Consider the following 144,179-nt stretch of genomic DNA (forward strand, 5'->3'; position numbering starts at 1 on the left):
TTAAATAAGGATGGTAGTCTTTTGTAAATTTATTTGAAATTTTATATAACTAGAAGTTGATAAAAAAATTGAGAAATTGTGTAAAAAATTGATTTAAGATTTAGAAAAAGAGTGTGATTTTAATTATTTCAAAATGTTTTGAATGAACAAACATGGGAGTTTATATATATACATAACATATTGCAGAGAGAACAAAGAATATTGAACGAAAATGGTAATTCTCATTTAATTTAACAGGATAAGAACAAAGAGTTTGGTCCAGCAAAATCTACTCCCCTCCTCTCAAATTTTATAAGAACATAGTACTGTAGAAAAACAACAGAAGAAAACAAACTTATTCTCACATATAACATTCTTATTCATCATGTTCTAATTGGAAGTTCAAATCTTCTTACAGACCACAAATCTTCTTAATCATATCCATGTCAGAAGAAGGAATCTTTTGATAAATTTCGGGGGCACAGTCGTTAAGCTTAGAAATGGCTTTGCAACAAGAAGGGTGAGGTGCAATTGGAAACTTGATAACGTCTGCCACACACAACGTTGCTTCTAAAATAAAAGGAGCACATTTTAGAAAAGAATTTTGTGGTTCTAATAATGGACTAGGTGCCGCAGTTGTCGTGTCGGCCATCGTCGTGGATGGAGCTAAAATGGCCATGCAGACCAGAAATACAAGCACGAGCTTCATTGGGGATATGTTAAAGCGACTTGGCTGCCAGTGTTTGTAGGAAAACAAGTGTGGAGGCCTACGGAATCTTCAGTTTTGTTGGGGTGAGAAAGTTGTGTGAATTAGGAGCTTCTTATATAGGGGAAATATGGAGTGGAGATTTTGGCATCTTTATGCTCATTGATATTACTACTGCTTTTGTTCATGTAACTTTCTTGCTTATGAACTTTAACACCGTTATAACTCAATTATTGTTAATACATATGACCTAATTAGCTGTTAAAAATGAGTGATAGTTCCCTCTATCATTTTTTCTTTCATTACCATAAGAAGAAAACTAAGTCTTCATTTTCAAATTTTATGCGTTTTTTGGTTTTACTCTCATACCCTTAGGTAAAGAGAGAGAGTGAAATATATGGAAGAAAACAGAAAGAAACAAAAGAAAAGGAACCAACTACCAACAAAAATGCGAATGGGCAAATGATATTTAATGGACTCCAATTTTATTTCTATGTATATAGTGGAGATACCATATTTCTAAAACTTCTTTCCTTTTAATTGTTTTCTGTTTTTTTTTTAAAAAAAAATTAAATAAAGTGTTTGATAATCAACTTTTTTTTTTCTTTTCATGGGAGAAACCTGTTTTTAAAATTAAGTACCAAAATTTAAAATAACTAAAAAAAACTTTCAAAAAATATATTATATTTATTTTAGAAAAAAAATACAAAATTGGCTGCCAAATATATATGACTTTTGTTTTTAATAAGCAAAAATTTAAAAACAGAAAAAAGAAAGTTGAAATAGTTACCAAACAAAACTTTCATTTTCTCGTTTTTCAAAACATTGGTAAAACGTAGATAACAATACAAATGAGTTTGAAGATTAAAATGATTATTATAGAGGCTTTATTTCAAATTACTTAGGTTTCTTTTGATAACTGTTTGTTTTTCCTTTCCGTGCTTCAAAATTAAATTGAGCTTATAAACAGTATTCCACCGACCGAAAAACTATGCAAAATTTTAAAAATTATAAAAAGAATATATAGTTTTAAGATTTAGCTAAAAATTCAACTAAAAACATCATAATACATTTAGAGTAAATGTGTCCCATTTTACATGATGTGGGGATAGCTCAGTTGGGAGAGCGTCAGACTGAAGATCTAAAGGTCACGTGTTCGATCCACGTTCACCGCATATATTTTAGGTTATCTGTATCCTAGCAGATGTTTTTTTTTTTTTTTTTTTTTTTTCTACACATACACCTTTCTCACTCTCAATTACCATGTGATCCATTTCAATTAGTTGGAAGCTCTAGAAATTGCTATACCTAATGTAAGGTCCCGATCACATACTTTGAAATTGCTATACCTAATGTGACCCAACTGTCAGTAGGTTGACAATTATTGACCCAACTGTCCAATTCAAGCTCAGGATAAGGGATTGAAAGAGGCACATGGCGTGTTTTGAGATTGGGTCACTCTTCGTTGCCAGTTAGAGAAATCATTTTATCATAGAAAAACTTGCCGGACGAATCTATAATTAGAGGAATTCGAGTCATTTAGAGGTTGCTTTTACCCTTATTTTGTTAAGAAAGGACTAGAGAGGTATCCAAAAATTCCGAGAAATGTAAGGGAGACTTTGCATGTCCTAGGAAGCTAGTTGTCTATGACTGTGAGTTTGTTCTCCTTGGTAAATGTTTCCAAGTGAAAAAGGGTTTTAAAATGTGTTTAAAATCCTGAATATATTCTTTGAAACCATAAACTACACATGATTTTCATTATGTTCTTTCATCTCTAAAATGTAAGCGATTTAGAATAAAGGGAAAAGAAGTATTTTATAAATAACCTTCTAGCTAAAGGAATACTGTGAAAGCATCCTCTTTGAGTCAGATGTTGTATTACGATTAAATGCGTAGAAGTTAATGTTGACGTCATGTCTTGAAATACTGATTATATAATGTTGTATAATGCACTTGTACCACATGTAACATGAGATACCTTATCCTTGTTGTGTGGCCTAGGATAAGATGTTTTATTCTTGTTGTGTAATACTACGAGAAAAGGGGGATCTCCCAACGCATAAAAGCGTCGGGAGATATACGAAAAAGCGTCGTAGAAAAAAATATTTCAAAGTATAAATGTGCGTCAGATCGAAGTCGGGCAAAATGAAGCACAAATAACACTCACATCATATTGTGCAAAATATTTCAAAGTATAAATGTGCATCGGATCGAAGTCGGGCAAAATGAAGCACAAATAACACTCACATCATATTGGGCATCAAGAGATCCTCTATTTTAGAAAAAAAAATCTTCCATTATTAAATGGAAGGTATTATGTATCTAGCTTGAGATTTCTCACGTTTCAAGAGTAACAATGCAGATTTTCGATTTCCTCATCCAAATAAGAACATAGAATATGCCATTGATGCTTTATGATATATGTCATGGATCTAAAGCACAAATACGCCCAATTCGGACAAAATGGACTTCACAACCCACAGTTTGACCTCATCATCATTGATCTGAAGCACAAATCATTAACTCCAAAGTCAAAATACAAAACAATGGATGAAGGAAAGTAAATCTTACCATTCAAAGCATTCTTTCTCACCATCCAAAAGAATGGATCTAAACGGATCTACGAAAATTCTACGAATATCCAAAAAATTTCAATGGTTGTTCTTCACTCTCTCGACCTCAGCTTAATCTTATGAAAAAAAACCCTAATTTTGCCAAACCCTTAAAATTTTTCATTCAAAGAAGAATTGTTGGAAATCTAGAACAAGAAGGATGAAACAAATTTGCTAACCTTTTAACATCAACGAGAGAAGTCTATGAGAATGTAGAAACTGAGTGAAGAAGAAAGTATAAGATGCCCTATTCAAATTGTGTGATCTTGTTAGGATGCCTCATACTTACTGTGTGATCTTGTATGAGATGCCCATTTGCTTGTTGTGTAATCTAACATGGGAAGTCGTGTTATGCGTAGAAAAATTTATGGTACTTACCATTGCGTTGAGATTTCTCTACATGGCTACAACTTAGCAAAAGAGTGTGTGGTAAATGCTTGAGTCGGGGAGAGGGTACACAGAAATGAAATAGATAGTATAAAATGAATCCACAAAATAACTAATTTACATTTTGCTGTATTACCTGTTCGACAAATGATTATGTGATGAGAAGGCAATTGATTTACGTAAAGCAATTGTTAAAAGATCACACTGACTAGATGTTTTCGTCTCACCCTTCCAATGTTTGTTTTACTCCACACCCCACCCCCTCCAATGTAGCGAAGGAGATCTGGCATAAAACTTGATGTCTTGATCGTCTATCATGCCTCATGAATCACATTGTCTTGGTGGTGGCCATTGTGATTTCATGTAGCATGTAGAAGCTAGGCAAAAAAAAATCAAGTTATTATTTGAGTCTGTATTTCTTTTAACGATTTGTGCACTAGAAATCGAATGTACTCTCTTAACTTGTCTATCAATGAAGTTCTTTTTTTGTTTCATTAAAGTACGAATTTCGCGTTTAACTCTGTATTGTAAGAAGTTGTTCTGCTTACTAGGTGTTCAACATACTATCTCGCATGAGGTGCATATGCATGTTGAATTAGTATTGGATTATTTTTTAGTAGCGAAACTTACATGCATTCTAAGCACGAATGATTGTATTGCATGCATCGTTAGAGTTGTTCGGAACAAAATTAGTTTTTTTCAAAAAATTAATTATGTCACTGTAAGTAAAAATGTTAGTCGCCAACATGAGTTTATCAGTTCAATTAGTACCTTTATGTACTTAGTAAGCTAAGTTAGATGATGGGAAAAATAGCTCGCTTTTTTAGTAAGAGTTGAATAATTTTTATTTGTTAATTCGTTAGCATTTTCTTAAAAGACGTTTGGTTACTACGACTTTTATGAAAATAACAACTTTTTCTTTGAACTTTAGTAGGTAGTGATTTTAGTCCATGTATTTTTAATTTTGTAACGATTTATTTTTCGAACTTTAGTATAAGTAACAATTAGTTAGTCCCTATACTTTGAAATTTTGTAATATATATTTTTTTAACAACAAGATGAGGATTGGGATCAAGAGGAGCATCCAATAGTCTCGACAATGTTGAAACAGTTGAGCACCTACCAAACCCAAACCCACATAAAGAAAAATCATTGCCACAAAAAGGAATTCATACTAATAAGTAGAGACTAGAGGAAAGTCTTCCAAGGATATAAAACAATGATCTTGAGATAAACTAGCTATTATAAATAAAGGGAAATAAGTCGGTAATGAACTAGCAAAACATAAAAGTCATAGTGCAAAGTCAAACTACTCCTAATAAGCTTATGGAAAGAAATATATACAAGTAGACCAATCAAACCAAAGACTTAAAAAACTAGCATCCTCATATATAAAATTTAAATGTAAGTTTCTATTATGTAACTGTTCACACGAGATTTTGAAGAAATGTAATTCGTTGAATTCGACTTTGATATATTAATGAATATTGTGAAGACAATCTCTAATATTTACTCATTTGATGTTTTTCCTCGAATACAAGTTAAAAACTTAAAACTTCTTGGTCTTCGATCTACAGAATATTTTAGTTGCAAGTCGATTTGAACTTCGATCTTCTGAAATCCAAGGAAAGCTTAATCTTCTAAGTCTTCAATCTTTCAAAAGTTGTTGATCTTGAGGTTGATACAAACTTGAACGTCTTGAGAGCTTGTACAAGTTTGCATCTCCAATTCTTCAGAGCTTCGATTATTCTTTCAACCACAGACCTCCTTAACGAGTGACAAATGTCTCTATTTATAGAGAAATTTTGTGGGCTTTAGGTGGGCTTGGGCTCATTTGCTTGTTGGACTTGAGCTTGGGTCCATTTTCTTGACGGGCTCGGGCCCACTTGTTTGGCCCGATTTTTCATCAGGGGCTTGCATTGGGTTGGATATGAGAAAACTTGCCTACCCAAAATTCAATCAAATTTTAATCATCATAATTTGTTGTGATGACATGGAAAAATTTAATTGGCCGAATATTCTTTTCAAATGTAACTTCGCCTTTATAATTATTAAAAAGATTATTCTCGACCAATTTATGAAAAAAAATCATGTATTAGAAAGTTCATTATATTTTAATAATATTAAAATTTAAAACTAAATTGTTGCAAATATAAAAATATATGCATACTCATGTTATTTTCATATAAGTTATAAAGTCAAATTGTTGTTTTCATGGAGAGTTAAGTTGTAGCAACATGAAAGTTCAAGGAAAGGGTTTTTTTTAACATTTTTTTTCTCCATTGGCACTCAAATTGAGACTTGAGAATTAAAAAATGAAATTTACATAATTAACGAGACTCAAAACATAACATAAGTAATAAACATTTTAATTTGTTTAAAATAATAAAATATTTAGAATTGTTTTCAAATATAGCAAAACTTTTTAAAATATTTATAAATATAACAAAATTGTAGTTTTCATCACTAATAGATCCAAAATAAACATTTATCACTCTAATGATAAACACTAATAAATTCAACATCTATTATACACAGAAAAAGTAAGATGTTATATTTGTGAATACAAGAGAATTCATCTTCATCTTTCATGTGTCGCAACCGAGAGAATCATCATTTTATCTTCTATGTGTTGCAGTCGATAGGCTTCTCCATGTTCAAGTTTGGCGTGATATCCATCATAAAATTCAAGTCAAACTAATGATAAAGTTGGGTGTACTTTTATCTTCAATCTTGGTCGATGTGCTCTATCTTCAAGCTTTACGCTTCAAAAAAGGAAATAAGTTATTGTTTAAAAAAGAAAAAGGTAAACTAAAAGAAATGAAAAATGAAAAAGAACCAAAAAAAAAAGAAAGGAGAAAAGAAACATAAAATGAAGGAAGAAGAGGAAAGAAGGAAGAAGGAAGAGGAAGAAAAAGAAAAAGGAAGAAGAAGAAAGAAGGGGAAGAAAAAAAAAGAAAAGAAAGAAAAGAAACGAAAAGAAAAAGAGAAGAATGAAGACGTCTGATCGCTCCTTCTAAGGAGGTGAATCTGACGACAAAAGTCTGATCGTCTCTTTGAAGAAATTGGATCGCTGACGGCAAAGAAAATTCGAGAAGCTCGATCGCTCCTACTAGGGAGGTGGATTTGAATCGTTCCCTAGAAGAAGTTGGATCACTGATGGCGAAGTAGATCGAGATGCCGGATCGCTTCTATTAGGGAGGTGGATCTAACAGCAAAAGTCTGATCTCGTCCCTTAAAAGAAGTTAGATCGCTGACGATGAAGTAGAACCGAAATGCCCGATCGTTCCTACTAGGGAGGTGGATTTGAAGGCCAAAGCCCGATCGTCCCCTGAAATAAGTTGGGTCACTAACTACGAAGCAAAATCGAGAAGTCTGATCTTTCCTACTAGGGAGGTGGATCTGATGGAAGAAGCTCAATCATCCTTTAGAAGAAGTTGGATCGTGGACGACAAAGTAGAATCGAGATGCCCGATCGTTCCTACTAAGGAAGTAGATCTGACGGCCAAAGCCCGATTGTCCCCTACTAGGAGTTGGATCGCTGACGACGAAGAAGAATTGAAAAGCCCGATTGTCTCCTAGTAGAAGTTGGATCGCTGATAGCAAAGAATAATCGGGATGCCCGATCGTTCTTACTAAGGAGGTGGATCTGACGGCAAATGTCCAATTGTCCTCTAGTAGAAGTTGGATTGTTGATAATAGAGTCATAGTTCAAACGTTTGCATACAAAAAGAAAGGGAAGAAGAAGTTCTTACTTTTAGCTCCTGTAAAAAAAAAAGGGAAGGAAAAAAAAAAAAAGAAAAAAAGAGAGAGAGAAAGGGAGAAGATAAATTTTGTTGCTGGATAAAGAGTAAATGATTAAGGTGTGAGTCTATTTATAAGGTCAACAAATCCAATTCTTAAAAGAATTAGGAATGATATTTAATCATTTTTTTTATAACGAATCTAATTATAAAAGGATTAGGAATGATATTTAATCTTTTTTTAATAATAAAGAAAAGATGATCCAATTATCTTATCTTATTTTAATTATTTTCAATATTTAAAATAGAAAAGATAATCCAATTACTTTATCTTATTTTATTTTTAGGACAAATTTTGAATTTAATTTGTGAGATAATTAAAATATTTAAATATCTCAACATTTTAAAAAAAAATTATTACTAATTTTAAAATTAAAATTTGGGTTCAAAATCCAAAAATTAGCTTGGATATATGGTTTCTTTTTAATCTCAAGTATATATTGGAGCCATAAATCCAACTTTATCTCAAGATTTAGGGTCTCATTTTTATCTCAAATTAAAATTGGTAATTCCAAATTATTGTGCATCCTCGAGATAAATTAAGGTATGGTAGAGACTTCATCCTTATTTCAAATTAAAATTTTGGTTATGTTCAAAATTTTATTTTTAAAAATATTAAATTTAAATTTTTATCCCCAAATCAAATTAAATGGTAAAACTTTGAAATTTTATCAAATTAATTAAGGTTTTGTCATATTACATCCCTTATTTCAAATTGAAATCAAACTCATGTGCTAAATTCATAGTTTGGTTAATTTGATATGTTAAATTGAGCAAAAAAAAAAAAAAAAGCTCGTATTTTGACTTCAAATTTTTTTTTCAATATTCATTCACCCATATACGTGCATAAATCTCGAAAGGGGCATTTATTTTATAGAAAATTTTGAGATGAATCACAAATTGCCACGTCATTTACTAAATTAATAATGAAAAGTGCAAATAATTGAATATGAGACTAATTAAAAAATTAATATGTGTCCCAAATTAAAATTGAAAACATAAATTAGCCAATTCTGATAATGTCATGTGTTTTCATCATAACCGTTGGATCAAGTTAATTATTTTCGTTCAATTAAATATTTTTTACTTAGGTTAAGTTCAATTGAGCCAAAAAATAAGCTTAATTGAGTCCAAATGTAAATATGACTCAAATCCTTGGTATGATCTATGGAGTAACTAGGCTCAAGCTCTTAAAACCTACTAGATAACTCTATAAATAGAGGAGCTCTCTTCATTTGTAAGTGTTGGAAATTTTTTACTTCAAAAAGTCTAGAGAGAATTCTCCCAAGAACTGGAAGACTCCCTAACTCCTAAAGTCGACCGCCCTCGAAGATTGGAGATCCTTTGAAGATACAAGATTTCTTCCAAGACTCCAACTTCTACAAGCTTTCTTCTAAGATTCCAACTTCCCTCAAATATTTAAGCTTCTTTGAAGATACAAACTTTCTTCCAAGACTCCAACTTCAAGAACATCATGTGCTCTGTTTCCTCTAATCAAACGTAAGCATCCAACAGAGAAAGAATTAGAGGATTAAATTCTAGAGATCAAACCACATCACATCAAATCAACTTAAGTTCAAATCCACGAATCAAGTTTCTTCGAAAATCTCGTGCAAACAGACATTATATCATTTTTCTACTCTCTTTCTCTAAAATCTTTTCTTTGTTCGATTCTTTTAAATTATACTTAAAAGAAAATTAATGTCCTATATTTATTAAATAGTTACATAATTAAAAAATTAAGTCAAGAAAAGGATAAGGTAAAGATAACCAATAACAACGTATACAAGTTTTCTCGATTATAGACGAGATGATGTAAACCTAAGAGTTAAGTAATTATTAAAAGGAATTGTATAGTTTAAAACTAAAGTGAATTTGATGTCTTGAGTTTTAATCTTTCATGAGATGGATATGCATTTTCGATAACACAAAGGGATTATATATTATATATTTTATAGTTCCCTCTAATTGTATTTTTTTGTTTTTCATTACTGTTCGAATAAGAAATTTTGAGACCAATCACAAGTTGCCACATCATTTATTAAGTTAATGATGAAAAGTACAAATAATTAAATTTGGGACTAATTAAAATTGACATATGCTCCAAATTAAAGAGTTAAAAATAAATAAAATGGTCATTCTAATAATGCCACATGTTTTCATATTAATAGTTGGATTAAGTTAATCATTTTAGTTCAATTAAATATTATTTACTTGGACTAAGTTCAATTAAGCCCAAAAAATAAGCTTAATTGAGCCCAAAGACTAAATATAACCTAAGTCCATATGGTTGAGCCCATGGGTCTGGTCCATTAGACCAACCAGGTTCAAACCCATAAAGCCCACCAATGAACTCTATAAATAGAGGAATTCTCCTCATTTGTAGGGGTTGGAAAATTTTGACTCTAGAAGATCCATAGAGAATTCTTCAAAGAGCTAGGAGACTCCCTAACTCCTGAAGTCGACCATCCTCGAAGATTGAGATTGAAGCTTCTTTAAAGATACAAGCTTTCTTCCAAGGCTTCAACTTCAAGAACATCACGTGCTTCGCTTCCTCCAAATCAAGCTGAAGCATCCAGTTGAGAGAGAATCAGAGGATCAAATTCTAGAGATTGAACCGCATCACATCAAATCAACAAAAATACAACATCAACTCCAACTTCAAGTCCACGAATTAAATTTCTCCGGAAATCTCGTGCGAACAAATTGGCACGCCCGGTGGGACCATCTCTACCTCTCATCTCTCTCTCATCATCTAGATCTACAAGCAAATCAATGGCATCAAAGAAAGCTGCATCCAAATCTTCAGCTGCAAGCGACACCTACACGGGACCTATCACCCGTAGTCGTTCCAAGGGGATCATCCAAGGGCAAGATCAAGGTTCCGCCATCGCGCAGAGCATCATGAAGCAATTGATGGAATCTCCTAGAGCTGGAATTGTCATCAAGGAAAATCCTCTATATAATGATTATGATTCTGCATCTAGCAGGTCACTGAAAGAAGCACACCCAGATGTGATGTCCGTCATGATGGCTGATGTAGCAGTCGAGACTGCCATGGCGGAGATGGAGAGAAAAATTAATCTCCTGATGAAGGTTGTTGATGAACGAGACCACGAAATTGCAGCTTTAAAGGAGCAGATGCAGACTCGTGAAACTGCTGAATCGAGTCAAATGTGTTAATGCGTCCGTGTAAAGTTGATGACAAAGGGAAGAACGTCGTACAAGAAAATCAGCCACAACAACAATCAACTTCTGTGGCTTCTCTCTCGTTCAACAATTACAAGATATGATCACAAACTCCATCAGAGCACAATATGGAGGCCCATCTCAGACTTCTTTCATGTACTCTAAACCATACACCAAAAGAATCGACAACTTGAGAATGCCGCTTGGATATCAGCCTCCAAAATTCCAGCAGTTTGACGGAAAGGGCAATCCAAAACAGCACGTTGCTCACTTCGTCGAAACATGTGAGAATGCAGGATCAAGAGGAGATCAACTAGTCAGACAATTTGTTCGAAGCTTGAAAGGAAATGCTTTTGAATGGTATACTGATCTGGAGCCAGAAAGCATTGAGAGTTGGGAACAACTAGAAAAGGAGTTTCTCAATCGCTTCTACAGCACCAGGCGTACTGTAAGCATGATGGAGCTTACAAATACGAAACAAAGAAAGGGAGAACCAGTCATCGACTACATCAATAGATGGAGAGCTCTAAGTCTTGACTGTAAAGATCGGCTCACCGAACTGTCGGCTGTAGAAATGTGCACCCAAGGCATGCACTGGGGACTCCTCTACATTTTGCAGGGAATAAAGCCCCGCACATTTGAAGAACTGGCAACTCGAGCTCATGATATGGAGTTGAGCATCGCCAGTAGAGGAACTAAAGATTTTCTTGTTCCTGAAGTAAAGAAAGATAAGAAAGAGATGAAAGGTGCTGAAAAGATAGTGAAAAGCACGCGAAAGAATCTATGGTCGTAAACACAACCCCGCTGAAATTCTCCAAAGGAAAGGAAGCGAGGGTTGAAAAGAAGGATGATGGAAGCGAAAGGCGACGTCTGACTTTAAAAGAAAGGCAGGAAAAAGTTTACCCATTTCCTGATTCAGATATCGCTGACATGCTAGAGCAACTACTAGAGAAGCAGCTGATCCAGCTGCCAGAATGTAAACGACCTGAGCAAGCAGGAAAGGTAGATGATCCCAATTACTGCAAGTATCATCGGGTCATCAGTCATCCAGTAGAGAAATGCTTCGTGCTGAAGGAGCTAATTCTAAGGTTGGCTCGTGAGAAAAGGATTGAGCTAGATTTGGAGGAAGTAGCTCAAACAAACCACGCTGAAGTGACGATAATGTCTGAGGCTTCTTCGTCGAGATTGATTTTTGAGCAAAGGAAAAGCTTGGTCCAGTTCGGGACCTTTGAGCCTATAGTTGTCCAATTCTTTCAGGAAATCTCATACGAGGATCCTCAAGGAGAGAAAAGACCAATCGAAGAAGACGATGAAGGGTGGATAGTGGTGACCCACCGAAAGAAAAGACAGTCGATCCCGACCCAAAGAGAGTCTCGCTCTTACCAAAACTATAGAAGAGGAAATAAGACTCAAAAGAATAAGAAAAAGAAGAAGACTCATAAGCTTAAGCTCGTACATAATGAAGACATGAATTTCTCTCGACCTCAACGCTTAGTGACCTTGGCAGACTTCCTTCCAAAAAGCTTCCTTTGTGATCATCAGGATGAAGACCCAGAAGTCGTTGCGTGTCATGCTATCAACACAACGGAGGAAGAAATAATCCCTCCAAGATCACTAGAAGGAGAGGGAGTATCAAAAGACCTTTCAAGGTTTAATGTAGAGGATCTATTATCACTTCCTCAAGAGACCAAAACCATCCTTATTGATGCATTGCTAAATTCAAGAGCATCAAGTTCGAGTACTCCGACTATGACATATGAGAGTGGTTCTTATTGTATGTCTATAGACTTCTCAGATGAGGATTTGTTGTTGGGATCTAAACTTCATAATAGACCTTTGTATGTTTCTGGATACGTTCGAGAACAGAGAGTCGATCGAATCCTCATTGATAATGGCTCAGCTGTCAACATAATGCCAAAGTCGACTATGTGGCAATTAGGCATCTTGATGGACGAGCTCTCAAATAGCAAGCTAGTAATTCAAGGTTTTAACCAAGGTAGCCAAAGAGCAATAGGCATGATACGGTTAGAACTCATAATTGGCGACCTAAAGGCCAGTGCATTGTTTCATGTCATAGACTCAAGGACTACTTACAAGTTGTTACTAGGGCGTCCTTGGATTCATGGAAACGGAGTAGTAACTTCAACACTGCATCAGTGCTTCAAATTTTATCAGGACGGTGTAAAGAAGGTTGAAGCCGACTCTAATCCATTCTCAGAAGCTGAGTCTCACTTCGCAGATGCAAAGTTTTATTCAAAGAATAATAATATTTTAGAAGTTTTGCCTGCAGAAACCCCTCTTACAAAAGGAGAAGATAATTCACAACTGAAATCACTCGCAACCACAGAACCACATGAAAGTGCGAGAACCTTTAACTCTGGAAAGGGTGAAGCATACACTAGCAGCACAAAGGGTATGATCTTGAAGGATGAAAATGCTGCAAACACACCAGTTTTGCGTTATGTCCCTCTGTCAAGGCGCAAGAAAGGCGAATCACCATTCATGGAGTCTCCAAAAGGTTTGAAAGTTGGTGACATCGAAATCATAAAAGAAAGCTTCACTACACCACTAACTAAGATAGCGAAGCAGGAGGTAAAGGTAGATCTGGTGGAAGCAAACTTGCCCCAAAGGCGAACGAAAGACGGATTCGACCCCAAGGCTTACAAATTGATGGCGAAAGCAGGTTATGACTTCACAGCTCACACCGAGTTTAAAAGCTTGGAAATTCATGACCGACCTGAGCTCTCCTCAACTCAAAAGAAGCTTCTACGGGAAGGACATTCTATACCCGTGTCGAGAAAAGGACTCGGATACAAGTCGCCAGAACCGATCCGTATAACTAAAAAGGGGAAGGAAAAAGTGGTTGACATCAATCATATAACTATAGAGGAGGATGACAATACTGACGTAAAAGAAGGTGATAATCAGAGAATCTCAGTATTTGATCGAATTAGACCATCTGTTGCACGTCCCGTAGTATTTGAAAGGCTAAGCATGACAGAGGCAGAAAGAGAAAGGCTCCAGTCAGTACCAAACCTTGAGAGACATTCGGTCTTTCGAAGGCTAACTACGACTCCCATAAAGGAAGAAAGCACATGCCATGCCTTGACAACTACAAGACCATCAGCCTTTGAAAGGGTATGTGTCTAAAAAGAAAAATGTACAAGCACCCCGTGCTCCGATTTTTAATCATCTCGGGGATAAAGGATCACACGACAACATTGATTCCAACATAGATACAAAGAAGAAGGAACCAATGTCTCGTGTGAAAGTTTGGCGTCGAATTAAGCATACAGATGTCGATAATTATCGTAGTAAGAAGTTTCCTTGCGAGACAAAGGAAAATGGAGAAATTCATAGCAACGTTCCTTCTCGCATGAAAAGAAAAACTTTTGTTACTCTCAATACAAGTCAAGGTTCGTTAAAGGTAAAAAGACATGACAAACCACTAATATTGTACATTGCTGCACAAGAAAGGTCCTTAGGAGCATTACTGGCACAAGAAGAGGTAAAGGGAAAGGAGCGTTCTCTCTACTATCTAATCAGAACATTAATTGGGGCTGAAGTTAACTATTCTCCTATCGAAAAGATGTGTCTTGCACTTTTCTTTGCCATTGATAAGTTGAGGCATTACATGCAGGCCTTCACGGTTCATCTAGTGGCAAAAGCAGACCCTATAAAGTATGTTCTATCCAGGCCAATCATCTCTGGACGCTTAGCCAAATGGGCGGTTCTACTCCAACAATATGACATTGTCTATATTCCCCAAAAGGCGATAAAAGGACAAGCGCTAGCAGACTTTTTAGTAGACCACCCAATTCCTTCGGATTGGAAGTTATGTGATGACCTACCAGACGATGAGGTTTTCTTCACAGAGTTATGGAACCTTGGACTATGTACTTCGATGGTGCAGCTCGAAGAAGTGGTGCGGGGGCAGGCATTGTCCTCATTTCTCTTGAGAAGCATATGTTGCCTTATAGCTTTGCACTTTCTGAATTGTGTTCAAACAATGTGGCTGAATATCAGGCTTTGATAATTGGCCTTCAAATAGCATTAGAAATCGGAGTGTCATTCATAGAGGTCTATGGTGATTCAAAATTGATGATCAATCAACTCTCGCTTCAATATGACGTGAAACATGAAGACTTGAAGCCATATTTTGCTTATGCTCGACAATTGATGGAAAAGTTTGATAATGTGATGTTAGAACATGTCCCTAGAGTAGAAAATAAGAGAGCGGATGCATTGGCAAATTTAGCCACGACCTTGACCATGCCAGATGATGTAACTCTGAACATACCACTTTGTCAACGATGGATTATACCCCCAGTTAGGCCTGAATGTCAGGAAGTGAATATGGCAACATCCTATTTGATTGATGAAGAAGATTGGCGTCAACCCATCATAGAGTATCTTGAACATGGAAAGCTTCTAAAGGATTCTCGTCATAAAATTGAGATACGAAGAAGGGCAGCACACTTCATTTATTACAAGGGAACTTTATATCGTCGTTCTCTTGAAGGGCTCTTCCTTCGATGTCTCGAAAAGGAAGATTCGGTAAAAGCTCTAAAGGAAGTACATGCAGGTGTTTGTGGAGCACATCAATCGGGATCAAAGCTTCAATTCCAGCTAAGAAGAATGGGCTACTACTGGCCTAAGATGATCCAAGATTCAATAGACTATGTGAAGAAGTGTGAGCCTTGTCAATACCATGCAAACTTCATACACCAACCTTCAGAACCTCTTCATCCAACTGTGGCTTCTTGGCCTTTTGAGGCTTGGGGACTCGATCTGGTTGGCCCCATTACACCAAAATCATCAGCAGGACATTCTTATATCCTAGCAGCAACAGACTATTTTTCAAGTGGGCTGAGGCCATTTCCTTGAGAGAAGCCAAGAAGGAGAACGTGGCATACTTTATTCGAACACACATCATCTATCGATACGGTGTTCCACATCGAATCGTGACGGATAATGGAAAGCAATTCTCCAATAGTATGATGGACAAGTTATGTGAAAAATTCAAATTCAAGCAATATAAGTCATCCATGTACAACGCAGCTGCGAATGGACTAGCAGAAGCATTCAACAAAACATTGTGTAATCTTTTAAAGAAAATTGTCTCCAAGTCAAAGAGGAATTGACAAGAAAAGATCGGCGAGGCATTATGGGCTTATCGGACGACTCATCGCACCCCTACAGGGGTTACACCATATTCGCTTGTTTACGGTGTGGAGGCTGTCCTTCCTCTCGAAAGGGAAATTCCGTCACTAAGAATGGCAGTACAAGAGGGATTGACTACCGAAGATAATGTGAAGTTACGTCTTCAAGAATTAGAAGCACTTGACGAAAAGCGATTAGAGGCTCAGCAAGCATTGGAATGTTATCAAGCGAGAATGTCCAAAGCTTTTGATAAACACGTTAAACCTCGCTCCTTTCAAGTCGGTGATCTAGTACTTGCCGTAAGGAGACCGATCATCACAACAAGGCATACAGGAAATAAGTTCACACCTAAATGGGATGGACCCTACATTGTTAAAGAAGTTTATACAAATGGCGCATACAAGATCGTTGATCAAGACGGACTACGAATTGGCCCAATCAATGGTAAATTTCTTAAAAAAATTTATGCTTAATTTTGTTAGGTAAAAAAAAAAAAAAAAAGTTGAACTACGTTATGACTTGATCCCTATATTATAAATGGTACGTAGGCAGCTTAAGGAAAACCTTAAGCCCAGTCCAGCAAAAAAAGGTTGAACTACGTTACGACTTGATCCCTATATTATAAAGGGTACGTAGGCAGCTTGAAGGAAACTTTAAGTTCAGTCCAAAAAAAAAAAAGAGGGAAGAAAGACAAATTACATTTAATAGAAAATATGATGAGGAGTGGAACAATGAAAGAATAATTTTTATTATTATGAACTTCTAGCAAAAAAAAAAAAAATTAAAAAGGCATAAGTAGATAAATAAGAGAAAGCAGAGAATCATGGAGTCCATTTAAAGTTCTTCAGCTCCTCTAGTGTGCTTTCTAAAGATTCACGAAGTGTTGATAGCATTTTAGCATCAATATCTCCAACGATCGGGGCACATTCGAGTTTGTCAATTTCCTCACAAGTCTTCGAAATCTCATGTTGCTTCTGCTTCAGCTCCAGGTCGTTCTTAAAAATTATTCCAGAAAGTTTAGCAGACTCAGCCCGCACCATCTTTAGTTTTGCCTCTAGTTTAGCCTCCTTGGCGGACAGTCGTGTAAGACGACGTTTAGCAGTGTTGGTCTCTGCCAATATACGATTCTCATCAACTCGCAGAGTCTTCACAAAACCTTTTGCCTCCGTTAGCTGAACATCCTTAGTTGATTGGAGTAGAAATGAGGAATGTATTTGATTATGGTTCTCGACACCTTGGAAGTAACCATTCACAAGCTCCCTCAAAACAATAAGGTTGTCGCTGCCGCTAGTCGCAATCGCATCAAAGATCTTATGCATTTCTGGTTCAAGACTACTCAGTCGTTCAAAAGGGGTACGAATGATCTTCTGTCGTAGGTTTTCCCATAAGGTTATGGCAGCCTGTCGTCGGAGGTCAGAAATTAAGCTGTCAGCACAAAAATGAGAAATCTCAGAAACTGTAATAGGCTCCGTGCCTTCCACTTTTTGAGGAGGTCCCTTGATCACAGGAGGACAAGCAGACACAATATTTGCGCCTATAGGTTCCTTAGAGTTTCCATTATAAGAAAGTACAATGTTACAGTCTTCTAGATTCGGCATCGACTCTAGGGTATCTTCGATGTGTAGGTCGTGATCACCTAAAGAAGACTGCAAAATAATATTAACAACAAGAAATAAGAGGAGTAAAGGAGAGAAAATACAATAAATAAAAAAATAAAAAAGGGAGACGAAAAGAAACCATGGGGGAAGGGACATCGAAGAATTGTGCAGCATCAGGGACCCGAATAGGAGACTCTTCATCATCGATCGACTGTTTGTTGGGCTTCTTGGGTCTCTTCCAATGGTGATCATCATTGTTGCTTTGACTGTCCTCAATACGTTTAGAAGGATGCTTGGTAGCTATCAATAAGCGGTTGTCCTTACCCACATTGTCAATACCACCTTTAATAAGATGTTTAAATCGTGTAGAAAGAGACAAATTATCCACCAAGCGTTTTGTCCCTCCCTCAATTTTCTCCACAAGTCGTTCATCAGTTTCATCGAGCATATCTTCTGATTTCCACTACCAAAATTATGTTCAATCTTTTTTGTGGTTTTGGATTTGATGTGAGGGGGAGTAGGACGATCTATCAAATGTTGTACTCCTTCTTGGAGGTAATCACCGTGTTTTGCAAGCCACCAGACTTTATAATGAGAGGTAACATGTGTGTCTGGATTAGGGGCAGACACAGGAAGATATACTTGGGAAAGTGTATTCTCGCGAATACAAATCATCCAACAATATCGTACGTTAAAAAAATTGGCTTCGGGAATTTCTTCACCTAAGTCATATGGCACGTCTTGATAAAATCCAAATTGTCGGCTAAAGCGACAAGGACTATAAGGCTCAATAACTGTGGAGGATCCACATTGCGAGGATAGAAAACAAGAGCGAATGCTTATGAAAAATGAAGCATTCCAACTATTTAACTCTCCATCATCCGTTAAGAGTTCGTCCTTATTCTTTGTTGGAAGACACACATGCCATGACACATACTTTCCCTTGTGGATATGTGTTCGAGCCTCAAGATTAGTATAATATTTGGCCCCACCTTCACCAGAAAATTCAACCATGCAAGGACCCCTAAGACTCCTAGGGGCTTTATAATGAGTGTTGAAGTAAAGAGCAAGCCACCCATGGACATAGTGAAGAGGAAAACAGGCATTTGAATAACCAAGTGATGAAGTAGAATCATGAACTTGGCGTAGGCCACTATAAATATTAGCTAAAACAGGGACGGCAAGGCTAAATGTGTAGCCTTCCGCCATGAGGCTAGCAACCTTAAAAACCTCCGGACGAAGGGAAAGTTGCTTATCAGGGAACACAAACACACATAGCCAACAAGAGAGAAATGCCGCTAGATAGGTTTTGTCCCTATGATCATCAGTGACGCTTAAGTCAAGGAACACTTTGAGTTCAGCTTTAGACCAGTCAGGACGTCTGATGGGAATTCCATCTGGATTATGAGTTGAGTGAGGGCGAGAAGTCTTTTTAGGCTTTCGAGGAGGCGGTTTCGAATACTTTACCTCAGATCGTGTAACCCAAAAAGAGATCCATTCACTTACAGTGATTTGAGAGTGATCCATGCGTTGAGAAACAATGCGGTAATAGGCTGCAAATAAATGCTCACAACTTCTTGGACATACATCAGGTGATCCTATTAAGTCTTGGTGGCAAGGAATGCTTTCTTCATAAAATCTACCTTTAATCGGGAGTCCTCCTAGTATCCATAAGTCCCATAAGGAGATGGACATCTCACCAGCTGAGGTGTGAAGAGTGTTTGTTGAAGGACACCATGCCTCGCAGAAAGCCCGATCAATGTCACTGTTGCGATCATATGTATATAGGGAAGCCATCACAACAATTAAATAGGGAGGCTCGCTTGAGTACTGCCGTATTTCTAGCAACAACGAGCTCTAACCACTCCCAATAATGAGGAAGATAGTAAAATTCTCCATGTACCTTGAGCACATTTCCCCAACGAATTTTTGGGTCGTTTATAATTCGACGACCCAACGTTGATTCTGGATCCTCATTTGGAGGCTTGTTGTGAATCGAAGACTCCAGAAACCAAGATTTTAAAGATGAATTGGGATTTACAAACCGTTCCTTGGACCATTTAGGCAAAAAGATAAAATTGTCCTCGGGTATTTGGGAGTCCATAATATTCTCATATGTCCCCTCTCTCACAGGAAGAATGATCCCTTCCTCTAAAGATTGATCTACGTCTTTCAGGATAATTAAACACCTTTTGGTCGAGTCAAAATACTCAGTGAAGTGCACCATGATGAAAAGTAGAGTTCCTGCAAAATAATAATAATAAGAAGAAGAATAAGAAATAGAAAAAAAACCAAAACAAAAAAAAAAAAAAAAAAAAAAAAAAAAAAAGAAAGAAATAAGAAAGAAATAAGAAAAAAAAAAAGAGGGGGGGGGAAGAAAAAGCAAATGAAGATTGAAGCCCGACGATGACAGAATCGATCTCTCCTACTAGGGCGATAGATCTGACGGCAAAAGCCCGATCGTTCCTAGAAGAAGCTCAACAAAGTCATTTCTGCAAACGAAGATCGAAGCCCGACGATGACAGAGTCGATCTCTCCTACTAGGGCGATAGATCTGACGGCAAAAGCCCGATCGTCCCTAGAAGAAGCTCAACAAAGTCATTTCTGCAAACGAAGATTGAAGCCCGACGATGACAGAGTCGATCTCTCCTACTAGGGCGATAGATCTGACGGCAAAAGCCCGATCGTCCCTAGAAGAAGCTCAACAAAGTCATTTCTGCAAACGAAGATCGAAGCCCGACGATGACAGAGTCGATCTCTCCTACTAGGGCGATAGATCTGACGGCAAAAGCCCGATCGTTCCTAGAAGAAGCTCAACAAAGTCATTTCTGCAAACGAAGATCGAAGCCCGACGATGACAGAGTCGATCTCTCCTACTAGGGCGATAGATCTGACGGAAAAAGCCCGATCGTCCCTAGAAGAAGCTCAACAAAGTCATTTCTGCAAACGAAGATCGAAGCCCGACGATGACAGAGTCGATCTCTCCTACTAGGGCGATAGATCTGACGGCAAAAGCCCGATCGTCCCTAGAAGAAGCTCAACAAAGTCATTTCTGCAAACGTTTTGTTGGATATTTATATAAAGAAAAGATAATCCAATTATCTTATTTTATTTTAAATTATTATTATTTTTTTGTTGGATAAATCTCAAGTTTAACTTTTATTGAGATATTTAAAATATTTAAAAATCTCAACATTTAAAAATATATATATATAGATAAATATTCTCAATTTCAAAATTCAAGTTAAATTAACTTGCATATATGACCTCCTTTTTATCATGAATTTAAATCGGAGCCATAAATCCAACTTTACCTAAGATTGAGGACCTGATTTTTTATCTCAAATTAAAATTGGTCATTCCAAATTCTTATGTATCCCCAAGATGAATTAAGGTAGGGTAGAAACTTTATCCTTATTTCAAAATTAAAATTTTGGTTATATTCCAAATTTTACTTAAAAAAAATCATCATATTAAATTTTTTTTATCCTCAAATAAAATTAAGTTAGGAATAAAACTTTGAATTTTTGTAAGGTTTGGCCATATTCCAACCCTTTTTAAATTTAAATCAAACTCACGTACTAAATTCATAGTTTGATTAATTTGATATATTGAATTGAGTAAAAAAAAAAAAAGAAGCTCGTACTTTGACTTCAAATTTATCTTTTCCGAGATTCATTCACCTATATACGTGCATAAATCTCGAAAAGGGGGCATTTGTTGAATAAGAAATTTTGAGATCAATCACAAGTTGCCACATCATTTATTAAGTTAATGATGAAAAGTACAAATAATTAAATTTGGGACTAATTAAAATTGACATATGCTCCAAATTAAAGAGTTAAAAATAAATAAAATGGTCATTCTAATATGCCACATGTTTTCATATTAATAGTTGGATTAAGTTAATCATTTTAGTTCAATTAAATATTATTTACTTGGACTAAGTTCAATTAAGCCCAAAAAATAAGCTTAATTGAGCCCAAAGACTAAATATAACCTAAGTCCATATGGTTGAGCCCATGGGTCTGGTCCATTGGACCAACTAGGTTCAAACTCATAAAGCCCACCAGTGAACTCTATAAATAGAGGAATTCTCCTCATTTGTAGGGGTTGGAAAATTTTGACTCTAGAAGATCCATAGAGAATTCTTCAAAGAGCTAGAAGACTCCCTAACTCCTGAAGTCGACCATCCTCGAAGATTGAAGCTTCTTTAAAGATACAAGCTTTCTTCCAAGGCTTCAACTTCAAGAACATCACGTGCTTCGCTTCCTCCAAATCAAGCTGAAGCATCCAGTTGAGAGAGAATCAGAGGATCAAATTCTAGAGATTGAACCGCATCGCATCAAATCAACAAAAATACAACATCAACTCCAAGTTCAAGTCCACGAATTAAATTTCTCCGGAAATCTCGTGCGAACAATTACCATAAGAAGAAAACTACATCTTCATTTTCCATTTTTATGTTTGTGGTTTTACTCTCATACTCTTGAGGTAAACAGAAAATATGACATTTAATGGGACTCCAATTTTATTTCAATGTAGAGTGGATACCATATTTCTAAAACTCTCCTTTTTAAGTCGAGTGTACCACAAAATACTTCTTTATATTTTGGTAACTCCATTGTTTTCTATTTTATTTGTCTTATGTAATTTGATTTTAATTAATTCTTTTTAATTTTCTTTTAAATAATTAAGTATGAAAACTGACAATGGAAAAAGAAGTTTTAAAAAATATATTTTTGTTCTTTTTTAAAAATACAAAATCACTTACTAAACATATATTACTTTTGTTTTAATAAGCAAAAACTCAACAAAAGAAATTTTTTTTTTAAATAGTTACCAAATGGAACTTTTGTTTTTTGGTTTTTGAAAACATTAGTAAAACGTAGATAGCAATAGAAATGAGTTTGGAGATGAAAATTATTATTATAGAGGCTTTATTTCAAAATACATACGTTTTTTAATAACTATTTGTTTTTCGTTTTATTACTTAAAATTTAAATTGAGTTTATAAACACTTATCCCACCTCTAAAATATTTCTTGCTTCAATGTTTATTTTTTGCTGATGTGACCAAAAACAATGTCAAAATTTAAAAATAATAAAATAAAATAGTTTTAAATTTTTTCTACAAATTTAACTTTTGTACTTAAAAAAGATTAAAAAAAAAAAAAACATTGTAAAATCTTTATAGCAAATATTTCGTTATTTTTAATTAAGCGGGGATAGCTCAGTTGGGAGAGCGTCAGACTGAAGATCTGAAGGTCACGTGTTCGATCCACGTTCACCGCATAGTTTTTAAATATATATAATTTTCAAATTTTTCGGCTACTTGCTACATGAGAAGTTAGACAATAAAAGTTATTGTCTGTATTTCTTTTAATGATTTGTGTACAAGGAATCGAATGTACTCTCGTGAATTGTCTATGAATGAAGTTCTCTTTTTGTTTCATTAAAGTATGAATTATGTGTTTAACTCTGTGTTGTAAGAAGTTGTTCTACGTACTACGCGTTCAACATATCATCTCATAGGAGGTATATATTCATGTTGAATTAGTATTTGATTATTTTTTAGTAGCGAAACTTATGTGCATTCTAAGCACGAATGATTGTTTGGATGCATCGTTAGGTTGTGCATAACCAAATTAGTTTTGTTTTTTAAATTAATGTCAGTATAAGTAAAAATGTTAGTAGCCAACATGAGTGCAACTCATCTGACACCTTTATGTACTAAGTAAGCTAAGTTAGATGGTGGGAAAAATAGCTTCCCTTTTTAGTAAGAGTTGCATAATTTTTGTTTTCTAATTTGTTAGCAATTTTTCAAAAGACGTTTGGTTGCTACGACTCTTATGAAAATAACAACTTTGTCTTTGAACTTTAGTCGGTAGTGATTTTAGTCTATGTATTTTATATTTTGTAACAATTTATGTTTCAAAATTTAGTAAGTAACAATTAGTTCCTACACTTTGAAATTTTTAATATATATATATATTAACAACAAGATAAGGATTGGGATCAAGAAAAACATCCAATCATCGCGACTAGGTTGAAACAATTGAGCACCTGCCATACCCAAACCCACATAAAGGAAATTCATTGCCACAAAAAAGAATTCGTACTAAGAAGGAGAGGCTAGAGGAAAGTCTTCCAAGGATAAGCAACGATCTTGAGATAAACTAGCTATTACAAATAAAAGAAAATAGGTCTCCAACGAGTAGCAAAACATAAAAGTCATCATGCAAAGTCAAACTACTCTTAAGCAAATGGAAAGAAATATTACAAGTAGACCAATCAAACCAAAGAGTACTTAAAAAACTAGCATCCTCGTATATAAAATTTAAATGTAAGTTTTTTATCATTTAACGAATTCATCTTTATCGTTTATTAAAAAGATTATTCTCGATCAATTTATAAAAAAATCATGTATTAGAAAGTTTATTATATTTTAATAATATTAAATTTTAAAACAAAATTGGTACTGATATAAATATATATCATATTCATGGTTATTTTCATAAAATTGTTGCTATTTGGCACTCCATGAAAGTTGAAGGAAAAGTTTTGTTTGAACTGTTTTTTCTTTTTCATTGGCACTCAAAATGACAGTTGAGAAGTAAAAATGAAAATTTAGACTCACGATATAACATAATAAACATTTTAATTTGTTTAAAATTATAAAATATAAATGTTTAAAATTATAAAATATTTAGAGTTGTTTTCAAATATAAAAAGACTCTTTAAAATATTTATAAATATAATAAAGTTGTACTTTCCATCACGAAAAGATTCAAAATAAACATAAATTCAACATCTATTTATGTTGTATTAATAGAATGTTGTTTTGTAAATACCTAGTCAGTTCAAATTTTTTTAAAAAAATTGAGTTGTATTAATAGAATGTTGTTTTGGTTTTAATTTGGCGTACAAATTTCTTTTAATTTTTTCATTAATTATATTCTATTATTATATATAAACAAATCTCCAAGTGGTAAGGATTTTAATTCATACAAAATCTTTATTCTTTTCAAAAGATTTTAGAAGATTTCGTTCTTTTAGAAGTTCTGAAAGATTTTGTTTTCCTTGAAAGTTAGGATTTCAGAAGATTTTAATCCATATACGTGGAAGTCAAGAGTCCCAGTTGATACTTTTTAACATATCATTTTGCATTGACGTGTTTGTTGTGTGTTGTTGAACACCTTGTTATTAATATTGCCATTCGCACGTTGAAGGTTATTTTGAGTAGTTTCTCTCAAAGTAAGGGTGAGGTTAAAATATGGATTGGGTTTGAGTTCAAAAAATTGATTTTTTTGGATTGGATTGGGTCTCAGGTCTCGGATTGAAAAATTCGGTTCAACCCAACCCAACACAACCCAAATTAATATAATATATATATTATTTAATAAAAAACAAATTAGGTATATAAACTTTGAATTTATTATTGTATAAAATTTTGAATTATGTATGTTTGAAATTTAAACGTAACAATTTTGAACTTTTTATAACCATTAGAAACTATAAACGAACAAAAACAAAAAGTATACAATCCTAAACCCAATCCAACTCAACCCATATTTTACTGGTTGGGTTGGGTTAGAAACTAAATTCGAATTATTCGGGTTGCCAACTCGAATAACTCGAAAATATGGATTGGGTTTGAGAATGTCTCCCAACCCAATCCAATTTCACCCGTACTCTCAAGGGGAGCTTGGACATTGAGATGTAAAGGTGAAGCGTGAATATCAAATGGGAGCTTAGATCAAATCCCTTGTTCACACATAAGTGATTTAGGAAGAGCCTTAAACATTTATCTTGTGAAAGTAGTGTAATACACGATATTTAATTCTTCATAAGTTATGTACTAGTTATAAACCTCTAGAATCTGAGTATTTTTCAATTTAAGTTAAGACTCCCTCAAACGTAGGTATGATTGCACCAAATTGGATTACCAACTTGATTGTGTGATGTTTTATTCCTGCCGTTTATATGTTATTTAATTTGAAAATAGCGCGCTTTGGTGCAAACATAACTCTCTGAGTTAATACTGTGTTTTTCAAATGTACTTTGGTGCATAGACGTCATCTCAATAAAATTTAAATTTTCTTTTATTAGAGAACAAACAAGCTATTAATAGTTAAATTTATAAACAGAGAACTTCAAAATTAAAGTAAGGGAGTTCTATTACAATTAAAATCCATTTACTAATATATCTATATTGATGACTGTTTATACATAGCAACACAGCTTGTTAAAAGTAAAATATAAGATCTGAAGTTCAAAGTATAGAAAAGTGGAAAAAGCAAGAAACCAACAGATGCACCACAAATATATAAGGAAAATTGAAAAAATGTCAACCTATAGAATGTATCAAAAGAAGAAGGAGAAAAAGAGATATATTTAACATATATACTTCTGTGGTTGCAAAAAGAAAAACATGTTGTTACCAAATAAAAGAGATGAAAGATATCAAAATGAAACCAAGAAAACCAAATATTAAGAGAGAGAGATATAATTGGTAAACCCAAATGTAAAATTAGTCATGGGTCCAAGTAATTAATTCCCATTAATTTCATTTCAGTAACTTAACAAACAATATTCAATATATATCTCCAAAATTTTCATTCCCATGCAAAAGAGTGAAACAAGATAATGCAACTTTTACCACATAATTAAAAGCAAATGGGGAAAGTATATGTAATCAATTTATATTCTATTACCATATACGATTCTATTAAAACTAGTAAAAGTTGTTCTGCACCATTATCACCTTCATTTTCTTAAAATAATGCTCATTTTTGCTTACAATCCAACCAAGCTACAATTTTTGTACTAACAAAATTTAATAAGTTTTCTTCTACAGAAAAAAAACATCATATTATTAATCTTATAGTTCGTCATGTATTGTCCTCAATGTCAACCTAGTTGAGAAGACTTGGTGCCCGATCAAGTATCTTTTCTAAGAACGTTTGACTCTTTTTCCTTTAGGACTATTGTGATCCAAAAAAAACGAAAAGAAAAGAAAAAACTAATAATTTTTTTTTTTGGTCTTTTTCAACTTTAAACTTGCTAATTCTATGTTTGAAGAACAAAGTTAAAAAATGAAGGTACTTAAGGAGGATAGCCTGTGAACTATTACTATAGCTAGGTTACAACACTCAATATCATTAATTAGCTACACTTATACCTTAAGCATAATTAGTCTTGCAACAACAATCCAAGAATTGTATTTTTCAATGACCAAATTAAACAAAGATATATGACAAAATTATTGCCTAGTTAGTCTATATCCTCTCCTTTATAAGAACCTCCACATTTCATAATTATTCTCACACATCCTAAACAAAGCATTCTCTCAATCTCTAAATTTCCTCATTTTTCTACAAACAATGGAGAACAAGGGTATGAGCACCTCCATAATGAAGATATCACTTACATTATTCCTAGTAAGCATGGCCATTTTGGCACCATCAGCCACGGCTCGGATGGAGGCAGCAGCACCTAGTCCATTAGCACTAGAAGATCTATCTTTCTCTAACTGCACACCATTTATTTTAGAGGCAACAATGTGTGTAGTAGGCGTGATAAAATTCCCGGTTGCTCCTCATCCTTCGTGTTGCAAAGCTATTTCTGATCTCGACGATTGTTCTCCGGAAACTTACGAACATATTCCTGGCATGGACATTATTAAAAAAATTTGTAGTCTGTGAAGCACTTTCTATCTTGACAATCAAAAGATTCTTCAAGCAAATTGAACCATTTTGAATAAGAAAGTTATGTTTATGTGATTGTGAGTTTTCTTTTTTCCTACAGTACTATTACAGTACCATCTATAAAACTTAATAAAACATACATCTTTAACAAGATTTAGAGTGTACTTGAAAATCTCTGCATAATCAACAACACTAAAATCTTCATAGCCAATTTAGTTTTAGTACTACATACACAAAAGATTTAAGAAACAGAATTATAGTCTATGCATAACAATCTAAACTTTCTTACAAGTTTCCAGATTTCCAGATTTTCTGTTTTCTAGCAATAGAGAAAAAAAAGAGTCAAACCATTTGTTTTCAGGATTTGTAGAGCATCAAACTGATAGAACTAAGTCATGCACAGCGGAAAAAGAATCGAATTTCTACCCTAATTGCCACAATTAACATGTAACCATAAACTAATCAAATTAGGGTTTTAAGAAGTATTACCTTTGAAGCTTTCAAAAGGTTTGATGTCTTCTTACCAATTCTACCCGAGACCACCACTAGTACTCAACTGCTATCCTCTAGACAAAGAACCGGGTTGTGGGACCCAATTTTGATGTAGAAAGTAATGGAGATAAAATGAGATTGGAAGCTTTCTTTTTTCTTTTGTTGAGATGATGAAAATGATAAAAGAGGCAAAAGTCCTTCAACATTTGAAAACATCTCTATTTATAGCCTAATTACATGCAAAAATGCATGCAATTCAATTGCCAAATCTCAACACCTAATATTCCACTAACAATTAGTGGAACTTAGTGGGCTAGGTGTCTATATCTCATATAGCCACATATCCCACTAAGAGTTAGTGGGATTATCCAACAAAATGTTGGATTTTCCCACTAACTTAGTCCAAGGGTAAAATGGTCATTAGATTTTTCTAGTCAAAAGTCAAACTTTGACTTTTCTAAGTCAAAAGTCAATATTTTGACTTTTTACCATTTTGTCCGTCTTGACTAATTCCAACCTCCCGAGCATGAATCCGCATTCATTTTTCCAAAATTCAAATCACATTTGAATATAAGGCCGGTCAAAGTTTGACTTTTCAAAGTCAAAAGTCAACATTTTGACTTTTTACTATTTTTGACCAATTCCGAGCTTCTTAGTATGAATCCGCATTCATACTTATAGTATGTAAAACATAAAGCTCTATTTCTAATTAGAAGACCGACGATTATATCACTGTATATGTCGGTTTTCCTTTCTTCTCCCTATTCGAACAATTCGACTTATTTCATCACACTGTTCTAAGTTTAATCCATATGAGCTAGCAGAGGAACCTAATGGACCTATAGATCATGGGCTCCAACGATTCAAGATTAACTAGCTAAACTCTTTTAAACCGAGTTAATCAACATTCGTTAACTAACGGGTCATTCCACTAAAGTCCCGTAGTTGCACTCCCCTCACTATAGATATATTTGTGTCCATTTGATAAAACCATAATCAGTAAGTTAATCCTTCACAGGTTGCTCGTAACCTTGGCTGGGTTAAAATACCGTTTTACCCCCAAGATTACATCTTGCTCCTTAAGTCCCACTAATCCACTATTGAACAATTGGTTTAAGGTTCAACCTATAAACTTAATCCCTCTCAGGCCAATGAGAGGGTGGGGCCCCTTGTTCAAGACTTGGATTCAGTGCTTAAGAGAGCAACCTATCTACTAACCCTAAAGCGGGTAGGAGTGAATTCCATCTTGTACCCTATGTTCCCAGCTATCCACCCGATCTTACCCCTGAAATGGGAGGCTTATTGGGCCAACGCTGATGAGCTGCCCTCACCTATGCAGATCTAAGGATAATCTCGTATGAACAGGAGTTCATAGTTAACTCAGGATTAAGACTAAGTTACCTAGGTCATCAATAATTGAGATAGTCAGTTTTAAACAGTAAACGGTGTTATAACGTAAAAATGACTATTTCATGGTTCAGTCTTATGTAAACATTTTACATAGGATGCCCCCACTTTCATGTCTCTACATGAACGATTAGGATCACCTCGTTTGTACTACAAAGTGGGCCGCATCCATAGTTTCTCTAAATAAGGCGCCCAACCTTTATTTCATATACTATAGACTATTTAGGCTATATACTCGAACTTGATCCACGTTTATGTTTACACATAAAGTTCAAGTTTATTAAAAAAATAGCCTTGGAACTTGATTTATTGGATTTAAGATTATAATATTTAATTTCTCAATAACAACTTTATTGAACAGAATATGATTTACAAACTACGAGTTTTAGGACAAAAATTCCAACACAAACAACAAAAGACATTAAACATAATCAAATAACTCCCAACTAGGTTAGTAAATTAGCTATAGAAAAGCAACATAGATTCTTATCATCTCAAAAATCTTCATAAAACATACATCTTCAACAACAGATCTACAAATACTATATCAAAACCACACAAAATACAACAACAGTAAACAAAGTCTTCAGATCTAAAATTTTACCAAGTCTTTCAAAAGTCAACACTTCCATAAAGCAAGCGAATCACATAAAGAATCACAAATGAAGATCAAAACCGAATAAACCTGATTATCTTCTCTCATGTGGACACGTGTGTAAGTTTCCACAAGAATATTTCCCTTCCACACAAACAAAGTAAATCATGTTTTACTCAAATCATCAGTTACATAGTTATGAGCGTATAGAAAGGATAAACCAACTTCGTCTTGAGGTAAGATAAATGTGTGAATAACATACCTGGCCTAGGAGGATATCATACATGATGAAAAAAGAAGTTAACAAAGGCAATTTAGAGAAAGGAGGAAAACATACATGTTGACAAGAAAATTTAGGTTTAAGATAGTTATGAGGTATAGAAAAGATAAACCATCGCCGTCTTTGGTATAATTAGTTTTATGTTGCACCATGAAAAAGAAGTTAACAAACGCAATATTAGAGAGATATATCTAATATAAGTAAGCATAAAAGCAACATAATTTATATAATTCAACACCTTGATAAAGAAGGAAACATCAAACCTATCTCTATACAAATGAAAACCAATATATATATACTTAGAACCGAAGAAATATAAAAACAATTAGAGAGATCTCACACTTACTTGAAAAAATTTCGGAAACTCACATTTTCATGTTAACATGGTTCTCAATCTAGCTCAAAGTGTTTGTATGAGTTTGATATCAAACCAAGGCAACAAATATAACCGTTCTAGATGCAAGAACTTTAAGTACAACACATAATATTTTTTAAAAAGAGCTAAAGGTAATTCACATCATAAAGTAACCTTGTTTCTTTGTTTCTCAACCTAGCTCAAAGTGTTTGTATAATTTGATATCAAACCAAGGCAACAAATATAAAGTTCTAAATGCAAGAACTTTAAATACAACACATAATATTTTAAAAAATAGCTAGTAGATTAGTTTCAGTTGGGAACAAAAGGTGGATTTTAGTTTAGACTTACGTGAGAATTAGTGTTGAAAAAGATTGTTGTACTACCTTATTAGTAGATGAGTAACACCTTGGAAATGCATCAAAAATACTACAAAATTATTTAAATTAGTAGTTAAGATGCAGAAAATATTATGAAATGTTGGAAATATTGTGACTTTTAAAGAACTAGACATTTTTAAACAAAAGGAGAGCTCATATATATTTTCTTTATAATTTAGCCATAAGGTATAGAATGAAAAGTATTTTATAACTAGCTGAGATGAGACCAAATTCATTTTGCTTTGGTTCATATTAATCACATCATAGCTACCATTTACAACATTCTATCTTCACAAACTCAATTCTCCCTCTTAAACCATTGAAACACTTTACCCAATTGAATTCTAAGTAAATCTCACTCTCTATCGAACACTTTAACTTTGCTAAATTGAATTCCACTTTCATTATAACCAAACACTTTACAAGCAACAATAAAGACTACAACAAGGAAAGAAAGCGAAGAAAAAAGGAAAAAAAAACTTGAACAAACCTAGCCGACGGAAAAGAGGGCTTTTCCGTGGTCATAGGTCGTCGGTCGAATTAGTCGTGGGTTGTCGTTGATGTGTGCTCGACCGGTGGAGGGGGAAAAGATTGGGATTGGAGTTTTTGGAAAGGGTTTTCGTGAAGATGGTAAAGAGAAGGGATAAATAAAAAGGAAGATGTAGTTAATAAATTCTTTAATGAAAAGTTGAAGGAAATTGGAAAATTTGAAAAACATTTAAGTTTGTTGCTAAAATTATTTAATTTTTAGTGACATTATTGTTGTGTGTTACTAATTCTTTTAGTGACGTGGATTAAAAATGTGTCGTTAATAATAATCTTTTGTGACAAATTTTTTTGCGTCACTGTATACGAATTTTAACCGCCAAAAATTACTTGCACCACTAAAACTTTGTCACTGAAAAATAAATTTCTTGTAGTGAAACACCGACATTGTTTTTTTAAATAAGTTACTATGGACCGTTTGGTGCACCTAAACATCTTCACTAGGTGGACACCTCCAACTCTTGTCAATTATTAAGTAGTTTATAATGATTAACATCATAATTGTCATGTGATTACCTTAAATTTTTTGTCAAGTGGTAAATATTTTTTACTACATTATGATCATTATCATTTATGTAGCTTACAATTTTTTTTCGCCAATTACTAATAGTTTCTAATTACCATCCATTCTTGTAATCTACATAACACATTGTCGATCATCCCATTGCCACTATGAAAAATGACCATAGTAACCTTAATCACGGCAATAGAATACTGAGATAGCTATTTGACTACTGTTTGATTGTCTTTTGGATACTTTCTAATTGACATTTTATTACTCTTTTTTATCATTGTAATTTTTTATATTGTTTGATTACCTTCTAATGGTCACTTCCATAGTTTTTTTTACACATTTGATTGCTTTTTTGTTCGTAATAATTTTTTGTCATAGTAATAAAATATTAATTAGATACCAATCACACAATAAACATAAATTACTAAATATCTAATAAAATCTCACATAAAAAATATTATTCTTTTACTTTGGTAGTATATTTACATTCTAAATTTCATGTTTTTATTTTACTGATTTTTGTAACAACTAGCTAACTTAAAAGTATTGAAATTAATGAAAGTATGTTTTACAATTTAATCACAAATATTATAGATATCGTAAACTTTGCTATTCCAATTAAAAGTAAAAGCAAAAAAAAAAGAAAAATGGGAAGAAGAGAATTTTTAATAATGGATTGAACAAAGAAAGATTGTTCCAAACATAAATCACTCCCCATTCTAAACTTATAAATAGAAAATAAAACAACGATCTATCACTAACTAACAACATTATTCTTAGTCATCAAATCGCCAATAAACCCTAAGAGAAACTTTTACTACTCTAAGCACATAAAACATCTCACAATGCACAAATGTTCTTAACCACATCCATGTCCGCAGAAGGAATCGTTTGGAAAATTACAGGAGCACAGTCATTGAGCTTAAAAATGGCTTTGCAACAAAAGGGATGAGGAGCAATTGGAAACTTGAATACATCGACCAAACACAGTGTCGCATCCAAAATAAACGGAGTACAACTGAAGAAGGAGAGATCTTGCGAGATTGATGGATCAAGTGTTGTAGACGACACCGTCGTGCGGCCGGCCGTCGCGGATGCTGCTAAAATGGCTATGGAGACAATGAATACTAAGGCTAACTTCATTGGGGATGCTTTCAGTGACTTCACTGCCATTGTTTAGTTTAGATGAGTTGTTGTTGAGGTCAAGAGAAGGGGAAAAGGCTCTACTTTGTTTGGGTGAGTAAGTTTGTGATTAGTGAAGGTTCTTATATTAAGGTAGATATGGACTTCCTATATATGGCAATAGACAAAATTATGGGAATTGTTTTTTCTCTTCATATGTTAATAATTATATATATAATTTTAATTCTAATGTGTAATGATTATTGTATGCAATAAAAGGAAAGTAACATTTATTTTTTTATTTAGTACAAGAAATGTAACTGTTAAATTATATTTATGGATTATTGTATGCAATAATATGATGTTTTATATAACTCGAAAATATATTATGGGACTCATTCATTTATTTTAGGGCCAAACAATATTCCTTTGCTATCTAATTTTAAGCTAAGGTTGGTTTAGGTTTAAAAACTTACTCTCATAATTATCTTTGATTTTGATGACTTTTAATTTCTACTATGCTCCTCGGTATTCAATGTATTGCACTGATTTTGCTCCTTGATTTTGGAGTTTTGATTTCATTATATCTATTTACATTTTTCTATTTATTATATTTCAATAAATATTAGGGATCGATTTTAGCCTATTCAAGATAAGAAGAGATTCACAGTTGGTGATGGTTTGAGAAAATCCAAACTAACAACATTAGTTTTTTTAAAAAAAAAATCGAAAGCTTAAACGGACCTAAATTATTGATCCATCAACAAGGAGTAATCTGTTTATATTTTTTTCATAGTTGAGGTCGGTTTGAAGATGTACTAAACTGACCAAGTTGGTTGATAGTAATTTTGTCAAAAAATCGACTCTAAATGACTGATTCTCACGACTTGTTTTCACTGACTTTCATCAACTATTAAAATTATTTAAAAAATTTACATCCTAATATATTAGGTTAATGTTGAATACTAGAGGGAAAAAAGTGTAAAATATGGAGGAACCAAATCAAAATTAAACTCAAAGGTTGATGGTAAAAATGTGATAATATTTAATTTGAAACCCTAGTGATCAAATGAAAATTAAAATAGAACTTCGTTAGGTGCGATTATGTCCCAACTTCAAATGGTTGGAGTAATTAACTATATTATAATCAACTTCACGTTTGATTCTTATTATATAAATTATAATAATAGTCAATGTTTTTCACTATTATAACATATAATTAACTAACTATAAATTAATTAATATAATGTTATTATTTCAAATCTGTGTTGATTACAATATTTACTGTAATGTTTATTATTTTGTATTCATTATCTCTTTTTGTGTGTTCACGTTTACTACCTTTTATATGTATTCTAAATATAACAACTATATCTCAAACTAAAATAATTTCTACTTCCACAACATATTTGTTATAATTACTCACAATGTTGTAATTTACAATAATAACTAATTCAACTTTTCAACACTCACTTCAATAAAAATATATTTTTGAAATTTGAAGACTTGAAAGGAGAATCAAAACTTAAGGTTACAACTGAAGGGATTCAAATTCTATTATATATATATATGGACATTTTTCTCTAAATCGACTCTAAATGACTGATTCTCACGACTTGTTTTCACTGATTTTCACCTACTATTATAATTATTTAAAAAATTTACATCCTAATATATTACGTTAATGTTGAACACTAGAGGGAAAAAAAGTGTAAAATATGGAGGAACCAAACCAAAATTACACTCAAAGGTGATGGTAAAAATTTGATAATATTTTAATTTATTTTGTTATTTTTAAAGATGCCCTTATGTATTTATTTAGTTAATATTAAATTATCAATAATTAGTTCATTAAAATAAAGACAATTTTTTAATATTGTAATTTATTGATATTCTAATTTCAAATATTAAGTATCCAAGAAAATAACATATAATTATATAAACACATGGTTACGTTTTTTCTCTAATGAACCTAATACGTCTGAATCCAAAATACATATAATTTTCTAATATGAAGTTAGAATGTTAGATGCACCGCCATTTTGCCACGAACCCTTTGTTGTAATTGACATAAAAACACATGGTAGATCATAGTGCAATTACTACTCAAAGAATTTTAGTCAGATTTATATGTAAAACTAACTGAGGTGTTCATGTTGGGACAAATTAACCAAATATATTAATAAAAATAATAAGTAATAAGACTACAAAAACTTACAACAATACACTATGATCGCCTATACTTATTCCACGTTGAACCCAAATTTTAGTAACTCCAAAGTTGAAAGTTAATATAAAATGAATTACAGTTTTCAATGGCTACCAAACGTTTCCAAACTTTTTATATGTGACCATCTATATATATCCAACCTCTACTCCCTAGTTTTCTCCCACAAACCAAATAGAGCTATTCCTTTTGAGTGTAAGAATCTCATTCAATCCTTCCATTGACTTTCGTACTCAATTTTTCTAAGAGTAAGGGCAGCGTCATTCACGAAGTTGCTACTTGCATTTCTTTTCTGCATGTTCATTTTGACATGCATAGTTACCATTAAACTGTCTACAAATATTGAATATTAATTGGGGTTTATACATATTATATAAAGACAATAACGTTGAGGGCGGCCCGAGCCCCCATGGGCCTATACTAAATTCGTCGGTGCCTGCAAATCATTTATTCCTAAGGCCACATAATGTGTGATTGAAGTCGCTCCTCATCCTTCTTGTTGCCAAGCGATTTATGAACTCCGTGATTGTTCATATCCCAGTTTCTCAAAGACATTTCTTCCATTGATATGGTTTTGGTTGAGAGTGTTTGTGCTTTGTGGGGTGTTTCAATTTCTTAGACTAAAATTGTACTTTTGAGTTAATTTGCTGATCAAAATGAATAAGAAAGTTATCCATTTGATGATGAATAGTTTTTTCCTGTTTTTTTCCCGAACTTAGGCAGAAATAAAGAGACAGGGAGTTCGAAAAATAAATACAGTTCAATTCATCATGAATTAAATGGATAGAACTATTTAATTAAGGTTCAAAATTACTAATTTATATGAACTAAATGGGTAGAAGTCTATTTCCGATTAAGATTTAATAAGAACCCTAAATAGTTTATAAGGAGACTCATGGTTATGGTATCCAATTTATCAAAACTCATTCTTATATACATCAAGAGAAAAATACCAATAAAAGCTCTTAGAATTTTGGTTGGGAAAAATAATAGTCAGCCAATAACCCATCATCGAGAATTTGGTATGGAAACATTTTGACATGAATGAATTTGGTATGGAAACATTTTGACATGAATGATTTTTGGACTTAATCTATTATATAGATTTAGAGTATTTATATTTCATGTTTGGTATAGTGTAAAACAAAAAGGAAAATAAAATCACATAAAACAACTACAACGAAGTTGTCAAAGAATAAGGGAGAATGATGAACAAAATCTGACTTGAACCTCGAAGATGGGAAAATATATTAACTATGATCGGACTTGAAGAATAACAGATCGAACAAACAAAAGTGGACAGAGTTGAATCACGAGGCTGACGAATATTGGATCTGACTCACGACCAACAATCTGACTGCACAACCAATATCTATTTTTAAGAAGTTTTGAAGGAAGTCACCATGAAGAGGAGGGAAAGGCGGAGCGGTGATGGAGAGCATGGTATTACGGGAGAGGCAGAACGACGGTGAGGGAGGTTATTGACATGGAGCGGCCATGGCTTTGTGAGCGAGAAGCGTAAAATTAGGGGTGACGTCACTACAAGAAAAAGTACATATTATGACAGTTGTATATATCTAAAATTGAAAGTAGTAAAAAAAAACTGTCACAAAAGGTTAAAATTCGCGTTTTTGGCGAGAAAAGACAGAATTTTTCGGATTCTACTTTCCGCGATAGTTATTTGTTGTCACGAAAGGTATATAAAATATAATTTATCTATTTATTAAAATAAAATTCATTTTAAATAAAAATATTAAATCACAATTTCCCCCAATTCTTAAACCCTCGCGCAAACTTCACCCTCACCCTTCGCTCACGATTTTGACATCCATCCTCAATCCGACCACCACGTCCCGTATCCGAACATCGTCGACCATCTCCAACAGACACATAATGGGAATCAACAAATCAAGAGCTTAGAGATTCAAGAGATTAAGCTTTTACAGCTTCCTTCTGTTTGTCACTTGAAAAGCTTTAGTGCTATTGTCCAAGTAATTTCTCTTCCAATCCTCTCTCTTTTCTTTTCTTTTTTTCTTAAATTTAATTTATATTTGCTAAGTTGCTTGATTATTTAGCAGCTATTTTGTTTTTGGTGTTTGGTTCGTTAAAAGTAAGGTTACTTTTTTTTTAATCATGATTTGAAATTCAATTTCAAGTATAAAAGTTCCATTTTTGGTCAAACTTCATTAAAGAAAGAATAAAGTTTGAATAACTATTTTTTCTTCTATATTTTGGTTTGGTTTTTATGAAAGAGATTTAGGAGTTTTGGCTTAGTTTTTGAACATGAATAAAAAGTAGAAGAGATTTAGGAGTCTATATTCATGAGTTTAATTTTAAAGAAACTGTAAATAAATTTCAACTAGTACCAAAATATCTGTAATTAATAGTGCAGCAAATCTAGGAAGCTGAAGATGAAACATAGTAGAACTTAGGTAACTGACAGTGGATGAAATTCTTTTGCAGTGGAAAGCAAATGGACTAACCCCACTTGCTCTTATGAAATCTATACATAGGGAGGGAATGGGAGGGGTGTTGCTTTTTTTCTCTCTTTTTTTTTTTGGGTGTAACAGAAAAATTGTCATATAACCCTTGAAGGATAGGGTTAACCAAATTTTTTGCTAGTGTATAGAAGGAGAAAAAAAGGAAAACAAAAAAGGATGGTAGTTAGTTTGGTGAAGGCTTGTGGAGGAAGAAAGTGTTTGGGTAAAGAAAGCTTTCCAAAATTTTGTTCTCGGTTTTAAATTCCATAGTGTATTTTGCTATGACTTTATTGGTGTTTTTTTTTTTTTTTTTTTTTTTTTTGCATCTAGAGGATGTAATTCTTTGAATTTGTGATCATGGATGTTTTAAATTTGAACATGATTGTGGGTTTGAAAAGAGAAATTGAATGTAGCAGTTATAATGTTGGGTTGGTAGTTTAATATCAATGTTAAATATGTAGAAAACATTCTGCTTGCCATTGTTCTAAAAGGACGTTCTGTTAGTAAGATGAATAGATAACTCTTGAATGTACAAATTTAATATTTAAACGGTAATTCATATGTGGTAGGAGGGGATCGAACCTCTGCAACCTTTGAAGAGGCGTGTCATTTACCATCAAGTTATACTCTTTTTTAGATTTAAGTAAGATGCAATAATTGTGGAACGTTTGCTCATTATGCCTTTTTAATTCAAGTTTTTTGTTTGTTAGAGAATCGAAAAAAAGTTAAAACTTTTGAAAGTTGTATACAAACATTTTTAGAAGCTATTAGGGAAGAGGAAAAAATATGAGTTTCGTTTACTTTTCCATCAGCTAAAATATTTTAAAGTACAAAATTAAAAAGAAAAAATTCCTTACTGCGATACACGTGGCTAAAAATGATTGGCCGACTTTGAATTTTGTTTACGTATTTATATAAATAATATGCCATTTCGTCAGGTTCTGGAGTCCTAGTTGAGGCTTAAGTTCACTATTCGTACGTTGCTTCATTTTCCCAATCAAAACCATTGAATCTGCTTCGTTGTATTGTAATTCTCTCTACAAGACGAATACCACACAGTTGTAGATACCGTATTTTGTCCTATATTTATTTATTATAAAAAAAAAAAAAAGAAATTAAATTTGAATTTGAATTGAATTTGAATCTTAAATTTATGTTTTAAAAAAACAATAATAATAATAATAAATACATTTAAAAATAAATAATAAAAATAAAAATAAAAGGTTTGATTTTCTTCCTATTTTTTCTCAATCATCCCTTTTTCTTCGTCATCACTCTCCCACTTTCTCCCACTCTATCACTTTCTCCCACCCTCCCACTTTCTTCCTATTTCTCTGTAGTCTGCACTCCATCTCGTGATCTAAAAAAAACAATGGAGTTTGCCCTATAAAAAGGAAAGAGGAAAAAAGAAAGGGGAGGATTTTTTTTATTATTATTGGAGGATTTAGAAAGAGGTGAAGAGTGAAAGAAGATCAAAAGGAATAACCTTTGGCATTTAAGGGCAGACCTGTTGGTAAGTTATTTTTTTTTTCCTCTTTTTATTCTTGTTTGATGATTTTTTTTTTCTTGTTTGATAATACTGCTTTTAATTATGAACTATCGTGTTCATCATTTTATCATCATTTGACATGTTAATTTTATTATTTGTATTTTTTTAATACTGAGCATTCTACCTTCCATTCTATATTAAATTTTTTATTTTTTATTTTTTATTTTTAAATACTGAGCATTCTGTTCTGTGTTAATTTCTTTTTAATTGTTGGGTATGCACTGTGTTAATTTTCTTTTATTATTGGGCATCCATTCTGTGTTAATTTTCTTTTATTATTGGACATTCATTCTGTGGTGATTTCCTTTTATTATTGGGCATCCATTCTGTGTTAATTTCTTTTTAATTAATTAGCATCATATATTTGTATTTGGATACTCATTCTTCATTGACACCCATTTTACCGTTAATTACTTATATCCATATCCATATGGCATGCCTTAATAATTATGCATAATTAATCAATTAGCCTTCTGTATTTGGTAATACTCATTCTTTATTGGCACCCATTTTACTGTTAATTACTTATATCCATATAACATTCCTTAATAATTATGCATAATTAATCAATTAACATCCTGTATTTGGTAATACTCATTCTTCATTGGCATCCATTTTACAGTCTTTGTTAATTACTTTATCCATGTATCCATATGGCATACTCCGTTAATAATTACTGTTATCCATATATTATCCATGTTAATAATTATGCATGATATAATTAATTTTTGGCAACAACCATTTTTCATTTGGCTTATTAATTAATTAGCAACTTGTATGTGATATTTTCACTCACTCATTCTAATTATTTGCGTGATGTATTAATTAATCAGTATGCATATGTGGCTATAATTATTTGATATTCATTTTGGTGTGATTATTTATTTGCAATATTATTTATTTGCATATTGGGCCAAACCTACTTTGGCATTCAACTGTTAATTATTATTTGATATCCATTTGACCCTCGTTTAATTATGTATTAATCAATTATTTTGCATCATTTTGAATTAATTAATTATGTTGCATGTGTTGTATTAATTAATTATCTTGCATCTTACATTAATATCTTTTACATTTTGCATATATTATCAATGTATTTATTTTATCTCAGCATATTACACCTAAATATTTTTCAAATTTCATAATGTTTTGTCATTGTTATTATTCTTTTTTTTATTTAAATATAATAATGTAAATTGGAGAAAAAGTATTGTTTTTTTATGGATTTTATAATAAAATCCATAAATACATGAAATTTTTCCGTTTGAAATTTAATTAATATATTATTTTTTAAATTAACACATTTCATATTTTAAATGAGACTGAGTAGTATTTTCTATGAATTTATTAATTTCTAGATATATGAAATTTTTCATTAAACACCTATGATAGAGATTAAAATATCAAGTTTTGGTATCTTAATATTCTTAAGGTGAATAAAAATATTTTAAAACAAAAGTAAACTTCATTTTTCTAATGGCTCATGTGCCACCCATAATTATCAATTCATGCTTATGTTTTACTTTCTTCGATATGAATTGATAAACATGAGACATTTAAACAAAACCTAAATAAAAACTTTGTTATGTGAACCCCTATATTTAATTTAAAAGATAAAATTGGGTAACCATTTTGTGGGTGTTGTAGGGTGCTAACACCTTCCCTACACACAACTGACTCCCGAACTTAAATCTTTGAATTTACGTAGACCATTCTTTTTTTTTTTTGTGACCAATCACACCTTAATATGATTGGTGGCGACTCCAAAATTATTTATTAAAATAAAATAAACGGGTCGGCCGCTCCGCGTAGCGATCACGTCTCGACAACAGTGATAGATGGATCAGATTCAGTACTCTGAGAAGTACTTCGACGACATTTATGAGTACAGGTATTATGTTCTTACTCTTAGTTTCCAACTCCATTGTTACTCTCTGTCTTGAAGGATTGTTTGGATTTGGAAGTGTTCATTCTTATTGTCTTCGATGTCTAATTGGATTCATTGGTGCAGGCACGTGGTTCTTCCACCCAAAGTGGCTAAGTTGCTTCCTAAGAATCGTCTGCTATCGGAAGTAAGCAATTTTGTTTTCTTAGTTTCAAATTTATGTGTCTCGATTTTGTTACGAAAGAAAGTATTATCTGATTGATTGGGAAGAAACTTAGTTCAGTAGTTGAATTCTTATTTCCGGTTTAGGTATCACTCTTGAGAGACCCTATGAAATAGATATTATTCCGTGGACAGTTTTTTCCCATATTTCTAATCTTTTATATTTTCATATGATCTTGATATTCTCTCTTTGATTTGGCTGATGGTTGCATGAAGTTGAAACAATGTTTTTGAGTATTTCAGATAGAAGTTAGATGAAAAAGGATTGAGAATTTAGGGTGCCAAACCTCATATCATGCTATTCATGACGCCCCTGAACTACCAACAGCAGCAAGAGAATCGCACTCAACAAAATGCGCTTGCTGCTAAATAATGATTGCTTCATTTTACTGATTTTGTGAAGTGCTACTATCCAAAAAGAAAGAAGTTAATATTCAGTCATAAGCATATGATGGTTTTAAAATGAAATATCCTCGTGTCTGTGGTCAATTTTCTTGCTTAGTAAATATGCAGGAGTTTCTATGTTTACCTTGAACTCTGTATGTTTGTAGAGGAGGCTTATATATATGCATATGCTCTGTATCTTTGTTGGACACTGCGGTTCCTTGAATTTAGAAGGAAAAATGGGTTTTATGGATCTTAATCCTTAACTTTCTGTGCAGAGGTGAATTATTTTTATGAATTATTTTTATGCTGTGTGACTTCCAAATTCTATTATTTTTAGAACAAAAGATGGATTTTGTTGATTTTGTTGATTGTGAATCATGATCGTGCTCCTTTTCTTTTAATGGGTGTATGCTAGTTTCTCATTTTTGCAACATCCAGTCTTGAGAATTTGTACCACTTTAGTGAACTGCTTGCTGCCACATACATCTATCATTTGGATGGTGTGAAAATTGTTTTAAATTCTTTGGTTTATGATTTAGGCCAAAGAGATTGGAACGGTATAAATGAATCTCAACGGCCTGGGTATTGAGAAGGTTAGATCTCTTTCAAATCTTGATTTAGTACGCTTTCTCAATTTACTTGCTGCAACTTTGTTTCTTCGTTCTTTTATTCTTCATCTTTATTTCAAATAGGGGACGTCCCGACTTTACCTTTTTTACCTTAAATGAATGCTATCGGATCAATTAATGAATTGTAAATAAGAATATTCTGCATGAGCCAATTTTTTTCTGTTACGAAAATCGCAGGATTTCAAAGATATTAGGTTTGGTTTTCATGAAAATCACTCAATAAAATTATTGGTTGAATTAGTGAAAATTAGTAGCACCAATCTAAACTTTTTTCTTAAGTGCATCATTACTTTGAGTCGAAATTCTAAATAGGAACCTGTTTTGTTTAGAGCCTTGAAAAAAGAACAAAAATAATCTCAAACTTAAATCTCTTAGTAACCTCATTGTTTCGTCAGAAAATCTTCATCATGCTGATTTAATAACAATATAATTATACAATACAAGTGCACCTAATCTAAGTTCTTCCATTACTTCATAATCGAAAATACAAGGAACAACTCAACAACATTGACAATAAGAAAATGCTCTCTGCCTACAACTATCTATTGTACAAATCAGAAATGAAATCATAATTCTAATTCACATCTTCATGTGTCTCTGTAGTTCTAAGTTGCTGCTTTAATAAAGCAGTCTTTCTTGTCTTAAGCTCAGCCCCTTCAATATGCAACAAAACCCATTTCTCATTCATATCCTTCAAATTCTCCTCTTCCATTCTCCTCAGCCCATCTCTCCACACCCCATTCCCCGAAAACTGCCGAGAAAATTCAGCCAGAAGAACAGGAAAGTTCTTCAGATCAACATCAACCCCAACCCCTTTGTCAACCATTCGAGTATTAGGCTTACTGGTTTCACACTGACCAGTTGTCATGACTCACTATTTTGAGAGGGTGGTTTCTGTGTTTCCAACAATATACCTGCTAGGATGCGACAATTATTTTCCCTCTCTTACACTTTCTAGCATGATCATTGCGACAGATTATGGTTTGTTATCGATACAACTTTCTTTTTCCTTTTAGTTTGACTCTTTATTCATTGGAACTTCATTTTGTACAGATATTGTGTAATTCATTTGGTACAACTTTTGGGGAAAAAATTTCTTCTATAATATAACAAGCTAAAGACAAGATCAACCTCCCAAGATCCTAGTTAAAAGGTGAATTTTAGACATCTCCATGATTGAAAATCATTGTTATATGATCAAGATGATTTTAGAGTGCAAAACTCCTATTTGGAAACTAATATAGCAAGCTAAACTCTTGTTTCTTCACAAAGAACTCTTGTATCATTACTTTTTAGAAATTAATATAACAAGTAAATTTTGCTGCTAGTATGAGGTAGTAGAATTGTTGTATGTCCTAAAAGACTAAACTGATAGCTTGTAATTTTAAGGTTATTGGTTAGATTTCTATTTCATCTAACTTCAATGGCCTCTTCTTAGTTAATGTCATTCATATTAGAGGATGAAGAGTAATAGAGATACCTTTTTTTTTTTTTTTTATCATGGATAGTATGCTTATATCGGTTGGCTATTGCTACTTGTGTAAATTGTCATGGGTATTATGTATGTACTTATTGCTATTGCTAAATTGCTACTTGTGTAAATTGTCATGGATTTTATGTTTGTACTCATTGGTAGAGCTTTTTTTTGGATAAGAAACTAGGAGACCTTTAATTTCTGTCAAGCCATAAATGATACAAGTTGTTCTAGTTTCATTTTCCTAGTACCTTAATATTTCTTGGCTTCATTAACTGAAGTGGATTGCACATGAAAACTGTTTTCTTTCTTATATTTGTAGATTTGTGGATTGGATAGCGTTTCTTCCAACCTTATTGACAGTGAACTACTAATGGATTCTTAAGTTTCATTCATCTCGATTATTACTTATGATTACTTATTCAATAATTTCCTTGTAGATTCCTTATTTATATCCAGCTAAATTTTCTAAAGAGTTGTAATTTGTAAAAAGTTTTAATATTGTAGACCAAGTGGATGTTAAGGTGATGTTGTTATTCTACATGTGTGCTCTGCTATGTAGTTGTTTCTCTTATCGACGCATTTAGTGATAGATAATGCTCAATGTTGAAATTTTCTATAAGAGTTGTACTCTCTCGTTCTATGATGGATGCTTATATGTATGTTGTCTTTGTAGGTTCAATTGAAGTCGACAATTTCATGGGTTTACTTTCAAAGAAAATTTTCAGAGACGAACATTCTCGGTTGGTCGTTTATGCTTTAGCAGAAAATCTTGTTAGATGTATTCTGATGCTATTTAAAATATTTTTTGATTAAGGGATAGGATTCCGTACTTGTAAATTGTTGGAACTTGATTGGAAATGTACAAATATTATAAATTGTATTATAGCGTATATATATTAAAGTGTCGACTATTTTTTTCTATACGGGTGTTAATATTGTAAATTCAAAATTGTCATTGTCGGCTACATTATTGTCATTCAAATGGTTCGTGTAATGACAGAGTGGCAAGAAGAACAGGAAAAAACTATAGTAATCTAGTAATTTGCAACATGAAAAACATGTCGTAATATATGAATTTGTGACAGTTATTAATTGTTGTGAATATGAAAACAATGACAGTTGTTTTTTACAAAATTAATTGTCACGATTCTTCTATCTTTGATAGAAAAAAAATGTCGTCAATAGCAAAACAATGACATTTTAAAAAAAAAAAACTGTAGCGATTAACATATCCGTGACATTTAAAACATGTCACAATAAACAAATTCGCGACATTTATTTAACTGTCGTTAATATATAAATGATAATAGTTATTTATTGTCATAAAATAAAATATGACAGTTATTTGATGTCGTAGAATGCTAATTAACGACATTTATTTTATGTCATGAAATAAGTTATTGCAACAGTTTTTGAAAGCTGTCATGGAAGGACTTTGCATGACTCTCGATTCTATGACTGAAAATAATTGTCATGGATTTTGTTCGCGACAGTAAATAACTGTCGTCGTAGACCATTTTTCTTGTAGTGCGTGAAGAAAAGATGAGATCTTTCAAAAGTTTCAAATCTCGAGGGTTTTAAATAGAATCATCTCCCAACACCATGTGAAGGAGGTTAGGAGTTAGGAGAACTCCCGACGATTTAAGGATGTGTCAGGAGTTTAAGAGAGCTCTCGACACATTTCTTAACTATGTCAAGAGTTTTCTCCTGATCAAATTAATTTTTTTTATCTAACTCGTAACATAACATCGATGTACAGCATTGGAGGTTGTACGTAGCGTACTCCTGATGCGTGCTTTGAGCCTATCCAGAGATATACTTTCTCTCAACCCGTTCTCCCTTGAGGATCATTTTGTGCGTTAGAAAATAGCTTTTTTTTTTTCTCTTGAATTGATATAGATGGAGCTGTTCAAAGGATACAGCGTTACTCTAACATCTATTTGCACTTAATTTATGTGCTTTTATGCAATTAAGCTCCAATCCTATCCTTTTTCCATAATGACGACGCCATCAGTGGTAATTGAGGAATATTTTTCTTTGTTCCCATGCATACTGTTTGTTCCTCAAGCCACAAAATGTGTTATTGAATGTGCTTAAGAATGCATCTTTTCTTTCTTTAACTGTACAGTAAAGTTTAATGGTGTAAATGGTTACCAAATTAAAGTATATATAAATCAAAGTTAAAAAGGAGTAAATATTATTGTTTGGATAACAGATTTAACAGAGAAAGAACCATCATTGTTTGGCTTCCAGATAGGATGATCTTTGTGATTGTTGTCTGGAAGAGATGGAAGGCTGCTTTGTATAGTTTTCCACCGTAAGACTTCTCTATCTTTTAGAGATTTTCACAATAAGTTGTTGAAACTATGTGTCTATGTTCTTAAATGAGACATTTATCGAGTTCTTTTTTTCATTAGGGAAACATTTATCAAAAGCATATTTGGTTATTCAATTGAAAACATTTTCTTTCATTTTAATTTTAATAAATATTCTATTTTGGTCAATATAATTACAACATTGACTTAATAATACATTGAAAAACTCTTCAATAAATCATCTAAAAGAAAAACAAATGCATGCGGTAAAAATGAGTCACAATCAAAACACGGATATTGAAAATATATAATATATAAATTTAAAAAATTAGAAAATTAAGAAATTGAAAATCAAATTATTTGGATTTCTCTATCATGCTGGTATGTATTTAAAAATCCACCAAAACTCTCTATTTATAGAAAAAATGACAAACATGAGGTGGGTTACATAACCACTAAATTCATGTTTACTTGACACAGGAGATCTTATTTGAACTCTAAATGTTTACGATAATCAAACACATAACTTCATTAGATAATAAACATTTATATATTATCTAATATTTATGATATAATACAAATAATTGGAACATTATTTAAATTTAAAGGACAATTTCCTACTTTTGCTCATGTACTTTAAGCATAAACACTCATGATATCCCTCAAAACTCATAAACCAAACAAATATTTTTTCTCACAAGTAAATTCAACTTCACTTTTGTCTTAAATAATTGCTCACACTAGTACAAAAGTGGTCTACAACGACAGTTATTTACTGTCGTCAACGAATTTCGCAACAGTTATTTTCAGTCATAGAAGTGGGAGTCATGGAAAGTCCTTCGACGACAGTTTTCGAAAACTGTCGTAATAGGTTATTTTATGACATGAAATAAATGTCGTTAATCAACATTTAACGGCTTCAAATAACTGTCATAATTTATTTTATGACATTCAATAACTATCATCATTTCTTTATTAACGACAGTTAAATAAATGTCACGAATTCATTTATTGCGACATGTATTAATTGTCATGAATATGTTATTCGCGACAGTTTTTTTTTGTAAAAATGTCATTGTTTAGGTATTGACGACATTTTTTTCCAGTCATCGATTATGCAATCGTGACAGTTTTTCGATAACATTAAATGTCATTGTTTTGCTATTGACGACATTTTTTTGCAGTCAAATATATTGCAATCGTGACAATTTTTTTGAAAAAAAATTGTCATTGTTTACCTATTGACGACATGTTATTCCTGTCACATATAGAGCAATCGTGACAATTTATTTTGTTAAATAACTGTCATCGTTCTCCAATTTACAACAACTAATAACTATCACATTCCTCAATTTCCTATAGTTTTATCATGTTCTTCATGCAGCTCCACCATTACACGAACCATTAGAATGACAATAATGTAGCTGAGAATGACAAATTTGAAATTATACAAGTTTCACACCAATGTACAAGAAAATAGCCAACACTTTAATATATATACACTATAATACGATTTATAATATTTGTACATCTTAATACAAGTTTCAGTAATCCACATGTACGAAATACTAGCCCTTAATCAAAAAATATCTTAAATAGCATTCAAATATATTTGACTGGACCAACCGAGAATGTTCGTTTCTGGAAATGATATTTGAAACAAAACTCATGAACTTGTCGATTCCAGTTGAACCTACAAAGAATCCATAACACATATGTACAGTCAATGAATAACTAAATCAACGTCTCAACAAAATACAGAACACAAACAAGAACTTCAACACTTGATTCCATGAAATGAAAAGAGAAGACCATGAGGACTATATTAGGCAAACACAGCAAACAAAAACATATTGCTACTCTTTCTCTCTAGAATACACATACCAAAAACATACCCAGCTCACTCTCCCATTCTCCATTCATTTTACTACCCCACTCATGGTGGTCCCTCTTCAAATCTGATAATGAAAATGAAGTTCCTAAGAAGAGGAGAAAGAGATCAAGGAGAAGAAGAACGTCCAACCAAATGGCCACTGCAAATTGAACAACTTCTTGGGTTGTTCCTAGTCCTTAGAACAAAACAGCCTACGACAATACATGTACGACAATTTGTAATCCTTAGAGTTAAACAGTTTGTATTATGCAATCATCGCCAATAAAGATGAACTATGAATAATCATGTACCAATTCTCTCAAATTATTAAAACGAATAGGAAGATTACAGCAACTACTCAGGTTCAGGAACAAAAAAAGTGCTACAGCGATTGAAGGGTTCATGTGCAAGCCATACATGTATTGACATACCATTCATTGTTGGTTTGCGACAATGTAGGTCTATAGCGTCTTACTTGAATGAAGTGCCCAACATTATCCCATGTGTATGACAAAGCTGTCCATATTTTGGAAGACCGCAGTTCTGAATTACAAAAACCAATTAGACAGCACATTGCAAAAACATACATCTCTAATCCCCCAATCCATATTAAACATCCAAAGGTAGTGAACCAAGGACACAAGCAAATAATCACCTTCTGCAGTTATTTGATTGCAAGAAGATTCATATCCCAATGCAGTATGGCACCAAATACCATAATTCCATGAGCCAGTCACATATATATCGAACTCTTCCTAAGAAACCTATAAGGAGTAATAACAAAAAAAATCTTCAATCAAATGGTGGGAATGGAGAAACTAAGGTGAGTGAGAACTACAATGGGGAAGTCCAAAAAATGAAAGGGTACTCAGAATCCTTCATTCACAAAATCTCATTAAAAACTAGATTATTATACCCAAACATTGACAAAATCTCATATGCTACTTAAAACTAGAAAAAACAAGAAGCATGTAATAATATTGAATTCAAACATGTACTAGTTTTAAAATAATTAACTCTATTGACTTTAATAAACTACATTTGTCTCTCTAGATCTTTTTTTTATTTCCAAACAGAATAAATAACTTGAAACTTCAACCGATACACATCATAAAAACTAGCAGCCTGAGTTCAAATTTGCTAAAACCAGAAAGAAAAGAGGGGAAAAAGAAAACAACAGAAAACAGTAGGATCAACCAACAATTCCAAATAACCAAACCAAGCAGAAGATTTATGTAATTTTAATTTTTTAAATATAAAATAATAAAAATTTTAACCATAACATTCTATGACATTTAATAACTGTCGCGAAAAGTGTTTTCCGAAAAATTCCATCTTTTCCCGCCAAAAACGCGAAATTTTCTATTTTGTGACAGTTTTTTTTTTTCCATTCATTTTTTGAGATTTATAACTGTCATAGTAGACAGGTTTTCTTCTAGTGTCAATAGGTTGTTCACGTACAAATAGAAAAGCTCAGCTCTCTCATCTCAAAACCATTTTTGTTTTAGTTTTTTTTATTTGTTTTTGAGAATTAAGTGTCTATTTCTTTTTCATTTCTTACAATGATCTGATCAAATCATTGTTAGGTATAATAGTTAAATTCTTTAGCCAAATTTGATGAACAAAACTAAGATTTTAGAAGCTACTTTCTTTAGTCTTCAAACTTTGACTTGGTTTTTTAAACTATGTTTGTAAAATGTAGATATCAAACAAACAAATTTGTAAATGGATGTAGTGTATATATTTACTTAGTTTTCAAAAACAAAAAATAAGATTGTTACAAACAAATTTGATCAACAAACCCTGGGTAAAAATTGGCAGTGGATCCCACTACTTAATTATATTAGTCCATTTCAGTAACAATAACCAAAGAAACGAAAATTTTAATTTGCATGCAAAAAACAAACAAAATTATTCAAAGTCATACTAAAACAAAATAGATTAAGTTTCTGTTACTATATATGACTATGGAGATATGGAGATGCCAAATTGGTAACGACTTTCCTTTTAAACTATTGATCAAACCATTGGCACCGTAATACCTTTGTCTTTTCATTTTTTTTATATAACTATTTCACTCATTTTTTTCTTTTTTTTTGTTAACACTACTCATAATTTTTCTTCTATAATCTTTAGTACAAAAATTATCTTCGAGTATTAAAAAGAAAAATTATCAAAAATAGTAAATTTGTCAAAATATTTACAGCCATAGCAAAAATTTCAGACATTGATATGTTTTTTATCGGTGGCATTGATAAACAGTGATAGAAGCCTATCAATAACTATCATTGATAGAATCCAAAATTTTGATATAGCTTGTAAATATTTTAATTTATTTTGTTATTTTTAAAGATGCCCTTATGTATTTATTTAGTTAATATTAAATTATCAATAATTAGTTCATTAAAATAAAGTATTTTAGGTCGTTTTTTCGTGATTATTTGAGGATTCTAAGAATGTGTCAAACCTAGTTGATATATCATACCGCACCTCTTCATCCTTCTTTTCCTCTTTCCCTCCTTCCCTCTATTAACTTGTTCGAAAAATATATATTGCCAAAAAAACCTTGAGAAAGTAGTGCGTACTCTCCAAATCCGAGCATGCACGAGAACTAAGGCACTTACAATGTTAGAGCAGTTTAATTTTATTTCGGTATAATTGTTGAACTAAAAAAATATGTAATAATTACCCTCTCCTAACTTTAAATTAGCTGCTACCTTTATATACTATCTAGAGTTCTATAATGCATCAAGTCTAAGTTTTCTAAAATTACACCTTGATTTTGTAATTCTAAAGAACAAACGTCAACAACATATATATTAAAGATGGAAGCATTCCAATTTTTTACCTCTTAGTTGTGATTATGAATTCACTGTTAAGGTACACTTAGGTTAACATTCCTTCCTGAAGAAACAAATTTACACCAACAAGAATTTCAGTTTTTAATGACCAAACAAGATGCCAAAAACTCCAAGCACGCCATTTCTTATATAAGAACCTCCACCATTCACAATTTTTTCACACAAATCAACACAAGGATTCTCTCATTCTCTCTATATCTCTACACTCATTTTTGTTCAAACAATGGAGGCCACAAAGTCTACGAGTGCATCCACCATAAGGTTAGCAATTGTATTCCTAGTCTGCATAGTCATTTTAGCTCCGTCAGTGACGGCCCGCACGATGGCAGAAGCACCAAGTCCAGTATTAGTACTATTTGATGAGGATGATTCATCTTTCTCAAACTGCGCCCCTTTTATTTTAGAAGCGACAATGTGTGTGGTAGATGTGATCAAGCTTCCAGTTGCTTCTCATCCTTCTTGCTGCAAAGCCATTTCTGACCTTAACGATTGTGCTCCCCAAATTTATCAACATATTCCTGACATGGATGTGATTAAGAAAATATGTGGCCTATGAGTAATTGGGTAATGATCATGATGAATAAAAACTTATATCACAATAAATTTCTTTTTTTTTCTAAAGTACGCTACATTATTATAAATTTATAGTTTATGGTGGAGAGTAAACGTTGTTGAAGTCTGGGTATCTATCTATATATATATATACAAGTCTATCAGGGATTTGGCAAATGTTGTTAATTACAAAAAAAATTATTGTTTCCATTTATAAGAATTTGTTTCATTTAACTAATTTTTAAGAGTTTAATTTTTAATATATTAGTTTAGGAAAAAAAATCAGACTGTTTATGATCACTCAAGGAAAATACTTTCAAATTGTGTATTTTAAATTATTTTCACCCAAAGAGTTTAAAATATAAAAACGATTTTTTTCAAAAACAATTTTTTTCCCAATCAATTCGAAAGGTCCTAAACCATTGACTTATGTGAATTTGTGAATTTTGCATCCGCGGCATAGTTGAAATCAATACAATTAATTAGTGATGTCATTTTGTCTCTCCTTTTGCTTCTCAACTATTCATAGTGAAAAGAAACTTAGTTTAATGACATTTAACATGTACTCTCTCTTAATTCAAGTTTCAATACTCTCGTTCTTGCAAATGTTCTACTAGGAAAAAGTACATTAACTTTACATACCTCTAAATAATTGACATTTTACTGCATATCTTTTGAGAATTGAAGTTCAAATCCTCACTACTAAAATCAAAATATTAAAGAAACTGATTGTATCGCTTGTTTTTGTATATAGTCCTAAATTGAGCTTTGCCTCTAGCTCCTCAACATCTTTATATACTACTTTGCTTTATTCCGTAATACAATCCTTTTTTGATGGAGAGTATGATGGAAGGATTATGGATGTGTCAACCTGTCAAGGTAGAATTCGAGAGCTCCACTTCTTCTCCAAAAACAGTAATCAGCAAAGAGAAGATATTGCTCAACACTCCCTTCTGGATAAAACTTCCAATTTCATCTTATGTTCCTAACTTTGTCGTACTATCTTAAACTAAATTACTCATTGTTCGCATGTTGTAACGACCCAACCTTTCTAGGTAAGTCGAGGTCATTAATTTTTGACAAAAGACATTGGTTGATACAAAATGAAATGTAAGCCAATTGAAAAACAACTTTAAGTCAGACCTGATTTTCAAATATTCAAAACTTAAGAAAAATGTATTATTTACAAATAAAAGTTTGTAAACTAAGTTTCAATACCACGTCTTTAAGCCTCAAAAGAAACAATAAGCGGAAGCAAATAACACGTTTCCTATGGCAATCACGCTTCCTTCCTGCCCCTCGCCGATTTGCCACCTTTATTACCTTTGCCTGAAAATTAAACATAAGAAGGGTGAGTATAAAAATACCCAGTAAGAGACCCTCTACTGGTCTCGTTAGGGGAAAATAAATTGTTAACATTCTATTGGGACACCCTGTACAGTCGTAGTCTTGTGATCCCGTAGGATGCACATTTCAGTCTAACGCCCCGAGGGACGTACATATCAGTCTAGTGTTCTGCAGAAACACATATCAGTCTAATGCATCCCGAAGGTGCAGAATAATTGGTGATCCCTTGGGACACCTACAAGGCACACATCCCAATAAAAGCTAACAATTTTCCCCTCATTCCATTCAATCCATCTTTCAGTTACTTCAAAATATAAAGTTCTTTCTCTCAACGTTCTAACAGTCAACTTATCTAACTTTAAACAAATGTCTGTCAATAACATACTAACACGTCAGTCAATCAAACTATACAGTCATAACACCCCTCAGTTCACCAGCACACAGTCATACTTTAGCGTAACGTACACCCAGTCTAAACTACAATCACAAGTTCACATATGCATCTCATACAAACACAATCTACAATTTTCGTCTTGTCCACATCCACACACATATATATATATTCCAAGACAATCACAATATGCATTCAGCATTAAGTCTACTTCAACCCATATGTATATATATATTTTCAGTCAATCCACAGTAAATATTCAACACCGAATCTACATCCATACGTGTATATATATATATCATCTCAACATCTTTACTTAGTCAGAGATAAACATACAGACATACAATTCACAAGCATAGGTGAGTCCAGTAGAAAATCCCTTACCTTAAGATTTCCTAAGTTTCTTGGTCAACAAAGTCCAACGCACCAATCCTAATTTAAATAGAGAATTTAACTCCAAATAAACTTGTCGCGATTCGTTGAGGTCTAACTCCGCCTCAATTAACACCTTCAAAGAGCAATATTAACCAACCGTTTAAATTTAACATTTCATCTCAACGAATCAATCATACGGAAACTACCAAATTCACAATTACGAACTTACACTAAAACCCAATACTTCTTGTGGTAGGGCAGAAATTGCAATTTAGCACAGGTGAAATCGACGCACGCGAAAGGAAGATCTAGATGTGACCCATCCTGGTTGGGGAAGTGTAGTCGCGTTACACGCGCGATTGGAAGACACGGGCGCGCGCGATTTTAGATTTGCGAACGGAGGTAGAGGTAGCTTCACGACGCACCACTTCGCCAACGGCAGACAACTTCACGAACAGAGTGGTTCGTGTTAAAAAACGATTATACAATTAATTTAGAAAACCAAAATGATTATGAATTAATTCTGCGATTATACTAATTAATTATAGGTTTTGAAAAGTCAAAAGTCAAAGAAAACTTTAGCAAAATATATACTATTTTATTCCTTCTCTTCTCTCCCGCTCGATGGACAGCCCACACATGTGAATATACGAGTATATCTACATTTATCTATCTCCTCTCTTCTTGGGGTGCTCCAAGGGCATGAACCACACATCTACATTTTCTGTGTTAATTCTAAAATGCTTTGGGATATGGTTGAGCTTATGATACATTGGCGAAATAACAATAACAATATTGCTTCTTTATGCAAAGACATTATTTGTCGTGTAATTTTTTTAAAAAAAAAAAATTATAGGTAGTATTATTTCTATCACCATTGTTGTGGTCCTTTGGTCCATTTATAGCTTGAGAGGAACAACATAATCTTCAAGAACAAGAATTGATTCACTGCTAAGCTTTGGAAAGAAATTCAAGTTCTCACCAGATATTGGAGTAGTAGATCAAATCTCTTTAACAATTACAATGTCTACTCTATTACCTTAACTCTACCTAAGCTTTCTATAACTTATTGGGTCTTGTTTGGGTTACGTTCTCTAGCTCTTTTCGCTTTTTCCTTGTTTCGTGTTTTGTATTTCTTTACCATCAATGAAGCATGAATGATAAGAGTGCTAAGAGGGTATCCACTTAGTGGAGATATCCAGAGCACCTACTGACCCATCATATATATTTTTCAAAAAAAAAATATTATATCCTATTCAATTATGTGGTGGCTACTTTATGGTCTATCTGCCTTGAAAGAAACAATAAAACTTTCAACAACAAACACACTAGCATTGTCAACATATGGCGTAGGACATTTGCAAGCTAGTTATTGGTTTTCTAGACATCGCCTCTTCTCATAACACTGTTCATCTACCATTACTTTTAAATAATAGCACTCTCATAATCTGGATATATGTATCTTATGGCCTGCTCTCTAGCCCTCCTTTGAATTAGGGATGATGAAGGTGCTAAAACGGTTCCCACCTAATAGGGATGTTTGGGTGCATCTTATCGTGCCAAGTCGTATCCCTTTCCTAATACACTTCCTCGTGAGACCTTGAACTAATACTAATTGTCCTTTAGGTTTCAAACTCTAGTGACTTGGGTTGTCTATCATGTGATATAATTTTAATATTTCAAAACTAATTTTGCATATATGAAAACTTTGTAAAATTAAATGTTAAATCAATTTTGCAGCATATATTACATAAGGGTAGTTTTGTAATAAGACAAAAAAAAGACGATTTTAAAAATCTCTACTAAACATTGCTTTAGGGAACTTTGAACCTATTTCTCCAAACTTTCTAGGAAAAAAAATAAAAGATGTTCATCCCTTCAAAAATTTCCAACGAGAAATATACATTATTCTAAAACCCAAGAATCAAAAGTATAATTTGCCACAAGTATAATATGTATGTATGGGTGTATATCATTAATTTTTATGAGAACTATAATGATGTATATTATCATCATTATGATAAATGAATGTTTTTATCATTAAAAACTGAAAAAAAAAATATAGATCAACTCCAAATGTAACTTGTGCAACAGTATGGATCCTATTACGTAACTCCAGAAGTCGAGAATGAACATATAAATTAAAAAAATTGCAAATTAATTAAACCCAAATTCAAATTAACTAAACCCAAATTTTACTAACTCCAAAGACTAAAATCAACACAGAAAAATTAAAGACATTACAAATAAATTAAACCCAAATTTTACTAACTCCAAAGTCTCCAACATTAACATATAGAAATTAAAGACATTGCAAATGAATTAAACTCAAAGTTTAGTAACTCCAAAGTTCAAAAAGTTAACATACAAATTAAAGAAGTTTTCATAGCTTATTACCAAACGTTTCCAATTTCCCTATATATCTAACCTCCTTAGTCCTTCTTTCTCCCAAACAAACCAAACAGGACTATTGATTCTTAGAGAAATTAAGAACCTCCTTATTCAATCCTTTCTAATTCATACTCAATTTTAGTACCAACAAATGGCAACATCAGCAATAACCAAGTTACCACTAGTTCTCCTAGTGTGCATTGCCATTTTAGCATCATCCGTAACGGCTCGTCCAACAGCAGCAGCAGCAGCAACACCCCCATCGTTGGAGGATTTCTCTTTGTTTCCTTGCATATCATTCGTTCCTAAGGCAACAATATGTGTGATTGATGTGCTTAAAAATGCAGTTTCTCCTCATCCTTCATGTTGTGAAGCCATCTCTAAACTTCATGATTGTTCGTCCCAATTTCTGAAAGACATTCCCTCCGGTGATATGATTTTGGTTAAGAGCATTTGTGCTTCATGGGGAGTTTCTATTTCTTAGACTAAATTAATGTAATTTGAGTTAAATTTGATGAAGTTAAATGGTGGATGTTTACTTCTTCTTTTTTTTTTATTTAATAAGTACCATTTAGTTAGAATATATAAGGAAGTTGGTTTTTGTGGAATATAAGACTAACGCTCCCTTTGAATGAAAAAGTAAGCATTTTTTCTACAAAGTTGAAAATAAGCATTTTTGTGGAATATAATATCTCAACCTTTGTTTTGTTCGTTCATTCCCCACTTCAAGCTTTATCTTGTAAGGATTTTTTGTTTGCATTATATTCTCAGCATTCTGAAAGAAATAGAAAAAAAAAAATAGATGCAACTATAAGATATTAATCCGATAGAAATCAAATGACAATCATATATTAAGAACTACTGATGATGATCCAACAAAAAAATAAAAGATAATCAGAAGACAATATTACAAACTACCAATTTATGTAACAAATAATAGAAAGGTAATTATATATATGACCATCAAAAGAAAATTATATAAAATTATTGTACATTATTAATTATTTGTCAAAGAATAGGAAGACAATTATCAAAAGACAAATTAATCAGATGATAATATCAAAAACTATTTAGAGAAATAGAAGGTAATCATATAATAGTTATAAGACAATCGGAAAATCTTTCATTTTGGAAAGGTTTATGGTGTGAAAACAGTCCATTATACTTGCACAAGCCTAGACTTTTTGCTCTTTCTACTATCCAAGATGGAAGTATTAAAGATGTTTGGAACGCTAACATTTCGAACTAGGATATATTTCCTAGAAGGCTGTTAAGAAGTTTGGAACCGCAGCAATGGATAGCTTAAAACAACCTTTTATCCCTCCAAATCTCAGTAGAGGTCCTGATCTCCCCAAGTGGAAGTTCAACTCTGATGGTAAATTCACCATTGCTTTAGTCAAGAAGGCCATGATCAACGTTGAACAAAGAGATGAGACTAGTATTAGCACTGGTATTAACATTTCGGACTACCTAACCCAACTCAACCCTTATAATATGGGTTAGGTAGTCCGGATTATTCGTGTTCAACCCATATTCTTACACCCCTAGCACCTGTTAACCCAATGTATCTTTTTCAAAAATAAAAAGGAAAGGTAAACTATGGAAAAGAAGTAACTCAAATATTTTATTTTCAAGCTCAATTCCAATTGGTAATACTACCCATCAATAATTCAAGCTTGCAAAATGAAGTATAAAAAATAATTAATGACAATTAGAAGATAATCAAACGACTATTAGAAGTAACTAATTGACAGAAAAATAGAATGTAATCAAATGATTATCAAATAGCAATCAAATTTCATGCTAAAAAAACCAAAAACCTCTAAATTAAACCTACTTAGTTTTTTCAAATATTTTTTTGTTGATCCTCCAATTTTCCTTATATATGAAAATACACAAGAGATAGTTTTTTCCTTTGTTTTTTTCTTTTTGACCATGTATATAACTATCATCACTTTTTATTATAAATGCTTTCCATTAAAATCAAAAGAAAAAAAACACCTGATGTAACTTATACAACATTATGAATTTGTACTTACTCCAAATTAAACCCAAATTTTAGCAACTCCAAATCCAAAGTCAACATAAAAAAATAATAATAATGAAGAAATTATATTGCAGTTTTCATAGCAACCAAACGTTTGCAAAAGAGTTTGCTATATATCTAACCACCCTACTCCTACTTTTTTTCTCACACAAACAAAACAGGACTATTGATCCTTAGCGAGTAATTTAAAACTTTCTTATTCAACCATTCTCTTAACCTATTTCATCATATTCAATTTTAGTACCAACGTCCAATGGCGACATCAGCTACCAAGTTACCACTTGTACTAATATTGGTATGCATTGCCATTTTAGCATCGTCTGTAGCGGCTCGTCCACCGATGGTGGGAGCAGCAGCGCCTAGTAAGCCATTGGGAACGGAGGAATATTTCTCTTTGTTCCCATGCATATCATTAGTTCCTCAAGCTACAAAATGTGTTATTGATGTGCTTAACAATACGGTTGCTCCTCATCCTTCTTGTTGCGAAGCCATTTCTAAACTCAATGATTGTTCGTCCAACTTTCTCAAAGACATCCCCACAGGCGAAATGATTTTGGTTAAGAGCCTTTGTGCTTCATGGGGAGTTTCTATTCCTTAGGCTAGAAGTAATTATTTGAGTTAACTTTTTTGGAAGCTGAATAAAAAAGCTATCCATTGGTGATGAATAATGTGTTTTTTTCTCTCTAATTTTTAAGTAACTAGCTAGATTATATGGGAAGTTCGTTTTTTTTTCTTTTTTGTAATAAGAGTGTATACTGTGCTCCATTTGAATTAGAAATATATAAGCATTTTTCATAAAGTTGGAGATCATTTAGATTCTGAAAACAATTTCCATGCTAACAAAATTAACATTACAATTTTTGAAAAGAAAACTAACTTTTACGAAATTAGAGTTATTTTTGTAATTATGCATTGAGAAAGAGAAAAAAATCCAATTATACCGACTCCGCTCAGCCGCCTCTCTCCGTTAAGACAACGATGACACACCGGAAAGCAGCTGGGGTCAAACCAGCCCACAGCGGCGGCGGCGCAATCAAATACTAAGCCCCCGTCTCCCTCCGGTTCGAGTTACAGAAACGCTCCGCTCGCTGAAATTTTTCGAAATTAAACCCTAAAGTCTGTAACTCCAAAGTTTCATTACCAGAATTGCAGTTTTTCAATTCCAATAAACATACCAAACGTTTTCAAACTCAATTCTTCTTCCCCTATATCCAACCTCCGTACTCCCCAGTTTTCTCTCGGAAACCAAAATAAAAATCCCCTAATTCAACCCTTCTCTGAACCTTTACACTCAGAATTTCCACTAACAATAGCGGCGAAATCACTAAAAACATCTACTTTGAAGCTAATTCAACTCAACCTGATCCATCCTAACAGAGGATATCTCTTGTTTCCCCTGCTTTTCATTTGTTTCAGAGGCGACGAAATGAATGACCGATGTGTTTAAACACCCAATTGCTCCTCATCTCTCTTATTGCAAGGCCATTTCTAAGCTCAAAACTTGTTCCTCCTCGTTTTTTAATGGAATTCCTTCTGCTGATATGATTGTGATTAAGAGTGTTTGTACTTCGTGGGGCGCTTCAATTTCTTAGAATAATAAGAAATTTATGGTAATAAGCTCTGTTCAAGAATGGGTTTTCGTTAAATTGTGGATTGAAAAGTCAAATTCAACTTCCTCATTTTTCATGTAGTCTTTATATTATATTATAATTTTATAAGGCTCCAATTCAACACTCTGTATTTCTCGAGATTGCTGCTGATAACTCCAACTTTAACTCTAAACCCATTCCATTTCATTCACTCTGTTTTGCGATTGGAACTACATTTAACGCCGTCCTTTCTAAACTACCACCCATGGCCGGTACTAACCCTTCCGGCACTGTTCAAGATGTAGCTTCTAAAGGGGAAGTCCCTGAAAGATACATCCATAAAGAAAGCGATCGAGGAGCTCGAAATGCTCCGCTAATGGCAGCTCCGGTAATCGACATCGCTCTCCTCTCCTCTTCATCCAAATCTGGACCGGAACTGGAGAAACTCCGACATGGACTTCAATCATGGGGCTGCTTTCAGGTTCGATTTCTCTTGATTTTCCACTCTAGAACACTAAATCGTAAAGGGGGTTAGGAATTTCTGATTTCTTTGGACTCTGTATCTCGATCCCATTAAAAATTAAATTGAAGATATTCATAAATGTTTGTGATGTTCTTATAGGCTATAAATCATGGAATGACAAGTGAATATCTGGATGAAGTTCGTCGACTAACGAAACAATTCTTTGGTCTTTCAATGGAAGAGAAATTAAAATACTTGAAAGAAGAACTTGAAATGGAAGGATATGGGAACGACATGATTCTTTCAAACCAACAAATTCTTGATTGGACTGATCGTTTATACCTTACTGTATATCCACACCAAAGCCGTCGTTTCAAGTATTGGCCAACAAATCTTCAAAGATTTAGGTTACTTTTTCTTCCTCAAATCTTGTTTTGTTTGTGATTTTGTTTATGAATCTACATAAACATATCTTGATCTGGAATTCATTGTAGGGAAGTTATTGATGAGTACACTACTAATGTGAAGCTGATAAGTGAGAAAATCTTCAAGGCCATGGCAAGATCATTGGATTTAGATGAGAGTAGTTTTCTTAAGCAATACGGCGAGCAAATTAAACTCGACGCACGGTTCAACTTCTACCCTCGATGTCGAAATCCCGATCTTGTTCTCGGTGTTAAGCCGCACGCCGATGGATCGGCAATCACCATTTTGTTGCAGGATAAGGAAGTAGAAGGTCTTCAGTTCATGAAAGATAATGAGTGGTTCAATGCTCCGATTGTTCCGGACGCTCTTCTCGTCAATGTGGGGGATCAAGTAGAGGTAAAAGAAGAAACACTTGTTTATTCTAAAATCACTGTGAAACATGTTGGTAAAGAGAGTGGTGATTTGATTGTAGATCACAAGTAATGGGATATTCAAGAGTCCAGTTCATAGAGTATTGACAAATTCAGAGAGGGAGAGGATATCGTTGGCAGTGTTTTACCTGCCAGACGCAGAAAAAGAAATTGAACCATTAGAGGAGCTGATTAGTGAAACTCAGCCAAGGTTGTATAAGAGTGTGAAGAACTTTGTTGGGCTTTCCTTTGAATACTACCAACAGGGACAGAGACCAATGGAGGCTGCAAGAATCTAAATTTGTTGTATGGTATTTCTCTACCTCTACCTCAGTTTTTTTTAGGCAATGGTATTGAATAATAAAGGGAGGTTGCGCATCAGATAGTCCAATTCCATAATTATTAATCGAACCAGAAACCGCATCTCAAACAACACATTAATTTTGTCTCCAAAGCTCCATTTCTAAATTTATTTTGATTTTGATTGATCCAGCAAGGGCTTTCTGCATACTGAATTGATTGAAATTTGAATGTTTTCTTTTCTATTCTTTTTTTTTTTTTTTTTTGGAGAAAAGTTATATTATAAACTCGAATTTAATTTCTCTAAATTACGTTAAAACCTAAATCTAGTTTCATTCAAAATTGTTGGGATTACTTTAGCGGGAAAAAAATTGATTGTTTATGATTAATGTCAAAAATTGATCTCAATTAATTCTAAAATAGTTTTAAAATGAATTCTGATTAATACGGTTTTGGTTTCATTAATTCTTCCATTATTTTTCCCTAAAAATGCTTTTAGTTTTGAGAAGTTACAAGGATATAGAATATTTGTCTTTCTTCCTTTCTATATGTTTTTCTTTCTAGAATTACTATTTTGTAAGCATTTTTTCATCAATTACAATCCGTGCAACTGATTTTGATGATTTAGCATTTGTCATCCGATTGTGTCGAGTCTTCTTGCTTTCAAGCACATCAATCACCATTTGTGTTTTACATAAACATGTTTGGATTAGTATACATTATCGATGTAGTGGATTGAGGTGTTAGATCAAATCCATAGCCATAAAAGATAAAATGAGAGAAATCTCTCTAATAAGAATGTTTTATTAAATTGTAATGATTGACTATTTATAATCTTACTACAAAATAAAACTAATTTGAGGCTCTTGTTACATTTTTCTATTTGGACTCCCTTCGTTGTTTTAATGTGTTTTTAATATAGTCATTAGACACCCTAGGTTTTATGTTGTGGTTTAGGCTAGTTTTTAGACAATGGAAAAACTGAGTCTAAGGATCATTTATTCTTTGAACGTCTTTTTAAGGTGATTATTTGGTAAGAAATTTGAAACTCAATGTAATTAGTTGATGAACTAGGTGTAAGCTAAGGTTTTGAAGAGTCTTTAGTATACTTATATTTATCACATTTGACGTGAGTGTAAGATATATATGTATGATGCAACCATGCGTCCTCCTCGATGTGGTTAGTTTAAACGGTTGTCCAACTTAAGATTTTGGTTTGTGTTTTTCACATGGTGTAGAGCTTCTATTGAGAGGACTCAAGAGGGTTTCTTCTCCCTGGAACCCTTTAGTACTTTAGTTGTGTGAGTTTAATTCTGTGTTTGAGAGGTTTTTGTCATTGTTTGTTTCTTTTCTTTTTGGTGGTAGGTTTGTCTTTAATTTAAACTGAAAGTTATGAAGTCCATTTCTCTTTAACCTAATACGATTGTAAATAAAAATAAATAATAAATTTAAATAGACATTGATGCCTTTCATTTTGTAGGCTTAATTTACACATCTTTGCACAGAAAATAATTTATTAAACTGAAAGCGAGTTTTCTTTCTTATTTTATTACAAATTTAAATCTACCAAGAATGGAAAACAATTTAAAATGGACTCCCCAAACAAAAAAAAAGATATTTGCTCAATAATTAAAGCTAAATAAGAGAGATGTTTGAAGTAAGAAATAAGTTACTAAAATTATTATAATAGTTTGTGTTTAGATATGAATTATTTCAATTTAATAAAAAAAATAATAGCATTGTGGTTAAAAAAATGATAATATTGAATAATAAAAACAATAGTAAATGGAAGCTTGGAGAGCAGTTTATTATAACTTATTGGAGATTTTTAAATAGTATTAACGCTAATATTTTCTTTTTTTTAATAACTTTGGTCCAAAATGTCCATAAGTGTAATAAATTAAAATGAAAAGGGCAGTTTAATCTTAAAAATGTTTAATAAAAAAGAATATAAATATATATGTGTGGATATGTGAAGCTCATCAACATAAACAATAATGGCACAAAATTCTCAGAACACACAAACACAAACACTCCAACAACAACTTCTCATCAACGGCGGCCACACGCCGGAAAGTTATATTTACAAAGGCGGCTACCACGGCGGAGGTTCCAACAATAATACTCCACTTCCACTGGCAGAGATTCCGGTCGTTGACCTTTCTCAACTTTCATCGCCGTCTGCCGGCGAGGGTCCGTTGAACGACCTCCGTTTGGCTCTTAGTACTTGGGGATGCTTTCAGGTGAGCTTTCATGAACCTCAACACTGCCCTTTTCATATCAACTTTATTTTTAATTCTATTTTCTTCTAATTTTCTGCTTCAAACTTTTAATTATACATTTCGACTTTTTTTAAAAATACATTTGAGTTTTTAGCTAAATTTTGAGAGGAAAGATTAGTAAATGGAGACAATTATTTTTAAGCTTCAAAACTTATTATTAATATTATGTTTGTGGTTTTTAAAAGATGGGATAATATAAAGAAATACATTATTAGATATACTTTTGTTTATTTGCTTGTGTCCAAACACATATCTGTTTGTTTTTTTGTATGTTAATTCTATATATTTTTAGACAAAAGTATTGAATGATCAACAATATACAATTGCATAACACTTTTTTCATATTATAAATGTATGACTAGTATGGAGGGTAATCAGATATTAATTTACTTTTACATTTTTTATTTTTACAATTAAAAAAATATAGTGACATATACTTTATTATTATAAATGTTTTTCTATTTTGCAAACTCCTTACTTTTTCGGTTGTATTTACAAATTGATTATGGTACAATTAGTCTTACCTATACTTATGTAAAATCAAGAATATATATTTATATATATATATATATATATATATGGAATGTTTGGCAACTAATTATATCTCCATTTTCTAACCATTTGGATTTTTTATTTTTATTTTTACAATTAAATCATTTTCTTGTAATTATTTAAATCTTTCTTGAATTTTTAGCAAAATTCAAAAATAAAATAATATTGACAATAATAAGGAATCCTTTGGTTTTCAAATTTTTATTTGATTTTTTAAAATATTAATTTAAAACGTAGATTACAGTACAAACTATTTAAACGTGGAAATAGTATTCATGTGCTTAATTAAAAATTAAAAATTAAAAAAAAAAAAAAAACGTAAAAAGAAAAACCAACTATCCCAATATTTCCAAAAATTAGCTCTAATTCGAAATAGTAAGTTATATTAAGAATTCCTTTTTTTTTTTCAAGAAATGAGAAACCATAGTATGTAGATATGAATTATAGTTTTTTCTAAAAAAATTGAAATAAAATAGTAATGGCTAAATGGTCATGAAACGGAGCAAAAGGGAAAGAGGAGTGATTGTTATAAATTAATTTAGATTAACTAATTTGAGAGTGTGGTTTCAGGCTATTAATCACAGCATTTCAAGTTCATTTTTGGAGAAGATGAGAAAAATAAGTGAGCAATTTTTCTCATTGCCCATTGAAGAGAAGATGAGATATGGAAGAGAAGTTGATGGAATGGAAGGATATGGGAATGATTTAATTCTTTCAGAACAACAAATTCTAGATTGGTCTGATCGTTTATATTTCGTGACAAATCCTGAAGATGAAAGACGTCTCGAGCTTTGGCCTTTAAATCCTCCATCTTTCAGGTTAGTTTCAACGCTAATCTTTCATATATCTAAATCAGTTCAACATTCTCAAAAATTGTCACTACAAGAATGAAAACCTTTCTCGACGCAAAAATACGTCTAAAAAAACACAAAATGCGTCGGAGAAAGTATTTCCAACATCCATATGCAACGTCGGCATGAACGTCGGAGAAACAACGTTGGGGACACCTTCCCCGGCACGTGCGACGCGAACGCCAGTGTCATGTTCACCGGTGCATAAGTTCGACATCGAAAAAAGGAAACCCTGGTGTGATGTCAGCACATCGGCAAAGTCTTTTTTGACGTGACGTTGAGAAACGTCTTCCCTGACGTCGATGCAAAACGTCGGAGTTTGGCCCTTTCCCTGACGTGTATTGCACGTCGAGGAAGGCTTTTATTTTATTTTTTAATTATTTTTTATTTTTGTTATCGTAAATTACCAATCACCAAGTTCAGTGCCCACTGCAACATACACAGAGCAGTTGTGGTTGCAAATGTTCCCAGGACTTTGATGATGATTTTTTGGAAGATGGTGGTGGAACCAAGGACAACAACAAACACATGGTTATCAAGTATGCCTTTGAACACATCGATTTTGTCCATCTCCCTTGAACTTATTTCGTTGAAAATATGCAAGAAGAAAATCTGAAATTAATCGAGTAGATGGGTTTCGATAATGTAGTAAATAGATGTTGGAGGCGTTGACGAGTCCACTCTAAATTTACTCTAAATCTCACAAACTTTTAAGAGAAGAAATTTGTTCTCTTAGAAAACTCAATAACACACAAGAGAAGAATGTTGTTCTCTTGAAACTCACTTACTTTCTAAAACTCAATTTGCTTCTACTGATTTGATTCTTTTATCTTGTATACAAATGAAGGAAATGATCTCTATATATAGTATTCAAGAGACACTTCCTAAAAGACACAAAATAAATGAAGTACATGAATACATACCATTCATGTACTTGAATAATTACATGTATCTAGAAATGCATATGTATCTTGAAACTAGAAATGTATCTATTAATGTGTTATCCATAATGTATCTAGCTTATTAATTTCTAACATGCCCCCTTAAGCTAGACTTCCCAAACTCCGAGCTTCTCTTTCATTTTCAAGAATGAATCTGTCTTTAATGCTTTTGTGAATACGTCTGCAACTTGATCTTGAGTCTTGCAATACCTGATATATACTTCTCCATCTTTGATCAATTCTCTGATGAAATGATATTTGATGTTTATGTGTTTGCTTCTTCCATGAAAAACGGGATTCTTCGAAAGTGAAATAGATGATTGATTGTCACAGAACATGATGGTCCCTTTCTCTTGAGGACACTTCAATTCATGTAGTACATTTCTTAGCCAAAGTGCTTGACAACTAGCAACAGACAAAGAAATGTATTCAGCTTCTGTTGTGGACAATGCTACAACATCTTGCTTCTTTGATGCCCATGAAACTGCTCCAGAACCAATATTAAATACATACCCAGAAGTACTTTTGAAATCATCAATATTTCCTCCCCAATCACTATCACTGTAGCCAACAAGAACATTATCCACATTCCTTTTATAGTGGATTCCATGATCAACAGTTCCAAGAATGTATCTAAGAACTCTCTTTCCAGCTTCCCAATGACTTCTCTTTGGTGATGTCATAAATCTACTCAATAAACTGACCGAGAACATAATATCAGGTCTAGTTGTAGTTAAATACATTAAACTTCCAACCAAACTTCTATAAATGGTGGCATCAAAAGCTTCACTAACATCATGCTTACTTAACTTTAAACCCAATTCCATAGGAGTACTGGCAGGATAAGCATTCTCCATTTTGAACTTTTTCAACAAATCTTTTGCATACTTCTTTTGGAAAATTGCAATCTCATTATCACCTTGTTTAACTTCAATACCAAGAAAATAATGAAGTAAACCCATATCAGTCATCTCAAATTCCTTTTTCATGCTCTCTTTGAATTCTTCAATCATCATATTTGAGTTGCCCGTAAATATTAAATCATCAACATATAGACAAATTATCAAGAAATTACCATTTTCATCTTCTTTGGTGTAGAGAGCATGTTCATATGGACATCTTCTGAAACCATCCTTTAAGAAAAAATTGTCGATGCGACTGTACCAAGCCCTTGGTGCTTGCTTTAGCCCATACAAGGCTTTCTTTAATCGACACACCTTATTTTCTTCTCCAATCTTTGCATAACCGGGGGTTGCTCAACATATATTTCATCCTCTAAATACCCATTTAGGAATGCTGACTTTACATCCATTTGATGAACTTTCCAGTTATTTTTTGCTACAAGGGCTAACAACAAATGAACCGTCTCCAAGCGAGTTACCGGTGCAAAAACTTCTTCATAATCCACACCAAACTTTTGTTTGTATTTTACAATGCGTCTGGCCTTGTATTTTTGCACTTCTCCGTTTTGCTTTAGTTTTGTTCTATAGATCCATTTGACTCCAAGAACCTTTTTATTTTCTGGTAATTTTACTAACTCTCATGTCTCGTTTCTTCTTATTGCATCAATCTCTTGATTCATTGCATCTTTCCAATTTTCATCTTGAATTGCTTCTTCAAAGTATACAGGATCAACATCTGCAAATAAAGCAAAATCAACATGTTCTTCATCTAGTATCCTTCTTGAAGTATTATAGATCTCTTGAATATTTCTGGTCTTCCTTGGAGTAGTTTCTTCATCACTTGTGGAGTGTGATGAAGAAGGTGAAGTCAGTGGTTGAGTTACTTCAAGCTCCAAGTCTCGAGCATCTTTTTTTCCATCCATATCAACATGTAATGGATTTTGGTCTTCATTTGGTGCATTCCATTGCCACAATTTTGCTTCATCGAACTTGACATCTCGACTAATAATAACTTTCTTACTTATCGGATTGTATAGTCTGTAGGCCTTAGAGTTCTCACTGTACCCAACAAAAATGCATTTCTCTGATTTATCATCTAGCTTACCTCTTTTCTCATCTGAAATGTGAGAGTAAGCAATGCCACCCAAACACTCTTAGGTGACTAACGGTTGGTTTCAATCCGCTCCATGCTTCTTGAGGAGTAATACCTTGCACACTTTTCGTTGAAGCTCTATTTAGGAGATAAACAGCACAAGTTACTGCGTCTCCCCAAAATTGATCAGGAAGCTTCTTTGCCTTCAACATACTCTCTTGCAAGTTCCATTATTATTCTATTTTTCCTCTCTGCAACTCCGTTTTGTTGAGGAGTTCTTCGAACAGTCTTCTGATGCTTGATTCCATTTTCCTTCAAGAAATCTGCAAAAACAATATATTCTCCTCCACGATCCGAACGCAATGATTTCAATTTCAAGTTACTTTCATTTTCCACCATTGCTTTGAATGTCTTGAAACATTCGAAAGTAGCACTCTTTTCTTTTAGTAGATAAATCCATGTTTTTCGACTGTAGTCATCAATAAATGTGAGAAAATAACGGTTACCTCCATGTGTAGTAGTTCTCATAGGTCCACATAAGTCTGTATGAACAAGCTCGAGTGGTTTTGATGCTCTCCAAGAACCTCCAGTCGGAAATGAATTTCGATGATGCTTTCCGAAAACACATGCTTCACAGAGTTGATCTTCCTTTTTAATATTTGACATTCCTCTCACCATATGTTGTTGACACATGTGAGACAAAGTGTCAAAACTTAGGTGCCCAAATCGACAATGCCATAACCATGAGGTGTCATTTACTAAAGTCTCAAAACAAACAAGCTTCTCATAACATATTTTAATTGGAAACATTTTGTTGTGAGTCATACGAACCTTCGTTATGAGATCTCCATTCTTGGTTCTAATCTCACATATGTTATCTTTAAAAATAACATCATGTCCTCTTAGGAGAAGTTGTCCAACACTTAAAAGATTGTGTTTGAGACCTGAAACATAATACACATCAGTAATTTTTTTTGCTCCCATTTTTGTCTTGACAAGAATATCTCCTTTTCCTTTGACTTCAAGCATCTTGTTGTCACCAGTCTTCACTACATTTTGATGAGATTCATCTAAAGATATAAAAATATCCTTTCTTCCTGTCATGTGGTTACTACAACCACTATCAAGATACCATATTTCTTCAGTGCTTGATTCTTGAACATTGAGAGTGAGGAAGAGAAGACCTTGATCATTATTTGATTGCTCATGCATTAGTGTGGTTTCTGCTTGATTAGAATTAGTCTTCTTAGACCAACAGTCTGCTTGAAAATGTCCATAACGTCTACAATTGAAACATTGTATGTGAGAAAAATCTCCACGACCACCACTTCTACCTCTTCCTCTATTTGAACTTCTTCCTCGTCCTCTATTTGAAAAAAATTGATTGTCTCTGCTTTCTGACTCTGTATTTGTTACAACGTTGGATCGTCCATTGCCTCTACCACCACGTCCACCTCTTCTTCCATTGGATCGACCTCTATAGGAGGACTGCATATGAAAAGCTTCTTCTGAAGGATTAGAATCAAACATCTTCAATCTGAGCTCATGAGATTGAAGAGATCCCATTAAGCTATTTATAGAGAGAGTTGACAAATCTTTGGATTCTTCAATTGCTACAACAATATGCTCATATCTTCTAGTCATGCTTCTAAGAATCTTCTCAACAATCCTTTGATCTTCAATTGTTTCTCCATTTGATCTCAATTGATTAACAATTAAGAGAACACGGTTGAAAAATTCTTCAATAGTTTCAGAATCTTTCATTCGAATTGTATCAAATTCAGCTCGAAGTGTTTGTAATCGGACCAATTTTACCTTTTCTTCTCCTTCATACAAATTTTGCAATGCATCCCATGCTGCTTTAGCAGTAGAGACTCCTGATATTCTTTCAAAAATATTTTCATCCACAGATTGGTAGATGAAAAATAATGCCTTCTTATCCTTTTTTCTAGCATCTCTCAACTCATTGAGTTGTTGTGCTGAAAGACCATTCTCACTTTCTGGCTCTGAATATCCGATGTCAACAATATCCCAAAGATCTTGAGATCCATAAAGAACCTTCATTTGCTGGCTCCACCGCCTATAGTTTTTTCCCTCAAAACGAGGAAGTTGAGGCTGCAACATGTTAGATGACATCTTTCAATCCTTGCTCTGATACCACTTTGTTGGAGGCGTTGACGAGCCCACTCTAAATTTACTCTAAATCTCACAAACTTTTAAGAGAAGAAATTTGTTCTCTTAGAAAACTCAATAACACACAAGAGAAGAATGTTGTTCTCTTGAAACTCACTTACTTTCTAAAACTCAATTTGCTTCTATTGATTTGATTCTTTTATCTTGTATACAAATGAAGGAAATGATCTCTATATATAGTATTCAAGAGACACTTCCTAAAAGACACAAAATAAATGAAGTACATGAATACATACCATTCATGTACTTGAATAATTACATGTATCTAGAAATGCATATGTATCTTGAAACTAGAAATGTATCTATTAATGTGTTATCCATAATGTATCTAGCTTATTAATTTCTAACAATAGATTCAAAAAGTGGTTGGATTTGATCATATGATCAACCATCTGCACATAATAACATAAATGCAAAAGGTTGGAAACAGTAAGTGTGTGTAGCTGACAGAACTCGAATAATTAAATTGAAGATGGCAGCGAAATGGACGACAACGGCAAAGATGGACGACATGATCAACGGCGACCGCGGACGACAAGCTCTCTCCTCTCTCTCAGCCGTCTTTCCTTTCCTTTTCTCTCTGTGTTTGTGTTCTCTTCTATGTTGAAGGAGGAAGAAATAGAGTTGACAATCCCGACGTCTTTGAAGACGTCGGGATAAGTGACCTTTCTTCGACGCCATAAGTGACATGTCGGGTCACAATTATTCAAATTTATTTATATTTCTTTCACCGACGTGGTCAACCCAACGTCGGTCAAAAGGAGACTAACACCGACGTGGCTCTGCCACCAGTCGGGGAAGCTTGACGATTTAAATAATTGTGACCAACATTCTCCTACGTGGATTTGACAAATGTCGAGAAAAGTATAAGTATTAATTAAATATTTACACTTTTCCTAACATGCTTGTGTCACACGTCGGGGAAAGGTTAAATAATTATTTCATTTTTAACTTTTTTCTGACGTCCTTCAGTCACACATCGAGAAAAAGTTGATGTGTATTAATTTCAAATTTACCTTTTTCCGACATTCCTTTGTTCTCCGTCGAGGAAATTTTGAATATTAAATTAGTATTTACACATTTTTTGACGTACGTCTACTTCTTATATGTCGTGACGGTCTCGTTCGCCAACTAAAGAGAAATTGCATCAGCGTTAGTCAATCAATTCCAACGCATGTTTCGCTGATGTCTTACGTCCCATTGGAATTCCTTCAATATTTTGTAGTGTGTACACCAAAACTTAAATTCACAAGAAGAGATAGAGGAAGAGAAGTAAATGAAAATCGTTCAAATATTTCATAAAAAGTTGCTACTATCTATTTTTTAATTATACAAGCACCAATGATTCCTTTCATTTAATATATATACGAACATACCCATGTGATATGATATTCCATTAACAAATTTTTAGTTCAAATTCAAATTCTGCTATGTGATTTCCTTAACGATTTTAGATTGAAATCTTGTGATTCCATCAATGATTTTAAATGAATTTCTACCATGCAATTCTATTTATGATTTTAAATTAAGATTTTATATATGATTTCATTAATGTTTTTAAATTAAAATTGTGTTTGTATGTGTGCACGGTTGTGCTTGTATATGTATAACAAGTTGAATTTAGTGATATAGTACTAGTTCTTAGTTTTACCATAAGCTCCCCTAAGTTTGAGATTCCATTATTACTTCCTACAAAAAGCTCTTCCTTCAAACTATATTTGAGATCTCCTCAAACTCACTTACTTTAGCTCCTCTTAAGCATGAAGTCTTGTCATTTTTATGATATAATTACAACTCGCATCAAAGAAATGGAAGTGTAATATTAACTTAAGCTTCCCTATACATGAAATGATGTGAACTCTCATACACGCTCATAGTGTAAAGACTTCACCTTAGTCTAGATGAGTATCGGCAGATATATCTCAACAATAAGACCAACACAAAGTTTGTAGCAATACATAATGTCGACCTTGACTACCCTACTTTGTATAAAGTCCTCAAAACATTAACCCTAAAACTATGCAATAACACATTTTATTTTATATATATCAGCATGTGTGGATGGATATCCTTTTTAATAACCCAAAAAACAAATAAATAGAAATTATTAATGAGTGCTTACTCTTATTCAAGCAGGGAAGATTTAGATGAGTATACAGTAAAAATAATGGAAATAATTGAGACGGTGCTGATAGCCATGGCAAGTTCCCTAGACGTGGAGCCCAATAGCTTTACCGATCAGGTAGGGAAGCGACCAACTTTACTCACAAGGTTCAATTTCTATCCCCCGTGTTCGACGCCACATCTTGTTCTTGGACTCAAAGAACACTCCGATGGTTCAGCTATCACCATTCTTCTACTCGACAAACAAGTTGAAGGCCTCCAATTGCGAAAGGATGATCAGTGGTATAGAGTACCTGTTCCTGCCATTGCTGATTCTCTCCTCATCATCATTGGGGAACAAGCCGAAGTAACAATATTAAATACTTATTTTTGTTGTTATTATTATTTTTATGTTACATACTGGGTTTTTAAAGGATTATTAATGTAATGTGTTATGTGCATGGAGGTTATGAGCAATGGAATCTTCAAGAGCTCTATTCATCGGGCGGTGACGAATTCAGAGAGGCAGAGGATTTCATTGGTGTGTTTCTGCTGCCCAGAAAAAGATATTGAGATCAAGCCAATCGAGGGGCTGATCGACGAGAAGAGACCGAGATTGTTCAAAAGTGTGAAGAACTATTTGGAAACTTATTTTCAGAACTACCAAAAGGGACGGAGACCAGTTGATGGATTGAGGATTTAGAGTCTGTGTTTCTGTGTTTCTGTGTGTTTGTAAGATGGAACATATAACTTATTTCAGTGATTCCTAAGCTTTTACCACATCAGAATAAAAGTATGAAACTGGCAAGGTTGTCTCCCACTATATCAACTCCTCTATCTTTGTTTCCAAAAACTATATTTGGTTCGCCTTTGAAAATCTCAATGATTGATGTACATGAAGTAGTTATTTCAATTAAAATTTCATTTGACACTCAACTCAAACACAAGACTTACTATATGTCTATCTTTCTAGATGATCTACTGTTTTATAAGCATTTTTTCATCAATCTCAATCCGTTTTTTGATGAGCACACTTTGAAGATTGAGAGCGAAACAACTATTTTGATGATCTAATCTTGATCATTAGGTTGTGTCGAGTCTTGCTTTCAAGCTCAATGGTGATTTTACTTGAATACTTACGAAAACATGTTTGGATAATGTATATTATTAATACAGTGAATTGAGGTTAGGTCAAACTCATAGTCATAAAAATGGTTATTATTAATATACAGTAGATTGAGGTTAGGTCAAATTCATAACCATAAAGATAGTCTTTTATCACTCTAACATATGAATAATTAACAATGATAGAATTTTCTATAACTTGCACATATTTTGTAAAATTTATTATTTTTTAAAATTTTCCTTAATTAAAATAGATCCTTATATATATATAGCTTTCTAGCTATTGGCATTTTGTTTCCTTTAGTTAAAAGAACTAATGTTTTTTTTCTTAATTTCTTTTTTAAAATGGATGGTTGTTTTATCCACGACATTTTCATCTACTGTGATTTGTGATGGTCGTTTATAGATGTATGTTGGTCTTCAAGGTCATTCTTTCTTGTCTTTTTTTTTTTTTTTTTTTGCTCTTTTTTGCATTATCTTGCATGTATTTGTTCAAAAACATTCATCCACTTTTAAACAACTTTTTCATTGTATTATATATTATAGATGATAGATTATACTTTATTTTGGTGCGTACTATAAATCTTTTAAGTATACATGATTCCGGTCCAACATTCTAGTCCAACATTCTTCCACACAAACCAAAAAGGACTATGGATTCTTAGAGAGTAATTAAGAACCTTCATAATATTCAATCCTTTTCTTTAACCTAATTTATACTCAATTTTAGTAACAACAAAATGGCAACATCAACAACCAAGTTACACTAGTACTCCTAGTGTGCATTGCCATTTTAGCAGCATCTGTAACGGCTCGTCCAATAACAATAGTAGCAGCAGCAACACCCACATGGTCGGAGGATTTCTCTTTGTTCCTCCCCTGCATATCATTCGTTCCTAAGACTAAATTAACGTAATTTGAGTTAAATTTGATGAAGTTGAATAAGAAAGTTATCCATTATTGAAGGTGGATGTTTACTTTAATTTATATTTTGTCTTTATTTAATAAGTACCATTTATGTAGATTATATAAGGAAGTTGGTTTTTGTGGTAGACTAACACTCCCTATGAGTGAGAAAATAAGCATTTCTACAAAGTTGAAGGATATACAAACTCTGAAAACTTATGCTATATGTACTCAAAAATTGACATCAATGCACAAGAATGCCTACATTTTTTGGTCTTCTGCTCACTTAGATGGTGAAAAAGTCTCCTTGTGCTACAACTTGCGACCATCGAGGGGAGAAAATTTGTTGTAGAAATATGTTGAAGAAGATCGAGAATGAAAGATGAGGGTTAAGAAATCAAAGGGACGTAATTTGGGTAATTTTACTCCAAGCACAAGGCCTAACAATGTTGGTTTTCAAAAGTGAGGCCCAGGCCAAATTTCATTGGGACCTCTCAAAATACTTCATTGGTAAACAAAACCTATATCTAATGCTTATTCTCTTTATTCTTGAGGATTTCAACACTTACTTTCCGAACTTTTAAGCATCTGTCGTGAACTTTTTTTTTTTCAAACTTTGACATAGGTTGGTGCCATCAAATATATTGTCCCAAAGAATATGGAATACAAAAGAAACTGAAGACTATTCTAAAAGGCTTATTAGAGTGAAAGTTCTTCCCACAAACCAACACGAGTTCTTTCAGCAAATTTTGTCCTCACTCACATGTATCTTAGAAAAATTATAAGGAGGTCACCCAACATAGAATTATTCCAAGCTAAGCAAGCTAAACTTTGGAGTTCCTATGATCGAGCCACCAAAAAAGAAAAGTGCACATTGTTGGTTGTATTAACTTTTAATTCTTTTAAGCCTTTCTTAACATTACTTCCATATTCTCATGATCCCTTCTCATCAATAAGGACGGTTTTCTTTTCGGAAAGTTACCTCAATGTATATAAATGTGGCTTTTGATTGCTATAATGACTCCAAAGTTTCCAAATAAAATATTTTTTCTTCGTGTATATTTAAAGAGCTTAACTCGTGCACGAGTAACAATCCGTTCCCATACCTCAATTGTTATTAAAAGAAAAACTAGCTAGTAAAGTGGGGCCAAAAAGAAGAGAGTAAATGAAGGAGAAATTCTTGGTACTCAAAATGCTATTCCATCAACCTTGAGATAGCATAATACTACACCATACATAAAAAAGAAACCCAAAGATAAAGGGTGATCTTACATTTGTCACAAATCTACAACACATACTAAAAGTAATACACTAATTAACTTCATATAAAAAGGTTTGAATAAAAACATAACATAACAAAACACACAGCTTCCCCCCATATCTAATTCAAATCCTTCTCTTAACCATCAATTGAAATCATGGTCGCCTCATTGAAGCTGCCAATCATATTCCTAGTTTGCATAGCCATTTTAGCATTACCTGTGATGACACGTACCACGACAACGCTTGATCAGTTCTCAACCAAGGATGTCGCATCGGTGAACTGCACGGTGTTTACTTTCGAGGCAACAAAATGTATGATTGATGTGATGAAGAATTCAATGCCTCCTCATCCGTCATGTTGCAGAGCCATTCTTAAGCTTAACGACTGTAATCCCGAGGTTTACAAAGATGTTCCTTCTACTGACAAGAAATTAATTAAGAAGATTTGTGAGTTGTGGGGTGCTTGATCGAATTCTTATGCTAAAGGTTGTTTAATTGAGTTAATTGGATCGTAATGAATAAGAGAAAATTATCATTTTGTTACTTACATTAGTAGTATTTTATAAATTTAAGGAAGAGTGGATTTTGTTTCCATTTGAAATATGAGAACTAGTATTTGTTTTTCTTTTTACTTTTGTCAAAAGGCCATTTAATTTTGATCTTTATTTTTCTTGTTGTCTCTGCTTGTAAGGGAGAGGCAAATTTCATCCACATTTACAAAGACCATTACCATGGCCTTCTTAAGATTTTACTGTTTGGGTTACAACGTTTGATTACCCACATGTTCTTCGCGAATGATAATCTAAAAGAGTTAACTGAGGAATTTTGGATTTTAATTAAGCAATATTGCGAGGAAATTATATGAGTTTGGTTTCAGGGTAAAATGTAACTTTGAAGAAATCAAGTTTGGGTGCTGGCCGGTATTTTAATGACACAGGTGGTGATGTCTTTTGAGCACGCATGCTTTCTTTACACAAAACAATAGTTGGGATCTTTGGGCAGATCATAGAATTATGTAAAAAAATCTGCACATTTGTTTCAAATCAGTGGGGATGTGGATGTAGTTCATCTGACCTTTTTTTTATTTGGTGGATCGAGAGGTAGTGTGTTGTTTGGATTGACGTTTTCTAACTGTCTATAAAAAAATTTTAAATATTTATTTAAATGCTTAGAAAGTCAATTCAAACAGTTTTCAAGTACATTTCAATAATGTTTGTGGCTAACACATAGATTTGGCACTATGATAAATGGAACAAGGGTCTCGGTTTAATCTATTGTTGGATCATGTTCCTCCTAAGGGAGTCGATTTTTTTGTTCTGGTTTGGAGGACTAAGGTTCCTAAAATAGTTAGGTTATTTATCTGACAAGTACTCTTGCTTGGTCGAGTTAATACAGATGATAGACTTGTTAGGATCAGGAGAACTTTGCTTGTTGGGTCTTTTTGTTGCATCTTTTGTTAGAAGGTGGAAGAAGATCTTGATATCTTTTTTGGAGTTCCAGTTTCTGAGGGTTGTGTGGAGCTTTTTATTCTTCCGGAGTTCGGTGTTAGTTTTGTTGGTACACAAAGTGTCATTAGCTAAAATTGAGTTCCTCCTCCATCCACCCCTTTCAAAGATAAAAGGGATTTTTTTTATGGCTTGTCAATGTTATGAATATAAATAATGGGTTGGGTTGGGACAAATGTCTCCCAACCCAATCCATATTTTCGAGTTGGTTGGGTTGGCAACCCAAATAGTATTCTCAACTCAACCCTTGAAATATAGATTAAGTTGGGTTGAGTTGTCAAGTTCTCATCCCTAAATATCAACAAACATTTTCTTTTACTTCATTTTCTTCAATTAATAATAAAAATATAATATATATATCATTATTTCGAGTTGAATTGAGCTGAACCGAATTTTTCAACTCCAACCTGAGACCCAATCCAACCCAACTCACATTTGAAACTAATTACCCGACCCAATTCTTATAATATGGATTGGGGTATCAGGTTCTTCGGACTATTCTTACATCTCTAGTCGACGTGCGTGGTTATTTGGAACATTTGGGGTGAGAGAGATACGGTGTTTCGGGGTAAAAAAAAAGACATAGTGAAATTTGGTCTTTGGTTGGATTTCATGTGTCGACTTTGATTTCGAAGAACTTTTGTAACTATTTCATAACTAGACAATATTTTACTTAGGTCATTCTTTTTTTAAATGGGGTAATTTTGTTGTATACTCTTATATTCTTTCATTTCTTTTTTCAAAGAAAGTTATCGATTTCATGGGTAAAAATGGAACAAGTGTGACAATAGTTATCTAAAACAAAGTTTAGGGGTTTGGGTCTCAATTTTTATTACAAGTTAGCGTCACCTCATTTTAGTTAAAGGGTAATTTGAAACATTTAACCAGGTCGAGTAGTGTAATATCAAAAAACCTTCAAAGAAATTTAAAAATAATATAGATTTAAATCACCCTCTACAACTTTCATAAACCATATATGATATGATCTCATTAATAACTTCAACAATTTTTAGACTAAGAACAAACAATGATGCATTCTTTAGAAACTCCATTTCAATTATGACCCCAAGTTTTTTCCTTATCAAAATCATTTATTAACAAAAAAAGAGTATTGGTTTGTCCATACACACGATATCTCTCCTTTTTCATATAGGCTTTGACGATGAAAATTTTGCTCCAACCTTCTCTCGTTTGTCATCCATAACAAATTCTCTTTATATCCATCAATTCTTTTCTTGCATCTCCACATTTTGAATGCTTTGTCAATGTTGTCATTGTTCAAACGAGATTTCAAGATAAATGTAATTCGTTGAATTGAATTTTATATATTGATTTATATAGTAGATAGAGTCTCTAATATTTATACATTTGATGTTTTCTCTCAAATACAAATTAAAACTTACAACTTCTTGATTTTCGATCTTCAAAAAGTTGTATAGTTGTTAGTCTATTGAGCTTCAATTCTTTGAAATTAAAGAAAAGTTTGATCTTCCAAGTCATCATCTAATCTCGAAGTTGATAATAATTTGCATGTCTTGAGAGTTTTTAGAAGTTTGAGTCTTCCTTCTTCGAAACTTTATAGCTACAATTCTTCCTTCAACCAAAAACCTCAAAATAAACGGGAAGGTCTCTCTAAGCTTTAGGTAGACTTAGGTTTGGACTCATTTGACTGTTGAGCTTATGCTTGGACCCATTTAATTGTTGGGTTTGACCTATTTGACTGTTGAGCTTATGCTTGAACCCATTTAATTATTGGGTATGATAAAACTTAATTACCCATTATCACAATGTTTGTTTCGATGACGTACCAGAATTTAATTGATCGAAATTTCTTGCTAACCGTTATTTTTATATCATCGGCGCAATGTTTTCTAATTCATCAATTTTGTTACAAAAGGAAAACAATATTCATCCCTACATTGTCATTAATTTCTATAATATTAAATTATGCAAAACTTTAATTTGATTAATATATAAATTAACTATTGAATGATATTGTGTTCAAACTCACAATCAAAGTTGCACATGGATTTGTTCTATATTCCATTGAGATCATATCAAAATATGTTTTCAAACAATATTTCAAAGAAAAGCTTGTCAAAGTTATATATTGCCAACACATTCAAAGTATGAGGTTAAAATTTAAAATTGTCACGATTATTTAAGTTTTGGAGATCAATTTACTTTCAAAAATGATTAATTTCGTTATGCAAGGTTAATTTTAATTGAAATTTGATTAAATAATAATAACAATAACCCTTAAAATAAAATTTTGTAGTTTATAATGAAAATGTTAATATTAACATATATATATATATATGAACAATAAACTAGTAACATTAATTATTTTTAAGATGTAGATTTACTAAAAGTATAGGTACATATATGCACACAAATTCAAATTTAATTAAAATAAATTAAATGAATATAAAAATACCTCCACTAATATTACAAAATAAATGTCATTTACACTAAAAATAGCAAACCAAGATAAGAATTAATGAAAGAATTTGTGCACTAGAAGACTTTGACAATCTAAAATTATGATAACTATAAGCTTAAACATGAAAAAAAAATACTACTTGAAGGAGACAAGAGGATGAAAGTGAAAGCAGAAACTAACTAAAATGGAAGCCCCTGCAATTTCCATATGTCCCCAACATTTTGAATGGATAGAAGAACCCTGTGTATTGAGAAATAATTCATAAGAACAGACCAGAAATGGACAACAATCTTCTAATATTTCTTGGGTACCATGCTACATCTGTACCATGAAAGAAGAAAAGAAACCTGCTGAACAGAACAAGACCAAGCCATTGTTATAATGATGTAATTTCTCAAGTTTTTTGATAAACTTAAGATTATGCAGTTATGTATATCTTCAATCTAGTAGAATTTACCTTTAATAGTATACGATTCCTTCTAGTCTGTAAGAAAAACCTGAAATTTGGTTGCAAGCAAGCTTATTCCAACACGTGGTAGATTTTCGAGACCCTTCGTCGAAATAGTGGCTCTAATCGGAATGATGGAACTCCAGTTAGTAACTTTCTAGCTTCATACATCTCATTCCATGCTTGTACTATTTCATCAATTTTGAACCCAAGACCTGTATAGTTGGAGGAGATAAGAAAGACATTTAACTCAGAATTAAGAGATGCAAAACAAAGTATATTCGTATTGTACCTTCATGTGAGTTGTTGCTGGAACAGTGATTCTTTATCATAACTGCGATATCCGTTGCAGAAGCTCCAGCAAGCTCAAATTTCTCAACTGCAACTTCCAGACATTCATGCCACGCTGGCAGCCCCATTTTAAATTCCAGTATCGATCGCTCGTAAAGCATGGTTCCCCATAAGAGGTTTATATGAGACCTCATATTTTTGGCCTGTTCTGCAGCCTCGTCAACTGATATGTCCTTGATCAGCCCATCTAACCCCATCTTTTGCAACTGGGTTTTAATATTGTTTGATTTAGAGAGTTCGCTGGTACGCTGCTCTTCCCATTCTTCCCACATCTTCATGCCTGTTTCCATGTTTTCCTCGGCACTATTGTAAAGTTCCATAACTTCAGTGCAAGGCCACGTTTTCGGATCAACATCGCTGCTAACTGCATAATGCCAAGAAAGTTTTGCCTGCTCAAATTGTTGTTGTCCTAGGGCTAGATAGCCTTCATAAAAGTCTGGTTTGATTTCCACTGCCATTTGATATTTCCTTTCTGCTTCAGCATATTCATTTTCGACCCATTCGAATGCAGCTTTGATCTGTTCAAGCACACGCACTTTCGAACCACCATCTGCAAAGTAGACCTTCTTCCTCGCCTTTGCCATGATAACATTTCCCCAGTTGAACAATGCTAAGGCTGCCATCTCATGAAACTTTTCTGCTGCTAATTCGAAAAGACTCTGAGCTTCTTCACTTGTGACTGTCTCTTCCACAGCCTCAGAATAAAGTTTCATCCCAAGATCATGGAGATCCAAGTATGGACCAGATTCAAATCCAACATGGTTTATAAATAACTGAGCAAATTGAATTATCCAGTCATCAATGCAGGATGACATCTTTATTTCTTTCGATTTTAATGCATGACCATTCTCAAAGATGCTATTTTCTTCAACTTCACATTTAGCTACCTCGTCATTCTTAAACCTTTGGTAGAATGGATCTTGCTCTGGATTAACTTCAAATATATAAAATCTAACAGAACCCTGTGACTCCTTAGATGTTTCAGCCAATCGTAATTCTTCATTGGTAGTAATTGTTACCAAATCACCTTCTTCATCCCTGTACTTGATAAGGACCGCTGTGCAGGTAGGGAAACGATCACGTATAACCTCCCTCAGTTGCAATAGAGTGCAATCAACTGGCAATTGAGCCCATCGAATATCTTCTCCAAACACCAACTTCACAGTGTTCGTAGGTGTTTCCTCCTGTGTCGAGATTTTCTCCTCCACGACTAGTTTATCCTCAGCCTTCTTCTCCTCCACCATCTCATCGACTTTCTTCTCCTCCACTGTTTCATCAACCTTCTTCTCATCAATGATTTCCTTAGTCTTCTGGTTGTTTTTCTTCTTTCGGTTCTTTTCTTTTGGCTTTTTTTGCGGCGACACTGAAGAAGGCAATTCACCAAAATCAAGAGGTAGCTTAATCTCAACATCATCTTCATTTGATCCTTTCATCTCAATTTCCTTTGTTAATCTCTCCGATATTTCTAAAGCCATGATATTATTCGGCTCCATGTTTAAAACTGCCTTAACATCTCTTAAAGCCAAGTCCAACCTATGCAAACCCTCATAACATCTGGCCCGCTTCAACAATGCCTTACTATACTTGGGCGTAACTTCAAGAGCCAAATTGCACTCGTGGATCGCTCGTGGATACTCACTAAGCCCCATCTGCATATAGCACGCTGCCATGTTACTCCGAAGATACGAAACATCTATATGATTCCTTGGAAGCAATTTGAGGGCCTTATCATACTTCAACATTGCTCCTTCAAGATCTCTAGACTGGAACAACTTATTGCCCTCATCCTTTAAAACCTGGGACATGGTAATAAAAATTACATGGTCCTTGTCATAAGTTGGACAGCTTCCATCTCCATTTTGGCGATGTTTGGCAATCGCCTCACGAAATTTATCACCAATCTGCTTCTTCTTCTTCCCAGATTGCTTTCCCATCAAAAATCAATCAATATAAAGAACCAAGAACGAGGGAAAATACCTAATTTCTACAACTACACAAGTTAAAATTAAACGAATCCAAACCAAGGAAAGTTGACTAGTCCAAGAGGAAGGGGAATCAAACAATTGTTATAAATAAAAAATTTGCAAATAAAAGGTCCCTAAAAAGTACGAAAAAAGAAAAACTCCCCTGTAATGAAATGCAGAACGAGGTAGGCCGAATTATGGAAGACAAAAGAGAGAAAACCGAGAAGAGAAAGAAAGAAGGGGATTGTGAGAAATGTGGGAAGAAAAAACTTATCTGAGAAATGTATGAAGCAGTGAAAAAAATCCGGAGAATGTCAGGGTGAGAAGAAGGAAGAAATGTTGGTTGTGGAAGAAGGAATATAAATTTAGCAAAGGAGAAAAATGGGAATGAAAATGAACCGTAGAATCCGTTTGTACTTTTGTAATGAGTAAGATTTCCAACAACTTGTCGTGAACGCCACAAAATTCTGAGCAAAAGCTGATAATTTATATATACATACATATATATTTCCTTCCTTTTTTTTTCAATTTCTAATTTATTTTATATACATATATACGTGTGTGTGTGTGGACCCCCGGTTGCCGTGAATTCCAAGTCTTTTGGTCATCTCCCACAACCTTCTTGCTTTTTTTATTTATTTATTTTTGCTTTTTGTTTTTCTTTCTCTTGTCATAATAGTTAAATTACAATTTGAATTTTTTAAACGTTGTTTTGTGTTTTCTTTTTCGCTTTTCTAATTCTACCAAATTTTAGTTCTGTTTTCTTTTTCATGGAATTATTCTCAAATATATACTAAAATTTGGGGACCTAGGTTGGGTTACCATATGTTCCGGTTCGTTTCAAGTCCATAATGCCAACAAACTTCTTACCCACTCCTTTAACAAAAACAAAGTTTTATATACATTCATTCAACTTGAGTTTAATCCAATTTTTCAATCCAATTCAAAAAAAACCAAAATTTTTAACATAATTCAGTCCATATTTTAAACTAACTCAATTCATATAGTATAGGTTAGGTAGTTCAAATTGTCGGATTATTCGGGTGGCCAAAAGTTTAGAAATATTTTTTGTTTTTAAGATTGCTTATCTCTTCTCAATTTCTCACAATAGATTTCATAAAATTGAGCAAAACATTTCAGCCAATTAAATCATGTCACATCGTCACAACAAATATTTGATAATTATATTTTTATTGGATTTTGATAATTAAGTTTACTCCATTCAAGTCCAATAAACAGATTAGCCAAGTCCAAGCTCAACAAGCAGATGGGCCCAAGCCCAACAGCCTAACAAGCAAATGGGTTCAAACCCACCTAAAGCCCACAAATTTTCTCTATAAATAGAGACATTTGTCATTCATTTGAGAGACTTTGGTTGAATGAAGAATTGAAGATTCAAATTTCTATAAAGCTCTCAAGACATACAAGTTCTTATCAATAAAGATTGAAAAATTGGAAGATCAAACTTTTCTTAAATTCCAAAAGACGGAAGCTCATATAGGCTTGCACTACGTCCTAAAGATTGAAAATCAAGAAATTCTAAATTTTTAACTTGTATTCGAGAGAAAGCATGATTGAAAATCAAGAAATTCTAAATTTTTAACTTGTATTCGAGAGAAAGCATTAAAGGAGTAAATACTAGAAATTGTATTCACAATATTCATCAATATAACAAAGTTGAATTTCACCAAATATATTTCTTCGAAATCTCATGTGAAAACTGATTTAAGAAAGAGTTGTGTGTTTTTTTTGTCAAATTTATAAAACAGATGCTATTCTTTTTAGTTATAAAAGTTTCTCAGTTTTTCAATACATTGATAAAAAGAAATGAGAAATCTAGAGGGTAAAATAGGTGTCAAAAGGTTTAATTTGAAAAAAAAAAAATCTAAAAATTCCAGTTCACATAGTTACCAAAATGAGACATAATTTTGAATTGAAATTTGATTATTATTTATATAAAATTAGAAGTTTATGTCTAATGAACCTTATAAATTTAATATCATATTATGTTAAATAGATAACAAATATGTATTAGATAGGAAATTGAAAATTTTAAAAAGAAAAAAAAGTCTATTAGATAATAAAGTGATACAGTTAATTCCACCATAAATAAATAAATTATTCAGCCTGCAAAGCATTTTTTTTCTTGAAAAGATACATTTAGCCTGCATAGTTACCCAATATTTTCCCTTTCTTTTTAGGATAGGAATACTTCACCTAGCTTTCTTTTTACATGTGACAAAAGTTACATGAAAAGACTTTATCATATACTTTCTTTTTTAATTAAAGTACACTATATCGTATGCTTTTAAGGCCAAAAAGGATCCATAATTATATGTTAATTATTATAATTGGAGAATAAATTGTGTTTATGGGAATTTTTAGGTACAAGTGAAGTTTCTTTTAATGGATTGAATAAGAAGGCATTAGGATAAAATTAATGATCGTTTACTTTAGAAAAAGTTCGAAAATTAAGTCTTTAACAATTTAATTGGATTATTTATGTTTTATGTTCGAAAATTAAGTCTTTAACATCTTTCTTTAATTTGCATTTTTATTAAATACAATGATTTAATTTTAGTTAGGGTCCCAAATTTTTAATTTTTGGTTTCGTTTTTCAAATGATAGAAAATAAGAGGATTATTAAATTACATTTTTATCCTACAACTATTTCCCTTTATATTGTTCTGTTTTAAAAAAAATATTTCCCTTTCTTCAATTTCCTTTCCTTTACATATTTTAAATGTTAGTCTAAAATAAAATGATGTATTCCTTTTTGTAAGTATAATATATTATGCAGATTCATGCACTAACAATATGTTCGTGTGTAGTTCGTGCAATATTCTTTATTTAAATTGAATAATTTTTATTATTTTCGATCAAAATTGTAAGTGCAATTTTGTTTCTATTATACTCTTTCTAATAGTTGCACAATACTTCCATATACGTCGATTTTTGTGAATTATATAACTATGACGGTTGATGCCATCTCTATGTTTATAAATTAAATTCATTTAAGATTGTAAGGTAGTATTTTCAAATATATCAAAATATAATAAAATTTTCAGATTATACTCAAATTTTTGGTGATTATATCCACCGTTGTTAGAATTTAAAATTTTGGTACATTCTTCAAATATTTTATCAATTTTACTAGTTAGGATTAGTTAACTGTTTTCTTTTAATGATTTTTTTACACAATTTCATCCTATAAAGTTTGTGTAGTCTACATTAAGAATTTTTTGGAGGGTTGAATTAGGAAGATAAATTTAATATTATATTATTTTAAAATTTTTTAAAAAACATATTAAATAATTTAAAAAGAAAACAAACATAAATTTCACAATTTTTTTAATCCTCATATTAAGAAGAAAACTGAATGTTATGGTCAAATATTTAGAAGCCAAAACTGTTCCAAGCATTAATATTAAAAGTTTCAAAATTGAGAAGGGAAAAATATAAGGTAACAAAATTGAAATATTTATTTAAGAAAAATTGAAAAGAGGGTAAATAATTTAGAAAAAAAGATGAAGAAACATTTTAAAAAGAAAATGAATAGGAGGCAGAACATAATATTTTATATCCTCAAATAAAAAAGAGAACTCAATTAATTGGGGATGGAGGTTGGTGTATTGATGGATATTTACCCTAATAGTTGGGGACCAAATTTGGGGTGAGAAAAAAAATCATTTTTTAAAAAGGAAAAATAAAGATGCGGACAAAAGAGTGGTGGGGAGAAGGCAGGGTTTGGAAGGACCCCACCATCCAATGTCGGCCATTGTGAGTGGCCCCCACGTGAACAGAATATGCATATCTCCCCTTCCAACTACGACAATCGCAATGAACTTTAATGGGCCTTTCACAACGTCCCCCACTCCGGCCCACGTCCCTTTACCTTTCCCCCTTCCAAATGCTTCATTTATTTTTAAAAACTAAAATGGAAAAAGAATGAAGAATTTTACCATTTTGGTCACCAACCTTTACGTGCCTTCGACTTCGGTCACTAAAATATTAAAAAATTTGTTGTTTCCTTCTTATTAGGAATTGGTGGATTTTCAAAATGTCACTAATTTAAAATTATCAATTGGAAATGTAAACTTATAGGATTATCATATACATGTTGAATAGAACAAATAATAAATAAATATAAATCTTAACCTACATAGGAAAATTAACCAGAAAATAATAGAAAAATGAAACGAGAAAACCCTAAATAAATAAATCAAAATTGTAGGTCTGACTTGGTTTTTTCCTAATTTAGTAATTTAGTAATATTAAGAAAATAGTAGATACAAATTAAGCGGACACGGGAAGAGGCTGCACCGCCCAAGCCCCACCGCTACCGCAGCAGGCGGTCGACTCGTGACTGGTGAGATCAATATGAGGTTGACGTTGGTCAGTTGGTTTTAGGCCTTTTTAGACGGCGTGTTTTTACTAGAATTCATCCACTTTGTCCTTTGCCTTGCATCCCTAATTCACTCACCGCCCTTCTTCAACGACTTCACAAATCTTCAATCTTCAATCTTCCTGTAAATTACACAAACTTTTCTCTCTCTCTCTTTTTAAATTTTAAATTACAAGCGGCCTTTTCTAATACAATAATTTCAAATTTATGCACAAACTTTGAAGTTTCACATATATTTACTACTAAAATTGAATTTTAAATTTTTTAATGCTGATTCTTTTATGTTAAATAGATCATTGAAGTGTAAAAAAAATTACTAAAATTTTTGGTTTTATATCTATAGAATATAATATTTTGAGACCAATCGTAACATGATTTATCAATTATTTATTAAATTGATGATTAAAAATACAAACTAAAATTATACTTAACTCTACAACTCATAATATCTTTATATATATCAAATAATTTATGAAATCTATTACATTAAAACAAATAATACTAAAGAAACAAACATATATATCACATAATATTAAAAATCAAATATAAAAAATGAAGAGGCTAGGAACTGTGAAATATAAAATAAAATAATGCATTTTCTCCCTCTAAATTGAAAAATTGAAGAAAAAAATAGGGATAACTACCAAATGAAAAAAAAAGATAACAAAATGAGAAATAGCAAATTTAAAAAATATTAAGATTTAAAACAAATTTATGGTTGCAGATTTTTTTTACTTTTTTTTTAACCAATTATACTCATTGTATACAAAAATTATTTCCCGTCTGATACAATATATTTGTATATTTAAAAAATGATAGGATATCACATCTACAGTGTGTTGTATTTGCAAAAACCATCAATTTTGGAAAATATTAAATAATTTATTATTTTCGAATTATATAAGATTACACCAACGTTCCTTCAATTTATGCCTACAATTTATATAGAGTTTTGATTTTTAAGTTTCAAATCAATTAATTAACAATTTATTTCTATAAATCATAATATATAGTAATGAATTTGAATTCAAATTTGTTTGTCACCTCTAAAATAATTGTTAATATAATTTCATCACTCTCTATTTCATAAAGTTTCTTTTAATATTTTATTATATAATACATCATACATCATACATATTTTTTATATTTCAAATAACAATTTGAAGTTAGATTTTATAACATCCAATAAAATTGTCAATTTGAATTCGTTTAAACGACCATATCCCTAAAATAATGGCAAACATAAACTAAAGTCAACGTTTTTTAATTATTTATAAAAAAATTGAATTTAAATACCTCCAAAATACATATATTTAATAACAAATTGAATTTAAAATTTTATCATTCCTTAAAATCGTGCTAGTTACGATTATTCACTTATTTTATTAAAACAAATTCACTCTATTGAGTCTAGTTGATATCGACAAACATAAATTCAATATCTTCAAATTATTTATATTCCAAAATATTTATAAAAATTTGAATTTAAATACTCGAAAAATACAAGAATTTCACTTTTTTTATATTTTAAGCCGATTTACTTGAGAAAAATTCTTATCCGATAGGTACAGTATTTGTGTAGGTTAAAACAATGGAATATAACCCAGAATGATAGATATTGTGTAAAAATATTAAATAAATATTTATTTTTAGGATGGATCTCGTTGAATCAACATCCTTGTAATTATGTATGCAATTTGTAGCAGATTTTCATGTTTGTGGGTTTCAAATTAAGTAATTAACAATGTTCGCACGAGATTTCCGGAGAAATTTAATTCGTGGACTTGAACTTGGGTTGATGTTGTATTTTTGTTAATTTGATGCGTTCTTGAAGTTGGAGCCTTGGAAGAAAGTATAGCTTGTATATTTAAAGAAGCTTCAATCTTCGAGGATAGTCGACTTTAGGAGTTAGGGAGTCTTCTAGCTCTTGGAAGAATTCTCTCTAGATCTTCTAGAGTCAAAATTTTCCAACCCTTACAAATGAGGAGAATTTCTCTATTTATAGAGTTCACTGGTGGGCTTTATGGGTTTGAACCTGGTTGGTCCATGGACAAGAACCATGAGCTCAACCATATGAACTTAGGTTATAATTAGTCTTTGGGCTCAATTAAGCTTATTTTTTGGCTTAATTGAACTTAGTTCAAGTAAATAATATTTAATTGAACTAAAATGATTAACTTAATCCAACGATTAATATGAAAACATGTGGCATTATTAGAATGACCAATTTATTTATTTTAACTCTTTAATTTGGAGCATATGTCAACTTTAATTAGTCCCAAATTTAATTATTTGTACTTTTCATCATTAACTTAATAAATGATGTGGCAACTTGTGATTGGTCTCAAAATTTCTTATTCAACAAACAATTTATTCAATTGTGGTGGTTAAAATTAAAATGGTATTTTACCCTATAATTATGATTATGATGCACTTAATGTATATATGATTATTCTAATAAAATTTTGATATTTTCCCTCGTGGTACTTCATTGATTTCTCTAAACTTTTCATATTTCTAATAACAATTTATTTAACATAATAATAAATTGAAATTAAAATTGTAGGATTATTTCTAAGAAATTTTTTATCTCTCCTATAATCGTGCTAGATTGATTTTCCTAAAACGACGTCAAATATAATTTCCAAATTTTAGGATTATCTTGTTAATATCTCTTTTCTATTTTCAATAATTGTTTTTAAAAAATAGATTTTAAATTTTGATTTGTAACCGCCAAAATATTAAAATTGCTTTAAAAAATTTATAAAGATAGGTATTGTTAATAATAATTTGAATTTAAAATTTTATCATCCCTAAAATCGTACTAAAATTATCCACTTGTGTTATTAAAATTTTTATCATCATCTAAAATCGTGTTATTTGCTTCATATCTCCAAAATAATGACAAACATAAATTTAACCGTTTCAAATTATTTATATTCCAAAATTTATTTTTTGAAAGGAATTAATTGAGAACAAAATTTATTTTTTCGAATGAATTAATTGAGAATAAAATATTTGTTTTATTTAAATTGGAAAAGGAAGATATTTAAGGGAAAAGAATAATATAGTAATATTTATTATAACTATTCATCATCTTCTTCAGTCTCACCAAATCCTAGCTGCCAACGACACCTCTATCTCCGTTCGAGTGTTCTCCGTCCAGTTGAGATCTCCACCTTTGTAGCCATTCCCTCCATTCTGTTGACTGAGAACTAAGCCGTAAGAAAACGTCTCCTCTGTTGCACGCCACTAGCCATACTTTTACTTCATTCGAAGTCGAGCGCCCCACTTGTTCCTTCATGCATTGCATGCCCAGCCGCGCCAATCTCCTTCATCATCATTCGTTCACTTGTATGTGGTTGATGTTTGATATTCACAACTGTATTTATATATAAACTATAATTAAAAATTAAAAAGATATTACACTTTACATTTTTTTCTTTCTGACCTTGAAGGTTTTGAGGAGAAAATCTTTTGATTTGCCTTGAATGTACGAAGACTTTGAAGGTTTTTAGGAGGACGAAGCTTGAAGCTCCAATCGTCAGAAGACTTTGAAGATTTGGTGGAATTTTGGAAAGTGGAAGATAGTGAAACTGGATTCTTTTCGGCTTTGAATACCTAAATGTGCACAAATTCAACAAGAATGTGTTATTTAATTACATGATATTTGGGTTTTAGATGAACGATTGTATTTAGGATTGTTTTTAAATTTGCTAAGGACATTTGAGACATTGTTCATTTATTTATTTTTCAAATTTTTCAATTTTGTTGTTCTAACAATATAAAAATATATTTGCTATTTTTCTAAACTAAAAAGTCATAATTTTCTATTGTTGGTGACAGCTAAAGAAAATACAATATGTACATTTTCTCTATCCAAATTGAAAAAAAAAATTACAATTTTTAAAAATTTTAAAAGTTTTATTAAATAGATTTTCTCACCCATAACAAATGCATTTTCTTCCAACATTAATTAATTAATAGGAAAGTATATAAAAATAAATCGAATTTAAATTTAAAAAATGGTAAAATTGTTTTAAAAAATCAAAATCGAAAACTTAGATATGAAAATTTGGAGTAATTGTAACTGATGACCATTTCAACAATAATAATTAAGGATACAACAATATTTAATTTTTTTTTGCAAATATAATAAAATCATCGTCGATAAACTTATATGAGTCTATCGTCAATAGACCAATATTCACAACATAGATAGACTTCTATCATTTAATAGAATTTATCAAATTTTACCTTATTTATAATTTTTTAAAAATATTACTACACACGTAATTATTTTGAATCTAATATTAAATTTATCATTATTTTAAGGAAGTTTGTTAATCGGTTGAGCAACAGGGGCAAGGGGAAGCAAAGCCCAGTTGCAAAGCCCATTAAAAGGCATACCCAACCCATCTTTTTGAGAAAGTCACTCCAATTACCATTCACATGTGGTGTCAATTTCTTATTGGTCAGCATACGTGTAAGTTCATCACTCACTATTGACAACACAAGGCCGTAGAACCCAAAGACCCAATTTCTTCTTCCTCTCGCCGTCGCCGTCGCCGTCGTCGCTCTTCCTCCCCCAGCTGAAATTCCTAACCCTAAGACTTTGCTTCCCTCGTTTTCACCATTGTACATGCGTTTCAGCCCGCAGACATGACGCAATTGCTGTGGTTGATCCTTTTAGCTGGTTATCTTTGCCACTTTGCGTTAGCTGATCAGATCTTCCCAGCTCAATTAGGTAAAAATTCTTCTCCTTCATTTTCTTTTTCTTGAAAACTTACGAAATAGATATCTTGCACAATCTTTGATAATACATGTCTCGCATATTGGAATTAGCGAACTCCAGAGGGTGATATTTCTTAGGTTGTTTAACACAAATTGAAACTTCAATATGTAGAGAGGCGTAGCATCTTTATATTTATTGCTTTTGTTTATAACGACAGTTACTTGTTAGTGTGAATTTTTATTTTCTCTTATTTCTGATGGTTGATTAGCAGGTGGAACATTTAGTCGCAACTCTCGTGGGCCAAAATACAATATTGAATTCCATCAACAAAATTCGCCTTACAATCCTGTAAGTTTTTTGATATACTTAGTTGTTGATTCTTGATATTAATAGGATCCTGTTCGTTTATATAATGTAATAGATGGGAATGTTTTAGGTCTTAGGCATCTCTACCTCACTCTTGTTAACTCAAAGAGTGTTATGAGTTTGCTTCAGATATCCTCGATTAAGTAACCCAGCATATAATAGTCGCCTTTACAAAGTCAAAACTGATAATATTCTCCAGTTATCTTATTTTGTTGTTTCTTTGTTTGAATTTATCATCTTATGGTTTCTCTGTTAGCCTAGTTTTTATTTTATACAATATATATTCCATTCTGTGAAATATATTCTTCAGTTGTCTTCTTTTTCCAAGACAAAGAGGATTTAAGAAAGGGATCAGATGAGAAACATTTCATTGAATAAATGAAATAAGGGAAAACCCCAAATTACCATTACAAAGAGATTTCCAATTGGAAATAAGATAAGAAAGACTGAAATATTTAAAAGGACACTTTGTCTTGCCCCAATTCTTAGCTGTAGATCGAACCAAAATCTATAATATTATCAACCGCTGAAGAAGAAACTCTGGAAAGACGTTTATTATGCTCGCCCCATAGAGTCCAAAAGAAAGCTTGAATATTGGCCAACCAACTTATCTTCTTTGTACCATGAAAAGTATGCCCCAACAATAAAGATAAATTATTATCAGAACAAGCTAATGACCTGTCAAAAGCTTCCAACACAATATGCCAAAATCGAGAAGCATAAGAACAATGGAAAAAAAAGATGAGCAGGGGATTCATAATGGCTTTGAAACATGAGGCATAGGATGGAGAGAGAGACATAAGGAATGGCTTCTTTGGAGATGGATAGTTGATTATTTTGTTTGGCATGTTTAAATACAATGAATAAATAAGGAGAGCGTTTCTGAGTTACAATGATCCATGGCACCAAATTTGAAGCAAATTAAAATTCCAGTTTCATCCTTTTGGTACTAACAAATAGGAATATTTGGTATGCAAATGCTTTCTTGAACTTTGGGACCGTCTAGATGGCCTCTATGTGAGACTGGTCGTTAAGATGCAGTATAGAAGACTGAAGAGGAATTAGGGAGGTGGCCTTTGTGTGCTCTGTATCACTTAGATGCTTGATAATTAAGTCATTATATGTGCTAAATTCTGCTGCAAATGTAACTGCAAATTAAAAACACCTTCGTTTATGAAGTTTTATTGGTAATTTTCTCCATCAACTTGAATAGTTGAGATATTGAGCCTGTATTATGTCACCAGATGTGGGGGAAAGGCACATTTCCATTTACAATTCCATCTGCCTTACAAGTTACAGTACTCTTTTCCTTATCGCAAAGTTCTGACAAAATCTTCTTTCCCTAAAATGTATGATATCTGTCTTCAGAATTTTAGAATATATAGGTCTGAACTTGCTATGTTTTTTGCAGGATGAAGACCAGGAATCTGTGTTTATGCCCAATAAAAATGGAAAGAATTACTTGTGTTACTTGCCTAAGGTGGAGAAGTCCAAGAGCGGAAAGCCATCTATTCAAGTGAACATGAGTAGCATGATTGTGGAATCTGAGAAGCGAGTCAAATTGAAGACTCCAGATGAGCTGCTTGAGGCATTAAAAGAGCAATGCTTTGTCAGGGTTAGGATCTATTGCTGAATATAGTTTTGCATGCATCTGGTGACTATTATATCTGCATTTTAGAATTATATCTTAACCAAAAAGTAAGTTTTAAGCACTGTTTTTGAATGTGTGCCTTCAGAAATTGGCATCCCAACCGAAAGCCCCATTTATAACAATTTGATTTATGGCTTTTGAAAATTATGCTTCTAAAAACTACTTCCACCTATAAGTTCCTTTTGTTTGTTATCTACTTTTGAGTTTTTGACAAATGTTTTTAAAATTGAAGCCCAATTTGGAAAGCTAAAAATAATAGTTTTGTTTTTGGAATCTGGCTAAGAATTCAAATTTTCACAAGCTTAATTGTGAGCAAAATTGTGATCAAACAAAAGCTTAATTTTCACAAACCAAATGGCAAATGGGTTATCAAATGAGGATTGAAGAAAAGTCAATTTTATTTCAAACAAGATCCAAAGACATTTTCTTAGTTTTTTCATTTGCGGTTTTTAAATAATATATTGTAAGTAGATAATGTGTTCAAAAAATGCAAGTGAAGTATGTGCTTGCCTGGCCATACGTGAGACAAGGTGCCTTTATTGCGCTCAACACTAAAACTATTAGATACTAAGGTCGTTTGTGGTCAAATATATGCATTTTTAGGTAAAACATTTGATGATTGTGTCCTGAACAATTCACATTGTTGACCTTGGATCATTAACTTCTTTTTGCAGCAAGAGGGTTGGTGGACATATGAATTTTGTTACCAGAAAGCACTAAGACAATTTCATTTGGAGGATGAAAAGGTAGTCTTGTCTCCTTAATGCCTATATGTAATTCTCTAATCTTAGCTTATGAATATGGAAGGCAACTGTCATGGTTTATTGCTTAATAAGAAACGCAAAATCATGTTTGTCAAGTAGTATAGACCTTGAAGTTCCTGTCGCTTTATCTTATAGGTAGTTCAGGAGTTTGTATTGGGCGTCTATGATCCAGAGGCAACTGCTAAACTCAATGAGAATCTCTCTGATATATCTACTTTGAAGGATCCTCGCTCCAAAGACGCATCCCAAAGGTGTCCTTTTATTTTCATTTAGTTACAAGTAAAGAAATTATGAACAGGCTTTAGGTAATAGTAAAAGCGATCTTCATTCTGTACAGCTTGTAGTTTCCCTAGTTCTATCACTTCTCAAAACTAGTAAGTTGGAGGCATCATGAAAAAGTAGAAACAACTTCATTCGGCATTCTACTTTTGATTTGGCTTTGTATCTCTTCCACAGTCAATTCTTACATATGTCAAATATTACACATATAAAACAGACTGAAAGTTTGTATGCAATTTAGAAAGGTTTGATTGATCATATGAGTAGAATTCAAAGACACAATAACTGCTGTACAACTTATAAAACAGATCTTGTTCAAGTAAGGTCATAATGAAATGTGTTGAAGATTGCAAGAGTAAGATTGGTGCTTCATTGAGTTATGTCATACACAAAAATTGTGCCATAGTTATAAGATCTATCATTTGTTTCATAGACAACTAATTTCAATTTCTCAAAATAATGACCGATCTGACTCACTCAGGTACCATGCCCATCACTACACAAATGGAACCATGTGCGATCTCACAAACCAACCACGAGAAACTGAGGTAGAAAGTAGTTAACAATTTACTATATTACCTTCTTTTCTTTTTTAATTTTTTCCCCATTGCTGATTTTGATTCTTAATTACATTGCAGGTTAGATTTGTTTGCTCAGAGCCGCCCAGAGCCATGATCAATTCTATCACAGAACTATCAACGTGCAAGTATGCACTTACAGTGCGATGCCCGACACTTTGCAAGCATATGTACGTCTCTCCCTCTTCCTCTTGCTCTTTTCTCATTTCCCTACACAAATCCATCCATTTTTCTTATTGTTACCTGAAATATACAACTACAAAATCAAGCGTTTCTGCCATAAGTTTGTGATGGGAGCCGAGAGAAGAAGAACCCGCTCTTGGAACCAAACTACTCTAAAGAACAGTCCAATTGAGTAGCCCTTAATTGTGTATGCGCCAACCAATGGGAGTTGGGAAACTAGTATAGGAACTTGAAAGAATCGAAAGTTGTCCCTACTCAAAAAAGTTCATACCAAGATGTTAATTTTATCGTTTTTGTTTTCGTTTCTGTTTCTATTTTTCAACATTTTGTTTCGACTGTGCAGGTTATTTGAAGAAGAGAGACCAGTGTGGTACATCATTAACTGCAATGAGCTTCCAGATGATTACAAGGAAACAGAGAGGAGTGAAGAATCAACAGATGAGATTGTCATGGTTACTGACATCAAATATCCAAAAAATGAATCTGAAGATTAATGTGAATATATCTTTGTATCATAGAAGTTTTATCAACCAAACTAACCTTACAAACAAGGCTTTTTCCTCTGTAGATTTTTCTTTTTCATATTCAAATTATACCAGTGCTGTGATGATCAATCCATCGATTTTCAAGCCCCACGAGGCCAGGACGAAAAATTTCCGTGTGGACTGTTGTATCATTGGGTCATATTTGAGGTCAACCTGAAAGGTACTGATATGGCAGTTGTTTTTATGGGATTTATTAATTTGTCAAATGATTCGACTTATTGTAGGGGAAAAGTTTGAATTGGTAAACTCTCATAGCTTGCTTTTATTGAGACATTTACATCACTGCTACAATTATAAACAATTGGAAGACCATTATTTTGAGTCAAAAAACATCGTATTGATCTCATAAAGGTCTACCTGGTTTGATATGTCCCTAGGCTGGGATGGCCTTCTCGTTCCCGCTCTCCATTTTATTTGAAATCGAGGGAACTCTCTACACAATTTGTGGGGTGTAGTTTATGGATAAATTTTCCCATTTTAAATTTTTTTGTTAACTAAATGGTTAAATTAAATTATATTATATGTAGCAGAGGGACGAAGATAAAATATTGAAGCAAAATATAGAAAATTTATCTAACTCTCTATAGTCTATTTCAATATTTTGCTTATATCTTATAATTTTTTTTTTCTTTTTTCTATTCATAACAAAACATATTCAATTATTTGACCATTAAATAATAAAATTTGAGATTTAAATATAATATTTATATATATATAAAAAAAAGAGGCTAGTTAACGAGGCAGAGAATATATTCTTCGTTCCCGTCTCCTATTTACACTACAAAGAATTTTTTCCTGCTGCAAAGAAAATAGAAATCTGTCATTTTATAATAGAATATGGATTTTGAAAAGTTAAAATGTATATGGTGTATCCACTCAAAATGTATATGCCTCACTAGTGGTCTTTTCATTCCACAATCTGCCCAACAGCTTTCCTCCAAAGCATGTGCTATGGAAAATTGCAATCTCTACTTGTAAAGCAAAATTCAATTTAATGTTACCCAAACTTTTGTAGCAATATCCAAGTGGTTTTTTCTTGGTCTTTCAATGTCAAAATCATAGACTCAGCCTATAATTCAACCACCATCTTCCTAACAGCAATTATTTTTTTTTTTCTGGGTCTATTCATATTGATATTATTTTATATATATATATATATATGTGGATAGATTAGGATTTCTTTAATTCAAGCAGCTATTAATTAGTTGGTTTGAATATGTAGGTAGCTTTTATCTTATGTGTTTAGATCCCAAAAAACTTGTTTTTTTCTTTTTCAGTGTATTCCTTTATCCCTACTCTACTTCTACTAGATTTATGGTTTGATGACTTTCCATCTAATTTCATATTAGATTTATATGACAGTTCTAGATCTTTATTTAGGATATATGTGGTTGGATTTGGTAGGTTTGGAAAATATATTTAGATTCAATCCAATTGTTTCGAGCGGCGAGCGATAAATATTGAACTCAACTCAACCGTGAAACATTTGAGTTAGGTTAGGTTGGATTGGGTTGATCGAGTCACAATCAATTTTTTTATATATATATATAAATAAAGTGTTAATATATATAAACATTATTGAAATATTTTTCAATATTGAAGTAAGATTAGTAAATAAAAAAATTTATGTCGAGTGAAATGAACTAACTCATTCCATAAAATTTTATTTATTTGAATCTATTTTAATCGAATTTTTCGGGTTATAGTAGAAGTGAGATATGCTCGAACTTAATTTCAGATTTGTACTCTCTTTTTAATAAAAAGAAAAGAATTGAAATCTTTCCATAGCCCACTAGTCCTCAAGGGAAAAAAAAAACGCAAAGAAGGAGAAAAGAGAAAGAAAAGTGCAAAATGGAAAATGGAAAAAGAAAGATGTTGATGTTCTATATCAAGACAATAAATCAGTATGCTTTCAAAAAAACAAGTTTAAACAATTTCCCACTACTTTTCCATTAAATGACTAACCAAGTCAAGAAAATATATCTAAATTATTATTCCAACTACACATTTTTATAATAAGATTTTATAGACTTTCCACTACTAAAAATATTCAAAGTAAATCCATGAGTTCAATGCAAGAAACACAATTTATTTCAATAAACCATAAACCCTAAAAAAAGTGAAAGAGACTCAAATATTGACTTTGATGAAAAAAGGTATTGATAATCTTTATTATTCTAAATATTCTTATAACTTTTTATGGTAGTAGGTTATATATATATATCTTCATTATTACAAGGCTCTATATAAGGTTAGTTTGTTAGGTTGTTTTTGTCTTTATAATATGATATTTAATTTATGTAGGATGCATGTATAACAATTAAGAATTAAATTATTTAAAAGTTGAGCCACAAAGCTAGACCCTCCCAACATTTGCAGCATTTAAGCCCTTAATATCAGCAATTGTGGTAGTAGGTTTATTGAATTTATTAATAAGTACTTATTGTATTAATTAAATCTCTCTAACATTATTTAACTTTTCCCTAACAACCCAAATATTATTTTCCTTGATTGGCTCTGCACATATAATAGGAAATGTATAAATACAAATAATTACAAAAGTGAGAAAAAAAATGGTGTATTTTTCTTTTTATGGCAACCAAAACAACTTATTATTCTTTAGCCATTTGGGTTTATTTTGGCCATTAGGCTAAAAGTGATATTTGGTAACTATGACTTGAGTTTAATGGTTAAGACATCTCTCAATTCATTTATGTTGAAAATTCATTTTAATTAGCTAATGCTTCATCTTTAAAAGATATATAATTTGGTCAATATTTAACAATCCTTTTTTCCAATTAGATCTTTAAAATTAGTGTGAACAAAGTCCTATGAGTTTTTGTTGTTATTACTATTATTAATTATTTTAAATAGTAACCTGTTTGAAAGTTTTCTCAAGTAATTTATTAAATACACCACATGTAAAATTGGAAAAAAACACAAAAATTAAAAAACTTAAGAATCAAAAGAACTCATGGATCTTATAAACTCACATGACTAAAAACACACACGTAACATGCATATTCTTCCAAACTTGAAAACAAGAATTAATAGGTAATTTTTGCTTATATTAAATCACAACTAAATAATCTAAAATCTTAAATGAATACCCAACATAATATATATAAAAGGCTTTTCTATAAAGAGAGAGAGAGAGAGAAAAAAAAAAGACAATAAAGGCAATAAATTGTAGTTGAAAACTTTGATTATGAGTAATAAATAAGTAGAGATCATGAATTAAGAGGGTGACATATATTGGTAGGGAAAAGTGGGTTTTGAATTGGTATTGGAGTGTTAGAAAGGGTTGGATCATTATTGTAATGTGAGTGTGAGTGTAAATAAAAGTTGAACTATGGATAGCATTGAATTGAATATGGCATCCCCCAAAATAAATAACATTTCTGACTTCATCCTATATACATTGTTATAACCAAAATATAATAAACACATCCAACCCATTCCTTTCTTGTGAATCAATCCACATGCAACCCCTACCCTACCAACAAAATAACACCAATCACTAACCACTTATATTGACTTCCCCTCTAATATCCCAAAACTCATACTCATCTCTCTCTCTTATTCTCATTGGACGACGCCCCTCTCGACCCATGTTCTCTATACTCGCTATTTAAACAATACATTACAAAAAAGTAACTCGATTCCACTAGTTCAACATTTGATAATTTGTCGCTATTCTTTTAATTTTTGAAGTAACTGAGATTCATACGAATTGAAATATGTTCATGTTGGTGTTCATGTATTGTTTGTCATTATTAATTAAAGGTTAAAAACAAAGTAATTATGAATTATATTAAGTTACTTTCTAGATAGATTTGATTAGGAGGAGGAGTAGAACAAGTGGGTCTTTTTAATTTTTTGAAGTATTATTTTTTCATGACATCTTTTTCAAAGTACACAAAAGCAAACAAAAAATGAAAAATAAGATTGAAAAGTAAATGTATTTTGTAGTTGGGTTCCAAAAAAATATTTATGGGAGGGGCATAATGGTCATTAGAATGTTGAATAAACTTCCAAAATTAACATAAAATAATTGATCCATAGGGAAAGCAACATATGTATATGTATACACCAACATCACCTTCTCTTTCCCTCACTCTCATCTAATTTAATTATTTTTGTGGTCCATTAAATGTTACTACCCAATTTCATACCATTTTATCTAATAATACATTTATTAAAACCTCCATTATGTTGGTAAATAAATAGTTTGAAATTCAAATTTTAAGAGCAATGAAAGTTATAATAATGAAAAGACAATTAACCCTATAGACAAAATAAAATTCAAAACGATAAAATTACAACCTTTTAAAACTAAAAAATTAAGGGATTTTTTTAAAAATAATTATATTTCATTAAAAAAACTATTAAAAGATTAAAAAAAAAAACAACACCTAAATATTTTGTTGATTTTTACTATTTCTAACAATTTTAAAAAAAAAAGTAAATTAAAACGAAATCCATAACATTGGGAAAAAAAATATTTATGTTTACTTAATTTTTCTCCAATAATAATTAATTCCCCACACTTCCTCTCTCTCTCTCTCAGTATATATAAATCACAATCCTCAAACTGTAAAAGCCATTGTTAAAGCTTTCATCAAACAAACATCCTCTGTCTCCTCCAATGGACTGGTTCTCTTGGCTCTCAAGAACCGGCCTCGATCCACTTTACACTTATGAATACGGTCTCCTCTTTGCCCGTAATGCCCTCAAACCCGAAGACATTCCTCGTTTCAACCACCATTTTCTTCAGAAAATCGGCATCTCCATCGCCAAACACCGCCTCGAGATTCTCAAACTCGCCAAATCCCACACCCACCAACCCAATCTCAACAATCCCCTCATCTCCGCTTTCTTCAAGACCAAAATCTGTCTCAGAAACTGTCTCCGCCGCCTAATTTCCCCCTCCCCCGCCCTGGAGAAGCCCATCATTTCCCCTGAGCCACCCCCCTCGTCCCTCGACGAGCCTAAGGTTAAGGTCAAGGAGGTCCTCAAACCCCCGAGACGACGGAGTAAACACGTGTCGCTGTCCGGACCGTTGGATAGAACGCACGAGAAGTTCGTGATGAGTAGTAAGAGCTTGAAGTTATCTGGGCCGTTGGATAGAAAAGAGAGAGCGCCGTCGTCGCCGTCACCGTCGCCGCTGCCGCCTATGTTTACTAGAAGCCCAAGAACGTCTGGGCCTTTAGATGGGAGAATATCGGATTGGAGTTTAAGTAACAAAAGCCCAAAAATGAATGGGCCGCCACAAGGGAGAATGATGAGGCTGATTCCTCCAAGTCGAAGCCCAAGAGTATCTGGGCCGTTGGATGGAAGAGATGGAAGCCCAAGAATTTGTTGTCGGTGTAATAGGGAAAGAATGGAAAGTGAGGATGATTACCATTCCTTGTGGGTTTCGTTGTTTTATGACATGAAGCCAACTTGAATTCATGAATGTTCTTCTCTTTTTTCTTTTCTTCTTTTTATATGTGATGTGTGCATTTGATTTGAATGCCAATGCAATGCAACTAAATGAAAGTTGTCTATTGAATTTTTTGTACAACACAAGCTTGTTTTTTTAATTGATTTGGAATTAATATATACAATTTTCTGATCTAAATAACTTATTATATAGTTTTATGTGAACTTTTTGTTGCGATTAATGCTAAAATATATAGAATTGATGGCATTAATATTCTGTGGTTTTTAACGTTGCCTATTTTTCAATTTCACACTCGAATTCCAAGGTTCAATGCGTTTTAGAGTGGGCTTTAAAAACGAATCACTGAATTACAGGCCCACTAAAAAAGCCTATTAAAGCCCACATGCAAGGTCCAAAATCCTTATGCAGTTGCTCCTATTGGTAATTCAAATGAAACAAACGGAACGTTTAATTTTTATTTTATTTTTGGACTTTATGGACATATATTATTGTATTAATTAGGTTTTTCACTTTTTAACTTTGTTTAATTACACAACCAATAAATAGATGTGTTTAATTACACAATTCTCTCTTTAAATTTTCTATTTTGTTCGGGAAAAACTTTGATAAACTATTATTTTACAAAAAAAAAAAAAAAATCAAACTCAATTTATCTTTTTAGTTATCCTAACGTTGTGCACGCAAGATTTACAAAAAAAGTTAATTCATGAAGTTGAACTTGTGTTGATTTGGTCGATGTGGTTTGTTTTCTTCCTTTAATTCTCTCTTGGTTGAATGTGTATGTTTGATTTGAGAAAGCGTAACATATAATGTTTTCGAAGTTGAAGTCTTAGAAGAAAATATATATCTTTAAAGAAATTTCAATCTTTAAGGGTGGTAATCTCTTGGCTCTTACAAAAATTCTCTCTAGATACAAAAATTTATGTCCCCTCATTTATAGAGCTTTTTATGGACTTCATGAACTTGAGCTTTATTGGTCCAAGAAGAAAATTCATAGACCCAACTACATGAATTTTGATCATATTTAACATTTGAGCTAAATTAAGCTTTAGTTTTGGGCTCAATTGAACTTAAGCTCAAATAGATAATAGTTAATTAGACTAAAATAATTAACTTGATCTAACGATTATGATAAAAATATATAACGTGGATTTATAATTTTTTTAATTATATTTGAGATCTCAAAGTAGAGTGGTTAACTTTTAGCTAGGAATGTAGAGTGATAAAAAGTCTTCTAAAATGAAGGAAGACTTAATTGAAAACATTATACGTTAAATGAATTGATAAATAAAAATATAAAGTCAAAATATACCAATAAGAAAAGAATTGAATATTTCAAAAATTAATTGATGGGACATAATGTAATTAATGATATTTGAAAAATAAAATCTTTATATAATTAATAAATAAAAAATGATATATTTTTCTATAAAAAATGTCTTTACTTTTTTGTGCTTAGATTACGTAGTCATTAAACTCAATACCGTATCTATGCTAGGATAATTAACATAGGTTAGCACAAAACATCGTCTCTAAGAAGAGAAACGAAAGTCAAGTCTACTAACATCACTCGATAAAAATGGAATTTGGTATCAATTTAGTCCCCACCATCATAAATCTTATGGAAACAAAGTATCAAATTGTTATAACAAAACCACCTCATTTTTGTAATATATGAATAAATTTGATATGTTGGATTAATTTATCCATCCATATGCGTAAAAGAAAATATAATTAAATCTTAATAATATTTTCACAATAAAACAAAAATTGAAATAAAGTGACTAGATTATTAGTCATTAAATTTCAATTATATCTAAAATGTTACGTATTTGAAAGTAGAAAAGGTCGTGACCAATTAAAATTCAATGAATACAGTTTTGTATGTTTATATTTTTGGTTAGAAAAAAAAAAAAGATTTTTGGAGTCATAGAATAGAGTCCAAAAGCCAAATATGTAAAGTTGGTGTGGTGGCTAATGCCTTATTTCTTACTTTTAGAATACAAATTGATGAGAATAAATTAAATAAATTAAAGAGAAAGATCCATATGGTACTTCCAATAAATTGGTTAATTTCCCTAAAAATAAAATTATAATTAAGTCCTATCATTAATTAAATAAACTTTAATTAAACTAAATTCCAAATCCTTTCTCACCACATAATTAATGAATCAAAAGAAGGAATTTACCAAACCCGATTTTAGCCCTTTGTTTTAAACTCAAATTAAAACATATAAAATATAGAAACAGAAAAAGGAAAAGGAATATCAATGCATCAATGTCATCACCACATGAGATTTGATTGAAGAAAGCTAAGTAGTGGCTAAAAATGGAACCAGCTGGAACACATGATGATGATGATGGAACAGATTTTCCATGAGACAATGTTTGATTTTCTTGGCATCCAAACAGATTTTAGTGAGTCACCATAATTTTTTGAAAAATAAAACTTATATTTCGTGAGAATAGTGGATTGAATGTTGGACACACGATTCAGATTGGATGGGTTTTCTGATGGGAAAAGTTTGGTACTAAAAGAGCAAACTTAGAACAAAATATACAAAATGAAGAGTCAATGTCAAACAAGTAATATAATGTGTGGGGGAATGAGGTCCATACACATGTATCACAATGCCTTCAAGATAAGACTATACATGGATGAAGATGCATGTTCTCGAGGAATGAACTCCTCTTATGAGAACTTAGATGTTTCCAACTTAGAATGTCATAAGCCACACACTAAATATGTTTCACTAAGGTAGATAACAAACTTACAAAATAAACACAAATCTACTATGTATATCATCTACAAATAAAGATAAAATAGTATATAAAAAAAAAATCACTAATGTAAAGTTAAGAAATTACAATATAGTAGTTATATGTTGAATAGCTTTTAATTTTTATGGTGATAAAATTTAACTACTAGTGAACAAAATCTTAGACTCCCTCTAAATATGATAGTCATTTTCATGTTATTTCTAAAAAGACCCTCTCCTATAAACGTAAATGAAGCTTCTAAATTTGTAAGAATGAATATTTATTATCTCCCTAAACTCACGCGAATCTATGAGTTTATAACATTGCTTCCAACAGTACATCTAAAGAAAGCTTGAGTTTGCACACTTTCTTTCAAACATGGCACTACATAAAGTTGTATAAGATCAAAAACGACAACCCTAATAGAGGTAGAACAATAAAAAAAATAAATACTACAATTTCTTTAAGACAATAGGGAAGGAAAAGATCAAGGCAATGAGACTAACTTTAAGAAGGTTTAAGAAGAATTATAGACAAAATTTGCAAATGTTAGTTAGACTAAGATTTTCATTTGTTTTCTATACGATAATTGAGATAAAAGAAAAAAAGGAACAAAATTCAAATGATTTGTAAGAGATAAGAGAGAACACTCATGGAAATTAGAAGTACGCACTTTGAGGTCAAAATGCAAAGCCGTGAGATAATTTTGTTGGGTTTAGAGTTGATAAATTGAGAACTAAAAAACCAAAACCATTTTCTCTTTGCCCGAATGGTAACGGGAGGTTATATTCTCTGAGTGTTGGCTTGTTAAGAAGGTCTGTTTAGACCCTAAATTAAAAATAAATTAGGGCTAAGAAGAAATGATTCGAGAAACTATGTTGTGTTGGAATTTGTTAAATTTCAATAAAATGAAATGTAATAAGGGTACTCCAAATTGAAAAGATTTAAGCTTAAATGTTCTTTCGAGGGTGGAATTAAACTGTCTTGAAAGAATGTCATCTTTGTGAATAGAATATGAAATAAAACTGTCTTGTGATTGTCTTTCTCATACATGGTTGAATTCTTTTTTCTTTTAAGAAATCTAAATATTGAAACAATATGCTCAAGGCAATACACTTGAAATCTAAATATTGTGGGTTTAGAAGAATTATTATGTAATCCAAAATTAGTAACACATTCCTGAGTTGAATAAACAAATATAGATCTGATATTTTAAGACAAACTTTAACAAAAACTTCAACCTCACACCCAATAAGAAAAACCAATTTTAGGGGCAACATAGTTGATTTATATGATCCAAATACATAGTCGGGACTCAACACCACATCAAATGCACACTCTCAAGCAATACCCACGGATGATATATAAATATAATTCACCAGAATACGTACCATCAACTATAAAATTCTCTTCTTTTAAATAGGTTAAAATACTTCAAACTAAAATCAAAAGCATTAACCCGAAACCCTCAAAAGGTATACTCGTTTAAATACATTGAAAGTGAGATTTCAACCTCCACGTAATGAACTCCATCCACCGCCCCTTCAGGCCCTTGCCAATGGCATTCCAGACAAATGTAACCAAATGATATGGTAAACTGTTATCTGGTAGTGAGAATATCGAAAAGGTCATAAGTCGGTGGATTCGGTTGGTTCTTCGCTCCTCTTCCCACCTAATATAATACAAAAGAAAATGAAATTACTTGAAAAATATATCAGCCATATCTTTTATGATTGATTCCCTAAATTATTTAAAATTATATAATATACATGTCACTCACCACCATATCACACCATCTGTCTTGCAACAATAATTAAATATGTAAGTACACACATTATCTCTTCCCACCATCTTTACTAGTTCCTAAAATTTCAACAATAAAATCATAAATTCCTAAATAAGCCCAAATGCATAATGAAATAGACTAAGTCGTAAAAAGTGACAAATTAAACATTGGTTCCAAAAATACCATTTTTTAAAAAAAGGACGGAAGTGTGGGTGGAAGGATTCATGGATGACCAACATTTGCCTAACTATTACATTTAAATTGATTTAATTGTTTTTTCAAGTAGTTTGAAAGGATAAAAGATAAGAAATAAAATGTTGAAAATGAATAAAGATGATGATGATAACAATAACGATAATGATGATGGGTTGGGAGAAAAGAAAACGGCCACATGCCTTTCATTTTCACTCTTATGGTCACCCCTTATCGTATTCTGCCTGTGCCTACTTCCTTTTTCAACCATTTTAGAGTCCCATCCTTCTCTTCTTCCTTTTCATTTCTTCATCCCCACACTCCAAGTTGAGTACCAATTTTCCCCACGCAACAAATTTTGTGTTCAATTACCCACAAGCCCCAATTTTAATGTTACCTTAGTCGCTCCGTCCACCGATCGAATACATAAGTCATCTTTCTCTAACTCTTAAACATATCAATCCTAGAAGTTACCTGTCATGAAATCTAGAGAATTCTAAACTCTACATCGACACGGATGCTTTCTAGTTGTAAGACATAAACTGTAGATCATAATTCCACACTTGCTAGCTACCTTCAACTCGTTTGGCCCAAACACCCCCACACCCCTAAAATCTCACTCCAATGGACCAGGAAGTCAAAGTTGAAGAGACCCCACATGGCTGTTGTACTAATAAAGAACAAACAACTCGGCTCCAACTTTGGTATTGGCTTTTTCAATAGATGGAACCAAACCATATCAAACTGAAACCATGATATCAACTTGAATACAACTAAGCCTTGTTGTAACACCAAGTCAAATATTTAGCCCAAATTTCAAGTTTAGTCTTTAAGTTCATTTTCTTAATAATTTCCTCCTCCAAAAAGTTGTATCCTCTCCTAATTACGTAGACAGCTCTTCCTTTCTCAAAGGGACATTCTTCAACTGAAATGCCGCATTCATAATCAATTTCTCAATATCCCAACCCTTCTATTTTTTTTAATGATCATCCGATATGGATTTGATTTGGATTGATTCTTCATAGGCAAAGAGAAGTCAGTTCCTTCCACCGATTTAGAACTTGACAGGTCAACAATCATCAATCCATATTTTTCAATTTACCTGTCTCCAAATCTTTAATTCTATTCAAACTCTTAAACTATTTTACTTAATTTAAACTCCATGATTTGGTCCCAGTTAATTTGAATTTTAATTGTTCAGTCTGTGTCAAGAGTTCCATCAAGTGTGTCCTTGTTCATAACTTCATCCAACGTTAATCCTACGTTCAGATCACAAAATTCAACCTGCAATTGCATAGTCTGTATACAGAACAAACAGAAATTACGAATAACTGTTCAAAGAACTTAAAGAAACAGGGGAAATACGAAGAAGAAAGATGGAAATATACTTTACCTTTGACTAAACGTATAACGGCTTTAATTTGAACCTGACGATCAGCAGAAGGAAGGAGATGATGAACGCTGAACCAAATAACGTCAAACACGTATGTTCTGGTAACAATACGAATCGAGTGGAACGAACAAACGTAACAACAATGAAGACGCAAATAAATTTGAATCATGCCTTTTGAAATTAGAAGACCTGTAGAGTTAGAAACTATGACTAATTAGAGTTTGATTAATGTTTGATTTTGAAATTGGTGAAAATTTAGGGTTCAGAAGCTCCACGAATTGTTATCAATATCGCGGAAACTGTATTTATCTTCCATATATAATATATATTTGGTGTATATACACAAATTATAGGTTTTCTAGTTCAACTCCGGGAATGAGGTTGTAGTGTAGAGGCCATCAGATCCAATTCTCGATTCTCAAGCTTCGCCTCCAACTCTGTATCCCTGCCATCGAACCTGTGGTTGAATCCGCCGTCTTCGTCGTTGAAAACTCAGAGAAGAGGTAAAAAGATTAATAAACCAGAGGTTATTGGCCAACGTACCAAAATCTACATCACAGATCATCAGCTTTCGACATAATTGAAAGACGACTCGGTCTTGGACAGAAATCCACTCGGCGTCTTTGACTATGAGAGGAAGGTCGGATGAGAGACGCCAAGGCTCGCCTCAATATATCGCCTTCAACTCCTCCAATTCTAACCAGAGAGTTCGTCATCGCCGATCGCCGTGCGTTGAGCCGATTAGAAGAGTAAGGAGTAGAAGGCTGCGACTGAACGCCTTTGTGAAGACTACACCGGAACGAACCAGGATGTGTGGTTGGAGAACACATGCAGGTCCTCTTCTGTTGGCTCTGCTTCTTCACCACTTGATGATTCCCACTGGCACGAGACAAAACAGAGATAGGGCGATTCGGAGAAATGGACCGGTCCAGTGAAAATCTGACCGATGAGGCGGACGGAGAAGAGGATCCTTGCAGATTAACACGAGAAGGAGACACAGATCTAGGGAAAAAGGAAGTAGCGTTTCTGGTGGAAAAGCTTGATGTGGAAGAGGCAAAAGCCGATGAAGAAGAAGAGGAATAAGAAGAACAGGAGCCGTAGAATCTCCCAGAAGGCGAAAGAGACCTCAGGACCGGCCCGCTGGATTTTCTAGAAGAAACCGCCATTGAAGGTACAGTCAGAACAAAAATAGAGAAGAAGAAGAGAAAGAGAGAAGAAGAGGGATTTTCTTCAAGCCCGTGTTTGGGTCTTCAAATTGGCAAACCTAGCTTTACTCGAGCCATGTATTTATGGGAAGGAGTGGGCCGAATTTCTCACGATATTTTGACGATTTGCAAATATGCCCCTATACTTGTATACATTTTTCATTTTTGTATCTCACCCAATAAAATATTTGGGGAGGAGAGTGGAAGATTCTGTAGTCACTGTAATTAGCAAATTCTTAATTAATAATTTTAAGTTTAATATTGTTTGGAATGAAACTGAAAGCATTGCTTGAAGACACCATTTATACACGAAATATTAATTAAGTATGTAAATTCGACGATTTTTCTCTTTAATCTTACGTTCGTAAATTTTAATTAATTTCTAGATTGAATAATTGAATAATTGAATATTGTTGCCCATTCAATTTCAAAGTATTCAATGCTTCAAAAGTCATTCATCAATTAACTTTGCTCATATATTATACACGTAAGAATTTTCTAAAGTCGGGTTCCCCAAAAAATAATTCCCTCAAGAAAAGCACTTTCGGAAAATTTCACCGTTGTGATGTTACAACCGCATATTATAAAAAGTTAAAAAGTCTAATAAATCATGCGGAGTCAAATTAAATGGAGACTCTAGAAGCATTAATGCTATATAAGAGAAACTTTTTAATAAATAAAATGTCTATTATACCCCTATCTTGAAAGAAAAAAAACATAATAAAACAAAAAGAAAAACTCCAACTAAACAAACCAAAATAAAATTTTCATAAAATGTTTGGGGAAAATGGAAGAGATATTAGAATGTATATTAAAATTAGAGTGAAAGATAGATGTAAAACATTTTGGTTTGAAAAGAAAATAGTATAAATAAAGTGATGAGGAGGTAAAAAGAAAAAATGGAAAAATATAAAATCCGCTGTTTGTTGGAGGGTTTCATTTAATATAAGAAAGGGAGAAAATTGTGAAAGTGGGAAAATAGGAGGGCATTTAAGAAAAATGAAAAGTGAAAGAGAGAGGAGGGTGAGTGAGAGGAGTAGGGTTAGGGTTTAAAACCAAGTTGAAGAGAGAGAAGGGTATTATTACAAAAGCTATGGGCAGCGGCAGTGAATAAAAATAAAAATAAAAAGTATTAATTAGTTTATTATTTTATTTTAAAGAAAAAGGGTGGGATAAAATAGGGAGGCGTTTTGTGAGACAGTTTGAAGGGAAGGGGGGAAAGAAAAATGCCACGTACTAAGAATACCAAACTCACACAGCTCATCTGGATTCCACGTACCCCCTAGCCCCTATATATGGTTTCCCGTGGGCGATTTTATTATTCCCACTTTTCTTTTTTTCTCTTTTCTTGTTTATTTCAAATAAATAAAATAATATAGGTGGACATCTGTTCTTTATGTGGAGTGGGCCCCTAACCTTAAACTTTGGGTTGAGTATTTCACATGGGACTGGGGTCCCACCTCCCTCACGCTTTTCTTTTCCTTTTTCTTTTTTCTTTCTTTTTTCCTAACGGAAATTAACCATTTTCATTTTCAAATAATAAAGTTACATATTCATTCTTTTGTTTTTCAAAAATAAATAAACGGATATCTTCGCCTCCAACCTTATCAATAAATATATTCATAAATATGAATAGAAGTCCGCTATACTCTTTGGTCTATCGTTCATAAAATTTATAACCAATGAGTAAATGAAGCTTTTTCTTTTAAGAAATTATTAAATATTATTGTAAATGAGAAATAAGTACTTCTAAATTATTGCAAAATCAGAAATATGTTCATGGAATAAGAAGTTACTCACATGCCCGAAATAATATTTAGGCACGAACCAAAAACGAGAAATAGAAATACTTGAAAGAGAGAAGTTGTTCACAAGCAGTGGCGAATCCAAAAAATTTATTGACAGTGAGCTTTCAAATTGTAACTTATAAAAAAATATTATACAATTAAGACTTGAACTCTATGTAATAGGGAAGTTGACAAGCATTGTTACCACTAAACTACCTACAAATAATAAATATTAATTGGTTTTGTTTATACATATTATATAAATACAATAAAGTTGAGGGGACTAAGCCCCTGGACCTATACTAAATTTATCGTTGTTCATAAGTGAGAAAAATGCAAGTGGTCAGAAACTTGGGTACTACACTAGATGAGAACGAGTAGCGAAGGACGAGAATGAGAAGTAAGAAATAAAAACGAAAATAAATGTGTAACGAACTGACTTCACATGCAAATGAGGTTATTTTGGTAAATTGTCATGCACCACAATTTAGAAACTAAATTGTCAGTTTTATGAGTCCATAGAACCAAAAGTAAAAATATATATATAGCAAAATAGTTAAGTATATAACATCATTTTTAAAAAATTGTAAATGTAGTAAAATTTATCAAAATCTATCATTGAAATACCATGTTGTAAATATTGGTCAAGCAGTGATAGACCATAAGAGTTTATGCTATATTTATAATTTTTAAAATGTTATTATATATTTAATTATCATTTCTAAAGTTATCACCCATTATAATTATGTATTAATTCCATACTTACAACTTTAAAATAAAAATTAATTTTCATAAATATAATAAACAACGAAAATATTTATGGCCAACGTAAGAAAATGTAAAAATTCTTTTAAAAATATCATAGATTTTTCATTTCTTTTCATTATCACAAATTTTTTCTTTCCCACCTCTTTTAATTTTTTACATTAAATTTAAACATGTACCAAAGACAAATATAAACATTGCAAAGATTTAGAAAAGAATCAAATTTAAAGGATGTTTACCAAGGTATCAACTAATCTTTTGTATTTTTCAGGTTGGATGAGATTTGTTTGTTTTGGAAATTATTTCGTGTAAATATTGGTTCGTTATATTTTTTAAAAGACTCCTGAAATAAATTGGTTGGGTTTTAATCTCATAGGTTTAATTCTTAAAACTTTTGATTTCATTAAAAAAGGAATTAACAAAAATTAACATTTCAATCATATGTTTACAAATATAGTTAGTAGTATAAGAATTGGAATAAATGTTTATTATTTAATTCATTTAAAAATACTTCAATTCTCTTATAAATCATAATATTAACTTATATATTTATGAACCTTTCAAAATTACGGTTAAAGTAAAGAAAAAGCGTTGAAAAGTTGTTCAAAAAATAGCTTTAAAATATTCGAATAATATCATATAATTTTAGAAGGAATATAATAAGTATACTTTATGAAATAAGATTATTTAAGTGCATAGAGATGTGACATTAATATAGTGTTAAAATGAGTGAATTTTTGATGTGGTAGCCAAGCCATAGCATAAGGAAACAATTTTATACATAATAGGGATTTTTAGTCCTACCATTGTTGTATATATTAAACAACTTAATCTATAAAGGAATGATTCGTGAGTTCAATAAAATCATATTGGGCTGGTTTTAAAATAAAATTAAATAGCTTTGCAATCTTCAAATGTATGAATCTTAGTTGTCCTTTTAAATTCATGGGACCAATTTAACAGTTTAGCATTTTAATTTGTTGGCTATAATACATCTCCTATTTTTCTTGTTTGTTTATAAAATAAAAATTAAATATATGTATTTTTCAAAAAATAAATTTATTTTGTTACTTATTATTTTTTTGTATTTTTATTGTATATATATGTGGTATGTGATGTATGTAACGTTGGCAAACCATAAATAATACCCAACAATAATTTAATTTTTTAGACCAAATAAGAAATCTATAGTCCCCTGAGAGGTTTCCAAATTTGGAGATTTGTATTTAACTTTTAACAAAATAAAACACATATTTAAATTTATGAAATACTTTTCAATTTTTCTAATAAATATGAAGTAGTTTCGTTAAAAAAAAAAAAAGAGTTACCATATTATTTTTTTGACGTTTCTTAAGTGCTTGAAAATTATTTGTAAAATGGAAAAAGGAAAATTGAGACATAAATGAAAATAACGTAGGAACAAAAATAGAGGTTCAACATTACCATAATTTTCAAAATTAAAATGATTATTTTTATTAAACTAAGAGTGATTATTAACCTAATATTTGTTAGAATTATTTAAAAAAGGATTTAAAATAGTGATGGTTTTACACCCAACGACTTGCTTCAACTGCGTGCGCTGACTGCACCTTCAATTAATACTTAGACTCGTAAAGGTCAAATGTTATACAATTATTTTCCCAAGCAAACATGTGGATTTGACTATATATTTACATGTTATGGTTTATAATTTTTAGTAATTTACTCACTCTGTATACCATTTGCATTATTAAGATTATTGAATTATATTTCTTATAGATACACATAAACTAATCAAAACTTAAATTTGTTTATGAAGGGTAAAGAATAGACATTAATTAATACAATTTAAACATAATAATTATTTTCATGTATTTTTGTTGATGGAGAAGGAACCAACAAAAGGGGTCCTTTAATTAGGGGATATGGCATCATAGCTTTAGACAAGTTGTGATGCTTTTAATCTATCTCAACTCCCAAATTGTGTTCCCTTTGCCTTTCTTTTTTGAAAAAGAAGAAAAAAGACCCACACACAGACCATTTAATTTTATGTACATTGGGGGAGACACCAAAAATAAATAAAAGAAAGGTCACAGGCTGGTCATGTTTAATTGTTTGTTGGAGTGGCATCTTTCATTTTAGCATTATCATGACCATCAATTATTGTATCTATTTACATTCAAATTCCAAACTATGATGCTCAATTGCCTAATGCTTCTGCCAGGAAAAGAAAAAGGTCAATGTTGAGGCAAAATTACAATGATAATATTTATAAATATGGTAAAATTATTTATCAAACACACACTTTTATTTTTAAAATTGAAAAAAAAAAAAACACACACCCACAAAGGTTACATAAATAACATATATGGTCGAAATTGATGGTATATTATACCAGTTTATAACAGTTAAGCTACGTTCATAGTTATAATTACATGTATTATTTAAAATGATAGTGGACATTATTTACATTCTAAAAAAAGATATTAGCTAAATTAAATTATAAAAAACCTTCAAAAGTATTATAAGTACCCTCTTGCTTTAAAAAAGTCGTAAAATTCCTCTATTGACATTGGACATTTGTTTTTGTTTTGTTATTTATCATTTTTTATATTTTAAGTATAGGGATCGGATGATAAGAGGAAAACAAAATTATTTTATTTTTTTAGAAAATTCCAATAAAATAAAACTTCAAATAATTTCATCAACAAACTTAGTTTTTCAATGTAGTTTTTTAAACTTTTCAAAGTATAGTATAACATATTTGTAAAAGTCACAAAAAAATTTTTTGTTTCATCCAATACTAAAATTGAAATTGATCTTAAACTATAGACTTTTGAAATATATTAAAATTAGATATAACATAATAAATTAAAATATTTTCAAAATTTAGATTTTATCAACGACGATAGACATTGATAAATGTAGACATATTTTTATCTACAATCTATCGATTACAAAGTTTCAAAATTTGTTATATTTATAAATATAAAATATAATTTATATAAGTTCATATAATAAAAAATTATAATATTAAGTATTTAAGATATCAACCTCGATATCTTCCACTCGTACATTATGAAATAACATATATATAATAAAGTAAAATAGAGAATAAAATAGAAAACTCCTTGTCACCTCCAACTTTGATTGACGTTGAAGCGAGTCGGATCTATCTATTCTCTTTCATTTTGATTCATATCTAATTCATTTTAGTTATGTTAACCATTTCTTGAATTAATAAAAAAATCATCTTAAATTCTTTAACCTATTGAAGGATCAATATATTTCGTTTTATATAAAATAAAATATAATCAATTAAATACTTATATTATAAACTACAAATGGGAGTGCTATTATATGCTACAAATTGACATTAAATAAAACATTTTTTAGTGGTTGAACTTATCATCCATAATTTGCCACTAAAATTTGGTAATATGGGACCATAGAATTTTCTTTTTTAGAGAAAAAAATACTTTTAATGGTAATACCCTATACTTTGGTATCAATCAACCATGGTTTAAAGTTGACAATATCGTCATTGCATAGATTTTTCATATATTTAAATAGAGATCATAAAATATAACTTTTATTAATTACTTTGTTGATGGTTAATCAATGCAAAAATAACAAAAACGACAAAATTTAGATCTTTCATCTTTACATTTTTGTTTTTATCGAGTAATCTTGATGGGATTTGAGATAACATATATTTAGTGTTAGTGTTAATGAATTAAGTTTTACTATTTTTATTTCATATATTAATAACATTTAATAGACTAATTATTGTTTAAACAACAAGACTTTTAGGGAATGACATGCGGTTGATTTTTCTCAAACAACTTTTTGAAGTTCAAATATTGAATTCACGATCACATGGGTTTCTTTCTTGTATATATAATCCATTTTCATTACTTTTTGGAATTTCCAACAATATAACATTATAATATGCATCTTACAAACAAAATACTTCTAGAAGTGCATTAGTTTACAAAATCATGAGATCATATATGTTTCATATAAAATTTTTGAAGTTAAAAACATGGGAAAATTTATTGTGTATTGTTGAACAAACACTTTTAATTTGAAACCTAAAATTTGTAGTGTAGTATGTAGAGGAGTGGACTCTTCAAAACCTTGGTGGGGTGAGTAATTGAAAATGTTGTCCATAAAGAGAAAGTCCTTGGAAATGTCTTATTGATTGACATTTCTGTTTTTTCAAAAATGAAGAAAAATAATTTGTGATCAAAATTGGAGGGCAGTCTGAAGTTGCGTAATCACACAATTATATTAGAAAAAGAACGGATGGTCTAACAATGTCAAACATTTGTAATCTATCATTTTCTGTTTTCTATTTTCTATACAATTGTGTTCCATAACTAATCAACTTTTTTATTTTTATTTTTAAAGATAAAACTTTTTTAAAAAATTACAAACCAAAATTGAAAATAAAACAATTTTTTTATAATAAAATATACACTAAAACATGGAAAACAAAATTAGTTACCAAATTAATATATATGATTTTTGTTTTCAATAAACAAAATTTTAAAACATAACAATTTAGTTAGTTATTCCATCCAAATTTATAATTCAATTTTCATATTTTAAAGTTAAAGACAACCTAGTCCAATCATTAAAAGAAATGAAGAAATGTCTTATTAATTTTAAAAAATGAAAGAAAAACAATTAGTGATTAAAATTGGAGGCGATGTGATTAATAATTGAAACCCTAAGCTAAGTTATGAAATGTGTATTTCTCTCTAGCCATTAATTTAAATAAGAAAGAAGTGATGTGAACACAAGGAATACTCTCATCAAGTCTCTATCAAGAAAAACAAAAAGTTTGACCACCTTTTTTACTTTGAATCTTCCAATTATTTTGATTCATATTATTGGGGTATTTGATACTTTCATCAAGGCCATATGTTGGAATAAGTCAAGTCCGTGTTAGCATGCCCCCAAAACAAAAAAAAGTAAATATTATTCCATGTTATTATAGGGTTAATTAGCATACTTTATGTGGGGGCCAACAATACTAATGCTGATGCTCGTTGAATTCTGTTAATAAAATATGGTTCAACGAAACATATTGACTATGAATGACAAGAAAGAGAAGAAAAACGATAAAGTAATAAGCCTTCTAATATTTTAAAAATGCAACAATTTGAATGTTTTAATAAGATTCGTTTTGTATGAAAACTATAGGGGTACTGTAATTTTGAGATTGTTTGTGTTTCTTTATCTCAACCAATTAATTTTGTTATTTAGTTTTGTTGATAATTTGATCCTTTATACTCGTGAATATTAGTAAAATTAATCACAAAAATGAATGAGAATGATATTAGAATGCATTCAATTAGAAAAATGTGTCATCAAATAGTAAACTTATGTATAACTTTAAAAAAATATAACAAACCACCGTGATGTTTTAACAGTAATTTCAAAAACGAAATACCCACGAGAAAAAATATAATAAATATAATAAAATGTTAATCAAAATGAATTTAGGAAATGTAGCATGGTTTGAAAGGTAATGTTGGGTTGATATTTATCTTAGTTCTATTTCTCTTGAAATGGATGCAACAAAAATTAAATGTCATATGTATTATAAACTTTAATTCTTAATTAATGTCTAATAAATGATAGAATATTAGCTTAGTTTTAATTAACATATAAAATTAAAAATTTAGAAACACAATCAGAATCTTGAAATAAAATTAGAAATACAAACTTGTGAGCAATGAAAAGGAAGGAAATTACACACTATTAACAACAAAACTTGCTTAAAGCTTAAGCAAAGTAAAATTTAAATGCGAAATTAATAGTGTTCTTCAACAATATCAAATTATAGTAAGATTCCATTGAAGGATACATTGAATGCAACCATACTCCAAAATCTCTATCAAAAACAGAGAAAAGATTCCCCAAAAAAGTGGAATATATTCCTAAGAACATAATTTGTGGAAGTTCTTGATAAAGAAATCAAGAAAACATTTCAAGATGTAATGAATCATCATCCGTTTATTACGACTTCGCTTGCATTTGCCAGTTGCAAGAATCAGAGAAGAAGAAACAGAGGAAAAGATGCAAAAGAAATGAAAGAGAGAAAGAAAAAAAAACTAATTATATTTCAAGAAAGACTTGTAGAATCGTCAAGATCCAATGTCGTCTCGAAATAATCTGTACACAAACAGAGTACTATATCTACAAACTCATCTGGAAATTCAGCGAAGGAAGAAGATCGAAATCAGGAACAAAAACAGACATCCAGATCTACTACACGTACAAACGACTGATTAAGCAACTAAAAAAAAGGGGGAATTCAAGAAACAGCCAATCCAGTTGCATGATCGTTCATCAAACAAAACCTGGAAGGTCGAGGATGAAAATTCCTCCGCCGTTGAAGATCGTTACTGGAGGGCTTAATCATCTGGAGCAGAAATGATCTCAAGGCATTAGCCTTTGCAAGCTCCAAGTCGGCAGTGGTAATGAGGGAAAGGGATGAAGATGAAGACCTAGAGGAGGAGATCTTGTGGCGGTTCCGGTGAAAACTGCAGCGGAAAGAGCCGGGATGGGTGGTAGGAGAACAGAGACACTTCCGAGAAGCGCCGTTGGTCGGGAATTTGTGAGTGGAGGATCCAGATTTTGAGGCCATTGAATTTGAAAATGTGGGAGTGATTATTATTTGTGGACTGATTTTTAGGGAAAACTTGTGGAACAAGATTGGTGTTTTGGAGTTTGAGGTTCTTTCTTTTTTAAAACTATTTTTATATTGAGTTTTCAAAAACCTTTAAATTACTTTATTGCCCTTCCAATTCCCTTTTAACTATAATTTGTTTGGTTCGTTGTGGAAATTTAAATTTTTGTTAGTTTGAGTAATTGTTGGATGTACTTTAATTTTGGACTTTCTTTTAACACCCAAAATTTGGGAATCAATAGATATTTCCTTTTTTCTTTATTCCATTTGAAAAATTCAACTAAAATTTATAACCTCCCTACCTACAATATTCAGATAACAATATTGTTTGAGTTCATTAGAGGACATAGTTTTATATTAGTTGGACTTTTTAAGATAAATGATGATTCGTGTCGCAGCTGAAATTGGATCGAGTGAGAAATTTACATCTCATCATCGACATAATAAATTTGATCTTAATATGAAATATAAACTTTTTAAATTCTTTCTCATTCTAGAGTTCTCTGGTTTTTCTTTGTTTGACCGTTTTCTCTCCTACAAATTATAAGTTTATTGTTATTGTTGTTACTGAATATCAACTTTTTCTTTTATTTATCTTGAGTACGATGGAAATCACATTTAGGAAGTAGTTTGGGGATACGGGTAAATTAAGAGTTTACTTATAAGACAAGGAAATGAGCGAAAGGAATTGGAAAGTGGAATTTAGAATGGTGGTCCAATACTTTGGAAGATGATTAAATCCAAAAGTGGAAGATATAACTTATAATCCCAAAAAATTACATTGTGGGATAATTTTCTAACTTTAATGATTCATAAGATTGTAATCCTCAATATCTCACTTCCACTTTAAGTGAAAATGAAAAAAGAATTGAAGAAGATTTGTAAATAAATCGAAGATTTGGAGACCCACAGTCTCCTCCTTCATACAAATACACAATAATTCAATAAATATTCCAACTTTTTTAGTTTCTTAAAACAAAATGTGGGTTTGTTTGTGGGACCTCTAATATATTGTTTTGATTTCATTTAAATCATCACCAGGGTCACTCTTCTACAAACATCTATCACTTCTCTTTCTCCAATCTTCCACTTGTCTAATATGTCTAATTCTTATCCCAACCCATATATTAAATATTCTAACAATTTTACTTTCTCTATTGTTGGAGTTCGAGACTATTGTCTTTCAAGACATACCATATTAACTTTATTCTAGAGGTAGCACTACGTCCAAAATATCAACTAACAAAACTGTGTGGATATACCAAACTTTCTTCAACAATTTCAAAACCGAGAGAAATACCTTTTTAGAGAAGGTAAAATTACACAACACCAAAACCAAATTCATTTCTGAAGTTTAAAGAAAGAGCATTTATTTGTGATCATTCAAATTTATTTCTCCAAACTGGTTATATTATCATGGAGTGACACAACCATTTATTCCAACATCTACTGGTTAGGATAAAAATTACTAGAATGAGCATGATAGATCGAAAAACAAAGCTAATCAATCAAATTGAAGTCGGTCGGTAAAAAAGCAAGAGGAATATGTTGGAATCAGTTTTAAAATGTTTCAAATTGAGAATTTTCAAAAAGTATTCTAAGTGTTAAACTAACCCGACTTGACAAAAACCGACCGACCCTTACTTATTGATATCGAGATGAGTTTGAACATTTTTTAAACCAATTATGATCGATTGGGTGACAATTTTGTTAAAAAAAATTGACTCTAACGGATGACCACCTCTAAAAGAAATTGAAAGTTGGCATACTTTTCTTAGTTTCAAAGTTAACCAAAAATCAAACCGAACTAATTAGTTTTATAAACAAGATAACTAAACCGATGATCAAGAAAAAAAACTTGTTCGGTTTGGTCATATCATGACTTTGGTTTTCAATTTTAGCCTTTTTTTTTTTTCTCAATTTTTTAAAAAAATCTCCTTTAATATTTTCAAATTAAAATTGAGACTTTCTATTTGAAAATTGAAATTAGAAATTTGTATAATTTTTCTAGCCTTATTTTTTTCTTTCTAATTAAGGAATATTACATTCATCATAACAAATGATGATTTTTCTAAACAACCAACTGACATCCCCTAAAATACACACTTGGTTTTGTTTGGTTTTAATATAAAAAATTCAATTCCAATCAATATATTTTTTTTTCTCACCAAATACAAACCAAAATATCCAATTTTATGCTAAAAACCAGTGTGGATTTTTAATTTTTCCTTGCCCTCTTACTACTATAAACTTTCCAGTTTATATCTATTTGTGATATCTAGAAATGTCCCTCATCATCAGAACTCATTGACTTCAGAATCTCACATATAAAAATATAGCCTAAAACTATTCTCATAAGAAAACTAATAAACAAGCTTACAAAAAAGAACTAATCCAAAAAATTCATTCCTTTAGGTATATTCACATCAACAGTCTTCAGATTCAGGTTTGAAGAATATCATAGCTATAGGAAAAAGAAACATATTTGATATTCTACAAAAATAAATAAGCTCTAATCTAATGTAATGTTCAAATATGTGTGAGACATAAGTCAGTATAAGATGTACCTACAACAAGCATAGATTGATGTATGGTTCTTTCAACTGTTCTCTTCGATATCACTGGCTGTAATTGCCCATATGGCTCTTTGTATATACACGGTGTCGTCGTTCTCTGGCGTAGATTACCCAGAAAATTAATGACAGCATCACGGCTGCAGACACCATAACCAATCCAATATAGATCCATTGTGTATATCGACCCAATCCAGGACAATAGTTGTCTTGTATGTCTGTGAATGTTTGCCGCACAAAAGAGCAATCTTGCAAACTAACCAAGTATGGACCATACTTGTACAAACCAAAAGTTACATTTACAGCAGCAGTCATTTGGCTGTAGTAAGTTGGGGTTAGCCGGCCAGGAGTTGTACAAATACCAGATGCTGAAGCTTCGCAAACGAAGTTCTTCCAAACCTGCAGGAAATGAGTTGTGAAATATTATTTGACGCAATATAACAAGTTTATATGATTAGAACTACAGAGGTTTTTTGACAGGTATCTGAATAAGGGGAGCACAAGCTTTTGTACAAGGAAAAAAGAGTTCAAGATGCTTAAGAATTAGTCAGGTCCAATGAAGAACATATTAATAATTCCTCCCCCTAACAGTTATGGAACCACTTTGCTGACTGGCATAAAGATGTATGAAAGATGAACCATGAAAATTGTTATGAACATAAAGAGAAAACGAGAAAAATTAAACAATAAAGATTGACTCAAAGATTTATACGTTTACTAATATAGTGTGTTAGAGAAATATAAGATAACATAGATTGTAAATGCGCTAATAAGGTTAAAAGGATAAATGACACCTTAGAGTGTTTATATAAGATAGTGAGACCTTGTGCTTGTTAATTTAGAGCAGTAGATAACATATTCCAACAAAAGCTAGATAGAACACAAACTTTAAGGAGGATATGACAGACCACTCTATGTAAAGTAATTGGCTTCACACAAAATGGGAATCAATAAAAAAATTTCTTTTAATTTTCTTACCACAGTAGCATTCCCCAGTTCTACTTCACCCGATGCGCATAATCGATCGGTAAGATTTGCATAAAATGGGTTGCAGAGGATGGGCATTGATGGACCAGATTGATTAAAATAAAAGGGTGCTCCAGCACTTGGTGGGAAGTTAGCATTTGAGATTCCAGTGATGACATTGTTGACAACATCAACAAGCTGAAATGCCACATTCTTTGATTGTGTGAGCGTTTCTTGGGCAGTGGCATTGTCAACACATGGTAGAATATCATCCAGAGCTGTATGCGCAGTTGGGTTTTGAACCCACTCATTCATCGACACACATGTATCTGCTACAACACTGATGTGTATTGAGAAAAGAAGTTAGCAGACTTGCATGGCAGTAGTGTCCTTAAAACTAGATCAAACGCAATTTACACAGAAATATTATGATGAAAATTGAAGGAACATAAGAAACAATATACTGCTCAAAAGGAAACAAGCTTACTTATGAAGGAGAAGAAAAACACCACACAAGATGAATGTGCCAGCAACAAGAATCCAACCAATGATCACCAAGCTGCAGTCATCAGAGAACCAAGCGTTTATCACAGTGGATCTTTTGCGCAGAAGAATATGTGATTCAAATATCACAACCAACTTGAAATATCAGTATAATCTGAGATATAAACTTACGAGTATACAAGAGACTGCATCCCAAGGATGGAAAATACTGCAACGAATTACCGAAACAAACACAGAAACAAATAGCAATGAGCTCTACTGGATTTGAATGAAGTTGCATTTGCATCTTCAAGTATTGAGAAATATAAAACACTTACAGAATCCAAGAAATGCCAGAAGGAGCATAATGGCAGCTAGAATTATAAGAGCAAGCCTTCTGTAGTGCAAAATAGGATGAATGAAACCATTAATGTCCAAATAAGCAAGCACCATACATATTGTGTATAACTAAAAAAGATTCAACTTACATATGATCAAGTACATATTGGATATTCTTTGAATTCTCTCCTGTCTTCTCAGAAAGAGTAATAGCAGAAGAGTTAAGCTTTCTATCAATTTCATCAATTCTTCCCTGGATATCAGGAGAAAGAAATGCTGTTGCAACTCCTATCTTCTTAGCTGCACTAAGGTAACCCGACACATTGCGAAGATTAACAACAGTGTCCTCAGCTTGACCCACTACATAGTCCAGTGTCTTTGTTGTGATGCTATGGAACTTCCCCTGACCCGTGTATAAAACAATGCACCCAACACTGAAAACCAAAAGTTCAAATTTGAAAAAGAAAATTCCAAAATACTCAACCACATAGAGAAAGCTGAGACGAAAAAGAAATATAAATTGAGCAAGATCTTACATAGCTGCAATGGTAAAAAGGATAAGGAAAATGAGAGAAAGAGCATAAGCCAATCGAGAATAGCCATAAGGCTCCCTTCGACAACAGCAATAGCATAGGCAAATTAGAAACAAACTCAATCCAAAAACAACGAACCAAATCCCAGCGATGACAAAGAAAGGAGCTGCTGTAAAGGCAACAGACTGCAGAGAACAAGACAATGATGAGAACAAAAAAGTAAGAACCCAAGAACAAAATTAGTTCACAAAATACAGTACTTCAATAACATTTGAAATAAAATAAAGAACGATATATCATAAAAATCAAACTTAAAAAAGACAATCCATAGAAACATACGCAGCAAAGTCTTCAAATAAAATTGTCATCATCAATTGGGACCCACTCATAGATTTACAAACATTTGTTAAAATCAAAAGCTCCTCTTCCCTTCCCTCTTCTTTGATTCAATACACTCTAAATCATTCTCAATGACCCACCAAGGAAAACTATATTGATATTGAATCATAACATCAGAAATTCAGGTACGGCAAAAAAAAAAAACCCTAGAAGCAAACTAACAACGAACTGGAATTTTTTTATATATTGAACAAGAACAGAGCAAGTGGGGAAGGAGCAAATAGAATATTAAATTCAGAACCGAGTTTAAATCAAAACCCAAAAAGGAAAAGAAAAAAAGACCAGTCGGTAGCCGTTATACACAATGTAGAGAACGAAAAAACACACAGAGATACATTAAAACAAAGGTAGATTAGAAAGAAACTCACAGCCCAGTAATGCTTATTTTTAATATTCCAACCACCAGTATAGCGCTGAAAATTATTAAGTGGGTCTTTCCTGTTGGTTCTAGTCTCGGCCAGAATCAGAGAGGAATTATCAACGGTGGATTCCGCGAGATTCCTCCCGGCTGGCTCCCAGAGTTCCACCGCAGTAACGAACTCTCCTCGGCCAACTGCAGCGATCCCAGCAACAAAAAGAAAGAAGAGAGCAATAAGAGAGTTAAAGAAGTAGAAAAAGGGAAAGAAAAATGAAAAGAGAAAAACAGAGTAATAGGCATACCATGGAAGGGTAGTGAGTGGAGATGTGAAGAATGGTTAGAGGCAGAAGAAGAATGGAGATGAAGAAGAAGGAAAAGGGAAAAGAGAAAAGGGAAAGTGAAGAATTTCATAATAAAGGAGAGTGTAGATTGATTTGGGTTGAAGGATCATAAACTAAGAGAGTTGTAAGGCAGGGGATATATTGAGAGAGAGAGAGAGAGAGAGAGAGATCTAAGGCGTTTGGATGCTGAATATGTTGGGAAGAGAAAATTCAGCGTAGGCCATTGTTTGTCTATTTTTGAAAATTGTACTTTTTAATCCCTAAAATACCCTTCCTTCTCAAACAACATGCCGCGTTTTTTTTTTTTTTTTTTGGTTTTCAGTTTTCTCCTTTAGAAGAAAAAAGAAGCAGATTTGAAAAATTGGATCACCATTGATTCTAGGCAACGCATGCACCCATTTTTCAAGTTTTGTAACGTCCTATATACAATATTGAAAATTCAGCCACATTACAAATCCCTTTTTTAAAATACTATGCATTTTTTCTCATTTATTAAACACAACATTTGAAAAAATAATGAAAGGTAACTGAAATGATTATTGTATAAAAGAAATCACCAATTTGAAATGATATAGTTTAAAAATATAATGTGAAGAACTTGAGTTGGAAAGGAGAAAAAGGTAAAAAGGTAAAAAGGGAGAATAAGAAATTGGAAAAGAAGAATGATTTTTTTCTTTTGGTTGTAGACAAAAATGGAGTTTTTCAGTCTCATATTGGGAGGAGCTTCGGAAAGGCTGACACGTGTGAAAGTATGATTAAAGAAGGAAAATAAAGAAGGCAATCAATCTGGTGGGTGGGTCCGAGTAACAACGTTCCATTTTGTTGAGTTCCGTTCCCCCGTCCCCCACGGCGTCTAAACCGTGTGCGTGTGTGTGAGTGTGTTCAACGGTTACGGTCTATGCCTTCTCAACCTGTCTTTTAGTCTCCACCCACTTCTTTCTCTGCTTAACGCCTTTCTTTCCCCTTTCCTTTCCCTTTCTTCCAACATAATTATGTGGCCAACACATTCAACTTCTTAACATCAAATACATCTATACATATCTTTCTTTTACCTTTTAGTTTTAAATGTCCCGACCATCTTTATCACACTTACCCCAACAATCAATCTCCAAATCAAAATCACTACACCCCAAACAATATAAAACAAAAAGTTGAATTGAAAAATGTTGAAGCCTAATTAATTTTACATTACAAATTGAATCCAAATTACAAATTGAATCCAAAACACGAGCAAGACACATTCATTTCTTTTTTCATGCTATGAGCGACCAAAATGTTTAGTTTTGACAAAATATTAAGAATGTATATTGTCTCACATCAATTAAATTAAAGAATTGGGATGTGTTCTAAGCTTATAAAAGAATTAGAATGTCGTTTTAGATTTTTAAAAAACGCTTTAAACTTAGTTAATTAAACTTTCTTTGTATTCTTTAGTTGGAGAGCAAATAATTGGATGAGTAATAAAAAAAAATTTAGATAAAGATGTGAGTAATGAAAAGTTTTAAGATAGCACTGCTGTAATTGAGATTTAAAAAAAAAATTGTTTTGTATAATTGTAACAAATTTTTACACAGTTGGATTTCTTTTTCATGGGTTGTTGTAAATTCTTGTGTTTTTAGTTTTATAGTTTTCTTCTAAATTTTTAAGCATGTGGTTGATTGATTCCGGAAACATTCTTATATTTATAAATATTTATAACCATTTTTTTAATTATATTTGAAAATAATTTCTTTTTTTTCTTTTTTTTCTTTTGTAAATCTTTAGTTTTGTTTTCTCAAATACAATAGATTTAAACGACATGATTACATAAATTCGTGAACAAGTTGTTTAAAAAAGTGAAAAAACTAAAAGTGCGTAAACAAAATACATGGTTGTTTTGAAAGTAGGTTAAATTTAAATAAACAAAAAATCTGAGTGGCATGATTTTATTATTTATTATACAAACGTGAAAGCATCTAATAATATATATTTATAAGTTAAATCGATTAAAAAGAGAGAGGTTTGATAGGGTTTGTACACATGACATAACCAGTTTATTATGTTATAAAAAATTGAATTTAATATGAAATTATTATACTTTAGGAAAGAAAATAAAACATTAATTTAAAGTATTGAGTTAATTAATTAATTGTATAAAATCAGGGATAAATGAAAGTAGGTAAAAGAATTAGCTGTCAACGTGCACGTAAAGCATTCCCATTCTTTGGCTTAAAGCCAATTTGGGACATAATAATAATATACAACTTTCTTAAAACAAATAATTCCATTCATATCATTAATATATATATATACACACACAGTTTTTTAAAAAATAATATAAAGTGAATAATATGGGCTCCAAATTATTATATTTATTATAGCAAAAGAAATATCAAATCTATATTTAGAGGTTTAACAGTGACTATGAAACAATTAATTTTGTTGCCGTGACCATATCTTTAATTCTTTTTCTTCAAATACATGGGCGAGAATAATAGAATTTCGTGGTCGAGATTTGAAATGATGATTTGGTGTATTATTCATTGAGTGAAGTTTAAATTGTATTTGGTAGTTTTACAAAATTAATTATCTAAAATTTGGCAACTATTGACATGTGCTGGGAACATATATATAATTAGTAAGTAATACATATGCTATGCAAACATTAGTATGTGAGTGAGTTAAATTGATAAAAACTAATTAAAGGTGAATTTCGAATGACCACAAAAAAAAAAAAAAATTGATTTTAAAAAATCATTATTTAAACTTTTTTGCGTTAAAAATGGTTTAAAATTAATTTTAAATGAGTTTTAAAAACTATTTTGAGTAATTATTAAACACAATAATTTTTTTTATCAAAATTAATTTATTTTTAAAAATTTAACAATTTAAAAGTTAAACGAGATGTATCATAAATACAAAATTAAGAGTTTGTGCTTGATTTGGTGACCATTTTAGTTATTAACTTTTAGATTCCGAAAATGATCAATTACACTTTTTAGATAATCAACCAATTGTGTAGTTTTTTTTTACGATGGAAAAAAATTTCAAAGCTAAACGATTCTGTTGACCACGCTAAACGATTGTCAGCGATCATTTAAATCATATCCACATGATCTTATAGTTCTTTTTAAACGATGAGAGAAAAGGGTTTCAAATCTAAACGATCATGTTGATCATGCTAAACAATTGTAATGACTATGGTAAACAGTCATTTAGATCATATCCACGCGATCATGTAGGGTTTCAAATCTAAACGATCGTACTAATAATGTTAAACAATGACGTTGACTGTGTAAGCGATCATTTAGATCATATCAAAGTGATTTTTAAACAATCTTGATATTCTGAAATTAAAAGGAGTTAGAAGAAATAAAGAGAAGATGAAGAAATAAAGAAAAAAAATGAATAAAAATAGAAGAAAGAAAATTTGGAATTGGAGTCGAGGAAATTTGAAAGAGAATATGAATAAATTTGGAAGAGGAACTAAAGAAAATTGAAAGAGATCAATTATTAAATCACAAAAAAAGAAGAAGAAAGAGAAGCGACAAATATGAAATATTAATAGTTTCATGGGCTTTTCATTTTCATTTTTGTTACTCAAATCGTAAATATTTTGGTATTTTGTTACATTTATCAAAATTAATTTTTGCAAAATTGTTTTTTTTTTATATATAATTTGAGCTAAAAATTCAACTTTTTCTTCCTTAAGAAATTTCAAAATATTTTTTGATAAATAGTGATAAGAATTCAAAATTTTTTTGTTAAGAAATATCAAGATATTTGTGATAAATAATGGAAAAAAAAAAAACAAAAGTTTTAAAAGAAAGAAGCCAAAATTATTTTCCAACGACACATTGACCCTTAAAAAAAACTAAATACTAAATGGATGCAACAATGGAGGTCTAAATATGGAACTTTTAATTTAATAAATGCTATATTATTTAGGGACACATTTAAATATGAAATATGAGTAAAAGTATTTATAAATATAATAAATATTTACCATTACTCTATTTATCACTAATAAACATTGTTATTTTTAGTGAAGCACGGTGAAACATATGGTTTATATGAACATCAACAACTAAATTAGCTTTCTTAATTTTCTTTTTCTCTTAAAAACGAAAATTGTTTGAAATTAAAATTTTATTTTCACAATTCAGGATCAAACGAACAATTTTCAATTTTATAATTAAAAAAAGATTTGTGATAGATGAATTTTCAAATAAAAGTTGTAGACAACCATCTTTGTAAAAAGAAATTAAACACAAATCAAAAATATCTATATGCAGAAGTCAAATTAGAAAACTTAGACTTTCATTTGGTGGATATATATAGAATAACTAATGCATTTCACATAAACTTCAATCATTAATATCTTAACTTCTAAGTCATTGTTCGTCGAATATAGGTAATAAAATTGAAATGCATTGTAATGTAATTCAAAATTCACGTTTGAATGGTGCATTTTGAACCCAAATTGAAATATTAACATCTTATTTTATTTGAACGGTTTTCAATTAATCGTTTTCATTTTTCAGGATTTTATTTTTGTTTCGCCCTCAATTCAATACACATCACAACACTCATCTCATTCTAATTCACCAAACACTCCTCTTATATATGGTATTGATAAAGCGGTTGAAAAGTTCAAATATTTTAGATTTTTTTTTTGTAAGAAATATCTAAAATACCTTTATTCTACTAATAAGGGAAAATTTGTATATTTGTGTATGTTTTCCTAAGAAAAAGGTTTCATAGGTTAAATGGATATGTTTTAAAATAAGAAGAACTTTGATTGAAAACTTATATATATGATTTTTTTAAAAAGTTAATTTTAAAATCATAGTCAAAACATGAATAACATTAGAATAGAGGTTTTAAAGCATTTTTAATTTTGTATGACTCATATTAATGTTCATAAATAAGAACAATAATAATGAATCATGTGTAATAATTGTGTAAACTATAGAGAATAATAGATATGCGTGTGAAGAATAGTTATCAACCTACCATATTTTAATATAATAATAAAGTGTGATTTATTAATTATAATTTAAAAAGACTATGATATAGTATTGTTGTAATTATGAATTGAATAGTAGAAAAAGAAATTATCTAAAAATGATTTTCATATGAACTACTTGAAAAAAATAGAAATTGCATTCATTTTGAAAATATTAGGCAAAAACCTACTCTCTATTGACAAGTGTCATTGCTTATATAGTCATATCATTTCTCATGATATTCTTAATTTGTGGTGATAAAATTTGGAAGACAGATTCATTGTTTATTTTTCAATAAATTAAAGGGCCACTTTTTAATAATACAAATTCGAGTATAAGAGTGTGAAATTTAGTTTTATGTATCCATTAAAATGATGTTTTTTTTCCTAGGATCATCAATCTAAATTGGATCACAATTTTTCTTTCCATTACTCATCTATCTCATAATTAATGAATGTGAAGTCTCTTGGTTTTTTCAATGTGGTATTCTTAACAACATAAAGATGCTAGTTGAACTAAGCTTTTGTTATTTTAGTATATAACAATTATGGTGATAAGAGATAGATCAAATGTTCTGCCTCTAGGACATAAGTTTATGTTAATTACACGCTTAGTTAAGTTTGGTTTGACACATATACACAAATATTCTTCTAATTAGTCAAATATTTAATGATTTTGGTGTGGGAGTGAGGTGGCCCAAATACGACTTACCTAAGAATTAAGATACACCTCATCAAAATTTATAAAATGAATGATTAAAGGGCATATGCATATGGATCTATATGGTTGGACCTATGTGTCATTATTGGGTATCTTTCCTGAAAATGTGTGTTAAGTTAACTCAACATGGCATTTTGGGTTTCTATTAGTTAAAATATTATCTACTTTTTTCTTTAAGAAGAGAGACATAAATATGATAAAATTTGACTACTTTTTTTCATTTTGTCTAAGGAGAGGATCCTATTCTCATTTGCATGTGCACTCCATGAATACCTAGAGCACCTTTTGCTTTTGGCCCCCTTATATCTAAACAGTTCTACTTTTTGTTTTCTTTTAGAAAGAGACATGCAAAATGTTTATCCTTCCCTACAGCCCTTCTTAAAAAAGCCAAAATTTCATATAGGTTTGAGTTTTTTTGTCTAGTAGAATTCCTAACTAGTAAAGTACATAACTTCGCTTTTTAAATATAAAAGTGCAAGTAAGTTTAAGTGTAAATAGAGATATGTCAATTTGATTATAACTCAAATATGTCAACCAATTATAGTTTAAATAATAAGAACATATAACTCAATGACAAATCCATGAAATTTGAATGAAAACTTTATAATTTAGAAACAATCTAAAAATTGAAAATGGGTTGGATGAAAATTTTACAACTAGAATAGTAATCTAGTATTGGTATTATCTTTGGCTTTTATATTTATGTTCTCTAATAATAATCTTTTGAAATTAATGGCAAAGTATAGTAGATATTTGAAGGAGTTTTCAAATGAAGATATATTGGAGATTAAAAGTGGAGTTAGGATGTTGATTTCCCATCAAACTTACTTAATGGACAATTAAAAAAAAAAAGGTGTGGGTATAGCATCTTTCATTCAAAGTCAAAAGGAAACTCCTTTCCAACTTAAACTTTAGTACCCAAAACCTAATTTGAAATGACAAGTCTAATATGATCTCCTAGTAAGTGAAAAGTTTTAACATGGTTTAAATAAAATATTACTAAATTAAAATAAAGTGTGATTTTTTTTTAAAAGAACAATATATAAGATTAAATTATAGTTAACATGGAGATTTTCCTTTTCTTTTTCAAATTTCTAAAAAAAGTAGTTTGGTTTCAAAACGAATTAGATTGGGCTTTGTTGGACCTTCAATATGGGCCTGAGGACCCAACTCACTTGCAATCATTTCAAAAGAGGGCCAGCGAAATGAGGCCCATTTTGATCTTTAATTGAATTATGTCAAAAATGAGAGACCAAATTAATAGAAAAATTCAAGATGCATTAAAATGATACTTTCCCTAAACCCTAAGCTTTATTTGAAGTAATTTCCTTTTCTTCTTGTAAATCTCTAGTTTTGTTTCCTCGATTAATTGAGATTCACTTTGTATTTGTGTAATTTTAACACCTTTTTTGTTTTATATTTTAAAAGTAATATAGTTTTAGGAAACTAGTAATTTTTTTTTTCTCATGGTCAACCTCCGTCAAGATCTACTCCGAGATTCTTTCCAAAATTTTAAAAACTCTTTGAAGAATTTATCTCGATCTTTCTTGATCGAGTGCATCACCAAGATAGTCTATTACAAGTCTACTACTTTTTTCTAACATAAATAATCGTGTATATGAACCCGGCGATCATTTAGATTATATTATACGACTGTTTATGTTTGAACCTTTCTCTCCATTGTTTAGAGTTAATTATCCAATCCTTTAAATATGAAGCCTCTTTTCACATCATTTAAAATAAACTATACACTTGTGTATCATGATTTAAATCATCGTCTAGACTATAGTACACGAATGTTTAGAAGAGACTTACTCGTACATATGACTTATTTTAATCTTTACTTGTTGACTAGGGTATTTTTTATATTTCATATCATGTAAATATTTTAGATTTTTGTTATATTTGTGAAAAAACCCTATTTGTTTGCAAAATTTCAAAAGTAACTCCAACATGAAAATATAATAACAATAATACAATAAATAAATAGCTAATTACAAAAACTAATTCCATATAAAATTTACTTCATAAACTAAAAAAAACAAAGTTAAATTTTATATAAATATCACCTATCATGCTCAATGTAAGCCACACCCGGTTAAAGATACAACAACTAATAAAATTTGATTAATTCAAGCTTTGGTCATACTTTGTATTTGTATATGCATGTCAAATAGGTTGAATATAATCAATAATACTTCAATTATACAATGAAAAAAAAATTCTAAAGTAATTAAAAAATGTTTAACGTGTAAAACTAAAATTAAATAACTAAGGGAACTTAACAAATTAGATAGATGCAGTTTTGAACATCTATGTATCTTTTGACATTATTTAACCTATTTGTATCCTTCATATTTGACGTTGCAAAAAAGGAAATGTTAATACATTAAATATATAAATCTAAAATGTGTCATTTGGCTTACAATCTTTAGAAATTTTCACACGTGGCTTACAATCAAAGTCCCAAATAAAAAAAAATGATTACTTAAAAGAAAATCAATCAAAGATGACTTTTTGCTTATCTCATTTTGTATGATTATCACTTTAATCCTAAAGTCTTGCTTGGGTGGACCTTGAATATGGGCCTGAAGGCCCAAATCATTTGCAATCATTTCAAAGGAGGCCCAGGGAAATGAGACCCATTTTCAGTTTTATAAATAAAGTCTGGTTTTTCATTTAAGAAAATTTGAGCTTAGTTTAACCGTAACTTTTCCTCGCTTAACATTAAAGAGCTTAATGTACTATAATTAACTTAGCTTCCAATAATCAAATGTCTATCATAGAATATAAAATATTGCTATATTTTTTTAAATTATTACTCATCAATTAACTATATTTTAAACATTCCAATTTTTTAAAAAAATAAATATAGTTATCATTTAAATGTTAATTTCTTCCAAATAAATTATAACCCACAATGCCTAGTTCAACAACAAATGAGAGAAAAATAGGTAGATTGTTCATGGCCCTGGATTATGGTCAAAATAATGTCTTAATCATTTGGACTATATATACTTGAGTGTGAGAGTAAAGTAAAAACATAATTATATCATCCATTACCTTAGCTTATAAAACAAGCGTTTATATACATATATTCATAACTAAAGATTTGACGTACATTATTCAACATTTCTCTCTCAATCAAACCATACTATTACTTCTAATAACTTATTCCTAAGTAGAGAGAGAAAAATGAACAAACAAAGTAAAAGACATATTGATAAGAGAAAATAATATTGGAGAATCGTTAAAAATAACAAATTTGACAAAATATTTACAAGCTATAGTAAAATATTATGTTCTATCAATAACAAATATTTGGTATTGATAGCGAGTGATAGAAGTCCATCAATTTCTATATCAATCCAAAATTTTTGCTATAGCTTGTAAATATTTTAATTTATTTTGCTATTTTAAAAAATACTCCAATAATATTCTTAATTTTATTTATTTTTAGTTAATATTGGGGAAATTTTAATTTTGGGTATGTGAATTTACTCATTGCTGAGACTTGCATAATCGGAAGGCAGATAAGGATGAAAAAGCTCGGCCAAAATGGACTTCTTCCTAAAGTACTTCCGTCCCATATCTTTGCAAAGTTGATCGTTGTACCAAATATTATTAATTCCAACACAAGATCTCCAAAAGTATTCCCCTGCATATTCTTTCATGTTCATCTCCCACGAGCTTATTTCATCCTCCATTTCTTTTATGCTCGGTACCTTGAAGCTTCCATCAAGCACATGTACTAGCCATTGGCATCTCATGTCCGAGCTAAACAAGTCCGATATCCCCTCTGCGTACCCGATCACCGCAAGCTGTGGAATCCTTGGCTGAATCACCTGTCTGCACTCATGGTTTCGGAGATTAATGTTATGATTGATTTTATCCAAACAATTGTCAATTCAAATTTTTAACAATAGTTTAAGTCAAATTTTAAATTCTAAATCTGCTGCCAAATAGATATTTGAAAACATGGAATAAATTTGAATAAAAGATTTTGAAAACTATTCTAAAACATATATGCTGAGGTTATATATTAAGTTTTACCTGTACAGGGGCATGATGGAGGTTGGGGAGGTGGAGATGTACTTTTGGAAAGTGGTAGATTTGAAGATGGATTTGAGCTTTTGATTTCCTTGGTACCCGGTGGCGAGAACGACGACATCAGCTTCGACAGGTTGGGTGTCGTCGTCGTCGATGACAAGACCTTTTTTGTAGAAGGTGAAGGAGTTGGATTTTCTCAAGACAATGCTACCTTCTTCCACTTTTTGGTAGAATTTTTCAGGGATGGTTGCAACTTGGCATGAAGAAACCTCTACAAAAAAGCTATGTTTGGGTAGCATTCCATGTTTCTTTAATGGAAGTTTCCATCGTAGGTAGCTCTCCACAAATTTTGAGATACCCCATCTCTGAAAATTTCCATCAAACATATTTTTATTTTATGACGCGTGTGATAGAGAAAGAGGAAAAATAATATCATGGTTGAAACATTATATGATCTAAAATGACCTAATGATCATTAGAGGTTCGGCCTCACTAGCCACCACCTCACATTTGTAAAAAAGAAAAAAACCATTTTTTAATGTTTTCCATGTGATTTAGGGTTTGGGAGAGTTATTTTATGCCTAAATTCATGTTTCTTCCAACGTTGTTGATGTTTGATAACCAAAAGAAAGTGATTTTAGAAAATTCTTTCAAGTGAATTTAGGGTCATCCCCAGGAAGATTTCTATGTGATTGTTTTTTTAGCAATTTCTCTCCCATTTCACTCTACTTCGTCATAAAATTTTGAGAAAATTTGCATTTTTATTTTTATTTTTTTAAAACTTTTCACTGTTCTTAAAACAACAAAATAAATCAAAATATTTACAAGCTATACCAAAATTTAAATTCTACCAATAATAGAAATTGATAGACTTCTATTATTGTCTATCAATATAAGTAATAGAAGCATATTAGACATGGATAGAATCTAAATTTTTTGTTATATGTTATAAATATTTTTTCAAATTTGCTATTTTAACAATTTTTATTTTCTATTATTAATCTAGTGATTCTAAAATTATTATCGTTAAAAGCAAATATTAATCACTTAAAAATACATTCAATCAAATTTAAGAGAAAACTATTTTTTTTTTTAATTGAGAGTTTTGCCAATTGATGTGTTTGGTTCTAATTTTCAAAACATATTTGTTTGGTCCCTAAAATTTTTAGAATTGGACCCTTTGTTTTTTTCATCTTTGAGCTTTCAACACGTGTCCTTTTATTCTCCAATTTTTAGAAAATAGGTTGAAAAGGTCTAGGTAATAATATGACAGTTTGAATTACAAAAATCAGTTTTAAAAAATACTTAGAGTGAAGCCATAATTTTTTTTTTTTTTTTCTAATTCAACATAAAAAAATTATTGCAGAGATTTTTTTAACCTATTCTTTGACTCAAAATGTTTTTTTTTTAAAAAATTAAAGATTAATTGAACTTTATCTTAAAAATTTACTGACTAAAAAAAAAAAGTATGTTTTGAAAATTCAATAAGCAAACTCAACTAAAAATTTAATTTAGAAAGTTACACTTTTATAATACCAATCACAATTAAATAATTTAACTTAAAATAGTAACAAATTTCAATCTCAAACATACCTTTAAGTACATATTAAAATGATAGTATAAAAATTACTTTTAACAAATCACTTGTTAGTTAAAATTATTCTTCAATGTCTCATTGGATTGCAAGAAGATTGTGTGGGTGTAGCAAATTGATTACTTTTCTTTTTAAATTTTGTTGTAGTTAATTGCCAATTAATTAAATTATAGGGACTATATTATTTGAACATTGTGAACAGAGGCATGCATGTTGTTCTCTCTCTCACCTTCTATTATTTTTTTTTTTTTTTTGAAGAAATAACTTAAAGATAATATAAGAACATAATCACACCTTCTCATGAAAGCTAAATTAGCCAATCATATAAGATGTATCTAATTAACACTCTTTACCTTTTTTGTGTTTAGTAGGTTTCTAATTATATTTATATATTGATGGAATGGATTTAAAGATACATCTTATCAAAGGAACTATGATAATAGTGCTGTGCTTACACACTTAAAACCACTCATCTCTGTTGGAAGAGGTTGGCATGCACTCAAATAATTTATCTATCAAAAGAGGGAGAAGAATATATATATATTAAGAGAGAGAGAGAGAGAGAGAGAGAGAGAGAGAGTCTTTTCTCACCATGGGGGAAAGTAAGGTGGCGATGACACTGAGTAGGAAGTTCTCGCCAGGTTTGTGAACCAGTAGTTCAGAGAAACGACTATTATACAAAAGACCAATATCGATACCCCATGCTTGGTCAGAAGGAGTCAACCAATGGGGATTTCTTACAAGCAACGTGCATGGGTTTTCCGCTCCTGCAAAACCTCTCACTTTCATTAGTAATATTATCCTACCAAATAATAACAGTACCCTAAACCGATTTTTTGAGTGAATAAAGATGTGTTTTACAGTAATCACTTTTAAGCAATGCAGTAAAAAGTGGTTAAACATAAAAAGGTGATTAGTTAAAATTAATTTCACCATTTGCTTCAGCACATTCCATTGCTATATCCATGGCTGATTTGAGAGATCCAACAACTGCAATTTTTTTGCCTTTCACTAACTGAGTGCAAGCTGAGACACCTTCTATTTTGTTCTTAGAGATGGAAGCATAATCCATTGAGTGAAGCACTTTCCCACGAAACACTTCTGGGCCTTCATTTGGTGGGAACTCTGGTATGTATGGCATCCCACTGTATTTCCCAATGCACAATATCACAAACCCAGCTTGATGAACCTGCCATATAGAAAATATAGTCGTCTTTGTAATAATATTACTCTTGATCTTCCATAAATATTTCGATACTAATCTTACAGTAAAATTCTAGCTGTGCATGCAAAATTTCTAAAACGAAAAATATGGACTCACACCGTTACACCTATTCTATATTCCTATTTTTCATCCAAAATTATAAATGATTATTTTTAATTTCTATAATAGCTTTGAAATGTTTATGAAAGGTCAAAATTTTTATATGCTGATGGTTAATATAAATATGTATATAAAATTAAGGATAGTTTTGAAAAGTTTATACATATGCTAAATTTTTTTTAGAGAATAATGATATTTTTGTAATAAATGTAAAAGTTAGAGGTTATTTTTTGTTTCTTAGCTGTAGAGAAAATTATTTTTATGTACTTTTTCATGAATATTAGCAACTGTATATGAAAGATATGATTGAAATTATCTTACTCTCTCACTTTTCTTTTCTAGAAAAATAAATATATAAATATTCTTGGTGTGTGATTGGAGTAAAGACAGAAAAGTAGTGGGTGCAATCTAGCTCGAACCAGTATATAATGGAGGAACAAAACAATATAAATGTATCACTAAACCTAAAAGTTAAGAGGGAAGAAGCAACAAAAACCTGAACCGTATTAGTTTTAGTGTTTTGAACTTCAAGGATCCATCTAGGTTCCTTAGCAAAGGGGAGGCCAGTTCCTCCCCAGAGCTGAGACGATGAGTAACTCTCCGATTCATCAACTCCATCGGTATCGTAATCAATACTGAGAACACGAGAATTGAAGTTGATGAAGGGAAGGAGATCAAAATGAAGTGCATAAGAATGGAGATAGTCAAGAACTTGTTGATGGGAAGGATAATCAGTCTCAACAGAAGAAGGCCAAGGGAAATCACAGAATTCATAAGTGCTTTTGTGGTTTTGAAGTTTGGTTGTGTTGATGGTTCGAGCCCACACCCCTCCAATACCGTCTTCGGCCTCGTAAACGACAGGGTGTAACCCCTTCTGAGCTACATATTTGCAAGCAATTAGACCACTTATTCCAGCCCCAATTATAGCCACTGACTGCTTCATTTCTGCCATTAATAATTATGGTGCTATTAATATGGCTAACTTTTTTTCTCTTTGCCTTAGCTAAGTGTTTGTAATTTTTGCTGTGGTCTTTGCATGGGAAGGGACTCTCCTTATATAATGAATTTATGTGGTTGGGGATGCGTGAATGCATGCCCCCACTATCCTCATTCATTATTGAAGGTAAATTTTAGAGATTTAGGGTTTAATGTTTAGGGTTTTTGGATTTAGTGAAGGAAAATGTAAATGCATGCCCCCACTATCCACATTCATTGAAGGTAGATTTTTAGTGCAATAATACTTTCTAATGTACCTTTGATTATATCTATTTTTTTTCTTTTACAACGATAAAAAACTCAAAACACTCTTGATTTGTCTAAAATCGCTTTCCTTCTAAATTTTTTTGATGTTCCACAATGGTTGAATTTGAAAATATCCAAATCAATCACCAGAAGATTATTTAAGTGATTTTCATCTCGTGATTATAAATTTGTGAGTGATTTCTTTTATCATTTTAATTTTATTTCACTTTAATTTTTGCCCTTTTTATTTTCTCTCTAATAACTTTATAAAGTTTATCTTCAATTTTATTACTATGTTTTTTTCTAAAAAATTGTTTTTACACTTGTTCTCTCTCTCATGATTTTTTCTCTTGAAATCTACTCTCCATCCTCTTATATTTTCTCTCTCCAAAATTAATCTTCATCCTCTTTATTAAATTTGTTTATCTAATTTTATATCTCTCTCTTTAAATTTTTCTTTTGTAACATTTTTATTTCTGATTGAAATGTTTCTCTACGCCTTCATATTTTTTTTTCTAACTTTTATTTCTCTCTATAATTCATTTTTCAATTCCGAATGTATGGGTTTTCTTTAGTAATTTGATCATTCTTAAATTTAATTTGAAAACAAACATTAATGATTTAAATATACTTTTAATTAAATTAAATCACAAGTATGTAATTTATTGTATTAACATAGTTTATAACACACTCTTAAAATACTAATTATATTTAGATAATTTAGCACAAAATTTTATTGTAAAAGGCAATACCAAACATGTTATAGATCATTGAAAATCACTTTTAGAAGTCTAATCAAATATGGGAATGATGGTATAAACAAATCAATTTGGGTTTTACAAAAAAAAAAAAAAAATCCTTCAAAATAAAAGTTATTAATTAGAGTAATTATAATAAATTACAATTTTAGGGTAAAGTGTATAAAATAACTATAAAAAATTATAAATACATCAATGTCTATATTATATCCGTAATATGACCTATCAATCATAAATTTTAATAGATTTGGTTACATTTGTAATATTTTAAAAATGAATATATTCTAATTACTAGTTTTGAAACCGTAAGTATTAATTATTTTGATCTTTTAATATTATTTTAATAAGTGGTAATCATGACATTTGTTTTTGTTCAATTCAAGGTGTTCCACATCCAAAATATTGGAAAGATCGAGAAGGAGAAAGGAATGATTGAGGACATTGGATAGTGACTAAAGTTGAAAGATTATAAAGACATTGATATTAAAATTTTGTATTATAATGCAAATATAAATAAGAATTAAAGTTTTACTATATAATTATAGCAACCTTTGTTATTAAAAATAAACGAAGAATGGCTTTTAGGTGAGAAAAGCATGAAATTTATTATTAATTAATTTTAAATAATTCATTAAGTGAATTTTTAATGAATATGATAAAATTGTGAAGAAACTTAATTATATTTTTCTATAAAATTAATTATTCAATCTGAAAATATGAAAAGTAAGTAGTGAAAACTGACCGTTAAAAGTATACATCTAAAAATTTATTAATCAAATTGAAATAAAAATTCAAATTTTGAATATAAAATTATAGTATTTTTGAAACCCAATTATATAGTTTAAATTAAAACAAAAGTTATAACTTATGGATTGAGTATGTAATATTTTATAACATAAAAACCAAAGGATCAAAATTAAATCTGAAACTTACGGATAACAAAACTGTCATTTTTATATATAGAATATAATTTTTTTTTATATTTTATAAATATTCTTTTTAAATTGTCATTTTTATAATTTTTTTAATATTAAAAATAATTGAATTTAAAATAACAAAACTTGAAAATATATGTAAATATATCAACCTGTGATTGTGAAATAATTATTTGACTTAACTTGTATGTCAATTTCGTGAATTTACAAATAAAAACTAGCAATTTTGAGCTTGTGACTTAGAACTTTTAGTTTTTATTTTGTAATTGAAATTTCAAAGTTGACATATTTGATAAATCTTTTTGAAAATTAATTAAACCAATTTTAGAAAAATATGTCATTGAAGTACATATACTCTATATTCTTTGATTGTCCTTCTACCCTATCTCTTGGGGGATACATAGCTTTTAGTGTGTCTCACTTTGGTGCTATTAATACCAATTGAGGCGTAGAGTTTAGAAGGTAGCTTGGTGTGCGTCGTTTTATATATCATCATGCATATTTAACATGTGTGTAACAATTATATCGAAGAAGTTACCCTTGTGTTCTTTCCGACTAGTTAATAAAGTTGTGCAATACAATGTTTTTTTCTTTTAATTGTTGTTCGTAATGACTCGGGGCTTATATATTTGAAAAAACGACTCAAGCAAGTTTTAAGTTTTTTTGATTTATCTGTGTATTTTTTTTAATCATTTTTGTTCTTGTTTCTTTAGTTCCTTCTATTGTAGCTACCAGATCCACCTCATTTTATTAGTTACGGAAAAAAAGAGACTATATTAATATTTGTAATAAAAAATCTACTTTCATTTTTTTTAATTATTTCCTAATTAATTAAAAAAATAAAACATTTTTCTATAAGTTAGAAATAGAGATATTTGTTAAAATTAATTTCACCATTTGCTTAACGGGAAAATAATGAAAAATTACTAAAACAGATATTATGTGGGAAATTAATGGGAAATTACTAAAACAGATATTATTGGAGTTTATTTCGATTTTCTTTATTATTGTTGTTGTTGAAAATATGTTGCCAAGAATACCAACTATTTTTAATTGAAAGATGTGTAATTTAGTTTTACATGCAAAGGAACAAAAAGATAATAACAAAAATGTTACGTGGTTATTAATTGACAGCAAATGAGATTTAGACAAATTGGGTGTCGATTTTTAATGTAGCATTAGATCTATCTTGAGTTTGAAATAAAATTTACGTAGAATTTTGGGACTGGGTGGAAATCTAGCTTTGATTTTTTTTTTCTTGCAATACTCTTTCATGATTTTGTTCCCTCCTAGCAGGATCACGATGAAGGATGTAAATTCCTAACGTCCTTCACCATTAGACTTTTCTATTTCACTAGATTGTAAGCAAGTTAGATACGTTTCTTTTTGGCATTGATCATTTTCTTATTAGTTTTGGACAAAGTTAGAGTTCTCTTGTCCCATGTGTGTACCACTTGTGTCGATGGAGTTACCTTTTGTTATTCGTTCTACTAGTTACTGAAGTTGTACAATATAAAGTTTAATTTTTTTTTTCAATTGTTGTTCGTAATGACCCAAGGCCTTTATTGAAGGGACTCGAGCAAGTTTTTCTCGTTGTGACATTTTTCTTTGATTTGTGTGTATATTTTCTATTATTTTTACTCTTAGATCCTCCTCATTTTATTGCAATTCAACACCTAAAAAGAAAAAGACTATATTATTGTTTTTAATTAAGCGTTTAGTTTCATTTATTTATCTGTTTCCCAATTAAGAAAATGAAAGATTTTTGTATAAATTAGAAATAGTGATATTTGTGGGACAGATTATAAAAAAAACAAAGATTTTGAGTGGGTGTTTCTCTCAAACTTTTTTCTCTCACAATCAATGCCTATTCTCATTGCACGTATACCCTTCTTCTCCATTTTTATTCACCTCATACAAATATCTCACTTCCCTTTCTTCTCTCTTTTCCTTTTCATTTCTTCCCCACACATTTTATATTTGTTAAAGGTCAGAACTAATAAATTAAAAAGTCGATAACCTTATAATTACCGTATAATAGCTCTATGATATTTTTAATTTTATCATATTTTCAATATACAAAAAATCAGTGTCGTGAATAGTTTTTTTCTAAATGTTTTTCATTTGATGCGATTTTTCTAATTTAAAAGACCAATTAAAAGACATATATCCAATCTTCAAAATTTCATCCGTTTTCACTTATGATATATAAATACATACTAACAAGAGTTAACCATTTACACTTAAATAAAAAAATTGGCCATCTTTTTACTCCTATTTTGTAAAAAAAATAAAATATACATATGTATATTATAAGTTAGTCAATTTCTTACTTGATTAGTTGATTAATTAAAATTAACCATCTCTATATTTGACAGATTGCTATATACATATTGTAACCATTTTTCTTGGAACGTTATTTACAATTAATTCAATTCTTTCATTAACTTTTTTTTGTCTTAATTTGACTAATTTTGTTGATTAACTTTTTGTTTTATAATTTTTCTTTTATTTAACTATTTTAAAGTTTTGTTAACTAAATCGATTAGTTAGACTAATTAAAGTACTAAGATAGGTAGATAAATAGTATAAGTGATAACTTTTTAAAATAGATTTCGGTTGTCATAAACTTTATGTCGTTTTAAGGTGAGCTAAAGTTGGTATTATTTTAAATTAAATAAATTTGTCGCTTCAAGATATAACTTTGGGTATGAATATAATCCTCTCTTCTTCATTTATGGGGAGGAGACAAAAGGAAAAGGCCACAAAAATAAAAGAAAATAATAAATAAAACACCCTAGCTTCCATATCTCCATCTTCTTTTTGTCTAAATCTTTAGCTTCCATAGCCACCACTTCTCTGACCCTTCGTTCTCTTACAAAGAAACCAAAAGATCTACAACTTTTCTTTCGTTATCGCTTCTAGCAATCCTTAAATCTCCATCTTTCTCGTAAAATCTCTCTACAAATATCATGAATCTAACCTATACAAAAGAAACTTACCCTTAGAGATGTATTCACATGACCTTTAGTCTCAATGAATCACATCTCAAATAACAATTTTAATTGAATATCTTATAAAACAATTTTGAATTAAGTAATTTGAAAGTTCGATTTTCTAAAATTTTTGAGATAAAGAAATTGATTTGTTAGGAGTCCGAGATCGATCTTAAATATGTTTTTATTAAAATCTCAATATACTAAGTTTATGTTTGCTTAATTTATTATGATATTTTACACGTGTTTTTACCAATGATCTTACTTTCCTAATTTAAATTTCTCCAAGTTTTAAAATCTTTTACAAAAACTCTTTTTCTTTTAACTCATTTAGAAAATTTTCTTTTAAAGTTATAAATTTCTTTTACTGTTTTTCCAAAGTTACAAATTATTTTTATTGTCTTTTCAAACATTCAAAATTTAATCTACGACTCATAAGATTTTTTAATCAATCTTTTTTAATAACTTATATTGTTTTTATTAAACAAAATATGAAATCTAGAAAATTTAGGAGTTCGATTTTTTAGAATTCTTAACAGGAGGGATAACGAGATTTGATCCTAAGAAAAAGTGATTTAATTAATGTTTGAAAAAAAATCTCTTTTATTATAAGGTTGTTCCTACGACGGATTTTGAGAAACTGTATTAATTTCTCACTTTCTTGAGGTGAGAATTTTATTTAATATAGTTTAATTAATGGAATGTTCTTCCCTTATTTTATGAGATCATTGGTTTAAATATTGGAACAATAGATTAAGATAAGACATCATTTTTTATAAAAAAATAAAAAATATTTTTAATTTAAAAATTCGAATTTGATCATCGTGTTATGGAGCTGGAGCAAAAGTGTTGTCTTTATAAACAATGATTCCTGAACTCAATACTAGTTTTTGCATATCAATTTCTATGATTTTATTTTTAAATTGTTCCCTTTATTTTGGTGTTCAATCACACCATAAAAAGAAGCGAAAAAGATTGGTGCTCGCTTCTTTTTTTAATTTGTTTTGAAATCAACCAATTTGGAGGACATCGACCGCTTGTGAAGACAAAAGAAAATTTAAGAAGAAATTGTCTTAAATAGCAAAAAGAAAAAAAAGAAAGTATTTACAAAATATATATAAAAAATGATTTTGCTATAATATTTTAAAACAGTAAACTAGTTTTAAAAACCTGAAAATGAGAGAAATTAAAGAATTCAAGAGTTTTATTATTATTGTTTTAATTGGCCTAAGTTAAATTTTTAAAGGGAAATTGTAGAAACAGAACATTATTTGATAAAATATGTATACTTTCTAAAACAAATGTAATTAATTTTATTTTTTAGTTGTTTTTTGGTACGCGTACAAATATTTATTAATTTTTTTTTAAAGTGTAATTTTTAATAGTTGTTTTTGCATATCGTTAACGATTTGTTGCTACCTCTATTTATTTTAGTAGTTTGTAGGTCAAATTGAACTCAATCTTATTTGCAAATTTTAAAATAAAATAAAATATCTCTAATTTGATATATTAATTTTAACAAATAAACTATATAATTTACTATTTATTTTATAGACAACTAATTTTAAAAATAAAGGTATTCATTTAGTGATATGGTACTGATGTAAGCTATTTCGTAATGACTATTCATCTTATATCACTTGAATGAATGGACTAATAAATGGAAAAAAAATGATTGACTTACTCTATATTATTAGCATCAAATACAAAAATAAATGAATAAATAAATAATTTTTAATTTTGTCAATTGCCCAATAAATATCTTTTCCAGCTACTGGCCGCCATGTGTCACCTTTGATAAAAAATAACACTAAAATTTATTTGGTTAAAATATAGTTTTAGGCTTTCCAATTTTAAGTTTCCTTTTTATTAGAACACTTACAAATAAGAAATTAAAAGATATTTCCTAAATATCTCTTTAAAGTAATAGATATTACTTATATTTAGGAATATTTGATCATAAAAAAGTTCTTTTTTTTTTTTTACTATGTAAAAAACTGAAATTTGAACATAAAATTTTCAAAGTTTACATTTTTGGTGGAGGGTCTGTACGAAGGTAAACTGATTACCTTCGGGACAGATTATTAAAGATCATCAAGG

The 144,179-nt window shown here is 31.4% G+C and overlaps 8 protein-coding genes, 3 long non-coding RNA genes and 2 other non-coding genes across 20 annotated transcripts; 8 read left to right on the forward strand and 5 right to left on the reverse strand.

Moving 5' to 3' along the window:
* The first annotated feature begins 1,787 nt into the window (after positions 1 to 1,787).
* TRNAF-GAA lies at positions 1,788 to 1,860 on the forward strand. Its single transcript has one exon. It is a non-coding gene; the product is annotated as a tRNA-Phe (tRNA).
* Positions 1,861 to 22,658: 20,798 nt separating this feature from the next.
* TRNAF-GAA lies at positions 22,659 to 22,731 on the forward strand. Its single transcript has one exon. It is a non-coding gene; the product is annotated as a tRNA-Phe (tRNA).
* Positions 22,732 to 41,104: 18,373 nt separating this feature from the next.
* Positions 41,105 to 43,305, forward strand: LOC116401712. Its single transcript, XR_004214041.1, has 3 exons — positions 41,105 to 41,168; positions 42,130 to 42,183; positions 43,273 to 43,305. It is a non-coding gene; the product is annotated as an uncharacterized LOC116401712 (long non-coding RNA).
* A 4,814-nt stretch (positions 43,306 to 48,119) lies between these two features.
* On the reverse strand, positions 48,120 to 49,109 carry LOC116402816. The gene is made up of 2 exons (XR_004215462.1): positions 48,540 to 49,109; positions 48,120 to 48,427 (listed from the first exon to the last, which is right to left on the reverse strand). It is a non-coding gene; the product is annotated as an uncharacterized LOC116402816 (long non-coding RNA).
* A 9,669-nt stretch (positions 49,110 to 58,778) lies between these two features.
* On the forward strand, positions 58,779 to 61,261 carry LOC101219998 (probable 2-oxoglutarate-dependent dioxygenase ANS). Its single transcript, XM_011657386.2, has 4 exons — positions 58,779 to 59,918; positions 60,060 to 60,307; positions 60,395 to 60,722; positions 60,799 to 61,261. The coding sequence occupies exons 1-4, from the start codon at positions 59,703 to 59,705 to the stop codon at positions 61,033 to 61,035; spliced, it is 1,029 nt and encodes a 342-aa protein (XP_011655688.2). The 5' UTR covers positions 58,779 to 59,702; the 3' UTR covers positions 61,036 to 61,261.
* Positions 61,262 to 62,959: 1,698 nt separating this feature from the next.
* Positions 62,960 to 72,847, forward strand: LOC101220236 (probable 2-oxoglutarate-dependent dioxygenase ANS). The gene is made up of 4 exons (XM_011657396.2): positions 62,960 to 63,279; positions 64,441 to 64,688; positions 71,987 to 72,320; positions 72,420 to 72,847. The coding sequence occupies exons 1-4, from the start codon at positions 63,034 to 63,036 to the stop codon at positions 72,654 to 72,656; spliced, it is 1,065 nt and encodes a 354-aa protein (XP_011655698.2). The 5' UTR covers positions 62,960 to 63,033; the 3' UTR covers positions 72,657 to 72,847.
* Positions 72,848 to 79,154: 6,307 nt separating this feature from the next.
* Positions 79,155 to 82,413, reverse strand: LOC101217675 (protein PHOX1). 2 transcript variants are annotated; one of them, XM_004146665.3, is made up of 3 exons: positions 79,936 to 82,413; positions 79,653 to 79,858; positions 79,155 to 79,542 (listed from the first exon to the last, which is right to left on the reverse strand). In XM_004146665.3, the coding sequence occupies exons 1-2, from the start codon at positions 81,926 to 81,928 to the stop codon at positions 79,716 to 79,718; spliced, it is 2,136 nt and encodes a 711-aa protein (XP_004146713.1). In that variant the 5' UTR covers positions 81,929 to 82,413; the 3' UTR covers positions 79,155 to 79,542; positions 79,653 to 79,715. The 2 variants fall into 2 exon arrangements, with proteins under 2 accessions (XP_004146713.1, XP_011655705.1); XM_011657403.2 differs by having other exon boundaries at positions 79,155 to 79,545.
* An 8,429-nt stretch (positions 82,414 to 90,842) lies between these two features.
* Positions 90,843 to 95,794, forward strand: LOC101217449 (protein OS-9 homolog). Of its 2 annotated transcripts, none has more exons than XM_011657410.2 (8): positions 90,843 to 91,110; positions 91,367 to 91,446; positions 92,876 to 93,079; positions 93,790 to 93,861; positions 94,015 to 94,130; positions 94,640 to 94,706; positions 94,797 to 94,906; positions 95,263 to 95,794. In XM_011657410.2, the coding sequence occupies exons 1-8, from the start codon at positions 91,026 to 91,028 to the stop codon at positions 95,411 to 95,413; spliced, it is 885 nt and encodes a 294-aa protein (XP_011655712.1). In that variant the 5' UTR covers positions 90,843 to 91,025; the 3' UTR covers positions 95,414 to 95,794. The 2 variants fall into 2 exon arrangements, with proteins under 2 accessions (XP_011655712.1, XP_004146712.1); XM_004146664.3 differs by having other exon boundaries at positions 91,370 to 91,446.
* Positions 95,795 to 100,056: 4,262 nt separating this feature from the next.
* LOC101205285 (hypothetical protein) lies at positions 100,057 to 101,068 on the forward strand. Its single transcript, XM_004146692.3, has one exon. The coding sequence runs from the start codon at positions 100,113 to 100,115 to the stop codon at positions 100,911 to 100,913; it is 801 nt and encodes a 266-aa protein (XP_004146740.1). The 5' UTR covers positions 100,057 to 100,112; the 3' UTR covers positions 100,914 to 101,068.
* A 3,786-nt stretch (positions 101,069 to 104,854) lies between these two features.
* LOC101217053 (uncharacterized serine-rich protein C215.13) lies at positions 104,855 to 108,317 on the reverse strand. 6 transcript variants are annotated; one of them, XR_004218223.1, is made up of 4 exons: positions 107,585 to 108,317; positions 107,042 to 107,230; positions 105,451 to 105,533; positions 104,855 to 105,342 (listed from the first exon to the last, which is right to left on the reverse strand). XR_004218223.1 is itself a non-coding variant. In XM_004146662.3 (2 exons), the coding sequence occupies exon 1, from the start codon at positions 108,205 to 108,207 to the stop codon at positions 107,596 to 107,598; it is 612 nt and encodes a 203-aa protein (XP_004146710.1). In that variant the 5' UTR covers positions 108,208 to 108,317; the 3' UTR covers positions 104,855 to 107,230; positions 107,585 to 107,595. The 6 variants fall into 6 exon arrangements, 1 of the variants encoding a protein (XP_004146710.1); XR_004218224.1 differs by lacking the exon at positions 105,451 to 105,533; XR_004218222.1 differs by having other exon boundaries at positions 104,855 to 105,533.
* An 11,539-nt stretch (positions 108,318 to 119,856) lies between these two features.
* On the reverse strand, positions 119,857 to 123,658 carry LOC101216821. The gene is made up of 9 exons (XM_004146661.3): positions 123,434 to 123,658; positions 123,142 to 123,326; positions 122,378 to 122,559; positions 121,991 to 122,275; positions 121,841 to 121,899; positions 121,695 to 121,731; positions 121,507 to 121,578; positions 121,032 to 121,359; positions 119,857 to 120,452 (listed from the first exon to the last, which is right to left on the reverse strand). Exons 1-9 carry the CDS (start codon positions 123,540 to 123,542, stop codon positions 120,099 to 120,101), a joined length of 1,611 nt encoding a protein of 536 aa, XP_004146709.1. The 5' UTR covers positions 123,543 to 123,658; the 3' UTR covers positions 119,857 to 120,098.
* An 8,586-nt stretch (positions 123,659 to 132,244) lies between these two features.
* LOC101216337 (probable flavin-containing monooxygenase 1) lies at positions 132,245 to 137,303 on the reverse strand. Its single transcript, XM_004146660.3, has 5 exons — positions 136,645 to 137,303; positions 135,758 to 136,013; positions 135,416 to 135,591; positions 133,234 to 133,595; positions 132,245 to 133,029 (listed from the first exon to the last, which is right to left on the reverse strand). The coding sequence occupies exons 1-5, from the start codon at positions 137,098 to 137,100 to the stop codon at positions 132,678 to 132,680; spliced, it is 1,602 nt and encodes a 533-aa protein (XP_004146708.1). The 5' UTR covers positions 137,101 to 137,303; the 3' UTR covers positions 132,245 to 132,677.
* LOC116402226 lies at positions 136,965 to 138,687 on the forward strand. The gene is made up of 2 exons (XR_004214683.1): positions 136,965 to 137,271; positions 138,532 to 138,687. It is a non-coding gene; the product is annotated as an uncharacterized LOC116402226 (long non-coding RNA).
* The last annotated feature ends 5,492 nt before the right edge of the window (positions 138,688 to 144,179 follow it).

The sequence above is a fragment of the Cucumis sativus genome, chromosome 1 (genome assembly GCF_000004075.3).
Source record: "Cucumis sativus cultivar 9930 chromosome 1, Cucumber_9930_V3, whole genome shotgun sequence".
NCBI classification, from domain to species: Eukaryota; Viridiplantae; Streptophyta; class Magnoliopsida; order Cucurbitales; family Cucurbitaceae; genus Cucumis; species Cucumis sativus.

Bases quoted from the DNA above. Each gene is read 5' to 3' on its own strand.
- LOC101219998 (XM_011657386.2), top strand. From the start codon at position 59,703: ATGGCCGGTACTAACCCTTCCGGCACTGTTCAAGATGTAGCTTCTAAA. The intron at 59,919-60,059 runs GTTCGATTTCTC...ATGTTCTTATAG, and splicing joins AATCATGGGGCTGCTTTCAG to GCTATAAATCATGGAATGAC. The intron at 60,308-60,394 runs GTTACTTTTTCT...AATTCATTGTAG, and splicing joins ACAAATCTTCAAAGATTTAG to GGAAGTTATTGATGAGTACA.
- LOC101220236 (XM_011657396.2), top strand. From the start codon at position 63,034: ATGGCACAAAATTCTCAGAACACACAAACACAAACACTCCAACAACAA. The intron at 63,280-64,440 runs GTGAGCTTTCAT...GTGTGGTTTCAG, and splicing joins GTACTTGGGGATGCTTTCAG to GCTATTAATCACAGCATTTC. The intron at 64,689-71,986 runs GTTAGTTTCAAC...TTATTCAAGCAG, and splicing joins TTAAATCCTCCATCTTTCAG to GGAAGATTTAGATGAGTATA.
- LOC101217675 (XM_004146665.3), bottom strand. From the start codon at position 81,928: ATGGGAAAGCAATCTGGGAAGAAGAAGAAGCAGATTGGTGATAAATTT. The intron at 79,859-79,935 runs GTACAATACGAA...CCAACTATACAG, and splicing joins CAGCAACAACTCACATGAAG to GTCTTGGGTTCAAAATTGAT.
- LOC101217449 (XM_011657410.2), top strand. From the start codon at position 91,026: ATGACGCAATTGCTGTGGTTGATCCTTTTAGCTGGTTATCTTTGCCAC. The intron at 93,080-93,789 runs GTTAGGATCTAT...TTCTTTTTGCAG, and splicing joins AAGAGCAATGCTTTGTCAGG to CAAGAGGGTTGGTGGACATA. The intron at 93,862-94,014 runs GTAGTCTTGTCT...TTTATCTTATAG, and splicing joins TTCATTTGGAGGATGAAAAG to GTAGTTCAGGAGTTTGTATT.
- LOC101205285 (XM_004146692.3), top strand. From the start codon at position 100,113: ATGGACTGGTTCTCTTGGCTCTCAAGAACCGGCCTCGATCCACTTTAC.
- LOC101217053 (XM_004146662.3), bottom strand. From the start codon at position 108,207: ATGGCGGTTTCTTCTAGAAAATCCAGCGGGCCGGTCCTGAGGTCTCTT.
- LOC101216821 (XM_004146661.3), bottom strand. From the start codon at position 123,542: ATGAAATTCTTCACTTTCCCTTTTCTCTTTTCCCTTTTCCTTCTTCTT. The intron at 122,560-123,141 runs GTGAGTTTCTTT...TGTTCTCTGCAG, and splicing joins AAAATAAGCATTACTGGGCT to TCTGTTGCCTTTACAGCAGC. The intron at 122,276-122,377 runs GTAAGATCTTGC...TTTGGTTTTCAG, and splicing joins CTTTTTACCATTGCAGCTAT to TGTTGGGTGCATTGTTTTAT.
- LOC101216337 (XM_004146660.3), bottom strand. From the start codon at position 137,100: ATGGCAGAAATGAAGCAGTCAGTGGCTATAATTGGGGCTGGAATAAGT. The intron at 135,592-135,757 runs GTGAAATTAATT...GAGGTTTTGCAG, and splicing joins GGAATGTGCTGAAGCAAATG to GAGCGGAAAACCCATGCACG. The intron at 133,030-133,233 runs GTAAAACTTAAT...CCATGAGTGCAG, and splicing joins TCCATCATGCCCCTGTACAG to ACAGGTGATTCAGCCAAGGA.